A 144,179-nucleotide genomic window follows, 5' to 3' on the forward strand; every position below is an offset into this window, starting at 1 on the left:
CTACTTTATTTGACATTTATAAAAATTGTATGTTATTTAAAATTAAAATTAAATTTCTAATATCGGTGTTTTTAATTTATATAATTATGTCTGTTTGTAATATTACATGTTGATACTTTTTTTTTTTAATACCTTGTGTTACAACACATAGGAAACAAGTCATAAGTTTTATTAAAAAAAATTGTAATTTTACATTTAATGTAACACTTATTATACCAAATCAGAATTATTAATAACTCTCCTCCAGTATTTATTTGTTAGTATTTTTAATTAGAATGTAACTCAAATGTTTTACCAACTTTAATTGTGTACGACTTATACTATGCGCTTACTTATTATTTGTTTTTTACGGTTTATATTTTTGAACTTAGTTTTATTAAGTTAAACTGTCATTTTTTTATTTATTTGAAGTATCACATTCTTTTATGGAGCTTGTACACTGCCCGTGTAATTTTAAAAACAAGTCCACTCTAGCCTTTTCAATTATGGCTTTATGCAATTTTATTTTAATTAATTTAAGATTACTACATGTTATATTACACTAAAACTAACCTACAGTGGGTTTGAAATCGACAAACATAACAATAAATCATTAATATGAAAAAATGATGGCAAATGGACTCAATCTGATGTACCATTGTCAATGCAAAACGATCACATTGATGTCTAAGACAATGCGATTTAGATGGTCTATTAAAACACCACCAAAACAACCGGTACTAGGCTTATGCTGTTTTATTTATTTAAAGATTTCCTTTTTAAACAGTAATAAGAAAATTTGTTTCAGTTTTGTTCAGATAATGTCAATATGGGAATCACAGCAAAACGTTCTACGTGGCCAATGAACCCTGGCGTCGTACTTACAAGTAATTACTTCCGTAATAAGTATTAGATCTAAACAAGTCTATTCTGAAACCAATTGAAATTAAAGCTAAGTCGTGCATAAAATATCATTTAACTTATTTAGAGTTTCATAATTTAACTATTGTTATTAGTTACCCGTTAATTAAGCAAAACTTGATTTGTTACGTAAAGTGGTTTTAAATAGGTTTGTTTTATTACTTTTTTTTTTATAAAAAACTATATTTCTGATTTATCTTATCACTGAGTTAATAATAAAACAAATTTATTTTTATTATAATTACTGTTTAACATAATTTATTTGAAAATTACCTGTAAGTAAAAAAAATAGCTACGACCTAATTGTTCTCTTAATAGTTGTAGTGATAGTAGTAATAGCAGTAATAGTAGTGAACACACTAGGAAAATATGAACATGAGGTCACGTGCCAGTTTTAGGTAGGCGCGTTATAGGACCCATATTGAATGAATGCCAAATAATACCTAATTGTTGAACCCATTTACCAATGAGGTTTGTTAACCAGGTAGGTAGTACACGTAAGAACGCGAAACCCCTGTATAATCCTAATAAATACTTAATAATAATATAATCCTTGTTTTCCCCTCTGTTATAATCTACTTGAATGAAAAGAAACGGCAGTTCTTTTTAAATTCAAAAAAGTAAACCGAATTTTTATAATATGCTAAGCAATATCTGAACAGTTATTTTCAATTGGTCGTTTTATTTTACTATGATTAACTAGTATGGCGTAAGGCCTATTTTGTTAAAAAACTATGACCATGACAATGGAATCAAAGTTGTTAATATAATTGGCGGGGAGGAGGGGTATTTCTCCATCATTCCTCCCATGAGCATGATACCGATTAGTCAAGCTCAGATATTGATGACCGTAATTGTATTAAAAAAAAAAGGATTTTAAAATGACAAAATATACAATTATATAATACATAATATTAGTACGCGCCTTATCGGTTAAAAATGTTTGCCGCGTTTTCTAATAGCCGACTAATGGCTTAACTATTGAAAAAGGGTACCTATTTTACATTTAAATACAATTATTTTCGTGGTGTTTTCAAGTTTAACAGAACAATAAAGATTCCTTTAGAAATGCTGGACAATATTTTATTACCAGAAATTTCGTTTAATACTTTTTCTCATACTGTGCATAATTGTCTTTGCTACTATTTGCTACTAATCTGGAAATAATCATTGTAGGCAAATATATGCCAATATATAAGACGTTTGTCGATATGAAATCTAGCCTTTGTGAATCGAATTTATATCATATTGTATTTGAGTGTGAATCTGATTTCGCTGAAAAAATATGCAAAGTCATAATCGTCCGGGCTTTACTGATAAGTATTACAACAATCACATTAGCACGTTTACATTGGTACGATTAAAAACACAGGCGGGATAATAATTAATGACATAATCGGTGTACAGTTGGTCACCCTGGGCGACTGGACACCTGGTTGATAGGAGGACCGTGTGGCAGTTTTAAAATATTAAAATTTCTGCGGTAACTGGTACCTATTTACTATATGATTGTCGGTTCAGTCGGGTCGTGCACCTTGTAGACAACGGTCGTCGATTCAACGGAACGCCCCCCCCCCTGTCAACCCGTTTCAGCAGCCGGTGTACAGTGTCATAGTGTTATCGACATCGGTTTCCCGCCATAAACAGAGTGTAGCTGTTCGCGTTCGTCTTAATTACAAGTCGCCATCTAGCGGTGATTTCTTGGACTGTTAATCGTCGCCCAAACCGTATCAACGAGGACTACGACCCGCGGTTGTCAACAGCCTTATCACGTACACTGGCAAGCGCACCTGAACGATTCAACTCAAACCGGTAAGTTTCAATAAACCAATTTTCCGTTTTTTAAATCCATCTCGAACGTAGTCAGTGTACATTTGAACTACTATTCGAGTCGTTTGTCATATGCTTTCAATGACAGCACGACGCAGTGTATCGGTTGTATAGACATTTTGAGCCATGATAGACCTCTCAATAGATACTAGTAAGACGGACACCTCGTCGGATACAATACAACGTAATAGTATTATAATGGACACCTCACAAAGCGATAACAGGAAGAGAAAAAATACCGAACTTGGAAGCCACGACGAGCCGGCATTGAAAAAATTAAAAGACAACAGGAAATGGACTGGTAGTGGACTGAAGCTGTCATTCCATGGCAATATTTATCAACTAAAGATGTTAATGTTGTGTTTATGGCGCGCCATACAATGTCAATACACCAGTTTTCGTTTAGCGTCGGATTTATTAGAAGCTGAAAAATTCGACGATGTAGTTTTTCAATACCGAAAAAATGACGAGGAAAAATGGAAGTCTCGATTGCTGCAAGTTAAACATAAGGAAGGTAGTACTCCCGACGAAGAGTTGTCGAAAATCACAAAAACCGATTTAATATCAACAGACGATCATAACGACTTTAGCCTGCAAAAATACTTTCGTTCATATCTTAAAATTAAGCAACGGTCGAAAGAAAATTCGATTTATTCTATATTTTCAGACGAATGTGAGATTGAGGACATAATTGTTATTACTAATACTAGTTTTGAAAACGAACAATTTATAGTTAGTAACTTTAAACCAGACGAGGGAGCTATAGAGGTCGACGAACTACTCAAGGTGGACAGAATTAAACATAAAAAAACCGAAATTTTTAAATTACAAACAACAAGTACCGCAGTACTAATGAAGCAGTTGAAACACATATTTACCGTAACGTCAGATTTTTATAAATTGGTAGAAAAATTAGCTACATATATAATAGAAAATAAACCAATTGACAGAACAAGCGTCTTCAAGGAGTACGACTATCCATTAGTAAACGAGGTATTCTGCATGAAGCAAACGTCTAGTCGTGATAAAAAAAGCGAACATTATCAACTACATTTTAAAACTGAGTTTTTATATGGGACTGAACAATCCGAAGGAACCCTACAATTTAGAAAGGCTTTATTAAAAGAAATAGTGTTTAGAGAATCGTATAATAATAAGGAACTCAAATTCGCTGGAGCATCCCAAGACTTTGGAGTAAATGAATTACCGACCGGTGACAAATTAGAAAACTTGACAAAAAATCTTGCTAGTGTTATAAATGGAAATAAAGAAATTATAAATTATAAAGAAGTCGGAGATTTAGAAAATGATCACGTCGCTTTATTAATTAATCCAAAAACTAAAAAAATGTACACAACAATAAAGGATACAACGTTTTGGAGTACTTTGAAAAAACACACAGGAAGAACACTTAAACAGTTGAAAGATCATGAGTTTACTTTATCTTCGGATTTCGAAGAAAATACTTTACCAATAGATAACATAGAAAAATTAGAAATACTAGCGGAAGAGCTTGCCAGTGCTATTAATGAAAATACAGAACTTACAGTTTTTAAATTTCCAAATAATCACATTGCATTAGCGAAGGAAGTTATTGATAAAAACTTGAAATCATTTAAAAAGGGTTTTGTACAAGGAGAAGATAATAACAAACACATACCTCCTATATTTAAACTATTTCGGATAATTTTAATTGATAAAATTATAAGTGACAACGATATTAACCTTGAAAAATTAGATAAAATAAAAATTTACTTTACCAAAGGATTTGTAGATGAGTTCAAAACGAAAGTTGAAAGTGATTGTAATCCTAAAAATACTGAAATCCAAGAATTAACGAATCAATTATACAATTTAATGGTTAAGTATGAGGAGAAAAAAATTGTGTATATTAATGCGGGGGAAGAACTTAAGGCGTTTAAAAAGCATATTTCCAACGTTTCAAAAGATGTATTTATAAAAAAAAACAACAAAGTTCGTTTTAGCACAATATTTTTACTTTCAAATGATTTGCCAGAAATTGTAATCGAATTAAGAAATAATTTAAAAGAAAAATTACACGATAAATTTGAATTAATTTCTGAGTATGAATTTAAAATAGACACGAAGAACTTACAAATATTTGAGGAAGGAGCTCTTTCTAAAAAATTGCCCATTTTACATAATGATGAAGATGTGAGAAATTTTTTTGAAAAATTGAAATTTGTAGTAAACTATCCTAATAGAAAAAAAGTCGATGTTCTCTTAGAAGACGAAATAAAAGAGAAATTTCAAAAACTAGACGGTAAAGCCTTTAACTCCATGTATCAAAAGGATTTCCTTGATTGGATGGCAGACAGAATTGGAACATTTTATACTGTCGACAAGGCAAAACAACTTTTTAATTCAATAAAGGAAAACCTTTCATTTTGGGCTGTAGAAGGTATAAATAAGTCTTATTTTGCAGATGCAGATGGCATTTCCAAAAAGTACTATGTTGAGTTTGAGGAATATAACCAATTGGATCTTTTTTTAAATAATAATGAACAACAAATCTTAAATATTGTTTGTTACCCTTTGCCACTTGGTCGCATAAGGTTGGTACACACATTTCAGAAATTACAAAAACATAATTATTCAGGATTACATAAATATACCCGAGACGATGGTCATATATTTTTGTATTCGAAACAATTATTGGATGAGAAATATTTTTTGTCAGTTGTATTGAAAGGTTTCGGAGATCAGAAAAAGTTCAACTTGATGGTTATTGTTTGTAATACTGAAAAAGCAGATTCGTCATTGTGTAGAAAGTTGGCGGATACTATAAAGAAAAACGCTAGCAAAAAGATTATATTTCTTACTGAAAAAAACGATTATCCTTTAATTGACGAGTTGGCAGATAATGGACATAAATGCGAAAAAATACAAGGCCAAGCTTCTTTTAAAAATCTCACTGTAAGTTCAAAAAAAGAATTTTTAAGTAACTCGATAATTTTACAAGGGAAGAACATTTTACTAAATTGTTTAATAAATAAAGAAGATATAGTAGGAGAAGCCGAGTCCGTAATAGATTCGGACACGTTTGTTAAAATAATTAAAAACCAAGTAATTAGTATAGGTAAACGACCTGAACCAATAAGTGACTGGGACAAAGCATACTATGAATATAACGACAATATTTTAGTTAGTAATCTTGTATCTAATTTGTTTGTTGTTAATAACGAAGGAAACCACGAAATTGGTCAAATGCATACAGACAGAATCTTTTTAATAACGAGTACTAAGAAAATACAAACAATAAAAAACATATTATCGAAAGAAATTAAAAAATTACCTTCAACAGAAGAGACTGTAAACATTGATGATCTAGTAGGTGAAATAAATAATATCATAATAAATGATTCTATATTCAATGATATTGCAGCTGATAAACCAGTGAGAATTTTAAAAATAAAAGACACAAATATTGTTTTTGATTATTTTAAACAGCTGTGTCGTAACAATCCAAAGAAGATAGTTTATTGGATTAATTGGGATAATCAATTGACTTGGAAATATCTATACAATCCTAAGTTTTACTTTGATCGACGCTTTGTGTATGGAGATGAAAAAGTAATTAAAAATGATATAAAAAATTTGTTGACCAACGATTCTCTCGAAGAATATTTTATTTTTAATTTTCAACAAAAAAAAAATAATAAAAATAAACTAAGAGAAATACTCTGTGGACAAATGGACGACAAGGACGAATGGAGTAAGATAGAAGATAACATAAAAAAAGATAAAGTTATGCTATTGAATACCAAACGTAAGGCCAAAGAGACGTATAATAAGTTGAAAACTATATTAAAAAAGGATTGTAATACCGAGGAGAATAAAACTAACGTTTATTGTCTCGAAGTAAGGAAAACATCAAATCAGATTGTTCGTCACCAAGGTTTTGGCGATCGTTTGGATGATCGATATACAGATAGGGAGAAGAGCACTAAAGATTTGAAAGAGGCTGAGTTTTCAAAGAAATTAGAAAACAAAAAAACCATTATACTCATCGATGAACCAGGGATGGGCAAGTCAACTACCTTGTACAAGCTAGCCGATGAGAAACAAACTAAAAACTGGGTATTCCGCATAAACCTTAAAGATTGTCAAAATGCCATAAACAGATTGCATCCAAAATCCCTCCCCAATAAAGAAAAAACTGTCCAATTTCTATTGGACACGGGAAATTTTGACACAAATTTAGTACTAATAAAAAATCTATTACATTATCAATTATCATCGAGTAAAAAAATCGAGTGTCCCCTGTTACTGTTATTCGATGGGTTTGATGAAATTAAAAGTGACGGCAGGCAAGACCGAGACAAAGTACTCAAATTGCTAAAGTTTTTGAAGGGCAAAGCTACCGTGTTAATAACTTCACGAAATATTAAAATAACAAAAACCATGATAAGCGATTTCGATTTGATCGATACCAAATTTCAACAATTTGAAGAAGAAGAAATCAAGAAGATTTTTAGTTCTTTTTTGATGATGCATCTTAGCTTGTTTGCAAAAGAGAGCGTGTTAAACCGTCACTTTGGGGTGAGTTCGACATTTTTAGGAAATGTACTACAACATATCAATCAATTTCTTGATAACGAGAGAGACGAGAGAGATGGTTTTATCAGATCACCGTTACAACTGTATTCGTGCGCAGAGGTTCTTCAAAATAACATAGACAAATATATGGAAACTACTAGTTTTGAAAATGCAGAAAATTGTGATAAAATCGTCCAAGGTCTTGAAGCCATATCTCGAGATGTCGACCTATCGATCATACATAAGACAATTATTGATAAAAGTTACGATATATACTTTAAAGAAAAAACCGGAACTACAATTGACGTCGGCGAGTACACCAAAAAGATTTTTACAAAAGCGTTGTCCAAAAACAATTGGGTACTGGCGTTTGTGGAGTTGTTGACTGAAAATACATACAAACATTTCTTCCAAGAAAGTACTATAAAATATTATAGTGAAAATTTAGGAGAAACCAGTCGTATAGGATTGATAAAGTTAAATGACAATAACAAATTTGAGTTCATGCACAGAACGTATGCTCAATATTTCGTCGCCGAAGCGGTCCTGGGTAGATTTCAAAAATATTACAACAAAAACGAAGCTAGACCACATTTGGCAAAACTTTTGTTTCACGAGGACCACAAAGTCGTACGAAGATTTTTTGATAAACTGCGCAAACAAAACCCTATAAACGAATCGGATATAGAATCGTTAGAACGGTTTTATCGTAGGGAAGTCATGATCAGTAATTATGATAATATCGACGACAGTGTCGATGACGATGACATCGACCATAGTGTTGATAGTAGTACTACTGACAATAATGATGATGGTAACACTACCGACAACAGTAGTGATGAGGGTTCATACCTATAACCTTCCTAAATAATTAAGGTTCGAGGTAAGAACAGGTTCCAGAGTATTCGCACTTCATCCAGATACATCAATACACACGCATATGTCCTGCAATCTACTATCTTGAATGTCTTATCTCTAATCTATTATCATTAAACCACTATCTCTATTAATTCATCTCCATAGTCCTTAATAAGAGAGAGAGAGAATTATAACTTATGTTTAAAAATAAGACACGTGTCACAAAAGTGTTATATAATTGTTTTTTGTCTAAACTAAAATTTCCAAAAAACGTATGATTTAAAATGTTTAAAAAAAAATTGTGTAGAATTTTGATTTCATTAAATTATTGTTAATCAAAATTATCGGGTTCGGAATTATGGAGGTTAATAAGTATTAGAAAAATTATTTTGTAAATTATATATCGTTCCTATAGTATGCTCTTATATGGATAAGTTTTTAAAAAATTGTTAAAATTTGTTTTAAATGTAATCAACTTAGTCCATACCTATTTATTTGTTTATCTCTCTAATTTGGCTGTGTCCAAAAAATCGACTGTTTTTTTTATGTACTATGTATGGTAAAAATTTGTCTATTCCTATTTTTATCTAAGACTGACAATTATGTTACAAATTTATTACTTATCTAAATTGTTTACTATATTATAGAGGATTATAAAGGATAGCCTTTCCCTCCTTACACCACTCACATTTTTTGTCAACATTTTTATACCATTATCTATTATGTTGTTACTCATTTTTTATTTTTTTTTTTATACCTACGGTATTCACGTTAGAACTCTTATTTTATGTTAAACTGTCTTTTTATTTTATCAGAAGTATCAACGACAGTATTTTTGGTTTTATGTTTTAAATTAATTGTATTCCATACTTAGTGTAAAGTTTTGCTTAACTTATACACTGTACCTCTTGCAACTGTAAACTATGTAATTTTGATAATTCGTGCACCGGTGACAAGACCCTTTAAGTACAATTTGTGTCTCTCTCCAGTCTGTTCAGTATTTATAGTTTTATGCAATTTTATTGCTTGAATGGGAATAAAAAAGATGTTCATGGCATACCTGGCAAGAGGACTCAATCCGAATGATCATTGTCAATGCCAAACGGTCATCATTAAAGTCTTAAACTGATGAGATTAAGATGCTCTCGCAAAACAGTACCTGGTACTAGGTATGCCGTTTTATTAATTTATGAATATCTATATTTAATTAATAATGAGAAAATTTGTTTTAGTGTCAATCTAATGGAAATCAGATGCTGTCAATGGGAGTCACATTACAACTACTAAACAATTGGATTCTGAAACCAAGTCAAAGTGTACGCAAATTATCATTAATTAATACATAGTGTTCTGATAACGTTATTATAACTAAATGTGTTAAGCGAAACCTGATTTTTTCCCCAGTTTAAATAGATTTGTACGATTTATTGTTAATTTTTTTTATTTTTGTACAAACCTATACTCAAAAAACTTTCTGATTGATCCTATTGCCAATTCTGTTATAAAGAAATTATTTTTTTTTATCATTAGGTTTATGTATTGTATGTTTTTTATTTTTGTACAAACCTATACTCAAAAAACTTTCTGATTGATCCTATTGCCAATTGTGTTATAAAGAAATTATTTTTTTTTATCATTAGGTTTATGTATTGAGTTCTCTTGTTTAAAAATGCGAATAACTAAGGCATTAAATCATTTTAATAGTTTACAAATAATAATGTGAGTTTTTTATGTGATACATTTGATTTATATTTGTATTTTTGTATTTTAACAACAATCAAAATATTGACAATTAGGCATATTATTTTTTTAAATGTGAACTTAAATAAAAAAAACTTGTTACTCGCAGATTTATAATTATAATCTTTTTTTTTAAATTAACTAAAAATTATGGTACTATATATTATTTGAAGTTAAATTGTGTTATTAAAAAAAAATAAGGAAAATCAATTTTCTTATAATTTGTTTATTTACAATTGTTTAATAATGCGAATTGTTTACAACCTGGTTGGATTTATTATTTTATAATATTGTTAGACCTTTATTTCTTAAAAATGTTACGAGAAAGTTAAAAAAAAAATTACAAAATATTAAGCTGAAAATTAATGGTCATGAGCAAAATTTAGTAAACCCATATTGTATAATATGTTGCCTATATTTTGCCCCTTAAAATATGTAGGTAATCGTCAAAAAATCGGTTCTTAGCTGTTGGTAATGAAATTTATACATAAGGTGAATACTTTTTTAAGACATACTTAAAAAACTAAAATAACCTCACGTTCAATTGTTTACAAGAAGAAAAATTCAAAACTAATAACATTTCAAAACAAATAATATAAAATAGCTATTTGTTAGCCAATTTGACTGTTCTAAGTCTCGTTTTTTTTCTATTTTATTAAGGAAATTACGTTTTTAACATAATAAAAGCTATAACTGCGTACCGAGTTAACTTATAATTATAAAATACAAAATAGTCACTGGAACAGTTCAAACATATCTAACATGCATAACATATTTTGTAGTCAAATTTACAAACGACAATTTAAATACATCCAAATTTAAATTAAATTTTTTTTTTTAAATTTACATTTAGTTATATTACCACATAATATGTATATCAAATTATTAAACTTAATATAAATGACACATAAATCAATTAACTCTTTCATAAATAGGTGTTATAACTTCCTCTGACTAATGAAGGTCGACAGGCGAGCGGGCGCAGGTGGTCGCAACCCTTATCCCTCGCCCCTCCGACAACAGATACACACCGCACCCCCCCCTTTGGCGCCGCTCGGGTAAAAGTTCTAATCTGCTCTACGTCCAGTCGTGTCGCCGCCGTCGCCCCGTGCACACGTGTCGCCAGTGCGCGCCCCTCGCTGGGTTTTCCCCGTTTACTACCCTCGTGGTGGTCGTCGTCAGTGTGCACCGGCCGAGTGGCTTTCCAAAACGAGTACACTGTTATCAATTGTTACCGGTTGTCAAATCGTCTATTGACGGTCTAACGCGTTGAAGTTGTTTGTACCTTTGTCGCTTCCATAATATAATATAATATATCTACATTCGGTACCACCACGCTCGCCCCATCGAACGGTATACCTGCCCAGGTTAGGTTGGGTCGGGTCAGGTTAGGTCGTCCAAATAGAGCAGTCGGGTGAGTGAACAAGATATTTATATTATTATATTTTTTATTATAAGCACGTATAAGCGTTGAGGCTCCAAGCAAAAAGGTGACAAGTGAAAAAAATTCGAATTATTTGAAATTCGAGTACATGACTAATTGTGGCAGAACCATCGTTTTGTATCATAAAATCGTTTTTTATTTGCCTAAATTTGTTTCATTCAAAAAACTACATAATATCAAGTTAAGTAAAACACAGTTGTTGTGTTATGGCATATATAATTACATAAAAAAAAAACATTGCTATGAGATAACATTAATATTGTTATTACCTACCGCGTTTGGTCTAGATTAAATACATCTGATAAATTATTTGTTTTTTTTAAATTGATCATAAAATGTCAAAATACAAATATTGTGAACCTATTTTTAATAGTTTTATTTTAATGTTTGCAAACAACATAGTCTATTTTTTAACGACAAACCATATTGTCAACTAGTGTTGATGTAACAAATTTTGATTAGCATAAGTTATAGTAAAAAAATATATCTTGTTCAATCAATTTCCGCATGATTATTAAGTTTTTTAAAAGAAGGCCAAAAATTCTGCCTGTGGTAAAATTTTCAAAAATATAGTATACCTATCAGTTTAGGTATTGTCAAAAATATTGTCTCTCAACTCTCAGAACTCTACTTTATCATAGGCACAAGCATAAAAGAAACGTTAAATTAATATTACCGGTGAGCTTAACTATATCAATTATTGATTTTAAACCTAATTAATATATCATATATTATTTAACATCATTAAGTGGAAATCATAAAATCTGCTCAGTTTTAGCTTTTGTTTGAATCATACTGTTTTAGTTTAATCATTTCTAAGATGTGTCGTATACAATGTTATGTTAAAGTTAAAACAAAAAAACACATTGGCTTAAACGAGGTCATGTGTGGCATTTAAATATTTGATAACTAGGCGTCACAGCCGAGTTGTTTGTGATTTAGATTCAGAGAATTGCAAAGTTGTGGAATATTTATAACCCTAATGGAATAATGGAGGACTACTGTCAACTGTGTTTGCGTTCGACCTAATGGCTGAAGCTGTCACGGCATTTTGTGTTAATACAATTCTGCAATTGTATTAATGATGTACTATACCGAAACGCGCATTATCTTCATTCCTAGCAGGCTCTGGTCCGAGAAATTTTGACGAATAACGCTTGCTAGTCATTTCATGCAAATTTAATGGATATTGCCAAAGGCATCATCCATCATTTTTGTTTCATCTATCCTCTTCGAGATTGTATTCAAGTCGACACATAATGTAAATCACCATTTCAGAAATCACTGGACACGGATACAACGTCGGGTGTATTCACTATGAATTTTTAAAAATTAATTTGCCGTAAAAATAACAGATATTAAATGACAAGACAAGTATTTTATTTGGTAAGTTTAAAAATTCAAACACTGTTAGGTATGAAAACTTCAAAAAAAATTAGTCTAAAAGTACTTTTTAAATAGAGTTGCTATATTTCACAAAATGTTGCTTGAAATATATTCTGCAAGACATATTTTTTCTTTAACTCTTTATAAAATAATATGTTCTATTAATTTTTCACAGCATTAATTATGTTTTGAACCAAACAAGACACGACCGACTATAAAAACAAATAGTATTTCTTGATGTTATTATAATATTTTGTTTCCGGATCTAAAGTGTTTTTTATTTAGTCTTAAACCGCATATTCTACAGTCGTTATTTATTTATTTTCCTCTCCGGTACACGGTGGTTTACATTTTGGGTAATTCGCTTATAATGTCTGTTTACCTGTAGGCTAGAGCTCAGAAATGTTTTATTAAAATATATATATAGGTAACATTTTGTTTGAGTAAGTAAGTGCCTAGCCCATTTCCCTAAAAGCATTTTTTTTTCATAATATATTTATATATTTTTTTCAACATAGCCATTATAATTCTTTATAATGGGCTATGGGCCCGAAAAGGCATCATAAAACATTGTTCAATGTTTGTGTAGTGCTAATGATGATAATAATTTAATATTATAAAAATTGTACGTTTATCCATCGCCAAGCTGGTGTTACTACTTGTTGAATATTTAACGGTTATTTTGATATAATTAACGAAGAATAATAGTTATAAATAAACAAAAATTAAGGTAGTAAAACCGCAATAAAATAATTTTAATACATTTGCATTGAAAATACTGTCAAGTCGTACAACAGTTGTATTCTTTAAGTAATGATGATCTTAAACTTAATGTCTCTTTTTTTTGTATTGCAGAATTTTTTTAAATATATATTTTAAGCATCTGTAAACATTTATCATTCGTAAGATGAATTATTTTGAATACGGTTTAAACAAAACTCACATTTTAAACTATATATATATATATAAATGGCTAATAGTTCACTTAATGCGAACAAACTTTAGCTGCAGTTAATTTAAACAAACCCATAAACGGTTTTGTATGAGTTTGATGTAGTAGAATTATTTTTAATGGGCAAAAATAAATAGTATAACTATATTGTATTTTTTTTTTTTTTAAATACAAAACTATAACAAATAAATTGTACTTAATATGTTAAACTACACTTTCAGGACTATTATGGCGCATGCTATAAATGCCACATTATATGTGGCTGCATTACATTAAAATATTTTAACTCAGGATTTAAGACAAACACTCTAACGGCCCTCAGAGTTGTGGCGGCGTTTTTGTCAAAGGACTAAACTCTGCGTGAAAGTTTTCAAGTCTTATAAAGCATTAAATTATCTTAATGGAGATTTAAATTCCACCGCAGTGCGCACATAGATCATTCGTTTTGTAAATCACGAGCACAACCATCTCGTTGTACGCATTAATCAGCTAAGATAAAATAATATTTTTAAAAAAATTATTCAGTCGAGTTTTTCCTGTTTTACCCATCTGAACAATAGTTGACAAATATTTCATTATATTATTCACTAACTGTCAATTAATTCATACATACATTACTATATTACAATCATGGAAAGGGTTAACAATGACCATTTGATGTAATAACAGCTATTATTGTTATCTATTTTAATTCAATATAAGTAGACCTAGTCATTTTTTTTCTAGAATTAACTATTTACATAGAAACTTAAACGCCTTACTTGAAAATACTTCTAAGCTACTAAATCATTGCCATTTTTTTCATGTATGTATTCAATTGATATTCTTATGTATATTGTATATTAAATTATACGAGGAAAGAACGGTTATGCCAGTAGTGGTACAATAGTAGTTAAGTGAAGGAGCCAAGCTACTTTTATTTTATACCAGTTCTGTCCATTACATTTTACTTGAATTTATCTGTTATCCGAATTCCGGCAATGTGCTTGGGCATAAAAATTTAGAACTACAATAATTCCGGTTGAATTTGATTAAAAAAAGAACCCCAAATTGCATTTTTGCAGTGGTTTTACGAGGAACCAGCATAAGAAAAAGCATTAACATTTAGTCTTACTTGGGTATCTTCATTAATGTATGGCGATAACATTATCATAATGTAAAAATATAGCCGTTGGATGTTTTGTTGGAGATGTTTTCAACGTTGTCTCTAAATTATGTTCTAATTTATTAACGAGTTATGAGGAAGTAAAAAAAAAAAATCATCTTAAGGAAAACATTTGGTGAATTCTGTGGTTTATAGCCAAAAGCTGATAAGTGTAAAGGTAAATACATGTAAGACCTTTACACTTGTTTTGTCAAAATTTACCGTTAAAGTAGCTTTAATATCAAATGAGATATTCAAACAAGTATTATCCATTCCCCTCCAACATAGGTCTTTGGGTCGTTCGAAATTCTCCCTCGGTCGTGCAGTGTAAATCCGGGATAGATCATTTAGTTTTCAAGCCGTATCATTACAATTGCACCGGTGTTCGTTCGACCGAACCAATGCGTGCTTGGAAGTCCGTTCCGGGCCTGAAACTTCCTTTTGCTTCTCCTCGTTATATTTTATTTACTGTCAGCTAGTGCGATTTTCTCGCCGTTTTTTTGAAAATATATTATAAAAATCGCACAATGTCTCCGCTTCGCGGGAAAACGTTGAATCATTCATGTGTTTTCATATTTGTTAAAATTTAACCTCTCCTATCTCTTTTAATTTTCCTTCTTTTCTCTTCCACTTCCCTCTTTCCTCTATCTGGGATTTTCGTATCCAGTCACTAGGTCCCTCAAAGTCCACTGAAATTTTGGATTGATCCCCAGGCATAAAAAAATTCTTGATAGCAAATTTTGGCTACACGTTATGTTCGTTGTAATTCAAAGATATGTCACAACGGGCAGCCTAACCTAACCGGGTATGGCTAAACAAAAGAACTCTCTAATTGGCTACCCTTTGCGGATGGTGTCTCTGTCTCAAATAAAAATGTCTCTATCTCTCTCCTCATTTGGATTGGCACGATCAAGACCATACAAGCGCGATAAGGATCCTAGTTCAGGAAACCATTTCAGTTATCTATTCTCTGACGTTTCCCCACTAATGACGCATCTCCTGTCAGAAACGTTCTTGAAAGGGATGGTCAGGCAGGCATGTGAGGGGAGGTAATGGCTGATTTTTTTGATTTTTTACCTTTGTCACCGAAGGGTGTTAATTGCAAGCGGTCGACACGTTTTGTTGACCCGAAGACAACCTTAATGGACAATTATTTTCGAGACATGCCACGGTCAGAGCAACTCGGAATCCAATTTGTAATTCGCGCTTCAGACAGTGTACCGACTAACTGGAATGTAGCCTTGCAAGAGGACAACTTGTGTGTGTGCACAAACTCATTTGGCGTCGATTTATATCACTAGGGTTCGCACCCCACATACCGCATCTTCACCGGGCTGGCAAGTAAGGGAATTCCGATACGTCGAGAAAACCGTAGTTAGCGGTATAGCACAACGTTGGCATTACTCGAAAACGAATTACACCCGCACGGTCTTGGGTGTTATGTGCGAACACGAAAAGCCAGTTTTCCTAATGCGTTGCCCGGACGGTATAGCGTGGATAACCTAATGTTCTACCTGGAATAATAAATGTAATATCCATCGGTATTGTCTGCTATAACGTTACACCTCTTGCCTCTACAATAACCACACCTTACGAGGGTGTGTAAAACAATGATCTGCTAATGGCGTTGAAAACACCAGACATTTTTTTGAAAATGTTAAATAAAAATAAGATAAGACGAACGGAAAACGTAGGCCAAGGGAGGAACACCGAAGATGGCATATGAGACACGGTAGTGAGAGATAGAAGAAAAGTGGATGAGTCATTAGACACGAGGGTGGTAACTGACATTTGGGGTGACTATAGATATAGTTTCTAATTATGTACAGCTACTACGTTTACACTTCAATCTAGTTTCCAGACCTCAACGACCGACGTTATGATGTTTAAAATAATAAAGCACTTTTTGTTTTATGATGGAACGTTTATGATGGTTTTGAAAAATGTAGGCTATGAGTCGATAAAATTATCCCAAAAAGACATCAATAATAATTTTTTTTCTATTTTTCACAAAGTTATGGGTTGTCATAGTAGATGTTACACGACAAATGTGTCCATTTGCTGATGGTTTTTATCGAGTTCGGAAAGGGACAGATGGACTTGTTTTCACTTTTGACCCGTCCAAGTTTGAGCGAAAAAAAACGTTCTAGCTATCTGTAAGATGATTTCAGCGTTAGTTTTCAATGTAAAAGTTTCTATTGTAAAAACTTGGCTGTGCAACGCAAGAGTGTTAAACAATATCACGGAAATGTTTCGGCTAATTTGTGAAATTTCATGATTAGATGCAGATACATCTTGGGGTCTTAATGAAATAGTAAAATGGACCAAAGAAGAAGTGGGTATGTGATTATATAAATGTGTGTGTAGAATGAATTAATAAGTGGGGAAAGTTATAGAGTTTTCTGGAGAGAGAGAGAATTTAGATAGCTTAACACATTTGTATGATTCCAATCGTTTTAGACATGGTGTCGAAATAAAACAACATAACAAAATGATGCAGTTTAAAACGGATTTACAATCGATTCACAATGCGTATGTATATATATTTTAAACCGTTTTTTTTTTATGTCTTTTAAGTATACTTACCGAATACAGAGACGATGTTACTGCATGCCTTTTCTGCGCCTCACAGTCTTCCATACGGTTGCTTCTTTCCGGCTCGGTAGTTCCCTGGCAAATCCATTGGCCCGGGACGGATTAGGCAAATGCAATCTCACCCTCGCTAGTGCTTACTTGTGCTTACATGCATTCTTTCAGTATAATCGAACTATTATCCCATGCTATTGCAGGGATACTATTAGGGATGCTTGGTACACACTTTTCGGGCGATTTTCTTCGACTCCAGCGAGGGGTATGGACAGTTGCCGATTGCTGGGTCAGACGTAAGTCGAATTTCTCTGTCTCTGGTGTTACAACAATATGCGTGAGGTATTTGGGGTTTCGTCGACGACGTGAATATGTATATTGCACATACTGGCGAGACTGACGGGCGTGGGTACGATCAATCACCCTGCCAGCGTTGGAAATTAATTGCTAACCTTTATGTGGGCCACATATGCAAGTGTTGTGCACGAATACACACAGTAGCGATGAGAATTTTTCCACTGCGCCGTCGCCCACCTGCTACACGACGCTAAAACTTGCTTCCGACTTGGCACACAAACCCTGCCACGCTTTTATGCGTGTAACCGCGTGTACGTTTATACGCGGTTTGAGTCTTTCGGTTTAGCGCGCCTCTGACTGAGAACCGTCTGAGGTTATTGTATTATCATTATGTCTTAGGTGTATGATTATTACTTTACTTTACACCCACCGCGTTCCGGTTAATCCGATCCGACGCCACAGAGTTAACGCCGGAGTGCGCGGAAACGATTTCGCTTTTGGTTAGAGCACATTCCACGGTGTACTTCATTTGCATGTGGCTTATTGTGCACAGACGTTCAATTATTTTACCGGTACTTACATGTATTTCCGTACCCTTTGAAAACCGAGAGCTTTTGGTTATTTCACCGTTATCGCTTTTGCGTCATAATATGATCCGCGCTCTTTGTGATCAATTTCGGCAACGAGGCCTCGTGGCGTTAGGTTATGATTTTCTTTACAAAAGTCAACAAAAATATTATATCAATTTTGAAAAGGAAGGGATCAAGTTTTTTTTCCCCCTTTTGTTATTATTCAGTATTTTCGGTGTACGATTTGTGACCTATTAGTCTGGCAATACAATATTACGGAGGAATCAATAGTCATAATAATTGTGATCCAAATTATTTTAGATGTTAGCTAAGGTTAGTTATTGATCCGTAGCGTTTAGTGATGGTACGTTTGGTATACTTTAATTTTAATTTGCTTATAATGAATAACCGAACCTTTAGTGAATATAGTTTTCTTGTTTGACTTGTTTTTAGCTTGGTAAAATTTAAGAGAAACGATTCGATGCGAATCCCGTTTTGGTAATTTCTCACTTAGAATTTAGAGCTTAATTTTTTTTTTTTTACATAAGGAACATAATAATACTGTTTCAGTGATCACTTTGACCACATAAGTAAACTTCTCAAGACCGTAGCCGACTAGGAATGGTTGCTGTACAATGGCAATAGATAATATCTATCCACAGCTGTTGGTCAGACCACTTAGCTGAGTAGACTGTACATTTTTCAATTGGATTTTTGTTATTTCTTTACAGTCAAACGGTATTGAATGGATATTATGTTTTTGTAATTTGTGACCAACCATTTTATTATTTAACCGTGAGTGCTGGCACTAACAGTGCTTATAGCTAGTACGTAAATACTAGGTTTTAATTCTTTGATTAACGACAATTCTCTAATTTCGAGTTGGATAGTAAAACGCAACCTTTGTTTTATCTTTTTTTTTTGTGACAAAACGCAAATGACTTAAGTTTCCAAATTGAACAATTTTTGGTTTCTCTTAATTTTATTCGAATACAATATTCCGAAACGTTTTTTATATCGTCTCGTGTTATTAAAAAAAAAAAAAATTAATAAATATAAAAAAATATATAACCTATTTGACAGATCAGTATTAATAAAAATTCAATATCCCCAAGGGAAACATCATTAAGCCCACGGGCGAAGCAAAATATTTTTAATAAAACCACCGAAGGGTGCTTAACACGTTACAAAGTATAGTGCCTATTCTTATGGAAATATATTATACTTTTTTAGTTTCTTTGTGTTCACGTCCGACGTTTGGTTATTATAATGTAAAATACAAAATGAACGGTTACCGTTAAAGGTATTATTGTTGTGGATCTATTTGAAACTGGCGGATGATTAAAAAAAAATAATTATATTTTAATACTCAATAAACTCCTCTCACGTGTAAACATTATCTCTTATACATTTCCAGCCCAACCTGACATTCGTTTATAATCTGTGCTCCGAAATATAATGTTTTCTTACTAAAAAAATTATTAGAAGAAAAATATCTCATTACATTTTCAAAACTACAAAATCTGGTTATTAAAATGTAAGTCTTATTTTTTTTAAACAACAAGCTGTTTTTTTTTTAATAACAATAATTAGTAGCATAACTAAATATGCGGAATACAATTTTACACTTACAAATTTTTAGTTATTTCTTTTAAAGGAGTTAAGCCTTAAAACAAAAAGTGGGATAAGAACTGATTATAACCTAACCTAACCTTACCTGATGTGCACAATTTTCATACACAGTCGGTTTAGAAAGTTTAGTCTACCTACTCTAAGTTTTAAATTAGTATTCTATACCTTTTTTTTCTACAATCCTTCACAACAGCAATAATGTACAATATTTTTTTCTTTGGCTTTTTTTCTTTACATTTCTTTTCCAGCTGTGTCTTTATATAGGCAAGGTAACCTTTTTTTTTTTTTTTGTAAAGGCTAACCGGATCTATCTGCCTTTGAAATATCATATCAAATTATTTTATGATCATTTTTTGCTTATATGAAAATTATTTATTTATTTTTTACTAAGGCAGTATTTAGGCAAAAAGTGGTTTTTATCAATTTCGACCATGTCAATTTATTTTCAGGATAATTTGCATTTTTTTTCTATTTTGTAATAATATTCTAAGAATTATATTATACACCTTTGTGAAAATCTAACGACGGCAAATCAATGGAAACGTCATGGTTGTTTCCAACCTCAATGGTTTTTTTTTTTGTAAGTAGCATATTCTATAATAAAATATAATAATACCACGTTGTTGCCATAACGAACCCGGGATAATATAACGAGTACATCCGGTAAAAAAGCAGACTACTGGAAATCATAGCAACAGACATAGTCATCTAATATCGAATGACATAGTTGAATTATTCATAAAGTAAACCGTAAAGTCGTACCTGTTCTTTGTTTATAAGTTTACAAACCAGCTAAATCAAAACCACGCTGTACTGGAAATAATATTACTATAATTAAAAATATATGCACTGACAAACGGGTACGATAAAAAAATTAACATCTCCGAGAGCTGTGGCTTTTTGTCGGTTCGGGTCAAAAACTTTTTTTTACATATATAAATCATACATGCTTTTATTCGGATGGAATTGAAAAAGTTTCAAAATCGGTCAGGAGCAGAAGAAATCCTCTCTGCTTCAATCAAATATATATATATATATATATTTTTTTATCGCCGTTTTCATCAAACAACCGACCGTTATTTTACCGAAGAAAAAAACTTTCCAAAAAAAAAAACTATAGTAGTCCCCGATACGGTTCTCAAAAATGTTTTTTTGTTTTGCACATTGGAAATTACCTCATTGTACTTGCTACTGCCGTGGCTTGCTTACAGATGTATTCAAATTTCCCAAACAAGTACCGGCACTTTATTTTGCTTTCCAAAAGGCTTTTAGCCGCCGTCGACTGAATTTATTAACGAAAATAACCGAATTAACACCTCACTTCGGTAATCATATAAATTAAATCCGAATTCCACAATCGAACCGTGTGTCCGGATTTGATAACACTTTGTGGTCTTACAGTATATTTTAGTTGACTGACAAGTTGAAAAAAAATACCCAGAGTAAGGGGTGGATCTAGGAATGATAAAAAAAGGACGGGGAATAGAAAAAAAGCAATTCAAACACATATAAAACGATAGAGTTGAAGTGTGCATAGTGAAATATTCTAATATATTATCATATTATAAAAAAAAAATACACTTTCGATGCTTACAATTTAAGTACATAAGGTAGGGACATCCCGAGAGGATTATACAAGGGGAGTGCCATGTATCCACCCCCGCCCAGAGTGCTTACACTATACCATATGTGGATGATATAATATAGAATACAACCGAGAAGATAAAATTTGAATATTTAAAATCATAAATCTTCTTAATTGCAATCAACTATGCAGGGATATACTGTTCAAACACACGGTCGTCTCGAGTCGTGGCAATGTTATATTAACGTTATTTTATAAACTATATATTATGTATACACTATTCATTAATACACATATACATATTTACCTACCTTGAAATATACAATAATAGTGCAAATGTTAAAGTGTGTTTGTCCAACACACGAGGAAAGCACAACATTGTGTTCAACGACCACGTTGTTCATATTGGAGCTAATCCGGAATCTATGCAAACAAGGTGAGCTCGAGTCATTACCGTTGGGGTTTTAAGTCTAATTAAACGGCTTAATCGAAGTAGGGATAAGTCAAAACACAATGACTAAAATGTCTCTCAAAAAAAAAGAAACGTTTTTCAGCCGAGTCTGCAACCACGAAGGAGCATTTTCATGTATCTAAGGTGGCTAGTTAACACATACAAAGTTTCTGGCTAATATTTTAGTGTTTTCATAATATCTGGCCTAAAACAATTCATAGAAATATGACCTCTTAAATTATTGAACTTATTTTTCAGTTCTAGTTTGGAAGTTATGAGTACAACATATATTGCCCCCAACCCCATTCCCATACCCAACCCCATCCCTCATCTCTAATCTCCTATCTCTTACCTCTATCTCTAGTCTATACAGCCGGTTTCACCAACACTTGTTAAGAACTTAACTTGTTGTTAATGATATTTAACAATTAGTTAGTGAAAAATGGATTTCATCGAGATTTGTTAGCCTTAACACATTGTTAAAAAGATCGTTAAATTAATCACTCAAAATCGGCTTGTTAAAAAGTTAATCGGCATGTTAAAATGTATTGTAGTACTTATATATAATATTTATATTATTATAGTTCAGAAATTGTTTTATAATTTTTGTCGATTGAATAAATTAGTAATATATAATAATGAATTACACGTTTGATGAGGAACTTATTTATTATTATTATTGAGTATTTAGAAAACAATAGAAAAAACAACTTCGAGAACTCTTTATTAGGTAAGTAAAAGTTATTTTATGTAGGTAAATTAGGTAAAAAGGAATGGTATAGACTTATATTATAAGTTCAAATATCATAATTTATTGTATTTTGTAATTTAGATAATATTATTATGTCTTGTCTGTTCTGAGTATAACAATGGAAATAATTCTTATCACTACTTACTTTTTTTTTAGGCTTTCAAAATAGAAAAAAATATTTTAATGACCATTAAACGATGTGCTAAAAAATTATACATAAATTATTTATATAAACCGCGCAACATTAAAAGAAAGTAAAATTGAATGCCAAATAACAACAAACTGACAAATCGAAAAATACAATCACTTATCAGCTATCACATATTTTAATAACCAATGAGAACGTTGCAATCGAGGTAACCGCTTTGGTAACCCAACTAACGTTTTGTTAACTTAACAAATATAATTTAACAATAATAATGTTATGGTGAAACTCATTTTATTTAACCAGTTGTTAAATTTAAATTAAATGTTACCTAACATTGTGTTAGTAGTTTGTTTAACAATAGTTGGAGAAACCGGCTGGTTATCTCATATTTCCTATCTCTAATCTCTCATCAGATAACAGCGTGACGCTTTTCTGGTTATGTGCCAGAGCAAAGACATGAAAATCTGATTGGCCAAGTGACCGTGTCTTGTCAATCTATTAGGCTTAACTCCATCTGGACTTTAGGTATGTGGGGGGGGGGTGGTTGGCGGGCGGTCAAGCGAAATTACTACCCCTAATCTCTCATCTGCAATAACAACGCTATGGCGTGGCGTCTATTAGTCGTTCGCGGTCCTGCTATTGTAATACTTATATTATCGCGGTACACTGCAGAGGGCCGGACGGGGGGTGGACGGTCGCCAGATATTATGCTCGGGGATGCATGAAAACAACATGTATAAATAATTGCGTGATGTACACACAGACACACACACACGGTGCTCGAGCGAGGGCAATTCGACTGGAAGAAAAAAATGAAAAAAAAAGTCAGAACCGTAAATCATTACAGAGCCGGGAAAAAGTAGCGGATAGGAGGGGCAGGGGAGGCAGGGGAGGGGGTGCCCAAATGAGACGTAACTTTTGCAAAATAAACGGCAAGACGCGCTCGCCGGAGAGTGCGAAGACGGGTGACGGAGATAGGGTGGAGAAAAAGTTTTCCACCCTCTCTATCCACGCGCGCCCCTCCGTTCTTTTAATCTGCTTATTAGAGCCATTCATACACACACACACACAGCGCGCACAATAGCAAACTATATAATAATAATAACAACAATACGAGAGCTCGTTGGAGTTTGTACAAAAAGCCAAAGGAATTCCACACCGAAAATATTACACTGTGCTGTATGCTCGCACGCCGTGACAGAAATTGTGTCGCACCCTTTAGGATGATAAAATATTGTAACGCCTGTCACTAATAATACCGTCGCTCGAGATGCAAAACAAAATCAGAAGTTGGTCACACTGTTTTATTTCTATTCGCGCGGCAAATCCATTGGTATCGATAGATAACGCTATAACTGATAACGTTGTTATCGTACCTTCAAAATGACAAAAGCCTTTGTTAAAAATATTACCAAAAAACTAAGTCGAATCAATAAAGTTAATTTTTAACCAAAAACATAGTTGGCACGACTAATACAAGGGTCGAATAAAATTCTTTGGTAACTAACACAATCCTAGATTCGAACAAAAAATCGTGGGAATATAAATATAAAACTAATAATATCAATAAAAAATACAGTTAAAACATTTTTGTCACAATATATTTTTTAAACACATCAAACCGAGAATTTGTCGCACCCTTTAGGATGATAAAATATTATAACGCCTGTTACTAATAATACCGTCGCTCGAGATGCAAAACAAAATCAGAAGTTGGTCACACTGTTTTATCCCTATTCGCGCGGCAAATCCATTGGTATCAATAGATAACACTATAACTGATAACGGTGTTATCATTTTATAGAATGGTACTTGAAAATAATCTTTTTCTCTCCTATAAAGTTGAGACAAATAAGATGGTGGTGGTTTGCATATCCTAACCGACGGTATTGCACGACAATACTGCTATTTGGTCACGTGCCGGTTAAATCAATTTGGATTCGGTTTCGACGGAACTAATTACCATAGTTGACCTATTCAAATTTTGGCAAACTATTTAGGTTAGGTACACAAAGAGCGAAATGGTGTACAAAATCACTTGAACGCAAAATCACTTTCCAACATAAACAGATTGACAGAAGGGCAATATAAATATCAAATGTTGCCAAAGAATGTACACTGGAGTTTTTGTAATATTAAAAACAGCTGAATTTATTAGTATTTTTATGAAAAAAATGTACAATATGTATGTGTGTATTTATATAAATGATAATACACCTACCTACGTTTATATTTTATCAATTAAAGCTAGATGTATTTAATAAAAAATTATATAAATTTAAAAAAACGCTATACTACCTACATTATGTAGGTATGTATGCTGTTGGAAAAAATTAACAGTGAATTATTTCAACTAAAAAATAGTTTGAAACGATTAACATTATTTTTTAGCAGTCGACAGGCGTTTTACACAAAACAGTTAAATTATTTGCAGAATACAAATATTTTTTTTTATTAAAAAAGTACTAATCCAATACTTGACATAGTATTAACAATAATAACTGAAGCTCGGGCTGACAAAATTTAATGAATAACCTGAAATGTAAATATAATATAAATTAAATTCGATAAAGCTGAAAATATCAATATATTTTTTAACTGCAATTAACCGTTTACGATTAAAATTGAATTTTGCGTAATACACATTTTGTTGAGTATTTAGAAGGAACATTTCAAATTTGATTGACATTCGAGTTCAATATTATTATATTATTATTATAATTATTATGTTGCATCCCTGTCGGTGGATGCGTCTGCAGTTGGCAGCTTTGACGGCCCAAGAGATCAGATAATAATATTAAAACCATTTTTTTTATACCGTTTGTACGGTGTATTACCTACAGAGTGTTTATCAATGGAATTTTTTTATTGCAAAAACTAATAATTTTGAAATACATTTGTATGTATCATCAGTTTTTGAAAATCTGAGCCCAGCTACAGTTTCAGATATAATATACTCTATACAATTCTGATGTCAAATTTTCTTGTACGACGTTATTGACAAATTATAATTATCATGTTAACGATGTCAATCTTTTAGTAGTGAATTTAATTTATTTAAATTGGGAAATAATAATAAAATGGGATAAACACATCATATTTTAAGGGACTAAAAAGGGTTAATCAACTCTAATAATTAAACTATTATTATCTGTTGAAAAGATAGAACTCCACTAAGATCTACTAAGATAGATTTCTATGCAGCATTTCTTTAAAAAAAAAACCAATTATTAGTCAGTGGTTTTTTATCAATGTTTTTATTTTATATTGCGTCGAATTTTGTGCAATTACCATTCACATTTAGTTGCAACGTTATATCTGAAATAAATAGCGCATTAACTTTAAGTGGGATTTTGTAATGCACCTGGAACGATACGCAGCAATAACAATACATTTCCATAACAATTTAAAAGCACATTTAGTAGATAAAGGAAAATAAATATATTTTATTACATTTTGTTTGAATGTGTGTACAGTTGTGTGCATTGGTATACGGTTTATTATTTTAAAAGATTTCTAATAAATCTTCAAAGTTCTACAATAACCTACATTAAGCTCAACATTACTCGACCATCATGAATATGAACTAAACATGATGACTGACTTACTATGACCCAGTAGATTTCTCTTAGAATTCTATTAATTATTCATTTTGTAGTTTTTGTCAGCTAAAGTAACAAAAAATTGATCAATAACTTTCGTCATTGAAAATTTCCTCTTGTCATTAACTTTGACCTAACTCAGTCGAGTGTTTTTGGATATGGCTAATTGAAACCTACCTATGTTTTTTTACCAAATATTTACCCACTGGGATTTTTTTGGTTTGGGTGCATCACTCACTATGTGTTTGGTGCAAACATTAGTGCCCTGTACTTAGCTGCAGTTTGTCACGGAAATAACACTATTAATACATTTAATTAAGTATTATCTAATTATGAGTTATATGCTTAGTTTTTTGTACCATATATTAGTTCTGATTATCGTTATTTTATTTTATAGGCACAATTTCCAAAATTTGGGAGCCGAAAAATCCACTGAAGGTAAGTCACATTTGGTGTATTTATAAAATTATAAATGTTGGTTTTGAAAAATATTTTTCCCAGGGGTTTTATGAGCTTGTAAGCCGGGCAGTGGCAAAATAAAAAATTTAATCTCACTTGGTTTTCTGTATGTAGTCACGTACACATGCTCAAAAAAAAAAAACACAGGCGTGGATTTAATTTATTATTATGTAATATTTTTCAAAAAAGCATCGTCCGTCATGTTGGTGTAACATTGTTGTTCCAAACAACATAATTTTTATTCTCTCTTCCGCCTTGTTTTTTATTTTTTTTTATAAACCTTTATCAAGCTGAGGAGGGTTCAGACGAGAAATCCTGAGGAAATAAATATCCATATGTTAGAGGTGCCTTATTTATCTGTCCGTCGGCTTAACCCTATCCGGTAGTACAAGTGGATGAAATCCTCTGCAAACGAATACAGATATTGCGCAAAGCGATAGAAAAAGTCAAATAAATCGTTCAAAGGCGGTCAACGACAAAAGATAATGCAAACGTTTAGCTAAAAAACTCAAAATCAGTTTCATCGATTAAACGGGCAATTACCTTAAATCGTATAAAAAATAAGACACAAAAAAAAAATCTGATTTGTCTACATAATTAATGAAATTAAAAACACAAGTTCCCGTTTGAATAAACAAAGCTCATAATTCTTTTACGTATAAGGCGTGGAGATGGAAATGTTCAAAGTATTGAAAAATATAGTAAAACATGTACCTATACATCTATCTTACATCAGATGGGTGACCCTGTGTTATGACCGGAAGTAAATTATTCTGTACCTTTTATAGGCCTAGTATGTTTATTGGCTTTTTCTGTAAAAATCAGATTTAAACATTCGTTTGGACAAACTAAATTAACATTATTGTATTTGTTTTTTTTAACATTAATAAAACATTTTCTTTAATCCAAAGTTTGTAAGCTTCCATTTTCATAAATATTCTTAGACAACGTTGGACAATTTTAAGGGGAAAAAATATTATTATTATAATAATTATTGAGCAAAACGTTTTCTTCGTTGGTAAAGTCTTAAGGTGGGAAAATTCTGGACGAAATATAAATTAAACATTGCGATTATCGGAATGCGCGGCAAACCGATTGTCTTGTTTTCTCCGAGAAAGCTACCCTGGTGTATAGTATAGGGGTGAGGGGTGGTTAAAAATGCGTTATACGACCAGTGGGTACCGGTCATAAAACACAATAAACGACAGCCAGGCCTAAGCCAGGGTCTGCTGCAGCCCGGAAAGCCCGGGGAGAAAAGTCCGGCTAAAAGGGGGAAAAAAATCATTTAATAGATTCCTCGCCTCGCATGGCACAGCGCTGGTTCTCACCTGTCGTGTAATTGAAACCGTTGATTTATATTTACACATAAGTCTGGCTGGGATATATCTCGGCCGGTGAGATCGCTTGCTAGCAAAAGGCATTGACCGCATTGGGAGAGATAAAATAGCCAAAGGAAACCCAAAGGAAGTGTACACTGGAAATCTTATATGATATCTCTTTTAGAAATGCCATTTTAATACATTAATACACGAACAAAATTATGATTACTATTTCAATTTACCGAGTGGTGCACCATATCTACCTTGTGTATTGTGGTTGTTTGATGAAAAACAAAATGTATCTATCTACAAAGAAGAGTAGAAGGAATTCTTAAAGTATAGATGTATTTTTTTTTTTCAAGTCTGATTTAACTGTGAAACGAAAACCCGTGAATAATGTATGTTAATTGTAAACAACCGGGCCAAAAGTTCAAATGACGTCACACCATACATTTGCTAAACAGTAGATATTCATCTGAATCCAACTTTGTAGAGCTTAAACTTTATCACGGTCATATTTTCTTGAGGAGAAATTCTAAATTGTTTTCCACAAAACCTTTTAGTCTTATATTTCGAGTACCACGATTAGTTTAACTGTGTTTTTTTTTTATTGTAAATAGATTGTGGAAAAAATATGACTAAAAATAAGCCTACTCTACTAAAACGCGTTTATCCACTATTTGTTTCAACAATGTTTTCCCTTTAACCCCCACCCCCTCTCCGCTCGACAGTAATTTGTGTATAGGCATTTGTTATGAAAATTAACATATATAATATTGTAATTTTCAAATAGGTTTTTTATATTTACAATTTGTCCAAACACAACATTTTGCAACAACAGAATAACACAATTACCTGTAAAATAGAAAATATAAACAAAGACAACGTTATGGAAAATATCGAACAAGTGGTTCGTGATGTGTGATAGGGGTTTTTTTTTTTTGTTGTTCTTAAACAGATCAATAAACGAAAAGTGGTTAAAAAACGTATAATCACCGTCGATTGTGTTTTGTAAGACACGGACGATTTTTTTGTTTAAAAATTTAATATTGTTACCCGTATTTAGGTATAGACAGCCTCGACGGCAGCGTTGGGTCTTAAGCCGGCCACGACGATGATGATTATGATGATGATCCATAGAAACAGGGAAAAATATGAGTGCACTTAATAACGCTTTTATGCGGTCGGTTGGTAAAAAACAACATTTTTTTCTTTGTAAAAAAAAAATAGGTCAAAAAATATAACACAATAATTATCGAGAGGATAAAAATGTAAAAATCGGCCGACGCCGTGTATAATGTATCATTTTTGCCTTGACAGCCTAAGCGTCTGAAATTGTGTCGGATAATTTATTGTGCTAGTATATGTGAAAGATTATATATATATATATATATATATGTTTTATCCCGTTAAATGGCGCCATTATCATCGTCCGGGAGACGGGAATTTAACGATTTCGCGATATGATCTAGTCTGAACAGCCCATAGGACACGATAAAAATACCACTACAGAATATTATCCCTAATAAGACGTCATTGAAAAAAAAAACTAGGTACGCGCTAAACAAGTTCAATAATATTATTATTGTCACGGATTGAAAACAATAGCAGCCGGTTTCACTCTTTAGCCAGTGGAAATTGGGTTTCATCGAGATTTGCAAGGCATTAACACATTGTTAAAACGATTGTTAAATTAATCACCCGAAATCGGCTCGTTAAAAAGTTAATCGGCATGTTAAAATGTCAGTTTCATTAAATATGTATCTGTCATCTACTTTGAGTTATTCTCTATTGTTATCATCTATATCACTACATTTTAAAATAGACATTTGTCCGTGAAAAATAACAATCTATTTATGTAAAAATAAAATGTTTGTATGTTTGTCTGTCGGTTATGCATTAATACACCATTCATCCGATCGCCACAAGACATTCAGGAAGTTGTTGAGTACACTCCGGCAAAGATAACTGACATTGTACTTTTCGAAAATTCCAACCCTAAGGATGGGGCCGTGGTTGCCATGGTTACAAACAAAATATTTTAAATAAATAAATACGTGTTAGTAATATACAATGATGTGTTTAAATAAGATAAAATCAACAAATTACAAATAACCTTCGGTCATTCGGTCGGACGAGTGAAGCCATCAGAGTGCCTACGTTGCGCGGTACAGAACCGAAGGAGAATTTTTTTTTTTGCATTTTTTTACTTTGGTTTTTTTCATTTTTTTCGAGACTTCTAAACGGCTACTTGTCCTGCAAATATTTCACATATGAAACCAGACTTTTACACGGTACTGTGGCGGTTTTATACAGTAACCTGAGTGGTAATTTTTAGTTTCTTAGTTATTTTTGAGACTTCTTAACGGGTACAATACAATTTAACGTCACAAAGCCAATAAATAACCATAACATACACAGCCGGTTTCACCAACATTTGTTAAGAATTTAAATTATTGTTAGTTATATATAACAACTAGTTAGTGAAAATTGGGTTTCATCGAGATTGGTTAGGCTTAACTCATTGTTAAAACGATTGTTAAATTAATCACCCGAAATCGGCTTGTTAAAATGTACTGTAGTACTTATATATAATATTTATATTATTATAATTCAGAAATTGTTTTATAATTTTTGTTGACTGAGTATACTAGTAATGTATAATAATGAATTACACATTTGATGAGGAACTTCTTTCTATTGAGTATTTAGAAAACAACAGAGAAGACATCTTCGATAACCCTTTATTAGGTAAGCATAAGTTTTTTTATGCAGGTAGATTAGGTAAAAAAGAATGGAACAGACTTGCATTATAGGTTCAAATATCATAATTTATTGTATTTTCTAATTTAGATAATATTATTATGTCTTGCCTGTCCTGAGTATAACAATGGAAATAATTCTTATCACTACCTAGGTACATTTTTTTAGGCCTTCGAAATAGAAAAAATGATTTTAATGACCTTGATGACAAACTATTTTTAGAAAAGTATAGACTATCTAAAAAATGTGTTAAAAAAATGATATATAAAGTATAAGCCGAAACGTTAAAAGAAAGTAAAACAAAATGCCAAATAATAACAAATTGACTAACTAAATAATACAATCACTTATCAGTTATCACACACTTAATAACCAATGAGAACGTTGGAATCGAGGTAACCGCTTTGGTAACCCAACTAATGTTTTGTTATCTTAACAAATAGAATTTAACAATAATAATGTCATGGTGAAACTTATTTCATTTAACCAGATGTTAAATTTAAATGAATTGTTAACTAACATTGTGTTAAGAGTGTATTTAATAATAGTTGGTGAAACCGGCTGTAGGTTTTTAAAATAACCATTAGTGATTGGTTTATAACATAAACTGATAAGAACTACTGATAACAAGATGTAGTTTATTACCGTTAAGTTTGATGGTGACAACTGCACATTGCAGATACTTGATAAAAATGTGTTGGACCACACTGTAGAACACAGAAGATTAAATGTAAAAAGTAATATAATATGAAACTTTGAGAATAGATAAAGAATGGATTTAAGACGCTACAACCCTATTTGTTAAAAGGATTTGAAAGCGGACGGTTCGTAAGGAGTTTTATAAGAGCGGTATTTAAGAAAAATGGGTTTTTAATAAATAATCTACCATGGCAATTTATTTACACATTAATTTGGCATAAGCTTTAAAGTATTATTTTGAGCTTGTGTGATCACTGACAACGTTGCTTTGGTTGGGTTAGTTAAAATTCGAAGCAATTATTATTGTCTTATTGGGTGACAGTTATCGAACTGTTTAGATCCGAAGTTAATCATTTATAGTTGCAATTCAAAGACCGATTGTTAATTTTTAAACTAATAAATTAGTTAGATAGAACCAAGCCACGGACCAAAGAGATCTCAGGAGTCTACCAGGCTGGGTTCAGACAGATCCTTTTTGAACTACCCAGCTGTCCAAATCCCTTTTCTGCCCTGGCCTATTACTATGTGAATGTGCGGGGATCAAACGGGTTTTGTCGCTTTCATGAATAAAGCATCGAGGTGTGTTGTGGTGCGCCGTTTCCAGTGAAATCCCACAGTGTACAGGTATTGTGTGTTGTGTACACTTACGATATTATATAATATGGCAGATTTTATTATAGGCTATTAGGATATTATAGGCCAGGTCGATCCTGGCCGGCTTGTAATGGCGTCACGCTCGTTCACGGTGGCTGCGTGATCCGCAAACTCAACTCGTTTCAGGTGGTCTCCCACAATATAATGTTGGTGTCGTTTACAGCACTTAATGCCGAAAACCAAGACAAATAGACTACCGTAAACTTTAATAACTTTATTAAGTGTTATGACCTGTTCAAAAATTAAAAAATTTGTAGAAACACATCTTTTTCAAGCAAAAACAAAAATGATCAGACCTTTCTCTGCAAGAAAAACGGTTTCAATACGTTTCAACAATGTCGATCCGACCACAGATCGAATTTCGGTTATTGTTCACCGTATTAATAATAATTGTTGTTGGTTGCGTTGGAATGGCGAAATTCTATACCTTTATGAAAAATTGAAAAGAAAAAGGAAAAAAAGAGGCATTTCCCTTGTTCTTTACTGAGTGTCAAACTTTCTTTTCACAGGGCGGCGGCGGAGAGAGGGTAGAGTGTTCTTCGATGATAGACATTGTATATAAAGCGAGGGGAAAATCTTATTGTACGTCATCGCATCGGCCGGTCGACAAAAAAAAAAAGAAGCTAAAAATCTATAATAATAACGGTATACTAAAGATAGAAAAGCAAAGAGAACTTTCCATCAGCAGTGTAAAGGAATTCTATACAAAAAATATAACATTACATTGTATACAGGGTGTTTCAGCATGAAAGGTAAGTAATAGGTGATTGGTCATCTGGGGGACCCCCAAATAAGCCCCCCGTTTTCTTTTTTTCGATAAGTAAAAAATTGAAGATTTCGACAGTTAAGTAAAAAAATATTGGCTTAAAAAAAAAATGATTCCCTGTTATTCAGTGCAAAAAGCTCACCTTAAAAGAGGGGTCACATCATTTTCAGTCCCTTTCGGCCCTAACTCAAAAATTATAACAGAAAAATTATTAGATACCAGAAAAAAATGATAACTGATAAAAGATAAATGCTAAGACGTAATTGATAAGAGATAAAAGAAAAGAGATAATTGGTAAGAGATAAATTATGAGAGATAGGTGCTAAATGATAAGAGATTAGAGGTAAATAATTAGAAACAAGAGATAAGAAATAAATTATAAGATATTAGTGATAAGAGATAAATGATTAGAGACTAGAGTAGAAATAAATGATAAGATAAGTGATAAGAGAAGAGTTAGGGGCTGAAAAAGACTGAAAATGATGTGACTCCTCTTTTAAGGTTAGCTTTTTGCACTTAATAACATGGAATAATTTTTTTGTTTTTGATGTCATTTTTTTTATACTTAACTGTCGAAATCTTCAATTTTTGACTAATCGAAAAAATGAAAACGGGGGGCTTATTTGGGGGTCCCCTAGATGTCCAATCACCTATTACTTACCTTTAATGCTGGAACACCCTGTATAACACGTTATAACCAACTAAGTATTAAGGTCAATTAATATATATATATATATATATATACATACTAATATAATCAGTTACTTGTTTTGCAACTAAAACATTGAAATCATTAAAATTCAACTCTTGTTTTTGAGTCGCTTGCATTTTTCGCCAATCTAAATTATTGTATTTACACATTGTACAACAAAGTGGCGTTATTTTCATAATTTTTTTTTTATTTTGCTGATAACGCCCAAGTAGACGAAGGAAATGATTTATTTCGAATTTACTCTTTCAACCGTCAATAATGTACAATTCGTATTCGATAAATAAGCTGATCAAAGAAACCCCATCGGCGGAACGCCTTCACATAATAATATAATAAATCACTGACAAAAGGACAACCATATTTTGTGAAATCAATAAAAAATTATGGCAAATAGAAGCCAAACAAACCAAATAGGATTAGAGAGTTTTATTCATTAAATTCGCATTTAATTACATATTATCGGTTGCTAAAAAAAATGGAAAAATACTGCATTGATATATCGGAATTTTTGTAGTACAGAAACACTTCAAAGGCTATCATAGGTTTAAGCGCAAAAAAAAAGGTGGAAGGGGGTGTATGAAAAAGGGTCAGGAAGTATGTTTTACTTGACGTTTTCAAATAAATTAACTTCGTTCTATATATATATATATATATATATTACCGTGCACGTCAAATACAGAGCACATGTGATGTGGTGTTTGAACTTTGGGTAGGTATTCTACAGAAACTGACAGGAGTGTCGGGGGTTTCAGGGGGGGGGGGGTGAGAGGGTGAGTTTGAAAAACGTCTGCGATATTTACCTTTTTGGACCGAAGAAAAAAAAAAAACCCAAATTCATCTCGAGTGCCCGTTAAGTATTGATAAATGATTTTGGCGACCGATTAATCTGATCTACTCGCGCACAATCGTCATGGGAATCACCCCATTTAGCCAGCGCCTTTGTTCCCCTCGCTTATCCTCCCCTTCCTCAACCCCCCGGGTCCACTGCACACCCCCTCCAATTTAAATCCCAGTCCATTGTGTAATATGCGTGTCTGTGCATATTGTAGTTAAAATAATGTCGTTGTTTTATTTTATTTTTTTGTTAATAAAAAACGACAAAAAATTAACGTAGGCGAAAGTAGCCGTTGTTATTATTATTTTGTATACATTGCCAAGATCCCGAAGTTCTTAAAACACTCTTCGCCCTCGAAAATGATGATTTTATTAGAAAATTCCACGCAAAAACCCTCGAAATCCATCGAAAACTTTGTTAATATAATATACTATGAACGTTCAGTGTGAGTTACACATTTTCTACAATGGCGGTTTCAATGTTAAAACCTTAAATATCGCACAAAGAAATTGGGTAGTAGATATAATATCATCTCAAGTCAAACAATACAAATTTAAGTAAAAAGGTCAGACACGTTGTTCGTTATAAATGGAATGACCCACGTGTATGCACTTATAGTGTATGGCTATAATGTAATACTGCTTTTATTCACACTTTTTATCAGATCAGAGTATATTTGTATGTGTTGGAATGGCAAAGTAGGTGCTGACTTGAATTCTCTGCAGCGAACAGCTTTAAGTATAAAAAAAACATCAAAAACATTTGGTTTTACTAAAATTAGACTACTAATCGGGGTTATGGCCGCCCATCGAAGCGTTGCAGTTTATGACATATTTTCATTTCACTCTGAACTGAACTGAGCAAAACCAATATAATTTTGACAGATAATTAAATACCTATTTATGTGTAATTGCCTTCAGTAGTAGGGTAAAGAGGCCACACCTTATACTTTGGATTGATGAAATTAGATTTTGTGACATGGCGTGTGCACGTGAAACAATTACCATACTTTCCTCCCCCTTTGGCTCTTCTCGTGTCACCCCGAACAAGTTTATTCAACGTTCAGTCGAACCCAAATTGTTCCAAGTGGATTACTCGTGATTGAGAAAATGTGAAAATGTCTGAATAAAAACGGTTTTTTTTTTTATGTACTCTTTTTACACGCCAGCTGAATATTAAATATAAAAACATATATTTTTTTTAAAAAAGTCAAACTCTGCGTATTTCCTCGAAAACGTTCAACCGACCGTTTTTTTTTTTTAACAGATGTGTATTTATTCGAGTAAAATTATTAGTTATAATAATTTATATTATTCGATTTTCCAATCGAATATCTATATTATGCAAATCGTTGTTTAACGAACAGTGTGTACGCTGAGTCGTCTGCATTTATTTCCACCTTCAATGTAAATAGGAGAGGGATATTGATTTTACAACGTTGTATCCAAACTTGTGCAGGACATTTTTTAAATACAGTACGACCGATACACAACGTTACAATGAAGAGCCAAGAAAATATAGCAACCCTTTCTCCTGGAAGGGGCAGAGTCTATTCTTTGTTTGGTTTATTTTAACAACGGTTTTTGGGGTAAAGGGTTAAAATTTAGACTGTAGAAAAAATATGCCCTTTACACAATTTATTAAAAAAAGAAACCTTTTTCAGCCGAGTCTGCAATCACGAAAGAGCATTTTCATGTCTCGTTGAAGTACCGAAATACCTATTAGTAGTGGTGGAATTATAGACAATGAATTAGTATATTGACAAGCAGTAACAAGCTAGTATCTAAGGTGGCTAGTAAACATATCAAGTTTCTGGCTGATATTTTAGTGTTTTCATAACATGTGGCCTGAAACAATTCATAGAGAATTTGGCCCTTTAAACTATTTTGAATTGATTATGTAGTTCTAGTTTGATCGTTGTAAATACAACACAAAATTTAAAAAAATAACAGCGTAAAGCTTTTTTGGTAACACTTTTTTCGGTTATGTGCCAGAGCTAATTCCAACCCCCAACCCCATATCTCTTATCTCTTATCAGATACGCTTTTGTAACTAACACTTTTTTCCCACCCACAACCCTATTCCCACCCTACCCCCAACCTCATATCTCTTATCTTTATTCTCTTATCTCTTATCACTAATATCTAATCTTTTATCTCACAGTTATATATATAATAAACTAGATTGCTGACTAGCGATAAGAATTGAAGCCGACGGTCCGCCATTCCGGTGGGATTTATGTGTGTTATCAATGCATATAATATATATCTGTACATATTATTATATCAATATTACATATATATGTGATTGTCATAAATATTATATATTATTCTCGCGTGATAAGGTTCTAATTCCCACCAAGATGGCGGAAAGTGGCTGCTTTAATCTTCTCTATTGGCGGCATGTACAGTTAGCAATCTAGTTTATTATATATATCTATGTTTATCTCTAATCTCTTATCTCTTATCAGTTACGCTTTTGTAACAAACAAATTGTTCGGTTATGTGCCAGAACTAAGACATGAAAATGTCAAAATCTGGAGTCAAAGGTTTTTGTTAAGGATAACAGCTCACAAAGACTAGAGACAATAGATTAGAGGTAAAAATTGAGATAACAGTTTTTGAAAGATCTGTATTAAGAAAACAGAGACGGTTTTTTTCCCTCTAAAAATTGTTTTTTCTAAATCTCTGTCAAGGATGCTGTGATAGTGTGATGAAAAATAATTTAACTACCACCGAAAAACAGTCCTCGTTATGTGTGTATTCACAAGTAACTATATACACTATATGGTTGTAGGTGTGAATTAAAAATGCACATACGTTATGGCTAAAACGGTTTTCGCTAAACCTCACACATAAGCCTCGATATATTATAAACTTTGTCCAATACCTTTTCTGTTCGATGGCGCAGAAACGCCAGGACGGATGTGCTGAGTAATAAATTCAGGTGGCCCAAGACGGCTATTATATAGCCACATAAATCTTACTGCAATGATCTCGGTCTGAAAAATAATAGCCCGTTTTAGTATAAGTCCGTTTTGTCCATTTCATTTCTAATCGGTAACTACCTATTATTCACTATAATGTATATTATATGTTCTATTTTTCAAAACCCAAAGCACCTTTGTTCACAGGACAGTTTAAGTGAAAAGCTAGAAGGTTTGTAGTAAGGAAAAAAAATTATTTTTTAAACTTTAGCCAAGCAAACAACAATTGGGGTATGTTCAAAAATAAAATAAATAAATGTATATTTTCTTTAAACCTTCATCGGGGTTTCATACATAATATTGACCTTTGTCGATGCGTAGCAACTATTGCTTGAGAGCGGTGGTTAGGTTAGATTAAGTTTTTGAATATAATGTTTGTACAAACAGAGTTGGGCTTAACTCGTTCTAAAAATTATATTACCAGAAAACGAGAATAGATCTGAATAAAGCCGTAGATAATAATATAGAAAATAATAGGATAAAAATTGAAACAATATTTGACTAAGTTTGTGAAAATGTAAAAAACATTTTTTAATCAAATTTGTTTGTTTTTTTTCCCAGCAGTTGTATCGATAAATTATGTTTACAGTCAAAAAAAATATTTAACCACTTCTAAAAATTGCAGTTTTTTTTTTTGCTTTGCTTATAACTCAAACCAAATAATTGTATATGACGTGTAACGTTATTATTTTATATTTGTAATTGACTTTGTGCTTACACGAGGGTTTCGTTGAAACTTTTTCAATTATCGTCATGCGTTTTGTACAAACATAAAACGCAAACTTAACTACGAATAAACGTTACAGTTCAAACAATTAAATTAATTACAAAAAAAAAAAAATTGCCTGCAAACAACGTTTCGCTACGTTTAACGTTTGAAATATGACCGCGTTTTGGTAAGGTGCAATTATTATATATTATTGTTTACAACTGATTAATAAATGCCACCCACAAGAGAGTGTCAACAACAGAACTTTCCACAAAAATTTGCAAGCCCTTTTTTCATGATTAAATGGACCGCAATCTTTATAGACTTGCTATGAAAGTCTTAGCAAATTACACTTAACCTGTATGTAAGTGACAATCATGTTGTTATGTACATGATCCACAGCTAATAATATTAATCTAATTAAAAACTATGCTTGTCTTGGGTTTTTTTTGGGTTACCAAAAACCAATGGTTGTTTAATAGATTGAAAGGAGAAAATCAAAAGGGTATCAATAACACAAATAACCTATTATTACTGGATAATCAATATAAAATTATTTTGCTGACGGTACAAAACACGAGCATTGACCCAACTGTTAATAATACCAATATATAAATTTATTATTAAACTGCTAATTAACATCTAATAGTAAAGTACATAGTACATAGTACATAGTATACTATAGTAAAGGCCATACAAAGCCTAATAAGTGTTATTCTGTAAAACCAAAGTACAACTGTGTTTTAAAAAAATTCTTACAAAGTAAAATATTGTAATAACTACTTTTAAATGTTGTAATATTCTCAAAGTTCTTATTGTTTTCTTATATGACACTTTTATTTTTTTTTAAAGCATGTTAATATAATATTGTGCATGATATTAAATAAAAATGTTACGTTTCATACACAGAACAAGTGTTTTTTTTTTTAAATAGATAAAAACTTTTGGGTTTTAAAAGTTTTGATTAGAACAAAGGCCCAATTTTACAACTTTTAAAGAAATTCATTTGGCTAAAATAAAATTAAAAATAAATATTTTATAAATTAAATTAACCCGTTAAATGGTAATAAATTAGGAAAAAATATTTTTTTGTGACTCCTGAAAAAACCCAAAATTTTAAATGGGGCCCTTAATCCAGTAAGCGTCTCAATTCACTAATTAAAGTTATTTAATTGCAAAAATGTACTGTTATTAAATAGTAGTAAACAACTAATAAATGCCACGTTTAAACAAGAGCAGCAGCAATAGTATGTCACTTGTTTAAATTGTTTACTGGATGAACGTTAGGTTTTAGCGAAGAAAGTGCCTTTAAAAAAAAAAAAAAAAATCTTACAGATTTTGCACATTGTAAGTATGTATAATATGTAAAACTGACCTAACCGTTTAGCTGTCCTAAAACGAATCGTTGGGAGGCAAAAAGTACATAATTTTAACGACTACCAGGCGATGGATGCAATGGAATGGATTCAAATTTATTCAGAACGACACTTGCCATTAAAAATTGTAGTTATTTTTGACGTGACTACCGAAAGCTTGAAGAATGCAATAATAAATTGAAAATCAATTTTATCGTGTTCCGGATGTACTGGCGTGAAAACACACAAAGTGTACACGGGAATGCATGTCGGTTCGATCCGAAGACACGGTTGTGTGTATTTTCATTGTTGGCTGCCGGTCTTGTGTTTACCCGTGATTCGTTAAAATCGGTCTGTGTGCTTTTCTCCGAACAACCCTTACACACACCACGTAGACATTGTGCATACAGGGCGATCCGTTTACCGCAAGACACTCGATATCTATTGGAATAATTGAAATTTCTTATCCGAGTACAGTACAGCAGCTCCTGCCCATAATAATATGGTCGTTTGCCAGTAAAGTCACTGTAGCGTTCTTGCCCCCCCCTCCCTTTTTCTTCCCAAATCCTGATTCGTACTCAGTTGAATTGATTTGATAAATCGCAAACAATTTAGATCGTTTATTTTTTATACCTTGTTTGAAGAAAAAAAAAACAATAAATCACATCACTTTTTTGACGGATTACCAAATTTAATTTAATACACAAAATTGAGTAGATAACAACACGTCAGTTAGAAATGTGTATAATTAATAACAAAAAACTAAAATATTGTTTTTTTTTTTTTGTTTATGTTATTTTACACTGTTATAAAAATTATCAAATATTATTTTTAACTTTTTCAGTCAACATTTTCAGCAAATAATTTTTAGTTTAAAAAGTTATTAAAACATACCTATCCAGTACCACTATACAATATTTAACGGTACAAGTTTTAACAGTTGGTCGGTCGCTAGAGTTTAGTTAATATTTTTTAACATGGGTAATATGTGTTATTCGGCTGGACACAACTTACAAGAAATTTCATGTCACCATTTTCGCGCGTAATACTTTCACTTTGAGATAAGAGATAAGTGATAACAGATATGATACGATAAATAAAGATAAGAGATAACGTATCAATGATTCAATGTTTTTCAGATAGCAATTAGGTTTTGTTTTCAATGTAACAAATAAACTAATTTAAAAACAAAAAAGGTTAAAAAAAATCATTGATGTATACACATAATTTATTAGTTTAATTGTTATAATACAATATATTGCTATGCTATCTCTTCGGTTTATATTGTTGTATAATTTATGCGCAATGTACAGTGTACTTATTGCACGCTCGCGGGTGTTCAGTTATCACATAAAAAAAGAAGAAAAAAATATACAATAATAAAATTATAACATACAACGCCAAAATGTCCCCAAAAAGAAAAACTACAAAGCTGTGATTATTTCTGCAGAAAATAGTATCGTCTTGAACGTTGAACGGATCACTCTGTATATATACTATATACTTTAAGGTGGACTTGTGCTGTTGTATAAAACGTTTTGATTTCGTTGCACCCTCGTTTTGTCTTTTTACTCTTGTTGGCAGTTCAACTCGTTCGAAAAGGGCAGGCGTAAGCGTTTTTTTTTTTGTAAAAATTGGACCGGTAAAATGGAAATAAAACAGGAAAGAAAGTAGGGGGAAAACCCCGCAGTTACGAGGGTCCTGTTTGGGAAGTTAAAGTATACCTACACAAGTTTCCTTCGTGAATTCACAGTGCATAATAATAATAATGATGATGAACGCCAACTTCTTCGAGGAGTCAAACGGGAATTGAAAAAAAAACACTATTAGGTGATTTTTTTTTTCTTTCACCAAAACAATCTTAACACTTCTTTGCCGAAATACAATTTTAGCTTCTTGCCACCGATGGCAAAAGTGCTCGGTTTGAATTAAAGCGTTTTTTTGTTTTGCACAATAGCTGTCTGTCATTTTTCAACATGCCTCAAAACATCATCTAGACCGTCTTAATAATATCTCATCTTCCATGTTTTTTTTTCCAGCCACCGTTCTCGGTTTGTTGCAGCTCAACAATTTATTTTTTGTTCTGTGTTTATTTTGATTACTTCCAAATTGGCCTAACCAGTTATTGTGAGATGATGGCCTTAACAAAAATACCTTGGTTAGTATACTGACTACAGCACACTTGGGTTTCTTGAGCTGTATTCGATATGTGATAGCAAAACTTGTACAATTGAATATCAACTTGGAGACAAACTAACGTGGAAACTTTACTAAAGACCACTTAGATAAATTATAATATAAAATATTAGTCGACGGTTTTGTAGTGCCACAATTGGCGAACTTCCAGGTGACACATTTTTAATCCAACCATGCTATTCGCAATTTAAAAAAAATTTGAGTTGATCGGTTTGGCATCTGAGCGCTTCATATAATCTAGAGTAATGTAAGGCATTAAAAAAAAAATCTTCCTCTTTTATGAATCATGACACCCACCTAACCCACCCTACACACCCATTAAAAGGTATCACTTTCCTTATCTTTTATTATAATTCAACAATGGAACAGATTTTGATTTTTCTGATAAGCGTCATGCAAATTATTTTTGAACTATTAATTAATGAAATTGACTACTCTTATCTATTAAGCCTTATCAACTTTTATAATCTAGTCCTAGTAGTAGTCTAATAAAATATATATTTTATAATCTTGTTTTTAAGTTTATTCAATATGTATCTGTTATCTACTTTAAGTTATTCTCTATTGTTGTCAGCTATATCACTATATTTTAAAATGGACATTTTAAATACAGTAACCTGTGTGGTAACCGTATAGATACATACAATACCCGGTAACTGGTAAGACTCGTTCAGTTTCGCGCCAAAATCTACATTGCCGGCGTCACGCATAGGCAATTTGGCTACTCGAGTGTATATCGTATTAAATGCGACATGATATTACAATTTTTTTTAATTCTTGGTTGGCTTTATCAGCAAATCTTTTTCAATAGTCTGACAGGAAACATCCACTCAACATGACACCCTTCTGTCTTCATCGTCCTGATTGGTTTCAGCCGAAGGATATTGTGGAACTTTTAACAGTAAATGTACAATTCAGTACAAAACTGAACGACCTAATGATGTTGAAATATTTTATAAGTCTATACTCGGCAATATGTATTTATAAAAATATAATAATTAGTTTAAATAACACAAAATCTACTAATTGTAAATGACCTTCGGTCAAACTGATTAACTCTATAAAATGAAATTTCTCAGGACAAGCAGTCAAAGTTATTTGAAACAATGTATGTAAGTACAATTGCCAACGTACTTAGCGCATTCAAGTGGTGAAACTACTCAACTATGGAGTTATTTATCTTGGCCACTGAAAATTATACACTTTTTTAATCCAACCATGCTGTTATTCGCAATGCGAAAAAAATTGGAGTTAATCGGGTTGGCATTTGAGCGCCTCATATAATCTGGAGTAACGTAAGGCATTAAAAAAAAAAAAATTGACGACTCTTATCTATTAAGCCTAATCAAGTTGTATAATCCAGTTCTAGTGGTAGTCTAATAAAATATATATTTAATAATCTTGTTTCTAAGTTTATTCAATATGTATCTGTTATCTACTTTAAGCTGTTATTCTCTACTGTTATCAGCTATATCACTATATTTTAAAATGTGCATATGGGTCACCCTGTATAAAAAATCGTTCTATAACCGTTTGCACGCGCTTTGTGGAGGACAAAAAGGACCCGGTGCTGCATAACATCTGTACGATTCGTATAGTATTTATAATAATACATTGACGGTGGTGTATACTATGTCACTAGACCGTTTGGGCCGTATAGTTTGCTCATCCGTCCGTTAAATTCCCGCAGGCTGTCTTTGGCTCGTCCTGCGAACGTTTCCAAATGTACCGAAAGAGAGCATTCCGGAAATTACACCATTTCCCGTCTATACATACAATATAATACACAAGCGCGGGGTCTTACCTGCTCCGGGACAGTTTCGGATATTAACTTGCCCGACAATGAGTGACTACTCGTGTCTTCCAATGTCTGACAATTCCCAAACGTTGTCGGGGATTTTCTCTGAACTGCCAAAAAGAAAGTTTCGCCGGACCTACAAGTATATTAAATAGTACTGTTGTACTTTGTTCTGGAGAAATCTTCAGACGTGCCCTCGCCGTCTCGAACGAAAGGTAACATATCCAAACACGGTATCACACACACACACTTGTCTTGTGAAACAATTCGATAAGTTTAGCGCTGTAACAAAAAACAAATGAGTGTCTTAAAATGAGAGTCTAGTTGTGTAAAAAATAAGCGTATTATATCATATATATTGGTGTGTTCTTTTTTTTCCAATTTTTCTATCCTTTGGAATAAAAATAATAATTAATATTCTGTAAACAGGATGTGTTGCCAACTTAATATTATTTTTTTAGTTGTCAGACAATACTTGAATACTTCCACTGATGACAAAAATTCTTTACAAAATCGCAGTTGATGAAAATATTAACAATGTATCTTTTATGTTTCAGAAAATCAACAATATCGACGACAATTGTATGTAAGTAAAGCACAATATTATACTTAAAGCAGTGTACCGTTTTAATATTAATTTGGCAAAGTAAAAAATAACCGATACTGTAACGTGTGTGTGTGTGTGTCTCCGGGGCCTAAGCTATAATATTCCATTTGTACACTTAGCGGTTTTTCTAGTAAACACATTTATCAACCGAGATAACACATCCCTTGCTTTCAATATAATCTTTTTCATGCCAATGGGGTAAAGTTTCCCTTCTTGGCAACCACTGCGGACATAAAAAAAAAAAATTATCCCAGTAAATACAACACATTCCTGCGCTGTAATAATATGGTCGTTTATACTATAAGAACATTTGGCATGGATTTGTACTGCCAGTGAACTCTTTACAGCTTTCTTCCCCTCTTTTTTCCTCAAATCCTAACGCAATTTGTACACATAATGAATTGAAATCACAACAATTGAAGTGGTTTATTTTTTATATCTTATACGTGGAAAAAAAAACAATAAGAATAATAAACTAAGGTCTTACCAAATTAAATTGAATAGCGTTTTGAAATTTGACTGTGAGCACAAACCGATTCGAGTAAGTACATGTTTAACGGTTGGAAACCATTAGTTGTTGTGGTTAACTGCCGCCAAGTACGAAATTACATAACAAGAAAAAATATATCTTTTAAAAGATGTAGTTTCAACTGTAAACACACTCATTGCCGTTACCGCGAAATGTCTAAGTTAGTTGTAGTTAAGTCTTGAGGTGTAATCGATGAAGACTTTTTTTGTTGAAGAACAAACGTCGTCGAGTGAAGTATAGTTTTTTTTTTCTGTTGTTTTTGGTAACCCGTGAAATGAGTTTAGAGGGTGGAAAAAAAAAAATAATAGCACCAAAGAAAACGTCAATTTTTTTTTCATTGTCTATGAAAAGATCTTCCGGCAAAAAGTGTAACGCAGTAAAGTAATGTTGTTTGGCAAACAATCAGCAAAAGCGCTTTTCTCGACCGCATTGTCTTATCCATTTTCTTTTGTTGGATTTCCATCATAATATTTTATTTGACTTTTTCCATTAGGTTTCATCAGCTATTGCACGCAAACACAATGCTTCAAGTTTTATTCACTCAAATTCATATTGTAACATAACCGCGCAAATATCAGATTAAATCTGAAAATCATTAAAAATGCTTATTTAAATGTCTTAATTGAGGGCACGTTGAAAATGCAGGGATTTGTTAATTAAAAATAAGTAAACAAAAACTTAAACGGAAAAAGTTTTTGCACAGAAAAAAAGTATTCTCGGAGATAATTTAATCATTTCTTTTAATCGAAGAAGTGAAATTAAATTTATTTAAAGTATTGCTCACGGTTGACTACTGTAAGTGCAAAAATAAAAACAATTACTAGTGCAAAAAGCAAATGTCGAAATTTGTAATTAGTTATTTTAATTGACAATGAAAATTATGCCTCTTATTATTTTTTTGTTTTTCTGCACAAATTTCATAATAAGACTTCTGCAAATTAATTATTGTTTTTTAAAAAGTCATCAAAAAAACTATAGCTGCGGTTCAGGAAATTACTTGGGAAATTACTTGGTAGATATAATACAAAATTTTTAAGCAAGTGTGAGCAGACTATAGCAATAGTGGAACTGTTTTCCATTACCGGTTGAACGGTTTATAAGTGAATCAATGTGCCTTCAGCCACAATTATCAATTTTTATTAGACATTTTCCAGACATGTTCCTTTTCGTGTTGGCCATAAATATTATTGGCTGTGTTCAATGTACCACCTTTGATAATTGGATTTACCACTCGGTCCCTGTTGTATGTATTTGTCTACCTGATGTTTGTTGCTAAAATATGTGTTTTTAAATGTAAACTGAAGTTGGGATAATATAATAATTATTAGAATCCATCGAGCTCAATGGCCGTTTGCAAAAGAGCTTCTCATCGAAGCTGAAATATTATTTGTATCCGTTTGAGACGTTCATTTGTCGAGATCTAGATGTTAGCATTTAATTTCCAAGACAAAATATAACTTTATTGTTTCGGTTGGCGTCGACGGACCATTAAGTATATTATTAAAGAGCTTGGCGTTTTATATTCCATGTAAATATATTCATAGCTGTAGATGGCCAACGCCTATTTGATAGTCGTTCTGTCATTACAACCGTGTATACTATTGTAGTTTATTACACGTCTTGTGCTCTGTGTAAAAGTAGTGCCACAAATGGATATACACCACTGATGTATGCATAATAGTATTTACAATAGTTTAGAAATTATTAGATAAGCAAAATGCATAATTTATGATTATGCGTTCAGCTATAATGCCATTAAAAAACAAAAAAAATTGTACTATTATAATATACATTTTATTACTAGTGACATTGTATATTAGTATGTTATAGTTCCACTCTAGATGTATCTTCGGTCTAATTATAGAATATTCCATACAAATATGGAATTAGTTTTGATTTTAAAAAAAAAAAACGACAATATTATGTACATTTTTTGGTTGTTTTTCATCGATTTTGAATATTAACGAGTGGGCTTTTTAAATTGTTGGCCCAATTAATTAATCTTTCAGATAAAGTATTGTTAATGTTGTACCGACTGATATCAAGAAGCAATCATCTGTGCATCAGTTCAGAAGGGACATCGTGGGTCCAGAGATACAAAGAAATAAAGTAAAAACAAATTATTCTAAATATATTACCTTCTCAGCTCTGCACCACAGCTAAAACCATTAAAATGCTAATAAAATTTAAAAAGTACAAAAGTTAAGAGCATCCACACAGATACATCAATACATCACTTTGGTTTTAAATCATAAATAATGTAATTGTTTTTCAAAAAGATCAATTTTTCTTTTTAATTTTCCTCAACTCTGTGTACTTTTTATTAAAGTTTAAAATTTACTATAGGAGGGAGTGTGGAATTTAATATTATTTTTATATGCGCTCACTACTCTACTAAACTTTAACAACAAAGTACTATTAACTAGCCGGGTAAGTACTTTAAGTAATATAACTATTAAGTATTTATCCAAAACTGACATTTCTGTGTAGACTAAATGTTAAATATATTAACTAACCGAAGGCTTGCTGATGATTTTCCGGATGAACGTCCAGAGATAAATGCCAGTTATATGTGGATCTTTCCGGGACAAAGTAAATCATCGGACAAGCGCTAATTTTTAAGGTGAAAAAGTAAAAGTTCACCGAAACTACTTAATTAGAGGATTGGAAGTAATTAATTTAAAGCAGCCGCCATTCTACGTGACGGTTTTTCATAAACATTCTCAGCAGATGGTGGAAACACTGTGAGCGGTAACTTTGTTTTAATTACCCAAGCCTGTAGCTAATGCGGTAGGTAGTTATTATTTTTTACATCCCAAATGAATGTTGTCAAAATAACTGTTAAGTCTTAGCAGCTTTTTGGGACATAATGCGGTTACTAAGTACACTATCACCGCAGATGTAGATAATAAAACGTATAATGATATTTTTTGTTTATAATGGTATTCAAAAATACATATTTTATGGTCATTAACTTATAAAATATACTCCCTTGCTTGACCTATCAACTGTATACTTCCCTAACCTTCTCATCAATTGTTATTTGCACATTCTTCAGCTCTGATTACATAATATTTTGTGCAAATAAACCACAAAACTAACCTGTTTCTAAGCAGTCCGATGTGGTCAAGAAACAATTAGGGTTTTAAGAACATATTTGAAGACATTTTCCTTTTTGAAATAATTATGATAATTACGCCATCACCTCTTGCAATACTCATAGCATTTCAAAATATTAGTTATTCTGCTCGAAATAATTTCCTAACGGTCAACTGGCAACGTCTTAACAATCAATACGAATTTCTACATTATTATAATGACGAGCGCCAATGGTTTTCATAGAATTTAATAATTACAAAACCAATCCGACGTTTCTTACAGCTTGTATCGATTGTAAAAATATTTGGCAAATACTGAGCCATAATATAAAATACATGTTTTCGATAAAAGGAAAATATCCAATCGTTTTGATTGATATGAATTCCGTCTAAGTCGTAGTGGCAATCCGTTGGGTTGGAATATTATCATCGACCATCTTGGCTTGGCTTTATTATATTTATTCTGCACGGTTTACTTTAATAATGAAAACCGAAATGGAGTATTGTTATTGTTTGAACTAAATCCTCAGAATATTGTTATGGCCACCGACATTAGAGATGCCTGTTTATGTCGTTCACTGGCATTAGAAGTACGTGTACAGACAAGTTAACGATTTAGGGCTTAATTATTCGACAGACAGACTTGATTTATTTCCACATGTACATATCGTTGTGAAATATTAAACAAAATTGTATTCGGCGCAAAAATCACATTATTTTTTCAAAATCTTATTCGGTTTATCCGACGAATTGGAGCGCAAAAAGTTTCTATACGTCCAGTACCGGCTTTCTAGAAATACAATTAAATATAATAAAGAAAATAAAACTGAGACGACGCAAACTTGGGGTAAGCTTGAAGATGAAAAGAGTATGCTACCGTTTGTGTACACTGCAGTGCAAACCGTACACACACATTTGGAACACACCGGATATTCTATCCATAATTTATTCCTGTATGCCTAAACTCAAAGCGTTTCAATCGCACCATGAATAATGTATATTTCAAATTAAATTTATTGACGATGAAGTGGTATTTTCGCATTTGTGCGTTTATAATAATACAATTGTAGTGCGATAAAAATCAATGCGAAACGTTCTGTCCGGGTTTTACACAATTATTACATTACCCATACGGTTTGGTCCGCCCAAAGGGTTCGAAATCCATGTGAATAACTAATTTTTGGGTTTTCAGAAGACTTCTGGTCGGCCAGCCACCTGAAATATATATATTTGAAAACTTGATATCAAAAAGCGCCGCACAGGAATCTTAGAATTATTACATGTGTGTTTTTTATTCAAAGCAAAAATAACATATTATCTAACAAGAAGAACTGATCAGGAAATTCTATAAGGAATCACTTTATACTATTTTTACACTGGTGAAAAAAAAGAATAATCATAGAAAGTAAATAAAAATGATACAGGTTTATAATATCAAAAAATAAATATATATATATAAGGTACCTGTGCCTTAGTATACAAAAGGCCAATTTCACTTTTTGTAACTTTCCTCAAGTGTCGTTTAAAGTTTTTACTCTACCAAAAGACTGTCTGTTAATAAACTTTTTCAATTTCTGTCCCCCGAGTGTCTTTTTTTTTGCAATATGCAACATGCACATTATTTAAATTTCCACGTTTAATGGTCTAACTTATTTTCTAGTCAAAATTTAACATGGCCCCATTTCTCTTGAAACGATTGTAATTTCGGAGACACTTTAGTTTATGACGTTATTTTACATTATATACCTAATATATATTTTTTTCTTTCCTAAAGCCTTATAATATATTGCTAGACATTTATTCTGATCTATAATCGGTTTTGGATGATTATTTTTAAAGTTACTTAAGTGTTAAGAATTTAGGACGAGAGGTGAAGTGCGATTGATACAAATATATATATATATATATATATATATTAATAAAAATATATATCCACACTAACTACAAGAATTTTAAGAAGTTTAATCACAATAAAACAATTGTTAATTGTTATTCACATTGTTCGAATAATATCTGTGTATTGTATTTTATATTATATTTTTACATACATGTATGTACAATAATAATCTTACTATCAAAAATTGTGTTTATATTTTTGGACTGTTAATTTAAGTGATATAAATTGTAACTCTCTACCACCGACACGAGCAACGCTTAAAGGTTGTAGATTCATATTTATTGTAATATTTGTTCTTCAAATTGCATAAAATCTAAAAAAAAATTTACTACAACTATAAAAAGCCAATTAAGTGTGTACACAATCGTTTGTTACAACATTTTGTAGACCTCTGCTCTAAATACTAATAAAGAGGTACCTGAAACTAAATATATTTTATAATAAAACAGTATAAGATTACTGCGATTATTTGAATCCGACAAAAAACGAGCGTCTTGTCCTTCTAACGGGTCACCCTGTACAGGTTTTATGGATTTTTTTCTCGCGGTCGACTCGTACATATTTGACTTAAACTATACACAAGCTTAAGCGTGTATATATGTACAGTCACAATGGTTATGGTATATGCGTGTACGTAGTTGTCTCGGTGTAATTGGTAATGTATGGGACACTGCCGTTAGATAGGGGCGGTGAAGAGGTCCTATAATTGCGCAGAAGGCAAACGACTTCCTACAAAACAGTAGTGTGTATACATATACAGTTTCTGTGTAAGTTCTCGAGGGGTTAAACTTCATTCGGGATCTTTTTGTAAGGGACGCTGAATGGAGCCGTGTATATATATATATATATACTGTCCCTGTTTATATATATGTATATATAGGTAGTGTATAGTCGTTTTTTCCCGCTTTTCCCGGTACGGTGGTTTTCCCGGTACTATCCGAGTGAAGGGGTGAGTTTTTCCACGTGCTCACTTGAGGTTTCCCACCCTCGTCCTCTGGTGTGTTGCCAACGTTTTTGGGGAAACCGAAAAAAAAAAAAAGAAAACATCCCTCGTTAAAACAATAGTGAATAATTATATTTGTAAAATTAATTCCACACCAGCGTTCCAGATAGCTTTGTGCATAAATACTATTATTTATTATTTGTTATTCGTTCGCATTGGTCTGGTCCGTTGATTAAAACCCACAGGAAAAAAATAAGTTTTTGTCCAGCACAACAAGCATTAGAAATAATTCCTTCGGACGGTTTAAGATTTCATCTACATACATCATAACGTTATATTACTAATTGATATTGAAACGGTATTAACATTGCACACATTTTATTAGTAGGCCTAGAACATTAATTTTTTTATATTACTATTGCGTTCCCGTGGAATTTCTTATCATAAAAACTTTAATTAAAAAAAAAAAAAAACACAATCAAAAATGTCATTATATAATATATTAAAGTATATTATACTTTGATAAAGTCGTATAAATGAAAAATAAAACAATTATTTTGTCAACTTTGAAAAAAAAAATGATTTAATAAATTCAATGTAGATCTCTGTCAAAAAGCAGAGACTGATTTCTTAAAAATATTACCTATTTTTATTGGATATCGACCGAAAGATGGATTTTTAATAGAAACAATTTATCATTATAAAATGTTGTTTTGTTAACAAACAATTTGTAATACTTATACTATATACATATTATGTTTTATATAACAACAACAATACTTTGTTAAAAAAAAAACCGTTTACAAACAGCTGTTGTTAAACTATAATCTATGCCAAAATAACTGTTTTTACATTTACACGGTTTGCTTAGAACCATGTTTGGACGAACCTTTGACATGACCTTTGATGTTTGCTCGTGCCCAGCAACAAAACAATATGATAATAAATTAAAAAGTTCCATCAAACAATTTTATGCCGCCAATATTTCAGTGTTTTGCCAAGGACATTCCGGGAATTTGCAATTATTTTATCTGGAACACTTGGCTGATTTAACTGGTCTTAATAGTTATTATAATATTATTCAGTTCATTGTGGATATTCCACGAATTCAGAATTGAACCTTTTCAGCTTCGCATCGATGCTTAAGTACTCACAGAAATGATTCAGTTTTTTTTTTATTATTAATTTTAAAGTTACCATTGCAATCTGCAGTATATTATAATTAGTAGCAAATCGCTAAAAACATAATCTCACAGCTAATTGGCCGATTCGATTAATACTAATGAAAAAAAGCAATCATCATTGACTTTGGAATGTAATAACTTGGAAATTTAATAAGAGTAATGGCTTTTTTTTTTTTGTTATGTTGTTTGTTTATAAAGTTAAAAAAATGTCTTATAAATAGAATGATGGGCACTCACACTAAGATATCTTTGAAACATTTGCTCCCAGAGTCTTCCCACGCGGTTCGTTATAAATAGAATAATACATAATTGAAAAGAGAAAAAAATTGTAGTGCGAACAATTCAAATTTTTTTTCAAATTTTTTATTGTAATATGTTATGTGTTTATTTTTCTCGGCGTGGGTACGCTTAAAACACAGTTAAGCACGCCTTGGGTAGTCGCGTTTTTTTGGAATTTTTTTTTTCGGTTTTATCAAACTCATTTAAAATTTTGGAACACGTTTTTTTTTTTTTACAGTTCTACACACCCCAATTGGGTTGGATTATTTGTATTCGAACAAGCACAACGGGTTATTGCCATCCCCATATAAACTTTCCAAAATCGCTGCCCTCGGGCTATTATACCCCCTACCTGTGTATTATAATAATAATATGTAGTACAACAACAACAATAATAATAATAATATCTCTGTGGGGAACGATTGGCCCACCAACGATTCGCCAAATTACAATAATAATCCTATATTATATAAAACCCAAAGCCGTTTTACCGATTAAAACAAAGCCACACGAGTCAACATAAAAATCGCACACCTCTCCTCTTACACGTGTATAATAATATAATATATACATATATATGTGAGCTGGCATCGAGGAAACGTTGATAGTATTCAAAAAGATATTAATACTCTGATAAAAAATTTAATTTAAATTTAATCGACACTTTTAATTGGATAAATTCCGTTAAAACTACTATATAGCCATATTTTCAGTTATAAAGCTGTAATATTTTGGAAGAGAAATTGTTTTTTTTTTTTTATCAAAAATTAGTAGTAAATATAAAATTGAATGTGCAACGTACATTTTTTAGCTGAAATATTTCCAATAAAGTCAATTGAAAAAAAAACATACATTTTTAAGCAATTTTCAACCGATATTTCTTTTTTATAAAACTATAAATTACCTTTTAGCCGTATTATGTATTTTTTGGCGTTCTTGGCCTAACTTGACTTGTTCACGTCAAATCAACAATACACATTAAAATACCGTTGACGTTGTTTTATTAGACACACACTTTAGTTGTTAATAACTTTTCAAAACAATTTCATATGAATGGATAGTAAATTTTCCTATAATGAGATAGTGTACAAGACTAGATAGTCAATTGACACCTTCTCGCTAATTGTTTTTTATACTTTCACTTTGTGTACCTAAATAGGACTTTGCATTAGGCATATTATCTTTTCCACTTTGAAACTTTGGTGGAAAAAAACAATTAGGTAGAGTTGTAGGTCTAGAAAAAAAACCCATTAAAAACTGACAATAATAATATTAAAAAAAATACTTTTGGTACTATTGGTACTGTAACACTGAAAAATAACATAAATAAAAATGTTTTTAAAGAAAATACCTATAAAATTTAAACTATTTTCCAAGATAACTGGTGTCTTAAATCTCCCTTTCAGACACAACGCCTACCAATGACCAGCAGTTTGACTGATATCTTTTCTGATTAAAATACCAATGCTATTTGCCCAATATCCATTTTAATTTGTTTATTTTATTCTGTTTAAATAATAAAATATAAAAAGGAAGTCGAGTATAATAATATATAATCATAAATTTATTAAAAAAATCTAGATAATTAATACTTAATTTAACATTTTTTTTTTTCAATTTTATAACTCACATAATTTATAATTTGGTTATAAATTGTTTATTCTATTTGTTAACTTTAAGACATTCACTCATTGAGCTTACCTCGTTAGTTATGATCAAGAAAAAAATTATTGGTTTTTATGTAAAAAATAACAAATGGCAATGGTTTGTAGACATAATAATAATTGTAAAAATGTAAATCACTCGATAAAATGTTTTATTTTTTAATTTAACGAATATTATAATTTTATATTCGATTGATACAAATATAATGTTTATCTAATAGAAACTATATATATATCCGGATGTGAAAGTAGGAGAATGCATCACCCTGTATTATGGCTCGTTACCAAATATTTTAAGTGGATTGCTCAGAAAAGTTGGCCGACACTATGGGGACGGATTGAAATTGCATAATAAAAAAATAATAAAAAACGTTAATATTATAGTCTCTGTACACACATCAGAAAAAAGTGTATCGATTGTATGGTGATAATAGTAATATGAACCGCTATATCAAATTATATCAACACCAGTCAAAACACATTGTTTTTGTGGGAAACGTCGTGCGGGTCCAGTGGCGCAATCGGTTAGCGCACGGTACTTATAAGACAGTAGTCGTGAGCAATGCCGGGGTTGTGAGTTCGAGCCTCACCTGGACCATGAGAACTTTTTGCAAAATTTTCCATAAAGTTTTCAACCTTTTTCCGTTGATTATTTTCACTTTTCGCCGGCCCCTATACAGAATAGTCCACAAGGCAGCTTGTAGAACTTGTCACGTTCCATTGACTATGTGTTGAAAACAAAACAATCGACTTTTTTACATTTTTTCACACTTTTAACGACGAAATCACAAGCGACCGGTTAGAACACAGAAACTAAACCGCAAATGGAAATTTTTTTTTATTATCAAATATTATCTAAACGAAAAATTACAAAACTTGGTGGACAGAGTTTAAAAAAAAAGTAAATTTTAACAACCAAATATTATAATTAAGCTGAAATCAAAACTCACAAGATCCGATAATCACATTTTTCAGGAAACGCAAAAAATAATTGAATTTAAAATCTTTTATCACGTTACCAATAAACTTTTAATGATATAAAAATTCTATAACGCAGTTTTACCAACACATTTTCCTAAGTATGGACCGCGTGATTTTCGATTACATAACCTACTCGTATAGTAAGACACTAGTTTTCTCTGAAAATAATTACAATTTTGTTGGGTTTATTTTTTGTGAGACATTATAGCTGTTAATGTTGTTTTATAATATAAGAAAATATTCAAATTTTTAACTTATTTTTTTTTTGGTCAATTCCAAATTATCAAAAGGAAATTGAATAATTAAGTAGTTTTTCTCTAATTTTTTCAAATAACTTATACAGTATGCGTTTTTATCTTAGAAAAAATAACAAAATACGAAGACCGTAAATTTGTATTTATTTTGAAATCCATTTTCAAATAAAATGCAGTACTCATATTAAGTACAATTTTTAGACATGTGTCTGATTGAAAATATTTCCTGAAACGTTATTAAACAGTCAAACTTATAACCTTACCGTTAAGGTGATATTTTGGAACTTTTTACACTATCAACGGCGAATCACAAGCGACCGGTTAGAATACAGAAAATTAACCGCAAATCAGAATTGTTTTTTATTTGCCAAATTACAAAAAAACTTGGTAGACAAAATTTTAAAAAAGGTAAATTTTGACAACCAAATATTATTATATAACTGTTATCACACGATAACTATGAACTTCTAACTTTCCAAGGATATAATATATATTTACTTGTTCTGGTATGTTTTGAAATAAACTGATAACAGTTTCACAAAGTTCTGTAACGCAGTGTTGCCAACATATTTTTTTTTTCTTCAAATTACGGATCATACTAAAGATGTTATAACACTTTTTTTTAATGCGATGAAAGAACATTTCTCCGTTTTTGACGTTTTGTAATAAATAATAACATTTAAATCTTTTATTTATTAGAGCATGAAAAAGATATAATGAAATTAACGCAAAGAATACTCAACGTTAAAAAAAACAAAAAATACACACTCAACTTTATGCTTGACAGTAAATATTAATCGCGTGGGTAATTTTTAATTTAATCCTAAAATTATTTTGTATACTTATCAAGACATAATTATTGAGAATATACTTAATTGGTAGTCAATTTGCTCATCATACAGTCATAGCTTTCGTTAATAATGATTTTAAAAAAATAGGTGAAAGCATTTACTTGTAAAAACCATAACAAAATTAATTATCACAACAACTCATTGATATTCTTAATTTATAAAATAAGTAACGTGAAGTATGGAAATACCATAATAGACTTGAATTTAAATTCTCAACTAAAAACATATTATATCCGCTTTTGGTAAAGTCCCGCCAAATAACATCGTTTGAACTTTTTTAATATTTTTTTAAAAATTTTTTACACAACACAATACGATTGTAAAACTTTGTGATAAAAAAATAATTGAAAAATACAACGAATGAGTGACATCAACTTATGACATTTTACTCAAATTTCAGTGCAAAAACAATATTTATAGCAGTAAAAAAAAAAATTAGCAAAAATTCGGATAATCGATGATAAAAAATTACTTGTTTCCGGTGCCGTTTGAAAGCATTTCAATCTCAGCTGATGACAAATTTTAATTTCTTATTTAAAGAAAATAAATAATATATATGTACACATTAATTACTACTACAACAATATTAATATCACATATTCGTTTAAATAACTCATTACACTGTATGAAAATTGAATAAGAGCTATACTATTATAACTTTGAATTCATTGTATAAAAAAAAAATACATGCGTCCTACTTGTACTTTAGAGTTTTACCTATATGCATTACCACTCGTTTAAAATAAGGTTACTTATCATGGTAATAAATTATGCAAGTATAAATCTGAAAAAAATACAGATTATATTAATGTGATGACTGTACAATATTATTATTATTATTTTTACTTAATTACAGTATCGATACACTCACATTAATGCACTATATGTACTACAACGGATAAGCCAGAATTAATAAATAATACCTATGATAATGTGATAAATCAATGGTTTTATTTGTGTTTTATTTTTTTTAATAGTAATAAAAATTGATCATGTTTTTCAGACACTCTCGGTGTATAATATGTCAATTGAACCTACTTCGTGTAAGTCATAAATAAAGTTCTTAGGACCTGACAAAGTGCGTAGGCAACGGGATTTAATAAATAAATTAGAACTCATCCTCTACATCAAAGTGAAACTTACTTACCATACATTTCTTCAGCTGGAATCAAAAGAATATATTAACGAAATCGTTTTTTTTTCCTTTTCAAAGTATACTTACTATAGATATTTCTAGTGGTCGAAATTTGGCAACACTGTCGGACCTGCGCTTTTTCTTTAATTATTTGGAGAAAACCTAAAAAAATATCTCTACATTTTTTTTTTTTTTTATAGTTGAACACATTTAATTATAAATATTTCTACAGCGGCAACTTTGGTTCTTTGCCTGGGGAGCCAATATTTTTAGGTCTATACAACCATACTTAAACTATAATAAAAGTAGTCAGCAACACCTTCATGGCTTTGTAGTACGGTTGTTAGATTGTGACAACGGATTGTTCGTACAGTTAGTACATGAGAGCAAATACAAACACACACACACATAATATAGTGCTGCACCTGTACGGTACCTACCTAAACGACCTGTGTAATTAGTACCTATTCTTAATGGGGGGGGGGGGACAACACCAGGTGTTATTTGCATTATTTACACATTTTTTTAAAAAAAGTCAAAACCTATTGTTTTTGTGGGAAATGTCGTGCCGGTCCAGTGGCGCAATCGGTTAGCGCACGGTACTTATAAGACAGTAGTCGTGAGCAATGCCGGGGTTGTGAGTTCGAGCCTCACCTGGACCATGAGAACTTTTTGCAAAATTTTCCATAAAGTTTTCAACCTTTTTCCGTTGATTATTTTCACTTTTCGCCGGCCCCTTTACAGAATAGTCCACAAGGCAGCTTGTAGAACTTGTCACGTTCCATTGACTATGTGTTGAAAAGCAAAACAATCGACTTTTTTACATTGTTTGACACTTTTAACGACGAAATCACAAGCGTTAGAACACAGAAACTAAACCGCAAATGGAAATTGTTTTTATTTATCAAATATTATCTAAACGTAAAATTACAAAACTCGGTGGACAGAGTTTAAAAAAAAAGTAAATTTTGCCAACCAAATATTATAATTAGGCTGAAATCAAAACTCACATGATCCGAAAATCACATTATTCAGGAAACTCAAGAAATAATTAGTTTCAAAACTGTTATCACGTTACCAATAAACTTTTAATGATATGTAAATTCTATAACGCAGTGTTGCCAACACATTTTCTTAAGTATGGACCGTGTGGGTTTCGACTACATAACCTACTCGTATCGTAAGACACTAGTTTTCTCTGAAAATAATTACAATTTTGTTGGGTTTATTTTTTGTGAGACATTATAGCTGTGAATGTTGTTTTATAATAAAAGAAAATATTCAATTTTTTAACTTTTTTTCTGGTAAATTCCAAAATATCCGAAGCAAATTGAATAATTAAATAGTTTTTTCTAATAACTTATACAGTATGCGATTTTATCTTGCAAAAAAAAAAACAAAATATGAAGACCATGTAATTGTATTTATGTTGAAATCCATTTTTAAATAAAATGCAATAAAGTACAATTTTTAAACTTGTATCTGATTGAAAATATTTCCTGAATTGTTATTAAAGAGTCAAAACTTATGAGAAACTGTATGCAATTGGAGAACTGCAAACGATAAGAATTTATCGAATTTTATTAATTTTCTCAAATAAGTATTGTTTTTGAACCACTTTTTCAAACTATATTTTTTTTAGATATTTGTTTGTTTAATACCTAATGTATTTCAAGACTTAAAAAAATATTTTAAATTTGGAACCTATAAAGTTCATTTTGTGAATTTATATTTTAGTAATTCCCACCTCTACCAGTGCATAAACTACATTGTATTATCATGGTAGAGCCAACAAAAAGTATCAATATTTTATTTATGAATTTTCACTGACCGTTAAGGTGGTTTTTGGAACTTGACGGATTGTTCTGTTTAAAACTGATTGGCAAAACATTATTTTTGAACTCAAGTATTGATTGTATAAATTATAATTTATTTGTTTTTTGCTTAACTATTAATCGTACAAATAAATTGTGCCGACGTTTAAACGCTAATCGTACCCACCCCGATACTATTGCTATTCAATTTTAAACACATTTTTGTATTTTTTTTTTTTTTACAGGCGGTGGTTTGACCAGCGATGTGCCGCAGCAAGTGGATCATCACATTTTGTCGGTCAGTGTATCATCGACCCTTTGTGGTTTAGCATCGATAATAAACAGCAATCGTTTTAAAAGTATAACTAGAGGCCCGTACAATACAATCGACGGTGTCCAAGATGAAAAGGATGACACGAGTGTTTGCTGTACTCTTGCTATCTTGCTGTCACTTGGTGCTGGTCAATTTACAACAGCTGTCGTGGACGCCCATTTATGTCGGATCCAATAGTGAGTACAGTAGAATTTTTTTGCAAATTTATTAGCCAATATACAACCTGAGAAAAACAAAAGCTATAATACCCTCCCCCCCCCCCCCAAAGACGGTTTAAAACAAATCCAAGTCCTATCAACAGCATATTGTGTTGTATACACTATTTTGTGTTGAAGGACTGCTTAGACCGATTAGAACTGGACTAGAACTTTGTAGACTTTGTGTGTGTGTGTTTGATGAAAACCAAATGAAAAGAGAGTGATATACATATAAATATTGAGTTTTCCGTAATGTATTTTTGTATTATGACTGATGTCTTCAATAGACCCATCATTATCTCTACTGGAAACCGATAAACAAACGCAGATAGGACTTGTTTTGTCACTCGAACCGGTTTGGCTCAAACAAACAATGGTAGCAATACGGGTTAAGAAATTATCGAAACGGTTTCTACTTTTAAAAATTCAACATATAAAAACGTCACAGCATAAATATGATTTGTCCGGGCAGGAAATAATAATATAATATAATCAAATTATTTTTTCATCTCTTCCTCTTGGCAAAAATAAAACAAGTTATTGCCCACTCGAAGGAACCGAATAAATGGATTCCAGACGATAATAATTAGGAAATTATATATTATTTGCATTCGACAGAAGGTTTGCCTCAATATATATATATATATATATATATATATGAATAATAATGGGAGGGTGAGAGCAGAACCGCACACTAACGGCGCACCGGAAATTTCAATTGAACGTTATTTTGTTATTTTTTTTTTCTTATTTATTTACCCTCGATAAATCTCTATTAAACCGGAAGAGTTTGACATTTTTTGTCTTGCGGTTTTTACTGTCCTAGCTAAAGTTTTATTGCCAATAGGACAAACGCCAGCCAAGAACTTAAAATGCCAAAGTTATTCTCCTCCGCAAAATAAATGGTGAAAGGTATGCCACGAATTTTGATCATATTATTTTTTTTCCATATTAACATAGAAATTAATAGTAGTTAGTAACTATTGTACGTATACGACTTGGAAGTTGATGAACTAATATTATACCTTTAAAAAATGACTTAGGAATGAATATAATTTGACCTAGAAGTGTTCTAGATATTTTAAGCGAATAAGACTTCTTTCTTGGCGGAATTGTTATCACTGATAAAACACCATCATTTTAAATTGATTGATATAATATGAGAATGATTTACTATTAGGAATTGTAAGCAGAAGTTTGAAATTCACATTTTACACTTTACTAAATAAGATGTGCAATTTGTGAAACTAAAAATGGAATAAAAAAAACAATTTTAAATTCTACAGTCAAACTTTTTTTTAAATAATAAAGAAACCTCGACAAAAGATAAAACACCAAAAACATGATTTTAATATTAAAAGTACATTGATTTTGAAAAACATACCACTTGATATATTTTGATATTTAAACACAAAATTGTAATTTTTGTTGATGTATAATTTTTTTTTTTTTTTTATGTATACAGGGTGATCAATTGTTTTCTAGAAAATATCATAAACTTTTAAATTGACCGTTCAAAATGTCGAGTGAGTTTTTTTCATGCATTTAGGCTTCGGTTCGGGGTGAGATTACACGTTACTCAAGCGGTATGGCCATAAATAATTGGGCATTTTCTATTTGATTTGATTTGATTTTTTTCCCCCCAGCTAACCGATGATATAGAATAATGTTTTATTATCGAAGACCGTACAAATTGCTGATGTAGGCAGGAAACTTGCAAGGGCAGCCCTCGTGACAGCCGGATCTAAAATTCGGTGACAGGTTGAGTGCATTAACTTGTACCCGGTGGCCGGTAGTGACTTCCTACGGAATCATTTCCCCTTTTTTTTTTTTTTTTAATTTTACCTCTCTGGACTGCTCCTTCTCCTCTTTCCACGCGCAAGTGCACAATTATATTATTACTATACCTACCTACACTATAACAGCTACACCGAACCCTGATTCCCGTTCATGCCCACCGAAAACGCCAAATAGCAGGTAAGCACGGATGTATAAGTATACGTCATGCTATCCTGTACACAAAGAGAACCTCTTTAAATCTGGTTGGAAAAATTAAATTAAACGGACGGTGGCCATTGCACAAAGCGTAGGTGGTGGTATAATGTGCTACCGATAATAATTAATTAAACGCGAACGTTCCATTAAAAAAAAAAAAAAAAAACCGGACGTCCGCCGCCGTTACACATACAGTTAAAGGATTATTTTTAATCAAATTAAATAATTTGTGCGAAAATCGTTGAGGGCTCGGTCGATTTTTTTTTTTTTTTTTTTAGATACCCATCGAGTAATGATAATTGTATAGAAATTATAATTAAAAAAAAATACCCTTTGAAACGCTCTGTTTTTTTTTTTTGGTAGGTGGGCGCACTTTTGTTTAACACAACCGTCGAACCGTTTGATTTATTGTCGTTGGACTGTTTGAATTTTGAATTTCAATACTTTTGGAAATTCAGCATAAAAAAATTTCCACGTGCTAAAAACAAATATATATATAATATATATATTTCGATTAATCGCTTCTGTCCGAAAGCGGGTTTGATATATATTTTTAATGATTGATATGCAAAAAAAAAAAAAATACTGATAAAATGTTCCAAAGATTATTGAAAAAACAATAATCGTAACAAAATGATATACAGGGTGATCGATTTAACGACAGACAAACGTTTTCTTGAAAATGACTTGAGCTGTTGATGCTTTCGAGCCGGATAACTGCTGAAACTCAATTATTTAAAAATAATTTACTACCTTTTGGAATACTAACAATATTGCTTACCCAAATATTGTTGACTGGCCGATTATCAGTTTTACAAAGTACCTAATTATTGTCCATCGCAATATATACACGTAGTTAGTTAGATGTGTCGCATTTTCTGTCATTTTCAACGAAAACGTTGGAAAAATCATTAAGTATTGCTTAATCATTGAGTAATTATTTTATTCAAAATGAATATATTTTTAGGATACCTGTTGATTTTAATTTGAATAATGTGCACAGTTTTACATTTTTATTTTGGTGTTTTTTCTTGGTTTTTTAACGGGAATGGGTAAAATTTTTAAAACGTTCACTCGATGTAGTACCTTTCAGGTAGGATTTTTGAACCGTAGACTCGCAGACTTTCTAACTGCATTGGTCGGTAGACAAACGATGACTAGCCTGGATATTCCCTCGGGAACTGCTACATCGGTTTAATGAGGGTTCAAGAGACACTGGGCAAAGTTCCAACAAGGGATAAAATATTGGAAATTACCACTCCACGGCCGTCGACATTAGCCGGATTACGACTTAACGGGTCCTAATGGGTATATAATCTATATATACATATATATTTATAGGTAAATGGACATGTTATATTCTATAATGGACGAGTACAATATAATATTTTTGGTGTATATATTTTATTCAACGATACATCCTGTATTTATATGGATATGTAATTTTAGTAATTTTTTTCTTTTAAATAATTGAATTTAAAAAAAATGTCCCATCGTGGTATTAGGTAGGTGCTAACAATTATTATCACTTAGCAGTTAGCTATTAACAAAAAGGCAAAACTAAACAATATTGACTTTTCACGTCGACATTTCGCATTAGCCATTTGTTTGTTAACAATGTTTTTTTTTAGGATTTAAAAACAGTAGTTTTTGTATAGTTTTTTTTTGTAAATGTTGATATTTGGAATAAACGCGGTAAAAAAAAGGAATTACTCAGTTCATTTATCGAATTGAATCAAGTTTAAATTAGTTTTAAAAAAACGTAACTTTGTTCCACTTTATACCCACGTGCAGATTTCAACAAAATTGGGCAATTTTTTTGGTCAATATTTATTCGTTTTTTTTTGTCTTAACACAGACTAAACCATAGTACCTTATAGGCAAAGTTGTGTCTAGTCTGATTGAAATAATAATCCAAATTTTATATATTTTCTATTTGTCACTAACGTTTTGCCGTTTATTTGTCATTATAATATATTTGTAGGTAGAATAAAAATCCAGCAGAAGTTTTCTCTAACCGTAAAAGATACCTATCGGATAATATATTGAACAAAATATGTCTTCTTCTTTGCACCCCTCCGAGTTAACCGTAAAAAGGTAAACGGTCGATAAATAAATCCGTTAGAGGAATCAGAGGTCTCAATTGTTCAAAGGGTAAAATAATACACTTGATATAGAGAACTTGGATCAAGATGCTGTGATCAAAAAACAATACACCTCTACAAGAGTTTTATTATTATCCTTTGCTTGCACTGCAAATGTGTCAATAACTTTGTTTGTGTTGATTAAATTTGTCATGTCTTTTTCTATATGTAGTATTAGCAAATCTGCAAGTCTGTCCTGTCTCGTTGAAACCCAAAGCCAAACATTTATTCTTCTCAAAGCAGAAAACGAACGTTTACAAGTTACATAATAAATGCTTGAAAAACCTTATGTTTTTTTTTGTATTAAACATTTTTATAAGCAGATGTGTTAATACATAAACAGGACACCCTCTAAGCTTCCCCTCCTTAATTGCACCTATGTTTATATCTAATAATTAATACAATATATGATATCTACCTACACATTAACTATGATATTAATTATTCTTATTATCTATCATGTTATGTAAACTGAAATCTTCAATAATAAATAGTCATATTCGACCGTCGAGCTAACATTTTACCTCCTATTAATTGTTATGCAGTAATAATTAGGTATAGCCGTATAGGTACATACAAATTAGGGTAATTTTTAATATAATTTAAAATTACCTATACTTTTTTTTATAAAAAAAAAATATTAGTAGGAATTAAAATAAAAAAAAATTAATATAGATTACCAACATCTGAACGAGTCGACTTATCAATTTGGATAACATTGTAAAGAGTCATGCTTAAGTAAGAACGTATACTTTCAGCTTCACAAGAATCCGGTATGGTCTAGTGGCTAGGATACCTGGCTCTCACCCAGGAGGCTCGGGTTCGATTCCCGGTACCGGAATAACTTTTTTGCTTTTTTTTTTACATTTGTTATACTTTAACCTCTTCATGCATGTAGGTATCATATGATACCATAACATAATACACGTATTGATAAACTACATAATATGTTTTTTTGGTCCGTAATTGCATAAAAGTATCACTTGTGTACATTTGATAAGAATCATATCACTTTAATTGTTACTAGGTTTATATATAAGAAATAAAACAAATCCAAATGTGATAAACTCCGATAGTGATAAAGTACACATTTTACCGGTGGAACTAATGATTTTTCATTATTATACATTAAAATTACAATTTAGAAAAATTATGTACAACACATAATATGTTATAGGGAATTGTTTTTTATTAAGTTTTGTTTTAGTATATAATTATGAATAATTTACAAGATGAAGAAATTGAATGTTTCTTGGATTTTGATATACCCTCCTGCTCAGAAGTTAGTTTTTGTGATAGTGATGACAATGACAGCGATATTGATGTTGAAAATGAAAAAAACAAAAATAGTTATGACCAATTTAGTATCGAAAAATTGAATCTAGCTTATCATGACATTAGTGACTTTTTAGGCAATATAAATGATGATATAAGGTTTGTGAATGATGATAGTATAAGTGATGGTGTTGATGGTATTATTATAGCTGTTGATAAACAAAATAATTGCAATATATCTGACATTGAAACGATAGCAAAACAACCTGTAGTAACTAAGTCATTAGGTCCATCTACATCAGCAGGACCATCTGGGCTTAAGGAGTTTCAAACAATATGTTAATACCTCTGTTATTAATAATATATTTTATTATTAATTATTTAAATTTAAAATACAATTTTCTTGTAGACTGTATAAAACGCGAGTAGCATGTTTATTATTTATTTTATAACTGTGTTCATAATATGAACATTCTTAATGTTTTTATGTGAAATAGAAGTATCATTTGATGCCGGGGGTTGTTACCCTCGGTAACAAAGTAAGGGTTGACCGTGGAATTTTGTTATTATTTTTTTCAGTCTTTTCAGCCGAATATCCGTATAAATTAATTTTTTCTTTTAAATTTAAAAATTCTGTGCATGAAGAGGTTAAATATCGTCCTGCTCGCGTTTTCGCGTGTTGAAACAATTTTTTTCATGTTTTTTTTTTTTGTACAATAATTATACTCATAAATTATAATGTACGGTAGAGCCCGTGCAAGAACTTCTCAATAATAACAAGTACATATACAGTTATACACGGTTTATTTAACACATTTTTACATTGGTATTTGTAGTAATAGTTTTACATTTTTATAAGCTGTACGTTGAATAAATAAAAAACACAATGTTAACGAAATTCTTGTGGCCGTTTTTTTTTCTTCAAATATGTCATCGTTGAAACGTCCGCCGCCGTGGCTTCGTACGGTGGGGCGGCGGATTTCCACGAGTCTGCCGCACAGAGGTCCGGCTGAACGAGCGGTGGCACTGGGTCGGGTTGACTGCGAGGTCATCGGTGACGTCTGGCAGCATACGCCCGCAACTCCGGGAACTTCCGCCGCGGCGTCCGCCGAAACCACACGGCCGTACGGCTGAAAAAAAAATCGTTTATCATCAGTTACGCACTATTGTCGAGACCATTGATAACCAGTTTTTTCTCATCAGCCACGCGGACGACGTTTGGTTCCAGCGTGACGGCGCCGCGATCGCCGGATGCCCCCGAAGTCGACACGACCCAAGCCATAGCTCGAGCTCAGCCGGATCCGTGCGGGGGCAGAGTCGTTGAAAATCCACCTGTCGCACCTGTGTGCCACCGTGCGAAGCCGCGGCCGACGTTTCAACCGTGTCATATTTCATAAGCGACCGGCCTTTCAAACAGATCAAGAATTTCGTTAAAATCGTGCGCAAACATATTAATACTATGGATAACTTAAAGGTTGACATCCAACGACGCCCAAAAGCAGTGTGCTCGTCCGAGTGCGAGCAACCGAGTGCGAACAACCGGTTGTCAATTGCTGCTTGGTTCATGATTACATAACTGAACGCTCACTGAAATCATCAAGGGGTAGTAGTTAGATTAATAGCGAGGCGTGTGTTATAGTCCCTAAAAAAAAAAAAAAAAAACTGCTATTATTTGTATTTTCACTTACCGCCCTTATTGGCCATCTGCACGTTCCTAGGGCGGCGGCGGGGGGGACCATTTTCGAGCTGGTACAATGCCTTTTGGGTGCAGTTTAAGCGTTGGGTTTTTTTCCTTAATTTGTACTTCAAATCGTTTAGCTCGTCTGTCTTTATCTCCATCTCGCCAAAGTGTGCCGATTCTTGTTTTTTCATTTCTTTCTGCAGTACTTGATATTTGTTTACTATGTCGTTGTACTTTGACTCAAGATTCTCTTTTTCTTCCTGCAGCTTTTCCAGTTTGTTTAATATTTCGTCGTAGTTGGATTGTAGCTTTTCATTTGCTCCCTGCAGCTTTTGCCATATCGATTCTAACATTTGTTTTTCTCCCTGCAGCTTTTGAAATATCGATTCTAGCAATTCTTTTTCGCCCCGCAGCTTTTGAATTTGGTTTAGTATGTCTGCGTTATTTGATTCTAGCTTATCGTTTTCTCCCTGCAGCTTTTGACACATCGATTCTAGCTTTTCTTTTTCCGCTTGTAGCTTTTGACACATCGATTCTAGCTTTTCTTTTTCCGCCAGTAGCATTTGAATTTGGTTTACTACGTCGTCATAACTTGATTCTAGATTTTCTTTTTTTTCCTGCAGGTTTTGACGTATCGATTCGAGCTTTTCGTTTTCATGCTGCAGCATTCGCATTTTGTTAACTATGTCATTGTAACTTGACTGTAGCTTATCTTTTTCTTCATGCAGCTTTCTCATTGCGTCATTGCTGTTTGAAAGCACTCGCGCCCATTCGTTGTTTAAGTTGTCGATTTCTCTTGCGTGCTCACGACGCAATCTCTCATACTCCGCGGCGTACTTTGCGGCGCATTTCCTCTGTTTATAGTTATAATTATTATTATTATTTAAGGAAGCACCGAGGCATTAGGGTAGGTTTACTGGACTGTCGATACTTACATTGTAATAGAGAAAACCAGCGCCGGTCACGACGCCGCCCGCTATTGCCGCCGCAATGTATTCATACATCCTTTAAAGACTTCGGTGAACTTGGAATGACTCGGAATGACTTGGAACGACTTGGAATGACTTGGAATGACTTGGAATGACTTGGAATGACTCGTAACAACAAAAAAATATGTTTCGCGTTGCGTGTCTGTTCGACGTCTGGTGAAACATTGGTTGTTTACTCGAGGTCGCTAACGAGTAATGTTAATACTGAAATCGGCCAGCACAAAAGCCTAATAACTAAAAGCCTAACAACAGCTGTTATTACCTACACGGGTGTATAATTGCTGTCGACCGAGTAACTAGTGCTGAACCGATGGATTTACGATTGGAAAAATAGACACATACCGTAGACACAAGCTGTAGCACGTATTATAGCGAACCCTTCGACTAGCATATAAATGCATTTGTCGTCCCCCGAGATCTCTCCTTTGTCCGTGGCTCGACACCGTCGAGTGGGGCCGGTAAGACAACATTTTGTAGGCAACATTAAGCAACGCCGGGCCGAGGCCCCGAGACCGGCGGAAGACGCGAAACTAGCAGGGCACGTCGTGGTTAAGCGCAGTACGTTTAGTGGCAAATCGCGGCGCTAACAACCGCTGTTTCTTCGCGCGCCTGGCATCGTCGGACAGACCGTGATCTCGTGGATCTAACGAGGGATCGAGCGGCCTTCGATGCGCCCTAGCGGCTGAGAAATCCGGGAAAACCCCCGTTTTCATTTGAAAATTACTAATTTTCAGGATTTGTTATTTTGCATAGCAACGGCCGGGTAAGTTTTTTGGTTTTGCCGGGTTTTCGGTCAAGGAGTGGATTTTTATGCCATTTCGACGTCGGCGACCTGTCTGAATCGCGCCAGAACCTATATGCAAAGGGTTGGTGACCCAAAGACAAAGGGTAATGGCGAAAAATCGCGTTTACATATGGGGTACAATCGACCATCGCCGTACACGTTTTCTCAAAAAAAAAAAAAAAAAAAACCCTATCACCACCAAGTCTTACAACACAAAACCGCCGTGGTCTTTGCCCTTAAGCACTTGACGTTTTTTTGGATTTTGAGCGACGATAGGTACGTGTTTTTTGTGACGTTTTTTGTTAAGGGCAAAGTCGTTTCGACGGCCAACTCATTTTTTTTTTTTTTTGACATCACCGAGAAACGCTGTCACGTCGTGTCACGCTTTATATAATAGTACACAGTGCTTTGGTGTCGTTAAACGCCGTTTTACCGGTACGGGGTGCCGGTCGACGGGGAGTTTTTTTTGTTTTGTCGAGCTCACGAGTACTTAAAACCTATGTCCATATCTGTTATCTTTGCCGGCGTATTAGGCTGATCGGATCACTGTAGTTATTCTTCTAGAGAGAAAGAAAAAATTGTGTAATATAAATCCGCTGACGATAATAGATTTTTTTTTGTGTCTAGAAGCCGATAGGTCAAGTTAAATTGATTTTTTTTTCGAGGCTTCAAATGTTTCTAACCGTTGAAATATGAAATTTGAAAAATACAAAATAAGTAGTTTTACCTGACTCGATTCGAACCCGAAACCTCTTGATTATTAGCTCAAGGTGTTAACCGTTACGCCACTAAGACATATTCACATTGATGGGTAATTGTTTGGGTATTTAACGTGGAACCGTTTAACTTCACCCAAAAAACGTTGACATAAAAAAATAAAAATAAAAATATTGAGGTCATTAATCGAGAGGAGTTTGCATACTTACACACGGACAGAAGAAATATATATATATATATATATATATACTTAATGACGTCAGCACTGTGAACGACCCCCTGCCATAAGACATGTCCATGTCAAAAAAAAAAACTCCATTGACATTAAAAAAAAAAAATGCAGTCAGAACGATTGAACGTGGTTATTAATAAAACGAACCCCGATCAGAGGGTGGACAAGTAATATAACAAAAATAATTTGACAAAATTGAACTTTTTCTTATTTATTTTCAAGTAAATGCATAAATGTCGCGTGTACGCCGTCTTTAGGTCAGAGAATTCGGCCAAACTATAATATTATGAGATAGGACAAACTAACAAAATATAATATATTTAAAACACTGACAAGATAAGAGTGCACTCTATATTCGAGAGATTAAACAAACAATATAATGTATTCCGACTGCACGACTCGGTCATGATCTGCCCTTATCTATCTTTTGTAGACCTTTATTTTATGGTCTCGGCCCATTCCGGTTTAATATTTTCCGGATCGTTTCCTTTTTTTACGATGCTATCAATATCCCTGTTTATCCCTCCTTCCCACTCTCTCTCTCTCCAGCTCATTTGCTTCCACGTACAAAATGACAATATTTTAGGTATAATATTTTTAAAAAAAACTGAATTGAAAAATGCCACGTTATAATGTGTTGGAATGCGGTATTGTCCAGTATTGATTCGTTGTCTAATTTGCTTTGGTCGTCCATACCAAACGATACCTATTCAAATAGATATATGAATTATGACTATATAATATGAAAACATTTTCGAATATTGATTTAGCAGGCGCGCCGTCGACCCTAATTACTGTTGTAAACAATTCCTACCCCGTGTTGCCCGACAAATCCCATTAGAGAACCCCAAAAGGATTTATTATCCGGTACACGGCTGGATGTAGACAATTTAGCTGCATTTACTATTCCGAACACGACTCGAATAAACAGGATTTTTGTCTTTGGAAAGAGGCAAATTTGGATTATTATTACAGATATCGCATTTCATACGGTGCCCACTCGAGTGCCCGTTAAAAAGTCTCAAAAAAAAATTAACAAAAAAATTTAAAAAATGCAAAAAAAATTTTCCTTCGGCTCTTCTGATCTACAGTCATTCGTTCTTGAATCTTCGCGATTTCACACTCGTCCGACCGAGTGACCGAAGGTTATTTCAAATTTGTTGATTTTATGCTATTTAAACACATAATTGTATTTTTAAAATAATACATATTGACCGAGTATAGGCTAATAAAAAATTTCAAAATCTTTGGGTCGTTCAGTTTTGTACTGAATGTACTTTTACTGTTAAAAATTGCTTAATTTTCGCTCAATGCGGTGTCACATTTAGTTATAACTTTCATTATAATACAGAAAAGCAACTCCGATAAATGTATAAACAAATAAAAACATAGAAAACACCGAGCTTTGTGACGTTCACCTATTGTACCCGTTAAGAAGTCTCAAAAATAATTAAGAAAATGCAAAAAAAAAATGCAAAAAAAAAAAAGGGTTTTCTTCGGTTCTGAACCACAACTATTCGCTACGAAGGCTTTCGTCACGTCCCACTCGTCCGGCCGAGTGACCGAAGGTTATTTAAAATTTGTTGATTTTATGTTATTTAACCAAGTATTGTATATTACTAATATATATATATATATATATATATATATATATATATATATATATATATATATATATATATATTGACGAGTATAGACTAATCAAAAATTTCAAAATCATTAGGTCATTCAGTTTTGTACTTCTGAATGTACTTTAAATGTTGAACTAAAATTGCACAATATTTTTCGGCTGAAACCAATCGTGACGAGCATGATAAAAGGGTGCCATGTGGAGTGGAAGTTTTCTGTCAAACCTTCATAGTTTTTGTCTTTCACTTCGATGATACTATTGAAAACGAATAGCCAACAAAGAATTTAAAAAAATTGTATTATTATGTCGCATTTAATACGGTATACACTTGAGTAGCCGAATTGCCTATGCGAGGCGCCGGCAATGCAAGATGGTATTTTTGAATAAATTCTGTATGATAGATTTTGGCGCGAAATCGAATTAGTCATACCGGTTACCAGGTATTATATGTATCTTTACGATTACCACTCTGGTTACTGTATAAAACTCAGATAAACTAGATCGCTAACTAGTGATAAGAATGGATGTCGGCGTCCGCCATTTTTGTGTGATTTATGTGTATAATATAATATGTGGATATATTATAAATCTGTCATTCTGTGTTAACAACTTGACTTATAATTGTTATAAACAGTGATAACAGTTATGGCATGTGATAAGGTTCTAATTCCCACAAAGATGGCGGAAAATATTAACTCCAATTATCTAAATTGGCGGCATTTACACTTAGCGATCTAGTTTATTATATATATTTATAACTGTGTTGATAAGAGACAGAAAAACATAGCTGATCATAAGACATATTGACGGTCGACAATGTCTTTGCTCCAAGGGAAAAATTGAATATGTTCCTATTGCATAATGCATTTTTTGGAGACAAATTTTTTTTTCCGTTATTCAATAATTTACATTTTAGAATGTAGAAAATTCCTCGCTAATCTGACTGATACTCGATTTGTGACATTAATTATTTACACATTATACTCTTTCCAGTAACGGTCGTAAATGCCTAGCTATTGATATCCTAATGTAAAACCTCAATCTCCCTCAGTTGGTTTAGTTTAATGGAAAATTGAGTTCTCTGTGGTAGAGCTAAATTTACCGTTAAGAAATTAGGTATTTTAAAAATAATTTATATTTCCAAAATTAGTTTAATAACCCTAATTTAATCTAACTACTCGATTTAATGATACGATCAAGTCTTGATCGATTCGTATGATTCATTCGTTGATAGCTTTTGTTACTGTCTGTATGGTAAAACTGAATTAAATGTCTTATCTATGAAAATTACCCTATTTTGGGCCAATGTGGGAAAACGAGAAAGGGTAGTTTAGTGAACAGACGGCGGTACGGTTTATTACATTATACACAATGTCTTTCCTCTCAAAGGGAAAGATTGAACATGTTCCTATTGCATAATGCATCTTTTGGAGATTTTAATCTAATCAAGCAAAATCCATGCTTGATACATTATGCATTTAGAACTACACTCCCAAAAAATGAAAATTTTGAAATTATCCCCTTTTGAAAAGACCTATTATAAAATGCTCAAATTTTTACAGTATCCTAGGCTTATTTCAAAAGCTCATCTTAAGAGGAAACAGAGATATGTGGGTTAGAAAAACTGGTCGAATATCCGTTGTATACGCCTATCAAATAATTTAATATTACATTAGATATTTTGCGCCCATCTCTGACCAAAGACGACTAGCTTTACAGCTAAGGGTTCTTTTCCTAAACATTATAATGACTTTGGAAATACTTTTCTCATAGTGACTATGATCTTTTAAGAACGGATACAGGTGGACAACTGGGCGCATTGCGGAATAAAATCTCCTCTTTACAAGTCGGTTTACACAGAATGCATGCAATACCATAATAATTAATAGTATCTGCAACCGACCGTGCTCTGCCATCCGTAAAATTACCAAAGCGTCTTGGCATTGTCGGTTTCTTACATTTGTATATATATATATGTACATTCGTTTGTATACTCTCAATCAAGATGGTAGTGTTGCATTTTAATAAACCTGCATTGCGTTTTTATTTGGCCAGATTCCTGTTTGTGGTAATGCATTGTATAGCACGAACGAAAACAATTATTGTTCTGTAAATATATAATTTCTATCTATAAGTAATCTATCTAAACACAGTTTTCTGATTCCAAAAACACGGCTTACTTGAGGTGGGTTTTAGAATAAAAATTCCAATTATAAATGTTGTAGGTGGGAATTTTTTCCATATTTTGTTGGAAACCGATTTTCCATAGTTGGTTTTGGATGAGGCACAAATAAAGGGCATATTTTTTTATTTATTCAAACGTATATATCTTAAAATTAAAATCTAATCCCAACAAAGCATATAGCTGTTAAAGTTCTCATCGTCCAAACAATTTATAATTTATATAAATTCATACCATGAACTTCATACCGTATACTTATGACATATACATATATATATATATATATATTTATTTATTTATCTACCCTCGTGTGTTTACTCAAAGTTTAACAAAAGCTTCTCGACTGGCTGTTTCCATTTCGTTCGAGTCCTTTTATTTAAACTTATATCATAATATATAGCGACCGCGAGAGAGTGTACCGACCTAATGTACATATAGTTTGTAGGTAAATATTCGCACAGCTTGTTGATGTGTTTTCGAAACGGGGAAAATGTTTTGGATGAAGTATTATCATTAAAGTTTAGCCCAGTGGCGGCCGACTACAGTACTATATAGGTATTTTGTTTTATTTACAGACAAACTGTGCTGGTGTATAAGTGGAAAAAAAACTCCTCTTGTCCAATTAGAAATACTCATGAACCATATATTGTGTTTCGTGGCGCCCAACCGTTCCTAATTCTAGCTAAACATTTATTCGGAAAACACAAAGCCATAATAAGAGATAAGAATGTTTGATAACAGATGAAGAGCCACAAGATGTAAAGTAAAAATCGACCACGCAGCCCCCACAGAGAAAGTTGTAAGTGTACTATAAAAAATGTAAAAAAAAAAAAATGCCAAAAAGTGCCTTTAATAACTTTTATTTTTGATTAAACTTTCGCCATAATTCGGATCCACAATTTCTTATAAAGAGTTATTATAAAATAAACATAAACAAGTTGGAACACTTGTAAGGGCTTCAAAATTAAGTTATGTGTAATATAATTTCCCTTAACGGCTTTTCGTTAACGTTTTTTCATGTTAAAGTAGTTTTTATAATTTTTTTTTTGTTTTAATGTAAATATTTCAGCTAAATTATAAAATTTATTGATCAGACTATATTGTTCTCTGCGTCAGACATTTTTTAACGGTTCGTCATTTTCGCCTAGTTGGCATTACTTTTTTTAAATTTTTTTTCTGACAACTTTTAGAGCCCCGTCGAAGAGTTGTAAAAGCTTTAACAAGCAAACCAGAGCTACTACTATTTTTAATTGATTAAATTAACCGATGGGCGAGCGGTGTTTAATCTTTATGCTAATTAACTTCGATAATCTTAAAAACGTAAAACTCATTAATGGAGAGTATTTTATTAACTTAATTGTGTAATTAATTATATTCAGTTTGCTAAACAAACAAAATTGTCCTCGTTATTGAAGATGCGAATTAAAATATTTTAGCTCGGTTCAAATATAATATTTATGTCATAAACAAAAGTAGTTTTTACAGTATGAAACATAACCTTAGTAAAAATTTCGCATGTACGTTTTAAACAATAAGGTTAGAAATGTTTTCCCTTTTTTTTTACTTGTCTTATCAAGATTTAACTGCCATTTTTCAGTTGTTGTTTCCTTTAAGAGTTATGTTTAAAAAAATATATATTTGTTTAAGAACTTTATATATATACAAATCAAAAGTTATCTTACCAAGATAATATGAAAACCTAAGCTCTTTCCAACATAATGCTGTCTCTCTCTCTCTATCAGAAAGTTACAGCATGACTTTTAGTTGGGAATTTAATTCAATGGACTTCCGGGCAACTAGCGGTAAATTTAAGTGCAATTTGAAAAGACTCAATTGCTATCCTCTCAAAAGTTTGTTTCAGGTAGATGCATTCAATTTCTTGACTAAGAAATCTACATTAAATATTTTGTTCTTTTTCGTTTTAGTATACAATATGATAAATGTTCAATATTATATAACAAATAAAGAAAAAATAGTATTTAGTGGATTTGGTTAGGAATTATCATTGTTTTGTTATAATTTGCATAATCAAAAAATTACAACTGTAAATAAAAAACCATAACTATTGAGAAAACATTAGAAAAACATTTCCTCTAAAACAAAAATCCTCTAAAACGTCGATAAAAAAAATTAATTACTTTTTAACAAAAGTGGAAGTGTTTTTTTTTAAACAAATAGTTAACAAAATATCTTTAATTAGCCTGAAGAATGTGAGTGTCATTTCCTGACCCGAACTTGATCTCAACCAGAGTTGGACATTATTCGTGTAAAATGTTTATTTTAATAAGTTAGCCAACGAGAGCTTAATATTATTTATTAATTAATAAAGGCTATAAAAAAAAAAAGAGTTTAATATTTAAGAGGAAAATGTACATTTGATTCGTTCTAAATTCATCAACTCTGAATAATTATACCAATTTTTTTGTCAGTTTAGTATTTCCTTAGTTCGTTAAACAATAACTGTTCTTAAATAATTATAATATTAAATAAAAAAATAAAAATCGAGATGGGTAAAAACGGTTATTGAAATAATTATTACTATTGCATTATTATTGGCGGCTAATTAAACAACATTATTCTAATGTAAAACTGAATAATTATTTAAAACAAACAATTTTGTGTATATATGAACGAATAGTTTTCATAACAATATAGTCAGTACAATTTTTTGTATTCTAACAAAATTTGCTCAACTCGGCCTGGAAAGTAATTAAGTGATATTTTTGGGGGGTTTTTACTTTTAACAGAGTTGTACGAGTTTCAAACGACATAATATAATATTATTATTAATACTTTTGTCGATGTCGAAATATTACAGTGGAAAACTTTTGGAAATAAATATCTGAGCAAAAGTAATTTTGAACTCGCAGACCAGCCTTTGGCCCCGTCGCAGTCTTGTGTTTCGACACTTGCAAGATTTGAGCTTTTCAATTCAACCGAACTTAATACCGCTTGTGTTTTCCACACAGTTTATAACAACTAATAACGAACTCTGCGCCTGTTATGAGGTCGGATGTATAAAATATTGTATATTTCCAATTTGGAGTGGTTCAACATTTTTTACAATAATTCCTGCGCTGGCTTTTGTTTTTTTTTTGTTGAAAATTATACATATATTTTTGCCCCCCCCCCCGCCCACTAGGAGTCAAACAGCCTGCAAGTGCTACGCACATGTTACTATAATTGTAAGGGTGTATTTATTTTGAAGGGTGCAAAAGGTATGAAAAACCTATTGGTCGCGTGCAACAATGCAATAACGAGCACAACTATTATTGTAATTGTATGTGTCATAAATTACACTATGAGTCAAACGATTGAATCGCCCGATGAGTCATCGTTTGGGTTTGTTGATGTTTATAAAAATACACAGTGAGAATCCATGAATGTGAGTGGACAACATTAACTCTTATTGGTATTTATTGATGGATAGTCCTCTATATAAGTATTGTAAAAAAAGCTTATAATTTTTGAACCTGTCATTGTAATTATGCCGGCAAAAAGTCTTGAGCGTTTTAAATGGGAGAAAGAAAAATATGTCTTATGGATTGAACATGTGTAACTTTTTATAGGTTTAACACAATCGATTATTATTTTATTTATGTAGTTTGCTAGCGTTATGTCGACCAGTAAAACGTTCAGCAAATTATTCTCAATTTAAAAAGGTAATTTAATGTTAGAGCTCTCGGCTTTGAAAAAATCACTAATAAAGACAAATATTTAGTCGTCTTATGATGTTGCAAAATAACTGAACAAAAGTGCAATTGTTTTCAAGAAAAAACGAGCGTCTTATGCGTGTCTAATGAATCATCCGGTGCGATCCAAAAAACGCGCGCTTTAGTTCTATCAGTAAATTAACTTTTTTTTTGTTATTCGTCTTGAATAATTTCAAGATAAAAGGTTTACTTGAAATATAAGGCACGCGTTATATAATAGAAAACTTTAAGCTTTTCCGTTTTTCATTAGTTAATGTGTAATGATTTACCCGGCCAGTGTTGGTTTTTACATATATAGTCCCCCTACAGGGGATAGCGTTTATTTAGAACACAAGGCGAGGCGTTCACAGCAGCAGTACACGACAAGGCGGTCGTTCCTTTGCCATTGTGCGCCGTCCCCCTTCCATCTTATTTATTTTTATCTTGCAATTCTTCTCCATTTAACTCGAACAAACGATAACGCGCTGGTCGTACACAAAACTAGAATCAAAATACTAACGCATTGCCGTCCCTCCCCTTTCCCCCTGGAGTGGAGGGGAGAAGACTTATTCAAAACCATCGAATTGTTCACTAACGTTTCTGGATTCTCCTCGCATAGTATAACATGACGAAAGCTTCGCCGGCACCGTTAAAGTTGTTCACTCTGATCTTTAGATCAAAGGCAAGTCGCTTGCCCTATCACCGGTACATCACGTCTTTAGAATATACTCAAAATCTAGCTGTATTCCATAAAGACACAATGCGGTGAAATGGAAATTAGTTTATCGCAAATCGATATGAAACGGCGAACCGCCAAGAAGACTGTTGAAATCATAAATTTGTATTTAAGTTCCTACCTATGTTAATTAAATATTATACTTTAAATATACTTTGCGACCTCCGAAATTCGGTCCAACTTACGCCGCTGTACGTTATAGTTATTTATTGGCTTTGTGGCGTTAAACTATTGTACCCGTTTAGAAGTCTCGAAAAAAATGAAAAAAAAAAATGTAAAAAAATGCAAAAAAAAAAAATTCTCCTTCGGTTCTGTACCGCGCAACTTAGGCACTCTGATGGCTTCACTCGCCCGACCGAATGACCGAAGGTTATTTGAAATGTGTTGATTTTATGTTATTTAAACACATCATTGTATATTACTAATACGTATTTATTCATTTAAAATATTTTGTTTGTAACCATAGTAACCACGGCCATCCTTAGGGTCGGAATTTCCGAAAAGTACTAGGTCAGTTATCTTACCAAAGTTTCATGGCGGTCGGATGAATGGTGTACTAATGCATAAAAGACAGACAAACGTTCATTTATATATTTATATAGATAGATTATCATATATTTAATGATAATCTATCTATCAGGTTATATAGCTGATAACAATAGAGAATAACTTAAAGTAAATAACAGATACATATTTAATAAACTTAGGAACTACCACTAGAACTAGGTCATATAACTTGATTATGCTTAATAGATAAGAGTCGACAATTTCATTATTTAATAGTTCAAAGAGAGTTTGCACGACGCTTATCAGAAAAATCAAAATCTGTTCGATCGTTTAATTACAATAAGAGATAAGGAAAGTGTTGATACTTTTTTATGAGCGTGTAGGGTGGGTTAGGTGGGTTTCATGATTCATAAAAGAGGAAGATTTTTTTTTTAAATGCCTTACGTTACTCCAGATTTTATGAGGCGCTCAAATGCCAACCCAATTAACTCCAATTTTGTAATAAATTGCGAATAATAGCATGGTTGGATTAAAAAAGTGTATGATTTTCAGTGGTCAATATAAATAACTCATTTTATGGAGTTAATCAGTTTGGCTTCTGAGCGCCTTATATTTAAAGTTACATATTTGAAAACAGTTCTAACGAAAATTGATAATAACTTACAAAATTATATTATTAAAGCATTTAAAAATAAGTGTGGACTGATGTTTTAATGAATAATTATCGCGCACCGAATTACAATTGAAACTGGGACAGATGAAAAGAGGAGAGGAATTAAAACTTTTTCTTAGTAAAAAAAAACATTTAATGACAATGACACTAGGGGAAAAAAAATAAACGTTGGCGCTGAAAATCATCTTTCATGTCATCTACATTGTATAAAAAAGCAATTAAAAGTTGTTTCAATAAATAATTTTCATTAAAGCACAAAGCATCTCCGGAGAGCTTAGAGAAAGTACATCTGTGGTTATATTTATTTTCTGCTTAGCTTAATTTGTTGTACAACTTCGATCCTTCCTATTAGCTATCATTTTCCACCCATAAACAAAACATTAGCCTCATTAAATATTATCAATTTGTATTGTGCTATTAAACAATAAGGACAATTCTGAATATATTGTTTGAAAACTATTTCACAACAAAAAAAATTGTATATTATATAGATTATGGTATAAAGAGTGAGTAATTGAAGTTAAGCCCATTTGATTTGGTGGCCATAGCAACTGGCAAGGCTTATCTTGTCAAATGTTACACATCAAAAGAATAATGGAATCTATATTTGTGTACCAACGGCCGGTGCAACTATTACGGAAGTCGAAAAGAATAAACAAGTAATGGGTTTACTGTATTGGATTGATACAAAGTAGAAAAATCGACTAACGTCGTGAACCACTGAGTTGAATAGGTTTTATGGATTTAATAAAAAGCAATTTATCGTTTGCTAATGTAAATAGCGATGGACGAAAACGAAAGAAAATAAGATAAAGAATTATAAAGGCGGATTTCAATGATGAGGTGCTCTTATTTTTCAAACGATCAGATTAGACAATTTTAACGATAAACGGATTCATCAAACACTGATAATTACACAATGAATGTGTACTAATCATTTATCTTAAATTAATTAAATTTTTTAACGGAACCATAACTGGATAAATACAAAAACACAATAGCATTTAAGAAAAACTCCACCCTTCAATAAATGTACAGTAAATTTTATGAATGATCCCCATTCATACATCACTTAAAACCCACTTTTTATACTCGAGTAATATATTTAAAAAAAAACTGTAAGCAGTTACCTAATTGAAACATAAGCGATTGACGGCCGACGCTGGTAGCTAGTAGGGGCTTAACATGCCTATACCTAGGTATGAAAATCAAAATAAAATTGCTAACACATTGTACCGACTAATTAATATTCCAAGTGTAACATCGAATATCGTGCTTTCATATTTTACATGCAAACAGTTATTTAAACACCTACGTGGATCGTTCAATATGGTGCTTATTTATGCTAAGCCAATGCAAATTGTTTATTTAAGAACCAGCCAACAATAATAACAACAATGAATACTATATTCGTGATAGCACTGCGATCGTTTAAAGATATGTTTGATACAGTATATCAGTTTGATAAAATAATTACACAGCTCAGATAATATTGTAATTTATTATACAAACACAATGCGCCCATGTGTATTATCTGTACCCGTGTCTATATATAATATATAGACACCCGCATCACAATACAATTATAAAATGTACAATAAATGCTGCCCGTTATTGCAAATTATTATACAATACCATTACCCTTTATGTTATGTATATTCACATTGATAACCGGTACAGTTATCTTCAGACGCCATTCACATGGTAGCCACCGGTTGTTTACGTTTTTCACGCGTTGAAATTGTGTATTAATTAAATAGTGTACAACTATTGTAATCTTTATATAAAGTTGCACATTGTGCATTTTTTTGTATTACATTTGTCATGTAATAAAACATCCAAACAGAACAGAAACCTAAATATTATACACTTGGTTTGATGAGGCTACACGAGCCCCGAATAATAATTATTACTTCAATGACTGTTTAAATATTTAAGTACAATCAACATACAGATAAACTAATTTAGATTTCGCATTCGATTTTGTTTTAATGGCATATAGCTAGATTTTAATACACCTAATATATAATATGTGATGTACCGAATAAAGGGCATACGAATTGCCTTTGATCTAAAGATTCACGCTTCGATAAACAGAATTGGAGTATCGTTTCTATCGTTTGGTACAATGAAATTATAGTCTTGAGAAGTTATTATAGAACGCTATTTTTTGAGACTTCTCAACGGCTACTCGTCCTGCAAATGTTTCTCATTTGAAACCAGACTTCTACACGGTACTGTAGCGGTTTTATACAGCACCCAGAGTGGTAACCGTATAGGTACATAATTTAATACCCGGTAACCGGTAAGACTCGTTCAGTTTCGCGCCAAAATCTACCGTATGGAATTTAATAAAAAAATACCATCTCGAATTGCCGGCGTTTTGCATAATATCTTATCACTGGTTAGCGATATAGTTTAATTGTTATCAATAATTTCTTATCAGTTATTTAGGAAATTATCAAAATCCTGCTCACTATTCCATCCATAACCTAACCTAACGGCATTACTATAAGTTCTATAGATAAAAATATAAAACCAACAGAAGTTATTATGTAATTATAATAATATCGGAACGACTTCCGCCACCGGAAAATATTATTATAATGTGAAAAAAAATGAAACGTACAAACCCCACAGCTGTTAAAGATATGTTCAGTAGACATAGACGGTTTTCTGGTCTCGAAGAAATGGACGTTGAGAATTGATAAATATAATACAACGTAAAAAGAAACTTTTTTTTCCCTCGTCCGGCGGCGGTATTATACTTGAACGCGGAAGCACTAGGAAAAATAAAAATAGAATATTGCTATTGAAAAGCGTGTATACACACTGTGAGCGAGTAAAGTTTACACGACTTGAGTTCCAGTGGGGCAGGGGTGAAGGGGGAGAGTTAATAATATTGTTTTGGCCGGAAAGTTTTTTTTATCAAATTTTATTTTTACCGCTGTCGAAGGTTATATTTTTTGCGACCAACGGAAAACAATATCGTATACACATAATATTTTATTTACAAGTAATAACGAGACGTCGTTGAATAACTCGTTTACTGTATAGGAAATAAATACACTGCAATAAAATATAATAATAATTGCAGTATGCTATTTGAACAAAGACAAAACATATATATATATATATCGAGCCAAAATACTTACAATAGAGACGCGGCTGTTTGTATAAGTTCAAATAAAGCGACACTAAATGGGTCACGTCTTATAGGCAGCTGGGAAATTTTCACTTATGATAGAAATAATATTCCTTGAAAACATCCCAAGCCGCCGCAGAACCAAAAGGGTACAATCGGTGACAATCGGTTTTATGCATATTTTTCTGGAAAAAATATAATTATTTTTGTTGCGCTTTTTACTATAATTAAATAAGGCGGTAGTTATTTTAATGGAATATTTCGGTTGAGCGTTCTGGGTAGTTTTTAACCAAAAATCTACCAACCCAGCAGACACATTAGTGGTGCACACAGCAGGGGATGAAAATACTAAGTTCACACTGACCTTTTTACCCGAAAACACTGAATATTCACATCCGAGCTGTATACGTGACCGCTGGTATGGCGAAACACTGTGCCATCATATATTATATACACACTTGACATATTATTATTATTATGGTAACGTTATGTATGAATGGATTTCGTACCTGCTACTACGACTTAGGCCCAGCGTTTGTGGGCGACAGCGGTTGATAGAATATTCGAAAAACGTTTTGTCGCCCTAATACCGTGTGTGTGTGTGCACGTCTCACGTCCGGTTTATTATTTTTGCATTTATGCTGATGACTAGTTTATGAATAATTTTAAAACGCATTAGATCCGAAAACAGTAGACGTTTTTAAAAAAGATGAAAGGTGTATATTATACTTAATATCTCTAAAAATCGTGGAGGCCGTTTTTTCACTTATCAATCAGTTTAATGTGACATGTGATAACGAGCGATAACCACACACATACCACAGTGGTAACTGTAATGGTAACCCGGTTATCAGTATGTCGTGCACCGTCGATTTTGCGCCAAATGCAATCGTTTGAAATATATTGTTCAGTTTATCGATTTTTGTAAAGTAAATTAAAGTCAACTGGAAAAACAATTTTCGTAGATAATAGCTGTGTATTTTATTTACAATAAGTATTTTTTTTTATCTGACTCGATTTAAATTAAATACTGAAAAATAGAAGAATAATACTTGAAAAACGTTTGCTTGTTCCTTTTCATAATGTCGTCTATTTAATTTTTTCTTTCTTTTTATTAATAAAAACCAAGGGAAAACGAATTGCAATATTACGGCTGGTAAAATTAAGAAAACCTTTTTACTACCGGGAAAACAAAAAAATAACAAATAAAAACGACTAACGCAATTTAACGTTCGGTATTTTTTTTTTAACTTTATCGTTATTAATGTTGTTTTTCCATCACAATTTTTGCATTTGTGCAAAAATAAAAAAAATAGGAATTAATTATTATCTTGTTTGTTTATTATTATTATTATTTCCTGAGGACTTTTTGCGCGACTAAAAATTATCAAATCCAAATCATGTTATAAATATATAACCTTGAGTATAATAGTCAATAAAGTGTAATTGTCTCATTAGCTTAATTCGTTTCTTCTAATCTCTCAACGTTATAAATTTAGTTGTTTTTTATGTAAATATTTAATTTCCTTACACAACAACCATAAACTTTATAACTGTAAATCTGGTAAATATTTTTTATTAATTACTTCGGTTTTATTCATAACTGTTATGCTGATAAACTCTTTTAACAAAATTATAGTCGTACACAAACATTTTAGCAACAACAACGGTTTTAACATCTCACCTCCATAAACACAACAAACCGTAATAAATATTCCTTAATTATTATAAAATAATATTATTTTATCATCTTGTGTACCTCCAGTGTGTAAAATGCAAAAGGCTAGAAATATAAATAATACACTGCTTGTCATTGAAAATATCCAAATTTTACCACAATATTTACAATTGCCTAAACCTTTAAACTATTTTCATACATTTATTACCTTCGATGCGAAGCTTAGGAGGTATTAACCAAAATCATCTCACATCTGATATCTCTGAACAGCATTGTTTTTTTTCAGAGTACCATTTAGATAGCTTAGCTATAATGTAAATGTATTCCAGTTGTTTGCTATTATTTATTAATTCATAACAACTAGAAAAAAGAAAATGTCCAACAATAATGTCAGTGAGTTAAAAAACAACTTGTGTAAAAAAAAAAATAGTTAAAAATTAAAACTGTCTGAAGATCACTGGTTTTTTTTCTCGGCCTTTTGTGTTTAAGCCTAATGTCATAATGTTAATGTTGGTTTTTATTTTCAACTCAAGCATTTGTACTGAAGTTTCTATTGTTGGTTTTAGAATGAAAAAGGGCAATTAATATTTTGCTTGTTCGTCTTTTTTTTTCTGGACCTTAAAAACCTTTTGTACGATTAAGTATTAAAACCAGACTACTGACAGATATTGTTCTTGTAATATTTTCATATTAATTTAAAAAATGACTTGGTTTTTTTTTTAGTTGAAATTTGTAACGCAGCAGTTTATCTTATTCTTGTAGTGGCAAAACTGAAAAAAAAAATACATAAAACAGGTATAAAAATGTACAAAAAAAAAATTGTTTTATAACCGACACGTGTATAAGATTAAAGCTATATATATATATATATATATATATTTATTTTTCAATGGAAATTCAAATATTTTAATGGCACTAGATATATATAACTTGACTTATAAAACGACAGTAACTTTTATTTATAAAAATATTCAACTCTGTACTTAAAGACACCGAAAATGGTTACTAAAAAGTTTTTTTATTTTTGCCATTTCGTGGTAAAAATTATACTACATTTAACATTATATTATAAATTATACTTAACGAATCCCTCGGGTCTTTTTCAATTAGATGTTTATTGTCAAACTCCATTATGATCGCAATAAGAGCTTTTAGTAAGCTTCCTTTTGAGATAATATTTTTCTTTTATCTATTTGCATAACAATTTTATAACAATAGAATAATAAGCACATGAATTAATTTTCTAATAATATTAACACTCAGTTTTTTACTGGAATATTAAAAAAATTGATTGTACCATTTGACAGAGCGGAACATTTTGTTCAAATCGATAATATTTTTTTAGGATTAGAATAAGTGTTTGTATTTACATTTTGTTTTGGTTTTTGTCTGAACTCTACCAATTTTACCAAATCATTATTTGTTTAAGTATAAAGAGTGCCACAAAAAGTCCAAAGAAGGTAAATCTACAATCATACCAACTTAGAATTGATTATAGGTGTTAAAATTGATATGTTTTTATTCTAAAGGTCCTAAACTCCCAAAATCTGATATGTTTGATTTATTTATAACAATAATGTAGTAAACTAGTAGTTTTCCCTGACATGATTAACGGGGGATACGGAATTCTTATCAACAATGATCTCTTATCAATAATCTCTTATCAGTTATCCAGAGATTGAACAGTGTAAAAACATAATATTCATTATCCATTGTTTTTTTCGATATCCACGATTGACCTAATAAGACCTTCGTCTCTGCGTAGTTGTATATCATATATTAAGGTCAGAAAAATAGTTTAAAACAATGACGCAGCGTTAGTAACGTTTGATGACGTCATTGATAAACAACAGCCATGTTGTTTTATTTGCTGGATAACTGATAATATATTTCTGATAAGAGAATCAGCTGTTGTTTACCTATTGTTTATGATGCAACGGGAAAGATTTGGAAATTGTTTTTCCAAAGAAAATCCTTTTTGTCGTCTTATCGCTTGGAGTATCGTCTCGTGTGCCCGTCCAAAGACGTTGAACTTGGATTTACGACTTTGGCTAGCCGTAAAAAAGGTGTAAGACGGCAACGTATTATATTGCCAAGTATTACCGGCAAACTTATTAGCGCCTCCGTGCCACTTTTTATTGTCATTGTAAAACCGGCGATGGCCAAAGTTCGGGTGTGTGATGTTGGGTTTTCCCGGTTAACGGTCTAAGCGGATAATAAAAAACGAGAATTTAATATTTTCAGGCGATACTGTTGTTATGGACAATGTTGTTGTATGGAGGAGCAAAGGTTTTACACTGTACAACAATGCACACATACTAAATAACATTACATTATATACATACGTGGTCAGATCGGTTTTTCGACCTTTTCATACCTATCCGAATTTATTGCACTTGTGAGGGTGTATTCCTATATATATATATAATAAAATAAGGGATTTCGTCGACAGTGTTACTACCAGCCCCTTTGACGTCATCGCCGACATCCGTTTTCTTAAATCCGCGTGCCGCCATTTCCACCTAGGCTTCTATACCTAGGTACATATACTTTTAAGTTTAATATCGGATTGCCCTGCGCACATATGCCACCCCGTCGAGCCGATTACGACCCCTTTGGGAATTCGTTATTGAGTCGTAAATCAAAAAAACATATTTTCTTTTACTATACTATAATATGGTGTAACAAAAACCACCGCCGCCACCGTTTCGAGGAATAATAATAACATAATGTTTTTGTATAATAACAGGCGAGGGAAAAACGGCTTAAAGGCACCGATAAATATAAATTTCGCTAAGAACGCCGTTTTTGCCGTTTCTCGGTAGTTTTTAGCAACAGTTTTATGTGTAATTCATTTGGCACGCCTTGCTTGGAGATTAGATAATTGGAAGTGGCAAAAAAACCCACTCGAAGATGTCCGAAATTTGCCTACAAAGCCTACAAATCTGCATTGAAATGCCCAACAAATAATTTTTAACCAGAAGAAGTTGAGCGTTGGGTGGCTCAACGACGTTTCAGGTGCAAATCTAGTTTTGAATGAATTAAAATTTCATTAACTTTATGCTTTGAAATTAAAAAAACCCACGGCTTAAAACGGAAGCCGTGGGTTCCATTTTAAAACGAGAGTAATTCCTACAGTCTTGTGACTAATCCGACATCAATGTGCTTGCTTTAAATTCACAATCAAAACATTTTCAATTAAAAGTACATTCGGTGGTTTTGAGAGTTTAACCATAACAGAGTAAAAGGGGGGTGGAACGATTTCTGATCGGTATTTTGATAGCAGCATCGTATAAACGATTCCACGATTTGTCGTTGTAGTTGACAACGATCACAATATAGAAATCTGTGCGGGGGGAAAAACGGTAGTAAAAGCGAAATTAAACTCCGCCAAAGGGTAGTTCGCATATTTTCCCTTTGCTATTAGCATACTTCCCCTATATGCTGTCAACCCAACGAATTGTCAAAACGGCAAGACGCAGACCAGACAGTTAAAGCGGGCATGAACGACAATGTTCAGTGGGATTATGTACGCAGTAGAGTTCTCTACAATAGCTATCTAATCCAAACGAGGTCAAAATGGCATATTATGTAATACAATAAACCGAATACAGACCCTGTAGTTTTCTAACATGTAATATTTTTACCACGGGAGTAAAAGAAAAATCCGCGTCACGCAAAATCTTAAAAAAAAAAAAAACCCTACCAGACAACAGATGTGATAACAGCTGATAAGGTTGATAAGAATAAATTAGCTGATAACAGATATGATAAGCGAGTGTTAAGAGTCCTGAAAAGATACACGGCCGGTTTGCATAATTTATTTTGTGTTTTGTAATTTAGATAATATTATTATGACTTGCCTGTCTGGAGTATAGTAACAATGGAAATAATTGAATAACTGAGTTTTATTGTCAGAAATAATTTAAAAAAAAAATACAAATACATATTTATCTGTAATCCGTTTCAACGCTAAAACAATTGTGCATTTAATTTTAGCTTTAACGTCTATCGCAGATCCGTTGTGGATCTAGTCGATCCGCAGCATTTCATCCGGAACGAATCTATGTAATAACCTAACCGATTAGAGATTTAAAAGCAAAAGCTATTCATCACTTAGTCGAATAGTGTATGTGTGTACACAACAAAACGGTCAGGCACACACTTTTGACGTTGACATATGACTTGACAATGTAACATCAGATCGTGTAACACTTACCTCGAACCAAAGTGTAGTTAAATATCATAGCCGTGTACAGTTATGCGCCAAGGACAATATAGGCTTATTTTTGTAACAAATGCTTTTACCAAACGTCTTGGAATGACAATTTCATTAAAAAAAAACCAAATTGTATGTATCCTTTTGACACGGGTAAATCCTTTTGCAATAACGAGAAGAGAGCAATAGGCCCCACGAGTGATGTAATTTATACACTAAAGAACTTGGTTTAGTAGTAGCAGTATAGAGTGCTATACCTGTATAATGGGTCTTATGATGGTGAGTTAATTATTATAACGGACAACCCGTTAACGGAATCGACAAAGGAAACATCCGTTTGTTGTTGGCAGTACACATTTGTTTAAGACCAGCTTCTGAATTCAAATTAAAACAAAATCCATTCTATTCTCTTCGGAGAAACATTAAAAATATCGTACTCGTGCCACGCGCAAGTTAATCGTTTGATGAACTCACAAAAAAATAAAGAAAATGCTTTTTTTTAGTAAATTTCAAAGAAACGCATTAATTTTTTCTAAAAAAAGCAAACGCCTTTAATCAGTGTTTATATAATTAATTTATCTCTGCAAAAACTTTCCTGAAAGTTCCATTGCCAAAAGAAACTGTTAAATCAATACCTCTTTCCTTTGCATTCAGAACCAAACAAATTACTTGAAACATTATACATAATGTGCAGAGACGACCGGTGGAAATGTTAAGTCTGAACTTAAGTCGTTTAATTTTAACGAACTACACGCAAATGATTTAGATTTCTCAGTAATAAAAAAAAAAAAATGAAAGCAGAAGCCAACAGAAGTAATAATTAAACTCGCCGGTTTAAGTGTTTAGCGCTAATGAAATCTTCGGCTTAGGCTTGCTTTTTTTTTTGCTGTACTTTTTTACCAGACGGTCGTTTTACGTGGAGCTTTTTATTCGACGAGAAAGGATTAAACACGGTCAATCTAGACTTTAATAAAAAATTAAAAAAAGGTACCTTCATTGGCAGTGAATGAACAACATTTATTTAACATTATTAGCGACAGGATTTCATATGATTTCAGCTGGCTAATTCGGATTACAGGTGGAAAATATAAAAAAAAAAAATCAAACGCTATAGTGGCAGTTTTTTGTTCAAAGTATTTCAACACATAAGTATTATATTTATTAATTAATTATTAAGTAAACGGAAGCAATTGGAAGCAACTACAAAGGAGAGGGCATAGTTTTCCCTAAAAAAAGAAAATTCCTTTTATATGTTTTCACTTGTCATCTAACAGTGTGGAAATCCGAACATCTTGAAAAATGTAGTGTATCATTTTTGTGCGGCTCGACTTAAATGACATTTATAAAAATCAACTTTAATAATTAACCATTCTGCGAAAAAGTACAAAAGAAACGCAAAAAATCATTTTTTCGCATTATATTAAGTTTTAGTAGTTTTTTTTTTAAATTAAAACAAAACGAAGAACATTTTGTATGTATAATATTTAAAGTTTAATTTAACAAAATTAAAAATCTTTATTTTTTTCTGTACTTTTTATATAAAAAGTTAGTTATACATTTTACTTAAAACATTTAAAGTTATGACATAATTGAACGAACGGTAGAAGGATGTATTGTCTTGGTATTTTAATCTACACGTCAATTTCTGTACAAAATGTGCTTACAAAAACAAGTTTCCATAATTTGAAAATCATGATTTCACGTGACTGGCGTACCGTAGACCTGTGTACCGTGTCTATGAGTTCAACCTAGCCAATTGAAAAATGTTCTAAATTTTATTATGGCACGCGCTCGATTTTTGGGTTTCTTTTTGACACAGACAATGCAATTTTTCTGTTTCAGATCAAGTGGACTTGTGGACACAAGGGTCGCATGGCTGTCAATGCAATCACGAGCCGGCCAGGCAGGACTGTGCTTGTTGTGTACCACAAGGCGGATGTCAATGCGGAGCTTTAGCGCCGAACCGATGTGCGCAATGCGGCCTGGAACAACACTGCACTAACAGTATGTATACACACTAACAGTATAGATTATTGTTTACCGTTATTATACACAGGCATGGTCCGTCCAAAATATACTACCCGTAAAAATATACGAGATGACGGCATAAGAGCAGTTAGTTTATTAAGTACTGTGTATTAGGGTGTACAAAAAAAAAATGTTTTTTGTTTTTTTTTTTTGTTCTTCTCTTGACATAATGTTCCTTGGGGTAAAATAATATTTCCCTATTTTTTTTTCAGATTTTTAAAATTATTTTTAGAGGTTGCGAGCATCAGTTTTCCAAAAAAAAATTTTTTTTTAATTTTTTAATTTTTTTAAGGTATAAATATAAGTTTTAAACAAATGTTGCTCGTATACAAAATCATCATTAGAAAAAGAGGAATAAGCCAATTTTTTTTTTTACAAAAAAAACTACTATTCAACTAATTTAGGCCTTAGAATGTAAAATTTGCGAAAACATTGATATATATATATATATATACCCTTAATAGTACCCTAAAATATTATTTTTAGGGGTATAAAATATTATTCACTTGTTCCTCATTTAGTTGCAAAGAATTCCGATATACTTACATAACACATTATTCTAACAATAGATCAGAAAAAAAAATTAATTAAAAAAAAAACAAGTTTTGAATACTGTTACTTAAAAATTTTTTTTTTTTTTTTAGTTCATAGTTTTTACAAGTAATTAACAAAAAACAATATTATTTTATAAAATAAATTAATAATCTTTATATAGAAATACATTAATTGTACATACAAAACATAACACATTATTCTAACAATAGATCAGAAAAATATGATTTAAAAAAAATAAGATTTCATAATACACTATTTTGGCATTATAATTGCACAGCGGTCAGCTTATATATATAAATATATAAATGAAAATATCGAATATGGACTTAAAACAAACGCCAATGTCGTTTGGAAATAATAAAAAAAAACTGGTCGATAGATTTAACTAGAAACTAACCCCATTTTCGAACGGTCTTTTGTAGTGTGTAAATTGAATACCAAAAAAACACTTGTAATGTGTTTGAAAAAAATAATTATACAAGCGATTTCCGAAATAGCGAATAAACATTCAGGGGATTTGTTTAGGGAGGGCGTGGGGGTCGTTTTGGAATTAATATTCAATATAACAATTTGTAAAACAAACACAACTACACTTATGACTGTGCCGGGGAGAAATACTGCATACAATAATATTATCTGGGGGTGTAGCAATGTGTAATAATAATTTATATGGTATTTTCCTTTTTTTATAGTACCTACAGATAATCTCTAATATTATTTTTATTTCCATAGCATATAATTACAATATACATTTCTGTAACGTGCATAATTAAAATCATTTTTCATAGAAACATATTATATTATGTTATTAACGTTAGTGCTTACAGATAAATCCGGTTTACTTTGTCAACAACACTTGACTGATGTCAAAGCTATAACGACTATGTTTGTGAACCGAGTTGGGTATTATATTATATAATAGTTTTTGATCTAGAAAAGGTGATAAAGAAACATTCAAAGTGCTGACACTTTTCAAACAGAAATTTTATTTTATTTATGGTAAAACATAGTTAAAGAGTAATAATATAGTAATATATTTGTGTTATTTTGTACCTTATTCCTAAATATGTTTTTGAGTCCTGAAACAACACTGCAACACTGAAAACTTGAAAATATTGACCATAGGCTAAATTGTTTTTATTTCAGTGGATTTATTATTCGTTATATTTTATTTATTATTTTTTACATCAATAACGCGTCAAATTATCTCAGATAGAGAAACTAAAAGGTATTGTTTTATTTTGAACACAATATATGCCCGGTCGCACTGAACTTGTCGTTTTCTATTGGTGGTTTATTTAAACTTTAACCTTTGTTAAATTAGCATGTGTTAAATTTACGAGTGTTGCTCAAACGTTGTTCTATGTTATTCCGGTTATTACCAGTATACCGGTTATCGAATATATTATGGTAACAGCAGTAGGTGTTAAATTTATCATCATACATGATCTAATCAATGGCAAACTGATAACGCACGTTTCCGTTATCACCACTTTAACCGCTTTAAAGATTGGCACGGCTAGTTATTTTTTTTGTAATCGTCTCTCGAGTTGTAAGAAAAACTGGCGCTAGAATTAATGTAATGTTTGTTGTTGTTGGTTTTTTTTTAAATTCAAATTAGGTAGCGTTTTACCAGTTGTTTAAAATACCTAGTTGATATCCGTTCACTTTGTAATCGCGCGGTGTGCGGCCGGTAAGTTTGGAAACGTTTCAGAGTGGCTGCGACTTGAAATCTAATCCCGTCGACCGGCCCCGCGTACAAAGGCCGCCCTTTGCTTACATTACTTACTTTGTTCGCCGTGCGAGACGTGCAATTGTTATTGTCGTCGGTAAAGGCCGCAGAAAGTACTCGACAGAAGAAACGTTCACTCCCTCTCCGTCCACGATTTCATCACCGGTTCGCCACCTCTAATGCACCGTTGCTCCTCGCAGCTTCAAGTGCTCAAGTGGTTCGGTCGAGTGGTCGGATACACGAAATAATAGTGTAAATATAATATATATATATATATATACACACATATACAGCCTTCGTGCTCTGGGTGTCTCTGTGTCATTATGGTATACAATACTGGCCGTGGGTCCAAAAGGGTTTTGCACAATATTCAGCACGGTACACTGTGCTTAGCGCAATGCCCGATTCGGTCCGGGAAGTGAGCTTGCCCCCCCAAAAAGCAGTTTGTAATATTATGTAAACAACAGCAATAATAGTTATATTGATTGCTACGGCGGCGTTTGATGGGAACGAGACTCCTCGAATTCCCAGTACTCCAATAATCCCCGTAATTGCCATGGGAACGCATAGTTAATTACCGTTTGGACAACGCAATCCTCTATTAAATATCAACAGGCCAAGGCGAACGGCCGTGTTGGAAACCTGTGAGAAATCTCGCGCCGTTATGTTTTCTAGGCCTAGCGGTTTTAGTAGATCAGATGAAGAAACTATATGTAAACAAAAACATTATACTTACCGACTTAAAAAATGAGTCTTAGGAAAAAAATTATATGTGCATGTAAAACGGATTGTTAGGTGCTTTAAAGCGATATAAAATAAGGTATAACCGTGTAATGTGATGTGCATGGCTAGATTGATTTTATCTATGGATTTTTTTTCGATCATTAAAAACCTTAAAAATTATAAAAAATGAAAATCTTGTACGTTTAATATGAATTACCTTACAAGGTAACAAAAAAAAAATTGTGATAAATCAATCGAATAATAGTTTCAGTAAATTTGTGATAACGGAAGGTTACTTTACAATGTAATATTTGATAATATTTTTTTGACTAATTTTTATTTCCTTGTCATTATTTCAAACAAATTAGAAAGTTTTTTAATACTTAAACGTTAATTAACAAATTTATACGTTAGTTCAATAATTTATTTTTTTATACAATTTAGATGACATGAAAGATGATTTTCAGCGCCAGCTTTTATGGTGTCATTGTCATTAAATGTTTTTTTTTAATGAAAAAAGTTTTAATTCCTCTTTCGACTTGTCCCAGTTTTAATTGAAATTCAGTGGGCGATAATTATTTATTAAAACATTAATCCACACTTATTTTAAAATGCTTCAGATAATATTATAAAATTAAAAACCTATTTTACAAATAACTCGTATAAATTTTACAAATGTTCGAGAATAGATAAATTTAAATATACATAAGATAAGAAACGTACCAATTACATGGTTACTAGAGGTTACCGCACGATCTTATACAGTAACCAGAGTGGTAACCATGTTGGTACATATATTACCCGGTAACTGGTAAGACTTGTTCGATTTCGCGCCAAAATCTACAGTATGGAATTTATTCAAAAATATAAAAAAATGTATTCAAAAATTCTCGCATTGTCGGCGTCATACAAGTGTATACAGTATTAAATGCGACACAATAATACAATTTTTTTCATTTCTTTGTTGGCTGTATCATGGGTATCATTGAGTTAAAATTAAAAAACTAGTTTTAAATTATATTCTTTATTATACAACGTAAAATAATCCATCTATTTGTGTTCGCTCTTATTTGAAAATTAGCAAAAAAAGTACTCACAAACGACAATTTTTTGTAAAAATTTTCCTTTTCTGGCAGCAATTTTGACAGGTATGTGTTTTTGGGTATGGCGTTCGTGTTCGAAGACTTCAAGCTATAAAACCGTCAAAACTTTAGTTCAAACTAAAGAATAGGAAAAAATAATTATGATAAATCAATCGAATAATAGTTTCAGAAAATTTGTGATAATGGACAAACAATATTTCTACCTTACTTTTTACGACAACCCGATAAAATAATTGGGGAAATATTGGAGAACTAAGGAATAAACCCTTAAAACAAGGAATAGGAAAAAAGTTATGCGTTGATTTGTACACAAGTGTCGAAATCCTATGTTAAATCCCGTTTAAACTTTAACCCTTGTAGGGCACTGTTTAAAATTTAAATGTTTCAAATTTTTATTTTTTTGGATTTTATTTTGATTGTATTTAGAATCTTTTTAGAGGGCTTCGAGGTTAAAATTCGAAAATCGACTTTTTAAGGACCACCGTAATATATATTTTATAATCTAGCCTCTAAGTTTATTAAACATGTATCCGTTATCTACTTTAAGTTATTCTCTATCGTTATCTATATCACTATATTTTAAAATGAACATTTGTCGGTGAAAAATGATGATCTATGTATATATGTATAAAAATTAATGTTTGTATGTTTGTCTGTCCTTTATGCATTAGTACACCGTTCATCCGATCGCCATGAAACTTTGGGAAGTTTGGCCGTGGTTACCATGGTTATAAACAATCTATTTTAAATAAATAAATACGTGTTAGTAATGTACAATAATGTGTTTAAATAACATAAATCAACACAATTCAAATAACCTTCGGTCATTCGGTCGGACGAGTGAAGCCATCAGAGTGCCTAAGTTGCGCGGTACAGAACCGAGGGAGAATTTTTTTTTTTGCATTTTTTTACTTTTATTTTTTCATTTTTTTCGAGACTTCTTAACAAACTTGAAAGTCTTATAATACTTAAACGTTAATTAACAAATTTATAATTTATTTCAACTGACAATAATTATTTACTGAACAACTTTCATTTCATTTTTTAAACAATTTAGATGACATGAAAAACGATTTTCAGCGCCAGCGTTTATTTTAACTAAAAAATATTTTAATTCCTCTTTCGACTTGTCTTAGATTTTAATTGCAACTCCGTGTGCTTAAATTATTTATTAAAACTTCAGTCCACACTTTCTTCACACAAATGCTTTAATAATATAATTTTGTAAACTATCAATTTTCGTTAGAACAGTTTTTAATTATGTAACTTTAAGTGTAATCTGGAGTAATATAAAATATTTAAAAAAAAATCCTCCTCTTTCAAAGGGAACACATGAATCAAAAACCTAACCTAACCCACCTTACTCACTCTTTAAGAGGTATCTCTTTCCTTATCTCTTATCACGCTTCCTTATCTCTTATTGTAGGTCAACAACGAGAAAGATTTTGATTTTTCTGATAATTTTCATGCAAATTTTGAACCAGCCATAAAACATAATATTCACCCTTATAGACCCTTTGTATATTGTGTAATTTTATCCCTGAATGAATCCTGATTTTATCTATGTACAAATCCCGACTACCAAGGAGTTTTTATTACCATTTAGGTACTTCAATCCAATTTCAGGAGAGCAGGGTTTTGCAATTAAAATCGTATAGGGTTGAAGATAAATTAATTTATGTTCTCTTTCGATAGAAAGTAACTAGAGTTGTTTTTTCCGTCTGTTTACATATGATAAATTGAATTACTCGTATTACCACAGCGCAGCTGCGGTTGTTGGGTAAACATTGAATTCCGCCCAGTGTAAACCCGCCTTGTTGTTAACAGCGGTGCAAAAATTATCCCGTAGACGGTTTTTGTTGTCATTCATTACGGATTTAGTTGACCGAGGCACCGAACAGTGTAATTTGATGCTAGAAATAAAGTCGGTGGTATCGAATTGCCGTCAAAATCATTAGTAGTACCTACCTTGAAGACGTTTCTATTTTGTTTCAATTTCTTTGATTGTAGCATGCATATGTGCATAACTTTGATAATCATTGTTTTATTTTTAAACAAGAAATGTTTTTGGTGTAAACAAATTAAAAATAGTATCCCATCACGTTGGGAAATTTCATTTCAAGAAAATGAAAAAAGAAATCGACTGATAACAGACACGACAAAGTTAATAATGAAAATTGATAATGATTGATTAGCTGATAACAACGGTGAAAGTCAGACGATAAGATATGGTTTATCGATAAGGGACTGCGCGCTTCGAAGGTGTTGGCTAACTCAGTGCCAAACAAAGAAAACGAATTGGGCTCTGGTTACAAACTGCTAGGCTTGAACAAAAAAAAAATCTCACAACAATGTAAAAATATAATATCTTCTCAGCTCCACACCGCAGCTATAAGATTTTTTGGACTTGGGCATATTTTTTCAATACACTCACTAATAAAATATGTCGTTTGTTTGTCTTTTTCAGTGTGTAACATCACGATAAAAGCGGATCTGCTATTGGCCCGCTCGAATTCTACTTTCGGTCAAATTAAATCTCCCGCCCTTTCGGGCCCGGCGTCATGTTGGTACACACTGGACCCCGGATACAACAGACGCGTGGAATTACAAGTCTACAGATTAGTCAACACCGGGCATTTCAACGGATCCAGGTAAAATTATAATCTAGAGTTTAATATTTTACATTAATAACCCGTCCAGTTTAACTTGAGCACTAGTCATCGTTAAGTTTTTTAAATTTTCTGGGGTTAGTAGAACTGTCTGCACGGAAGTGTTGCCAACCTTTTTTTTTTTAATTTAAGTAATCTAAAAATATGAGCACAAACACTTTAACGATCACATATGTATATAATAAACTAGATTGCTAAGTGTACAACACGCCGCCAATAGAAATATTTGAAGTTACCATTTCTCGCCACCATTGTGGCGATTAGAACCTTATCACACGTGTATAACTGTTATCACTGTTTATAACAATTACAAGTTATGTTGATAGAACAGAATCACAGATATATATATTATTTTTTACACACATAAATCCCACAAAAAAAACCAACGTCGACTTCAATTCTTATCAATAGTTCTTCAATCTAGTTTATTACATATACATTTCTGTGATAACGATAGAAACACTTGAACATCCAATACTGTGTTTCTGAACCATTGTCACGTGTGACGCCAGAGCGGACTCGAGACGGACTCCACGGGTTATACCGTTTAATATTTTTCATCGAAGTTCCAAGGCGCAGTTTATTATCTTTCTGGGAGTTATGAACAATATGATTCCGAGAAAAATTGCGTTTGAATTCTATACTAACGGCGTGGGGTACCTTTTGTGTAAGCCATAAAAAGTACGCAGGTACTTGGAATTTCGATTTATAACTTACCGAGTACGTATCTCAATGTTTCTAGTATGGAATAAAAATTCAAAAAAAAAAAAAAAATGATAATTTGTTTAAGAGATAAGTATTTCTTCTTACGAGCAAACGAACCGGTGTAATAATCTATGCGAGTCTTGCACATATTTCACACTTGAACACAACACTGAAGTGGTTAAGTACTAACTTAAAATAGTATTTGATATAAGCCATTATTATTGTTATTATAAAATAACAAATGTTCGAGAATGAATAAATCGAAATAAACATATATAAAACAAATGGTTTTGGTGCAGAGTCGCCTGCCGCACGTGCCGATTACAGGGTTACCAGTGGTTACCGCGCGAACTTTTACAGTAACCAGAGTGGTAACCGTGTTGGTACATATAATACCCGGTAACTGGTAAGACTCGTTCGATTTCACGCCAAAATCCACCGTATTGATTACCATCCCGTATTGCCGGCGCATCGCATAGGCAATTCGGCTACTCAAGTGTATACCGTATTAAATGCGACATAATAATAGATTTTTTTTTATATAATTCTGTTGGCTGTATCATGGTATAAGCCAAACATTTTCAATAGTATCTTCGAAATGAAAGACAGAAACTATGAACACGTTTGACAGGAAACTTCCACTCAACATGACACCTTCTCTCTTTCTCGTCACGATTGGTTTCAGCAGTACAATATTGTGCCTAATAAGTATATTTGGTATAAACACTGAACGACCTTATGGTTTTGAGATTTTTTATCAGTCAATACTCGTCAATATGTATTTATTAAAATACAATAATGTGTGTAAATAACATAAAATCAACACGTTTCAAATAACCTTCGGTCATTCGGTCGGACGAGTGAAGCCATCAGAGTGCCTAAGTTGCGCGGTACAGAACCGAGGGAGAATTTTTTTTTTTTGCATTTTTTTACTTTTATTTTTTCAATTTTTTCGAGACTTCTTAACGGGTTATAATAGTTTGGTGTGAAAAAGCCAATAAATAACTATAAAATAATAGTCTTAATTGTGTTTGAGACTTCTTAACGGGTACAATAGTTTAACGTCACAAAGCCAATAAATAACTATAACATACAGCGGCCTAAGTTGGGCCGCATTTTGAGGGTTGCAAAAGTATATTTACAGTATAATGTTTAATTAACCTAGGTAGGTACATAAATACGAATTTAAAAGTATATGAGATTAATCTAAATAAAAAAATGTAAATCAAGAAAATTACCCCTCTGCATTTGATGATTTAAATTTATTTAAATATTTTCCATAGCTTTAATGTTAACTTATTCAACATGTTAGTCCAATAGTCTTACTATTTTCGAGGTAATTGAACGATTTTTTTTTCACTTTTTATTAATTACAATTGTTTTTTGAAACGTTTTAACGGATATGAGGGTTTTTACAGGCCTTCAAGGGTATACCGTATTAAGTGCAATATAATAACATAATTTATTTGATTCTTTGCCGGCTGTATCTTGGTATCAGCAAACAATTTTCAATAGTATTTTCGAATTAAATCCAGAAACTATATTAGGTTCTTATGACCACAATTATTAGTCAACTAAATTGCAGTTCTACTAAATACTTACACTTATTTACATTTAATTAATAACGATATGTGTATACATACAGTACTTGTTAAATTTTACAGGTTTTAGCTGGAATTATAAAGTCATATTAGTACATTTTTATTTTTTTAATACTAAAACACAATGGACCAAATGTCTGAGGGGAACTGTTTTTAAAGTATAACTTTTGGTAATTTCGTCGGTCGAATGACTGACTGCAGTGAAATTAGCTGTAGATCAATAGCCGAAGGAGAAAATTGTATTCAATTTGTTTTTTTAAATTAACTGTTATTTTTTTCTGGGACTTTTTAACGGTTGCGAGTTTGACAAAACCAAGAAACTCTCGCTGTATTCATTATGATGTCGACAGACTTGTCACGGTTCATCGCATCTCCTATTAGTTGGCGGTAAATTAATTTCGATTTTGTTGCATTGTGTCTTCTTGGAATACAGATACGAACGTGTGATTTTAATTTAATGTAATATGTGATGTACCGAATAAAAGGGATTACCACATGCCTTTGATCTAAAGTTTCACGCTTCGATAAAAGGAGCTGCAAGAGGTTTGTCTTGTTTCTCGTCAAGATTAGTTTCAGCCGAAGAATATTGTGCAATTTTTAACAGTAAATGTACATTCAGTATAAAGCTGAACGACCTAATGCTAATTTTTAGGTTTCTTATTAGTCTATACTCGTCAATGTGTATTTATTAGAGTACAATTATGTGTTTAAATGACATAAAATCAACAAATTTCAAATAACCCTCGGTCATTCGGTCGGACGAGTGAAGCCATTAGTGCCTAAGTTGCGCGGTACAGAACTGAGGGAGAATTTTTTTTTTTGCATTTTTTTACTTTTTAATTTTTTTCGAGACTTCTAAACGGTTTATAATAGTTTGGTGTGAAAAAGCCAATAAATAACTATAACGTACAGCGGCCTAAGTTGGACCAAATTTTGGGGGTTGCAAAGTACATTTAAATTATAATATTTAATTTACCTAGGTAGGTACATAAATACAAATTTGTGATTTCAACAGACTTGTTACGGTTCGCCGTTTCATATAGATTTGCGATAAACTAATTTCGATTTCGCTGCATTTTGTTTTAATGAAATATGGTTAGATTTCAATATACCTAATATACAAGATGTGATGTACCCAACATAGGGCATACGACTTGCCTTTGATCTAAAGATTCATGCTTCGATAAACGGAATTGAAGTCTCGTTTCTATCGTTCGGTACATAGTCTGGAGAAATTATTTTAAAACGCTACTATTCTTTTTGAATGATGAAAGCTTTTGAACTAGTTTCAACCCAAATGCCTTTTTTTTTTTTGCATACTTCAAGGCGATCATAGAAGGAAGTTGTGAACTAGACGTTACTTATCTTGACAAAATCATCATAATCGGTTAATTAAGATATTTGGTAAAAAAAAAAATAGATTTTATCGTTTATCTAATAATAGTAGCAAACTCATTTTCAAAGGTGTATTTAAAAAATGTCCTCATCTTCAAAGAGAAACATATAAATATGCTTTATGACACTCGTTTACTACTAATCTTATTTACTGAACATTTGGTGCTGAATAGTGAATATATTCCAAAAACACCCGGTTATATAATAAGAGATAAGGAGTGGTGATAAAAGATGAAGATAAGTGAAAAGAAGGCACATCTGGAACATTTTCAACTAATCCCCAAAATAATCTGTTATAAAATCTGTTCCATTGGCCATTGTTGACCTATAAAATGACCTTATAATATGACTTATACATGTGAGATTTTTTTCCTATTCAGCTTGACGTCGAAGTCAAAGTAATTTAGTTCTTCGACACCGCGGCTTTTTCGCTTTTTGATTTTGCCGGAAGCCGAATACATTTCAGATGTATATATAATAAAAGCCTTTGTTTGTAATGGTATCTCGAGGAAACTTAATTATTGTCGTCCGCGTTTTCTTAATTATTTATTTCTCTCCAGTCGAGCTGATTTGCTTATCCAAACACAAAGAGCGCGACAACAACAGTAAAAGCAGCACCAGATAAAGTAGAAAGGCGGGCGGTGAGTGTATAACTTTCGGACTATGAATTATTTATCAATGATAAATGCGAACGCCGACACGGACGAGAGAGGTGAGAAAATTGTTTCGACTTAGAATGAGATATATAGCAAACACTGTGGGGAAAAAAAAGATGAAAAAAAAGGTCTCTCGCGAATATAAGATCTTTGCAATTGCGTTGGCGATAAAACACAACGTTATTTATACAAATATATAAGACGTGAAAAAATTATGAAAAAAAATATAAACGCATCTGTAAATCAACCCGTTCTACCGTTTCCAAACTATTTGTTATTTATATTAATGTAAACGTGTGAAAAACGAATTAATGTTTTCAATTATTATTGTCGTTGTTGCACTCTTAAGTCGATACTTTGGGTTTGTCTCGATTTAGTGGCTGTTATTATAATAGCCAACAAGTATATATACTCTCCAAAAATGTGAAATCATTTTAAGAAACCGTCCAGAAATACACTATTGACGGAAACCCAATGAAATATCTTCAATTATTCTTTAAGGACTAAATGGTTATTTTGTTATCTACATCAATTCAAATAAGCGCGTTTAGCAATATTATACATCAGTTAGAACGCTTATGGTACAAATTAAAATTAAAACGAGGTTTGAAACAATGAACGGTTTTCGAAAAGTTATATTTCAAAAGTTATTTAATAATTTTTATATAAAATACCAAATCTCCAATAGTTATAAGTCATTATAAAAGTTTAGTAATAAAAACTTCCAAATCATAGCTTCTGTTTTGACACAAAAACTTATAAATATATATATATATATATATATATATATATATGAGAAGTTTAGTGCAAAAATGTTTTTACTCGATGCTGGTATCGATTAACTTATGAATCAATTACAAATTATAATGTCTGCAAACTATCTCAAACCGAAACTTCCATCATATATTGAGAGCATAATACAGATATATATTATAATCATAGACGGTTTAAGAAAAAGTTGATTTTAAGAATAATCAACCGGTTTCGCCAACATTTGTTATGAATTTTACTTATTGTTAATTATATTTAACAACTAATTAGTGAAAATTGGGTTTCATCGAGATTTGTTAGCCTAAACACATTGTTAAGACAATTTTTAAGCTAATCACCCGAAATCGGCTTGTTAAAATGTACTGTAGTACTTATATATAATATTTATATTATTGGAGTTCAGACATTTTTTTATAATTTTTGTTGACTGAGTATACTAGTAATATATTAAAATAAAAAATTACACATTTAATGAGGAACTCCTTTTCATTGAGTATTTAGAGAAAAATAGAAAATACTACTTCGATAACCGTTTATTAGGTAAGCAGAAGTTATTTTATGTAGGTAGATTAGGCAAAACGGAATGGCACAGACTTGCATTATAGGTTTGAATATCATAATTTACTGTATTTTGTAATTAAGATAATATTAGTATGTCTTGCCTGTCCTGTGTATAATGAAGGAAATAATTTTTATCACTACCTACCTTTTTTAGGCCTTCAAAATAGAATAAATTATTTTAATAATCTTGATGACAAACTATGTTTAGAAAGGTATAGACTATCTAAAAAATGTGTTAAAAAAATGATTTATAAAGTATAAACCGAAACGTTAAAAGAAAGTAAAACAAAATGCCAAATAATAACAAACTGACAAATTAAATAATACAATCACTTATCAGTTATCACATATCTTGATAACCAATGAGAACGTTGGAATCGAGGTAACCGCTTTGGTAACCCAACTAACGTTTTGTTAACTTAACAAATAGAATTTAACAATAATAATGTCGTGGTGAAAGTGATTTCATTTAACCAGATGTTAAATTTAAATGAATTATTAACTAACATTGTGTTAAGAGTGTGTTTAACAATAGTTGGTGAAGCCGGCTGAGTTAGTTTTATTAAATTAATTGTTATTGTTAAATGTTATTTGAATTGATTTCACATTATTCGTTTTTTTTTTACATGACAGTTTTTGTCAATGATACCTTTTGGAGTGCACGGGGCTGATAAGATGCACGACATTGTACATTGTACCTATACAATGTATAGGAGGCGTTTACAGCGATAGGATGGTTTGCAAACTATTTTTTTTTATATAAAAAATTAAAGATACTTATATTTTGTGGTTGTCCCCTGTCGTTGAAGCGAGAGAGCTCGTGTTCAAGGGGTAAAACGATCATCTGACAGTTAGGTAAGTGAAAATTCCATTAAACTGTCAATACGGTCTGCGTCGATGTCTACCATGATAACGTTAGTTTTTAGTATGAACTTGGCGGTTGGAATTATTATAAAGTGACAACAACCAAAAGGATACAAGTGATTTGTAAAAAAATAAAATATATATATATTTATTGGAAAGCAAAATGAAAAACTGTATCTTGTATATGGTTGTGGTTCTTTCAGTGTCTCCTTAAAAATTCAAAAAACTAGTATAACTTAGAAAAAAAAGTACACTTTATTGACAAATATTCTTTATAAATATCATAAATTTGTACAAATATAATTTTACTGGGAAACCTAACAGCTACGCGTTATACTTATCAGACTAAATTGAACAAATCAGATATAAATTCACAGACAATGCTTTGAAAGTAAACACAAGAGTCCAACATATTAGGTTCTCAAATAAAATTAAAAAAATGAATTGTGACTTACACAACCTACTTTCCCACAATGTCCAACCCAATAAAAACATTAGTATTATACATAAATAATTATAACTACCTAAGTAAACCAAATGAAAAGCTTTTATATATTTTGAGTATATAAACCCAATTTAAAACAAAATATCTAAAAATACAATATTTAAAGATAATTCGACTGAAGCTAAACTGAACTTATGCCAATACTTATACATTGCTTGTTACATTATTGTGTTCTATTTACTTGTTTTCTTACAAATGGTTTTGCTATTTATATTTTTAATTAATTAATTTTGTATTTCTATGTTGATAAGAAATAAATGTTGATGATTATATACGAATATTAGTTGTACATTTATTATATAAAAATACTAAAAATAAATAACAGTGTCTACCTTTTTACTTTTTTATCTGGATTTCAGAAGCTCCACCCGTTGTGTGTCCAGAATCTTATAAACAACACTTGCTCGACTTAATAGACTTTTCTCACCTTTGTCTACTTGTTTTCAGTTGCGTTTCCGGCTATCTGGAGCTTATGGACTCCTTCGGACAAGGCACCGGTCCGCGGATATGTGGCCAAAACGAGCGGTTGACACCTCCTGTGGTCATGTTTGCTGACCGCGAATCGGCCCTGCTGAACTTTAGGTAAGAATTACACATTTTTAGAGAGAAAAAAACCAGTAAAATGAGGCAAGAAAACCTGACACATTTTCAGAAAATTATTCGCTATAAACAATTGATCCAATTTTACTTCCACAATCTCTTACATTGTGTGTTCGGTTTGAACGCTGCTCTAAGCGAAAAGGGTGAATACCACCACCTAAGCACAGTCCATTAGTTGATAGGTCGATGGTTCAAATGATCATCCCCCGTTGCCAGACAATGCACGGAAGCACCTTCGTCCGTAATTCTGAAATCTCTCCCTTTTCCTGCCACCAACACTATGAGTCATAAGTTTTCTCAAAATCGTTTATGCCCCGTCTCCTCGCTTTTGTCAGTACTACCAACCGTGTATTGTGAATGTACATTATGGCCAAGACAAACTTTAGCACGTTTTATTTGTATTGTTGTTGAATCGATATAAACATCCGGAAACATTCTAGCAAATCATATCCTTTAAACGGATATGTTTCAACTGTCCGACTGACTGTAATATATATTCAATAAAAGTGGGGGGAAAAAAACTCTGCAGGTTCGATTGTAAATGAGATATTTTTTTGGATGTTCGAGGGTGAAATATTCGGTTGAATGGCCTTTCGTCGGTTTGCTCCATCGGCTATGTGTGTTCATAAAGGCGAAAAAATAAATGATGCCCAAGGCGCATTAGCTAACGGAACGCAAAAAGTAAACAGAGATGAACTTATACATACTCGGTACTCGTCAAGTACTATCTTTGATCTCTGCTTGAAAGTATTTGATTTTATAATATTGCCGGCGGTATTTCTAGATTGATTTGTTTCCGTTGAACGGTTAAGTGGATAAAAATTAAATAAATGGAATGACAGGTCGAGATGATAAGGAAAATTCGAAAATTCCTAGATAAGAACTGATAGGAAATTATTGATAAGAAAATCAGCTGACGGTTGAGATAAGCGATGAAGGATTAAAATTAATATTTTTCTTTTTTTATGAACTTCACGTCGCATTAAAGTAACACTGTCTTAGATAAGAGCTGTAGAGTTACTTAAATTCGAGCTCTCTCGAGTGTCGTTTGCGGGGAAAATAGAATTAGCTCTTGGAAATGTCGATTATTCAGAAAAATTACAACTTAACCTAACCAAAAGTGTCTGCATAATGTAATTCCGGAAAGCGTTTGCTTAATGAGAGAGATGAGTTCGTTTCAATGCTCTTTAAAACGGTAGGATAAGAGGCACGGCCCGAAACAATGGTCTTGCACTAAATCATCCTCTTAATTAACTAAATCCCCGGGCCTCTGATGATTATATTTTCATAAGAATAAAAAGCGTTTACCTCGGTGTACAAGATTAACGTTTAGCGCGTTACACAATTGAATGGAAAATATTTAATTAAATGACATTTTTCGATTAAAATAACGTCGTTGTTTATCATAAAAAAAAATAATAATAATAATAATTTAAACCGAGTTACTTGTTGTGTGAAAATATACTGAAAACGTTTCTGGATTAGCAGAAACGTGATAAATGATATAGAGCAGGTTTAAAGCCACTAAAAATAATAGACTTATGTTTCAAGTATTCTTAACGAAAATTGGTAGAATGAATATGGTCTAAAATTGGTCTAAAATTTCATTTTAGACCTGAACCACGAACGACATTTCTGTTATTTATTATAGTTAAATTGATTACTATTAAATAATTGTACTGCACATTAAGAAAAAATGTTCTAAAATATACTTCCATTAGACGTTGGTATTCTAATTCTTTTGACGAATTCAGAAATAGTTTTTTATACACTTAAAGAAGTTTTAAAATTCTGATTTTTGTTTTGTACGTTTTTTACAACCTTGGAGGTGATTTAACGTAAAAGGTGTGCTTAAAGGGAATTTTAAGACCAGCGAAAAATATTCAAAAATCTAGATGTAGTTGGAATTAGTTCCAAATAAAAAAAAAATCTAAGTTTTGTTGTAACTATGCTGTCCCTTGCTTTTGTTTAAAAATATATAAATAATGCTATGAAATTAATTTTAATAATTTTCAACAGCTTTGTACGTGATAAGTGCATTTTTGGTTTCAAACAAATTCTAATTGAACTGTTTGATTATAAACAACATTTGAACTATTTAACAATTGGAAAATACTCTTTATTTATTTTTATAAGAAAATAAAATTTTGATATACTCGATTCTTCTCTCTTGAAAATTATTCGTCCTAACGTAGGCACAATATTTTTACGCCTAATAAACAACAGCTCTGATGTGGAATTTTTATTTAATTCAGTTGGCAACACTGTTGACAATTTCGCAGGAAATCGATTGGCGGCATCTAATTTACGATAAGGTCAATAGATAACGCGCTAATCGAATTTACAACGTGATAATAATGTTGCAATATTTAATTGAAACGACGTTGATATTGTTTAATTAATCCATCCATGATGTGTGGTCTAAATAACCGTTAAGCTAAATTATCAGGGCGATTGGGGAAATAATAATAACGACAAGAATTCGTTCGTATATTTCCTATTATTGTAAATAAATTACTTATTATTTCCTTATCGTCAATACGGATTCCCATTGAGGAAATCTGTACAAATTCGGTTCCAACTCGATACATAGGTACATATATGGTGTGTGTGTATAAATATTGATCCTCGGACGGCACAAGACCGACATTAGGAAAACAGAGAGTCATATTCGGGTCAGATTTTCTTGGGCTGATGTGGACTTTTGCGGTGGTCGATTTCCGTTGCTGGTGCCGAGCCAAAGCAACGATCGGCCCGGCAGACAGACAGACAGACGCCGACATTAATTTTCTATATACCACACGAGCACCCCCCCCCCCCCCTCGATTTGCCCTTTTCCCGTTTCCTATTTCCTCATCCGCCGGGGTTATTATCAAAAAACTCTCAAAACCCGTAGACCGGAAACGATTTATCGAATGGTCTGTGCACACACACACACACACACACACACACGTCTCCTGACCGTCGTTTCCCAATGCCTTATTCGCTGGTTTTAAACGGTTGTCCATTTATAAGAAAACGCGGCACACATCGCTTTAAGGTTTTGCTAACATAAATATATCTAAAGGTATATATTTTGTACGAGCCCGTCGAACGAACAAAGCATCCGTGCGATTTGACTGCGATAGAAAATATAGAGCTGATGTGAATAGAAGGGTTCAAACCAGTGTGGTCTAAACCAAAAACAGTATTTATTTGTTTTCTTTAATAAAAAACAAAGTTTGACTAGAGATTTTTGAAAAAACCGTATAAATAAATATTATATAGGCACATTTTAGATCTATTTTCAGACCTAAATCCCTAAAACTTTGCTGGGAAAGTGAAATCAAGAAAAAATGTCTATCCGTTCTAGGCGATATTGGAGGCGCTCAGATGCCAAACCCATTAACTCCATAATAGTTATTTGAAACAATGTATGTAAGTACAATTGCCAATGTACTTAGCGCACTCTAGTTGTGAATAATTCAACTATGCAGTTATTTATCTTGGCCACTGAAAATTATGCACACTCTTTTAATCCAACCATGCTATTATTTGCAATTTCAAAAAAATTGGAGTTAATCGGTTTGGCATCTGGGGCCTCATTTGTTTGGTTTGACAATTTTTAGCGGTAATACTGTATGTTTAAAGATTATTCCCTGGAAATTAGGAAATAATTCTATTATTTAAAAAATGTAGACGTTTCCTGGGTGTTTTAACGATTTTGAAGTGGCAGAGGTGAATTTTTTAAATGTCGGCCCAATAAAGTGTCTTACAGGTGCGATTTCTGACATGTGGAATTGCCACACGAAGAAATCGGTTCAGTGGCGCTTAGAACATGTCGTGGGTACAGCCAAACTTATACTTACAATAATTCGTGGTTTACAGGATCGACGAAACTACATCCAGATCACAGTTTTTGGCGTATTTCAGTTTTACAACGTTGACGGACAACCATGGTTTGGCGTTCAGACCGAAGGGAGGCAGAAGAATAGAGCACACCGGTGAGAATTCATGAAACACTAGTTAGTTATGATAACGATTATATGTCTTAGTTACAATATTGCGATGTTCATTGTAAAAGTGAACTATCTCCATGACTGTAGATTGTTTTTGTGATTTTCCAACGGGTAGAATGATTTTTTGGCGTTACAAAGCCAACAAATAACTATAACATAATAGTTGTATTGTTCATGATGTATGAGAATTATCACGGTTTACTGTTTGTATTATTAGGAGACCACTGAGTTTTGTAAAATACATACATATGCGACATTCGACATTTTTTTTCACTTTTTTTTAATTAGTTTGAAGAGAATGTTTATTGGGTTCTACAAGAGTTCGACGTTGCAAACCCGAAAAAATTGTAACCTACCTGTAGGCTGTGTACGCATTATGATGTAAAAGACTTCAGATCACGGTTTACTATTTATTATTTGGAGATCGCTAAGTTCTGCTATTTACCTACACGCATACGACATTAATTAATACCTGTTTGAGAGATAAGTATTTCTTCTTACAACCAAAAAAACCGGTGTAAAAACATATATAAGTCTTGCAAATATTTCACACTTTAACACAGACTGTTACTAACTTAAAATAGTAATTGATATAAATCATTATTATTATAAAATTACAAATGTTCAAGAAAAGATAAATTGAAGTATACATACACGAAACGAACGGTTTTGGTGCAGAATCACCTGCCGCATGCACCGCTTACAGGGTTACCAGAGGTTACCGCGCGAACTTACACAGTAACCATGGTGGTAACCATGTTACATATAATAAGTAGATATGCATTAGTTATAATATACAATAATGTGTTTAAATAACATAAAATCAACACATTACAAATAACCTTCGGTCATTCGGTCGGACGAGTGAAGCCATCAGAGTGCCTAAGTTGCGCGGTACAGAACCGAGGGAGAATTTTTTTTTTTTTGCATTTTTTTACTTATATATTTTTTTTTTTTCGAGACTTCTAAACGGGTTATAATAATTTGGTGTGAAAAAGCCAATAAATAACTATAATATAATAGTCTTAATCATGTTTGAGACTTCTTAACGGGTACAATAGTTTAACGCCACAAAGCCAATAAATAACTATGACATACAGTGACGTAAGTTGGACTGAATTTTGGGGGTTGCAAAGTATATTTAAAGTATAATATTTAATTAACCTAGGTAGGTACATAAATACAAATTTATGATTTTAACAGACTTGTTACGGTTCGCCGTTTCATATAGATTTGCGATAAACTAATTTCGATTTCACTGCATTTTGTTTTAATGGAATATAGCTAGATTTCCATATACCTAATATATAAAATGTGATGTACCGAATAAAGGGCACACGACTTGTCTTTGATCTAAATATTCTCGCTTCGATAAAGAGAATTGGAGTCTCGTTTCTATCGTTTGGTACAATGAAATTATTGTCTGGAGAAGTTATTGTAGAACGCTTTTTTTGAGACTTCTTAACGGATATGATGGTTTTTACGGGCATTCAAGGGTATACCGAATTAAGTGTAATATAATAACATAATTTATTTGATTTTTTGTTGGCTGTATCATGGTATCAGCAAACACTTTTCAATAGTATTTTCGAATTAAACACAAAAACTATATTAGGTTCTTATGACCACAATTAGTCAACTAAATTACAGTTCTACTAAATATTTACAATTATTTACAAATAAATAATAATGATATGTATATACAAACAGTACTTGTTAAATTATACAGGTTTTAGTTGGATTTATAAAGTTATATTAGTACATTTTTATTTTTTTAATACTAAAACACAATGGACCAATTGTCTGAGGGGAACTGTTTTTAAAGTATAACTTTTGGTCATTCCGTCGGGCGAATAACTGACTACAGCGAAATTAGCTGTAGATCAATAGCCGAAGGAGAAAATTGTATTAAATTTGTTTTTTTAAATTAATTTTTATTTTTTTCTGTGACTTTTTAACGGTCGCGAGTTTGACAAAACCAAGAAACCCTCGCTGTATTCATTATGATGCCGACAGACTTGTCACGGTTCATCGCATCTCCTATTAGTTGGCGGTAAATTAATTTCGACTTTGTTGCATTGTGTCTTCTTGGAATACAGCTACGAACGTGCGATTTTAATGTAATATAATATGTGATGTCTCGAATAAAAGGGAATACCACTTGCCTTTGATCTAAAATTTCACGCTTCGATAAACGGAGCTGCAAGACGTTAGTCGATTCGTTTCAGCAGAAGAATATTGTGCAATTTTTAGCAGTAAAAGTACATTCAATACAAACACTGAGCGACCTAATGATTTTGCGATTTTTTATTAGTCCATACTCGTCAATATGTATTTATTAAAATACAATTATGTGTATAAAATCAACAAATTTTAAATAACCTTCGGTCACACGGTCGGGCGAGTGTGTGACTCGAAAAACGTCGTCTGGAGCATAGTTTTGGTTCGGAAGAGCCAAAGGAGAATTTTTTTTGCATTTTTTTATTTTTATTTTCTTAATTTTTCCGAAACTTCTAAACGGGCACTCGTGTGGATACCGTATTAAATGCGATACCTTTGATAATAATCCATATTTTTGTTTTATTCATTGATAGCTTGCGATTGGCTGTATCAAGATTTCTCGTGCAAAAAAGACTCGTGCGTGCTTGCCAGTCCGGGATTCCCAGGAATTTATGGTTCGAACATCTACTGCAAGTATCATATTACAACCAGTTCGGTTCACACTAAGGTGCGATTGCAATTTCTAGCACTGTCTATGCCGCTCAAGTGAGTACATCCATACTTTATAATATTTACATTCTTCTCGGGTATTATACCTACTTAAACAGGTACATAGGTTTGTGTACTGGCCTAAAGTGTATAAATGTAAATTTCTATAAGAAATTTATCTCGGTGCGACCTACATTAATTTAAACAATATTGAATTAGGATTATGTCACCACTGTTTTATAGTAAAAACATTATTTTGTCTTAATGTGATAACAGTTAACCAAAATTTAAACATAACTGCAGAGTAGAAGCTTCTTATTTTTGTTTTACAATTTAAGTGCCAGCAAAAAGGAATGGAACACACCGGTCTTCTTAGAGAAGAAAACGGGAAATTATTTTTTCCCGGCGGCTAATTAAACCTGACACTTTCTGGAAACCTTAGAAGGCTACTTAGGGAACGGACATTTTATTTTCTCGGCCCGAACACCAAAGTAGGTTGGATGTATATATTAAATGATGGACCTCAACTGAAATCCCAGGAAGGAAACGTGACGTGAATAGTAATAGCGATAATAACAATAATAATACAAACTGGACGGGAAATCGTCTCGTATGGTATTCAACCCGACTGGCAATCTCTGTGGTCGTTTATCATTTGCAAAAAAAAAAACCACCAAAAATATGTGTACAACTATTAAACGTTTTGATGGACAAGAATGGACATTCTGAAATGGCGAATTTATAGTTTTACAAGTCCAACCGATTAATATTTTTACAACAAATCGAATGTTTCAAACAAGAGAGACAATTGCACTTATTTAATTTCATTTGAATTGACGACGACTACTGGATTTTTAACCAAACACCCTTTTAAGAAAAAAAAAACTTTCGTATATAAACTATGGATAAATTTTGGCACTCGAAGATTTCCCGGCTTCGATGGGGGTTTTTCCGGTTCGACGGACACAGGGCGAGTGCAATCAATTGTTAAGTAAATGGGAAATGATCGACTTGCCTTATTTATATTATAATAAATGGAGGAGTGCCATCGATCCGACATAATATAGTCGAAGGGTTCCACTGGGAAACGGTTCTTCAAAAGTGGGGTCGACCGTGCTCTACCACAAGACGAGGATCAGGATGAGAGAAAACCATTCCACGAACGACTTCATTTCATATACTTATTCCTATGCGGCGAGTCGAGTAAAATTTATTTCTCATTGATGTTTACAAAAAAAAAAAAAAATAGCATTTTTATCGATGGAAACGTTGGCTTAGCAATGAAAACGAGACCAGCGATGCCAAAATTCTATAAACCTATTAAGAAACCTAGCACAAATAGGACACCAGAATTGTGTGGAGGACCAAGAATGTCCAATGTCCTTCCACGGATGGATATTTTTTTAGTTGTGTTTATTGTAATCTCCTAATAGCGCTGTACAGTAAAGAAAATCAAAATCAAAACCGTTACTACGTGGTTTCCCAAGGGCGCGTTACTCGAGAAACCGGAAATGGCGGAAGCGAGAAATTAACGATCCGTGCAAAAGAGTTTCTCGTTCCGGAACCGTGCGCGGAAAACGGTGGCGGAACCAAAAACGCACCAGAAATATTACACAAACCTCTGCACTGCAATAACAAGTATGATATTATGTGCACAGTTATCTTCCATCAGACGATTTTTTTTTTTGCCAGGAAGATTTAACGGTCGTAAATCATAAAAACGTTGAATATTATATTGAATTTTCGCCAGCTAGATGTATAATAAAATGTTGACTGTGGGAAAACCCGTGTCGTTAGGATGATATGTCGTCACGTGAAGTAGAATAAGTGAATATACAGCAACATTCTGAGTGTAGCAAAAAAAATGTGTCTTCGTGTAGTGATTGATATGACAGAAATCGCCCTGACAATTTTGAAGATCTGAGTCACAGACCGCACATGTACACTGTTTAAAATATGACCCATTATTGGTTTCAAGGCACTACTTTTTAGAGCTTTCTCTTCAGACCATTCATCGATGTCTTTGGTTCTACACCTATTTATATTACACAATTCTGTTTCATAGACTATTGTATACTTACCGCCTAGGTTTTATTAATTATTGCATACTTCTTTTAGATAATTTTAAAACCAATTTTTGTATAAATAAAATTCTAAAATTTAAGAATTTTTTTGATTATTTCAACAAACAATGGAAAATTGAATTAGCTAAACATTTACAATTGTTTTAAACTAAAAATCTTTATTATTCTTTAATATATATATATATATATATATATATATAAATGTTTTGAGCCGAAGTTGTAAAATTAAATGAATAAACAAACTTAACTCGAATCTTTTTGAGTGCCGTAAGGCGTTAATTTAATTCAAGAAATGGCAAAGAATGGCTTAACAAAACTTAACGAAAATTACAAAGTGTTAGATTATAATATTGAAATACAATTTCGACGAAACGACTAACAAAGTCCTAACTTAAGGTAGAAGTAAGTTTTTATTTCAGCCGGTTATCCAACTGATAAGTACAAAAAGATAATAGTAAACGTAATTGAATTCTAACGTCAATTCCATTATTTTGTACAAGAAAAGTAAATAAATAATCAGTCCAACAGATTGCAAAGTTTGTGACAACTCCAGTTTACATAATAGGAAAAAAATCTTTTCAATGATGACTTGAGTTATTTGTTGACAATGCTGCATAGTTAAAAAATAAGAAAATAAACTATTGAAGCGTTTTGTTGATAATGTGATTGTGTTTTGTACCGTTGTGATGTTAGACGATTTAATTAATTTTCATCAGGCCTTCTATATAGGTCTAACATATTATTATAAGCCATTATTTATGACTTTTAATTTCCTGCTTCTTCCTACAGGCTATTCTATCCGATATTCATAAATTCAGATTTAGTTTGAACTCATCCTATTGATACTGTAAACATAGTTAAATATTTTAATGGGCCTCTGCAACTATAACTTTAACCATACCCTGAAAAACATTTACTGACAATTTTTAAATTTTACCGTGAATTTTATAATACTCTTGTCTGCCTCAATAATTGTGACCGGTATCCACTGTGTAAAGATCCCGAGTAAATAGCAATATTGACCGGGTAGACCCGGACGTTGACGAATAAAAAACCCACAGACAGCTCATACACATCCTTCCTGTAAGGCTATACGTCATGCCGTCCGGTTATTTATACGGTATTGCGGTTGCCCTGTGCCACTTGTTGTAAGCCCGTCGTGTGCTGTGTATTGCAATATTGTGTGACGTCCCTGACTGAAAAGCTTTTATCCGGATGACAGGCCATTACCCAGCACCTGTCCCTAACCTTTTTTCCAAACGGGATTTGATCGTATTCTGATTTTTTTTTTTTTTCTGTCTGATGGTATTAGGTTTTTAAGTAATTTTTTTTTTTTTTTTTAATCGTTCGTTTCCAGTAATTGCGGTACTCATTACATAAACGTTTATCAGGGACCTTCTTCGAACAGCCCCCTGGTGACCACGATTTGCGACAAGAGCAAAAAAGAGTACACTTTTCCGGGTCCCAACGTTCTGTTGGAGTTTAGGTAATGCAAAATATACAACTGACCGATCTCGTTTGTCATTCACCGTGACATGTATACCTAATATGTTTTTTCCCGTTTTCTCTGCAGGGCCGGAGCCGCCATTCCGCCTTACGATTACACCGGTTTCGTGTCCACCATAGACTTCATCGATGACGTCATGGCGAAACCGCCCACCAGCACTGTGCCAGCACCAGCAGTCGTGCCGTCTTCGCCCTCGGTATCCACGCCAAGTAAGACGTTTTTGGTTTGCTCGTCAAAGAAAGTACCCACCTTAAATCGTAGAAAAAACAATAAATATCATGGACAAAACAAATAACCGTTTACAACAGTCACTAGTCTCCTACTAGTGGACATATTGAGTTCAGTGTATTTAATACACACACTCACACACCCTGTACAATGCCGGGAATAATAAAAAAAAAATGCTACTTGTTAATTCGGCGACGTTTGTTTCTCAGGAGACTCCAAGTACGACGAACCGTGTCGAGTGACGATTAAATCGACCGACACGAAATCCGGGCATTTTGATTTGAGGGGAAATCAAAATTGGAAAACAAACTGCACCATTCGGTTTGTGGGGAAAACGCCGGAAATTGTGCAGTTATCTTTGTTCAACTATGTGTTGAAGTGAGTATCCCCGTCTTCACAACGTTTTTTTTTTTCTTATAATTATTATTATTATTATAATATTAATATATTGTTTGACTTCAGAAATCCGTCGTGTCAGTCGTTCATCGAGGTCTACGACGGTCCGGACGTGAAAACTAAATACAGGACAAAAAAGCTGTGCGGTCCCATTGAGAAGCATGCCAGAGACACGGACGGCAGGTGAAAAGAAAAAATTATCGCCATCTTTATCTCTTACTCAGTTTGCGAATAGGTTTATAATCGGAGAGGAAAGGGTGCTTGAGCACAATTAAGTCCACAATTCACATTAAATTTATTATTAGTATGAACGATAAGGAGGCAGATTGGCTAAGACCCTGGACTATAATACTATAGTCTGTAGCTAAAACGTTGTAGATCTACAGTAGGAAACATTATGATTTATTAAGATTATGATCAACTGAAAACGTATTCACGGCAAAAGGTAAATGTCTGATCTCCAAGCAGCAATATTTGGATCGTGAACATGTCTGATCAGCTGATTATCTCTCGATATTTATTTGCTATCAACTGATTCTCTTAACAATCAATTCATCAATCAGTTATCCGGGGATTATCGATTCCCCTTATCGCCTTGACGACTCCATCTCCTTCAAATTCCTCCAATAAGCCAACTACATTATGATGTACCCTCTGTCAAATATTAATAAAGGTTGTTTTTAACAGGTTTCGGCAGAGACAGATGTTTGTTTCGACCGAATCGGAAATGACGCTGTTCGTCCGACGGTCGACGGCAGCAACGCAAAACGAAGAAGCCGAATTTCTGGACGGAGCCTACAACTTCTTTAACGGTTCGCAGTAAAAATTGAACAATAATAAACTCTTTTACCTATTTTAGCGTGGAACATGCTTTAGCCTTGGCCCTCCAGCTCGAAAACGACACAAAATAGCGTCACGAAAGTGGCGCGATCTAGCGGTTGTTTTTGTATAAATATATATATAAGTGGCGCGATCTAGCGGTTGCTTTTTTGTATAATATATTCGTACAAAATATGTCCTGGCCAATTAATGATATGGAAATATAAAAGACGAGCACAATTAAAAATGAATGGTAAAATTTATCCAAAATCACCGATTGGGGCCAAATATTAAAAAACAAGAGCCGGCAGACTTAAAAGAATGTTCCATGTTTAATGATTTTGCTTTGAGTAGACTGTAGCTATTTTGTCCCCCCCACTATTCCATCAATTCTCGTTTTAGAATTGGAAAAGGGTACACTGCAACCAGAAACTCTCTGCGATGTAAACTATTACGGACTGAGCAGCTCTTCCAGAGGGAAATTAAAGCAACCCGGCACCGAACAAACGTTTTGGAACGTCGAAGGGCAAATGAGGTGCTCTCAAAATCTTTTCCCGGCCGCCAACCAAAGCGTCAGCGTCAAAGTAAACGTTATTATAGCACATTTCCGGAGATTATACATTTTTAAATACTGTGTTTTTTTTTACATCCAGATAATATCGTTGAACAAATTGTCGTCGGACCTGTGTTACACCGAATGCGGAGACGGCGGTTGTCGCTGTGTAAAAAATTCAACGTCGGTCGTCGACCAGCTTTTTGTCATGTCCACCAAAGGCGACATTCTATCTTGTATTTGCGGAGATTTTCAGGTACCTACACACAACTCGACTGTACTATTTTCACACAAAAAATAATACTAAAAGTGCTACATAAACTCTGTGCTATACTCGGAAAAAAGTATAGTGGCATGTCAAAACGTGCTGAAAATTCCACAAAACTTATTAAATCGATTTTTTTTTTGTCAATCTAGAGAAAAAGTAAAAACTGATTTATTCATAAGGGTTTTTTTTCATCTTTGTCTGTGTCTGCTGTTGTAGGCCGAATGGTTACCGGTGACCGTCAAGTCGTGGTCGCCCATCAACTTGGTGTATTCCATATCCAAGTACAGCTGGTCGAGCAAAGGCTTCGAGTACACGGCCGAGTACACGTACAAAGACGACACCGTGTGCGGTTATCGGGTGATAAACCAACACACTGGGATCCTCGAGTCTCCCATGATAATCCGGGAGAGTCCGCTTAACTTTTACTACCATCAGGATTGCACGTGGCTCTTGGATTCCAACGTGGAACGCCACTTGACCATAGAAATTGGCAGCTCGCAAAGTCGTAAGTAAAACAAGTCTGTTGCATATTATTCTCTTCGTACACCACCGTCGACCTTGTTAGGTTTAAACGATTTTCCATTGGCCAAACCGTAAACAGCTGCCGAATTATAATGTATTATCCTTATCTCGTCCCAACGCATTTCATTTTCATTTTGTCACTTCTATAACGTCTCTGCTCTGTTGCACAATTTAACTAGAAAACTTTTACATGATTTTTCTACAAGCTCGACGATATTCCTCTTATATCTCTTCTGGAACAAGTCTAAATACATAAATACTTAATAGGCGAAACATTTTTAAAATTCACCGTACCTATCACTCTCAGACTCCATTGTACTGGCGTTTTGTTATAATACCTATTACTATGTGTATTATGGATTTATATATATATATATTTTTTTAATTGCAACTGTGTACATTGTAGGGCCATGCTCGGCTTGGAATATAAGCGTTCACGAATATTCGGAAAAGGCCGACGATCGAGCCGGTCCGGAATTGTACACGTTCTGCTCAAGAGAAAAGAATTTAACCAACACACTTCCGTGGCAAATGAATATCGTTGTCATTAAGTATGTATTTGCCAAACATAATGTTATTATTAACGAGATCGGGTTTTTATTTGTACTTTTTCCGAGTGCAGTAAGACCAATTTAAATGTCTAGTATTATGATAAGAATTCGGTGTGGGTCTAATTTGTATTTTTGTCTCGAAAAATTCGGAAAATCTTTAACACTAATATTAATCTTGATAAACTTAATATTTTAATCTTATCTCTACCGTTGTCTTAGTTTAATCTTGATATTAAACATATTATTTAATCTTGGCGGGCTACTTACATCGAAACAGATACAGCTCGTATGGACTTTTGGAATTGACGTTTCCAACTTGTCATGTCAAGTTTTGATAAGAGACAGCCGATAAGGTACTAGTGATAAGAGACTATCGCTTATCTGTTATAGTTGATCTCTTATCAGCAGATATTATTAGCCGTCTTTTATCAATGATCTCTTATCAGTGTAACTGTTGTCGTGTAATTTTTCGGCTGATTTCTTTCAGATTAAGAGCAATGACTCAAACGCCACCTCAGTATTACATTAAATGGAGATCGGAAATCGACCGTGTCAGACTGTCGGGATCTACAGCTCACACGAGAGCGGCCAGCGGTTCGACAAAACCAACCAATAGTTTCTTTGTTATCATATTTTTCGCGTTAATCTTTACTTTTTATGTAAACCAATCGAAAAACAGCTAAACACACATTGTAAGGTGGACAATTAAATTTCAAACCCTACAAAAGTAATAATTTGTTGACAAGTTATAATATGGATTATTAATTAATTCGTTGATGTGCTCTGCTATGCTGTAGGAGTTAATTATTTGTTTATAATCTATTCCAAGGCGTAACGTTTATTTTATATTGTGTGAAATAAGGCGTCACAGTAGACATGCTTAAGACAGAGGAGTCCTCCATTAAAAAAAATCTATGTTGAATGTTAAAAATATAATTTCATTTAAAAACATGTGTTAGGTATGTGAACAGGAAATAAATTAGTCCTCGGTATTAGTTAATATTTAAGTATGAAATGGACAATGCCAACACATTTTACTGTGACGTTCAAATGACCGGATAGTATTTAAAGTTATAAAATTAGATTAGGTAATGATAGCATAAATATATAAAATGTATAAATAATTTAGTGATTTATAGACTATAATGATATTTTTTTTTATTATTACAAACGAGCCCTCTCGATAATTCTCCTTTACAAAATCCGTCCAGGGAAAAATATTTAAATTTTTTTAATTTTAAATCTGATTATTCTCAATAACCGCGTTGTGCGTTTTATGTTCGTAGCTATTAAGCAAACATGCATTTAAAAGTCCATTTTGTTTTTAATTGAAACTGTAAGTCATCTCGTCAATCTTGTCTATGTTTTAAATAATGTACTCCTTTAACAGCTGTAAAAGGAGATACGATTTTTATCTTACCGTTAGCATTGATATTGTTATGTTTTTGAGCTAAATGTTAATACACTGGTAAATAATGTATAAATATATAGATGTTTTTTAATTGAGTCCACTGGAGAAAATTACCCCAAAACCTTTATTAGTGTTACATATTTAAAATGCAGTTTTTGTAAAAGAATGTATAAAATATTGCACAAGTGGATTTTTATTTTTTATTATATATTGCCCGAGTTGATGAACAAAATATAATTAATAGATATAATTAGTCAATGGTCTTCTATGAAAACCATATTATTATGTGAGTTAAAATAATGTAATTCCCGCCATATTAAAAAGTCATCTTAAGTATGTAAGTTTAAAAATTGTACAATCAATAAGTATTTATTTTGTTAAGTCCTAACATAAAATGTTAAATGGTTTATATTGTTTACAAAACGATTTAATTTAATAACTGTTCGTAGTACTTATCATAATATACACAATTAATAAGTGTTAATACCATTATAGTGTTAATAATGTAATGGAAAAACTAACTAGTTTCGTTCACACGTTTGTAAAAAAAAAAATATTGTTAATTATTATTTAGCGGTGTTTTGGCTGATTTGTTATAAAGAAATAAAATATACTTACTGTGAAAATAAATTACTTCCTCGACCTAAATTACAGTCGTGTTAAATATGTTTATCGAATCAAAATAATTATAATTAGACTTTTTTTTTTTTATAATAAAACGTTTAAAAGATATTATGTTCAAGTTCGGAAGTTCCTAACAAATTCGGAAGTAATTCAACTGTTTGCTGGAAATTATGTATTTTTTTTTTTATATTTTAAACACAACAAAATACAGACAGGTATTACAACGGTCAACGTAACATTGATTATTGTTAATTTGCAATTTTTCAATGTGTGTATCGCGTTACAGTAACATAAGTATGTGTCTTATATGTGATTGAAAATCTAACACTTGTTCTTAAATGGGGTTTTATACGACTGAATTGTTTCTATGCCTACGATAAATATTACAAAGTGTACGGACATCAATTTGTTTGTCATATCCACGTGGCTAAGGTTAACTATAGGGCACTATTTGTAATGAGGTGTGTAAAAATTGGGATGTTTTGTAAAAAAAAAAAAATACAAGATTATGATATAATTTATAAGTAATGGTATTTGTTAATATGACTCGAGACTAAAGGTTGTATAATGATGTTAGTATGTGCTTAAAATTAATCGTTAGTTTGTATAACGTGTATAATATATATATTTAATTAATATTTAAAGTTAAATAATTTTTTTGTTTTCATCTCAGAAGTGTGTTTTTTTCGATGTGCGGATCTTTTGGCCTTACTTTTAATTCTCCTGTTTTTTTTTTTTTATTATGTTTCTTTTTATAATAAAATACCTGGTACAGATGTGTGACATGGCAACATTGACGGTGATGGGGTTGATGAAGGTGATATATTTCAACAGTTTAAACACAACATTGACAAACGACGAATTAGAATACATGTATAACGTCTAGTGGACTTTTCTCTAGTATATAGTCATTTATGTATTTTAAAACTGGAATTATTAGAAAATTATTTTCAGCACACACCATCACGTTTGTCTGGCTTTTCCACAGTATTCACGCGTTTGTGTTTTTTTCGGATCTGAATTTATCAGAGAACTATTTTAAATGTACTCGCAATTTGACTTTACCAGTTAAACAGTTAAAAACATGATATAATCGTTTTAGATGTATACCGTCTGTCAAATAAGCAACGAACATCGCCAACTTTTTTTAAAACCATTTTCTTTAATTCGATTTTGTATAGGCTCTTTAGTGCTTGGGTTTTGTAAGAAGATCTAGTACAATCTATACTATCAAGTATTGATTATATGTTATTATAGGCTATGGCCGTTTGACTTATGTCTACATAAATGTTAAGACTTTACCCAAACACATTGCCTACACATACTTACCAAAATAATGTAGTAGTTATTTCATTTTTGTTTATTGGTTTATATATATATATATATGTATATATGTATTTATAATAGTGTAGGCTGTGTTTGTTAAAGTAACCGACTACAACAAATAACTCCCAACACGTTTTAGTGTTTGATTCGGTTGAATAACAATATACAAGTACGGTTACGCGCAGAACGTTTTGTGTGGTTAAACATTGTGTTTTATTGAAATGAATTTCTTATCGGCAATCGGTTTGTTGATTTTCCAAATTGTATGTGTAAATGCAACGGCTACTTCATTTGATCAAAAACAACAATTAGCTGACACACTCGACCGTCTTCTTAAATTTCCAGGATGGATGGACATTAACGTTAGAGCTAAATATCAGAATGCAGTTAATGAAATCAAATCGTTTACCGGAAAAGATTTGTACACATCTGATTTGGATCTAAACGAAGAATACGACATAAACTTGGAAAACCGCATTGTCCATGTCAAAAACGTGGACGCGAAATATGACATGATCGTACATTTGTTAGGGTGTGTGTATACAAAGGCGATGTTAACATTTTTAAAATTATTAAACTTGGTTATATCAAAATGCAGAAAGGCAAAAAAAAATGTTAGGTATAGTACAAGTAGAAAGCTAAAAAGAAGATGTGCAAAACGTGATTTGCATTTAACAAATGAAGAACTTGCAAATGTTATTAAGTGTTCGGTTGACTATATACAATTCAAGACAGTGTTCGACAATGCGATGGAACAGTTGGAAATCCATAATTTAATGTTAGATTTTATGTCCTCAGCGTTGCGCCATTTAATAGGATTGGCTCCATTGGAAAAAATGCTAAATGAATTAGTGCAAGGTTTGAAGAGTATTAGAATGCATATAGATGAAATAAAAAATATGGACACATATATCAATTTCGTGGTACCGCATGATAACACGACGTGTCCAGACGACGAAATTTATAAAAAAAAACTGAAAATATTGTCTCAAACAGTGTCTAGATCAATTAGTATGATTAATAAAAAACCTTTGGTTAAATTCAACATTAATCATTGTATTTCGACCGACAACGAACAATTGTTTCGGAAACATGGAAGTGATTTTATACTTACAGAAATGAAAAAGCTTGAAAATGAAGTGTTTACAAGTTTCTATACATATCTGGGTTTCGAGTTCGACTTCATTAACAAAACTACTATTTTAGCTCCAGATAATATTCAAAATGACGTTGACAATAATAATGCATGATTCAGATTCGGTGAAGTTACTTTTCCATAATACTTGTTTGTTATGTATCTAAAATGTAATATAAATTGATATTAATTTAATCAAAAACGTCGAATTCTGTTTTATTTTATTTTATTTCAAATGTATGACAACGCTAAGCTAAGTTCAAGTTGGAGCTAGAGCTGGAGTTGGAGTTGAAGTTGGACAAAGGGAGATGCGGATGGGGATGGGCTTGAGGTCAACATTTTCATGTGTGATATCTACTCGTGTAAGGATATATCAGAAATAACACTTGGAATGTAACTATGGTAACCGCAGTCTTTGAGGTGATGAAAAACGAGTAACACTCTATTCAACGATTAGACAACATTTATTTTACAACGTTATTTACAGAAGTATATTGTATTCATTTACAATCTGATAAACTATGTCAAAAAACATAAAAATTACAAATGTACCTCACAAAAAAAATATATAATATACAATACAATTTTAGAACAATTGCACATCGTCCGCAATCTAAGATTGTTTAGCGCTCTTTTTTTAAAGGCTTACTGATTTACTGAACAAAGAATTGTGGGATGTAATGTTGCGTTAAAATAGGTATAGTCTTCTAAAAAGGCTTAAGTATACGTACATGACATTTGTACGGCTTTTATCCAGTATTCGTGCGTTTGTGTTTTTTGAGCCTAACACACCGTATTTGTATAGGTTACCTCAGTAAGCAAATACAATTTTGCTTTACCAGTTTAGTAAATTTCAAACTTGAAATAGTTGTTTTAGGTATACACCTACAGTCAAATAATCAACGAATATCGCCAACTTTTTTTAGAAAAAATTTCTTTAATTCGATTTTGTATGGGAAGTTTTGTACTTGGGTATTGAAAGTAGATCTAGTACAGTGTGTAAAATCAAGTATTGCTTTTATGCTACAGGGTATGGCCGTTAAACTTAAGTTTACATAAATATTAATATTTTACCCAAACACATTACCTACACATGCCTACCAAAATAATGTAGTGGTTATTTCATTTTTAGTGGCGTGTACTGTGTTTATTACAGCACTTGACTACGACAAATATCTTCCAAAGCGTTTTAGTGTTTGACGTCAGGGCAGATGTTTATTTTTCGTGTGTTATAGTTTCGTTTGGATAACAATATACAAGTACGGTTACGCGCAGAACGTTTTGTTTTGGTTAAACATAGTGCTTTGTTGAAATGTATCGCTTATCGGCAATCGGTTTATTGATTTTCCAAATTGTATGTGTAAATGCAACGGCTATTTCGTCTGATCAAAAACAACAATTAGCTGACACACTCGACCGTCTTCTTAAATTTCCGGGATGGATGGACATTAACGTTAGAGCTAAATATCAGAATGCAGCTAATGAAATCAAATCGTTTACCGGAAAAGATTTGTACGCATTGGATTTGGATCTAAACGAAGAATACGACATAAACTTGGAAAACCGCATTGTCCATGTCAAAAACGTGGACGCGAAATATGACATGATCGTGCATTTGTTAGGGTGTGTGTATACAAAGGCGATGTTAACATTTTTAAAATTATTAAACTTGGTTATATCAAAATGCAGAAATGCAAAAAAAAATTTTAGGGATAAATCATGTAAAAGACTAAAAAGAAGGTGTGCAAAACGTGATTTGCATTTAACAAACGAAGAACTTGCAAATGTTGTTAAGTGTTCGGTTGACTGTATACATTTCAAGACAGTGTTCGACAATGCGATGAAACAGTTGGAAATCCATAATTTAATGTTAGATTTTATGTCTACAGCGTTGCGCCATTTAATAGGATTGGCTCCATTGGAAAAAATGCAAAATGAATTAGTGCAAGGTTTGAAGGGTATTAGAATGCATATAGATGAAATAAAAAATATGGAGACATACATCAATTTCGTGATACCGCATGATAACGCGACGTGTCCAGACGACGAAAAGTATAAAAAAAAATTGAAAATATTGTCCCAAACAGTGTCCAGATCAATTGATATTAATAAAAAAAAATCTTTGGTTAAATTCAACATTAATCATTGTATTCTGACAGACAGCAAACAATTGTTTCGGAAACATGGAAGTGATTGTATACTTACAGAAATGAAAAAGCTTGAAAATGAAGTGTTTACAAGTTTCTATACATATCTAGGTTTCGAGTTCGACTTCATTAACAAAACTACTATCTTAGCTCCAGATAATATTCAAAATGACGTTGACAATAATAATGCATGATTCAGATTCGGTGAAGTTACTAATACTTGTTCATTGTGTATCTAAAATGTAATATAAATTTATACTCATTTATTTAAAAACGTTGAATTCTATTTAATAAAATATTAAATTTATCACTTATGAATGCTAAACAACGCTTAAGCGTATAATTACTATACACAAGTGTATCTGTTGATTCGTTGATAAAAAAAATATATTATTAAGTATTCTCTTAAAGCAAAACTAAAATGGCCCTTGTTTTTAGAAAGGTAAAGGCAATTTTTCGCACATTCTTATTATTTATTTGTTTATTATTATTATTATTATTGTTTACGGGCTGGGCCCTTTATATATACATGCATATTAGTGCATCAGTAAAGTAAACATTAAACAACAATTCAACAGCAACTTGTTTGGGTTCCCAAACAACACAACCATAATCCAGTATCGGACGCAAGAGAGCGCAAAATAACACTTTAACAGACATACTTAGCCTAAAGTCTTTTGCCAACCTCATAACAAAACCAAGTGTTTTAAATGCCTTACAGCGCACATATTCAACATGTGGTCTAGGGTCAAGGTTATAGCTAAACGTTAAGCCAAGATCCATAACATAATCGGATTCCCGTGTAATTTCGTTTGTACCAAGCCTATATAAAAAAAAAAAACAACCGGAGATAGGATCCTAGAAAATGTAAATTCCTTACACTTTGAAAGATAAATCCAAAGGAGACAAATGACCTCCTTGTGGGATCCCAGATGAAGCCAGAAATAGTTTGGACATAATGCCAAACACCTTAACCCACTGATATCTGTCTTTAAGATATCACCTAAACCAGGACAGCAGAGGCTCGCCAATTCCAGATTCTCTAAGACCAAGAATGAGAACTTCATGATTCACTGAATCGAAAGCTTTGTTTAAAGTCGGTATATATTACATCGACTTGGCACCGACACTGAAATGAATCGAAAATTTAATTACAAAACGGTAGATAAAACGACCGGGGCGAAAGCCGTGTTATTCTTCCATAAGGATACCAATTTATGGATGGTTGGATAGCATTAAGTGTACAAGAGACTCGAGTGTTTTTGATAAATATATATTACTTTCGGTATATTTTCACAAGAACGTTTACTGTTAACAAATTTCCAAAAATCGAACGGATTGTCTTTAAGCGATTTTTCAGCACGTTCAATTTAAATCACGGTGGCATTTCCTTAATAGAAAATTCCTTATAATCTAAACTACTATTTATTTATAGTTCAAACTATAGTGAACAACTCTATATTAACAGATACAACGATGAAGATTCGGTATTTTTTTATTTATTTATTTAAGAGTTGAACACCCGCAAGGGGTAACAGTACAGTAAACACTTAACTAACACTTAAGATTATACAACAAAATATATAAATCACGTATACATAATATGAGTGTTACAAAAATATAACACCGAAGATAGTAGTTACCAAAAAAAAACATTACCAACAAACGGTATTTATGTTTGTGTACTATATGAATTATTATAATTTTTATTAAAGAACGTCATATAACCTCAAACAAAAAAATGCTCTGGTTTTGTGATTACACCATAAACAACATTAATTTAACGCCTACCATTTATAACCATTATTTTTAACCTAACCTAACCTAACCCTACGCTGAATGTAGGTAGTCTTAAGTTGGTTTATCGTGGATAAATTATTACATTAGGTAAAGTGTGAGAAATTATGGTTCAATATTTTTTTTTTAGGTTTCTTGGAACAAACCTAAAATGGGGATTAATAAAATTCCCCAAAATGCGTTTAAAAAAAATGTTGCTATATGGTCTTACCGACGTCTTAAGTGGGTGCTGTTTGTTATTTATTTAATACTTTTATACTTATTAAGGAATCATCTACATAGGTTTTTTTTTTTTATATTAAACGATTATAGTGTCTATCGGAGAAACTTCTGGTCTGTTTTTTGTATGTTCAGTGTTAAGTTTTTTAGAAATAATCTACTTTTTAACACTACGATTATAATGTATTGTTTTATCAAAGAAAAATTAGTTTAAATAGCGTGGCTTACATACAAATAGTATATTACCAATAGGATCAAATATTGCACATAATTATTTATTAGTATTATTGAATTTGTGTGATTATAATATCTTTGGGGGCTCAATGCATATTTTTCTCAACCGTTATAAGTGTTCAGTTTTTAAAGTTGTAATTGTTTGATGCTTTAAAAAATATTAAATGTTACATTTCAATAATACCTAGATACTAAAACAATGTTGTACAAGGTGTGAATATAATATCAGATGTTTTATTAGATTTTTACGTTTTTAAATTTATTATAATATTATAAATTAAATTTAAAATGTCAACAATCACAATACATCCACAATGACACCGGCGCCGAATATATACATCGATTTGGATTAAACTTGAATTCAAACATTTCCACACTCATCGCCAAAATACAGAACGTGCAAAGCATTTCAAGCTTGCAGAAAAAACCAAAGAAAAATGCCTGAGGCCATACCCATTATTTTCGGACCAAGACTCCACTGTTTCTTATGTAACTACAGTCCATATAATTGTATTACTTATTTTTTATATGTCACCAAATTAATCATTGTAATCTACACCTTGTTTACACCAAAATGTACTCATCATGCTTCTAAGAACAATTATGTGTTAAAACAATTATACTTTCCATTTACTCGATTTACCTATTTCTCGAATTTTGCATGTTTGCGGAACTAGATGCTGTTTTTGCAACGATGTGTTTCTATTTTTTTTATTTTCTCACGTCCATGATACCTTTTAAACCGCTGGATCGATTTCTAGCATTGGTCTTATATAATATGCATAACAACATAATATAATAATTTGTGTTTTGTTTATTGAATTGAATGACATTGTCTAATAAAGTACTACACGGTGTATTATTTTAATTATTATAATTATTTCGTTGAATATTATTATGTTGAACAATAAAACTAACCTATGACAATATCGTTAATTATTTTTTTAAATACATTTGAATTGTTTTAAATATATATTTTATGCATTCATCTTGTCGCAGCACCTTATTGGTAGCTGCATCAAAAGCTATCTGAAGAGGGATCCTAAAATAAGTATAAGCATTTTCTAAAGTTCTCGAAATCCAATTTCCATACATCACCTAAAAACCACCAATATAACATAAATAAAATAAAACAAAAAGATACTACAAAAAAAATGTTTGGGTTTTCTACAGTATAGCGAAATTAGCGAATTAAAAAAGTATTTGGACAAATATTATAATAAATTATGTACATATGTACAATTTTTTGTTGTCAATAACTTGTGGTAGGCAGTGTTTAATAACGTAATGTGAATTTCAGTTTTGTTGAATTGGTTGTTGGAAATATTAAGTTACATTTTAAATAAGTTTAATTATATGTATATATACAGGGTGATCCAACTAACGTAAGACACTCATTTTCCCTGAAAATATAAATATTTTGAAAACAATTTTTTTCCTAAACTCTTAGGTACATATTTTAATACATTTTTTTAATATTTTAAAACATTTTATCGCGAATCCTTATAAGCCAAAAAAGGGGATTTTTGGTTTTTTTAAATGGCAACATATGTTTTTAATTACATAAACTTGTAGACAAAAAATTTAAAAATGTGTTAGCGTTAAATTTTTTTATTTTTATTAAATTGTTCATTAGTTATGACTTTGTTAAGATACTACATTTCCTCTTAATAATAATCATATTTCTTCGGTTTGTCCAAAACCGGAAGCACATCAAATTCATATTTATGTTCGCATTGTCCAATTGGCGATAACATTCTAACAACTAGGAATTCACTATAAAAGATTTTGAAATAGACAAAGTTTCTTATCTACAGATCACATAGATAATAGGTTATTTATTATATCTGATTATGGTACAGAGTACGGTAACATGTCAAATTATTTGTACGCAATGTAATAAAACTACTCGTCTTTGTAGTAACGATTGAAAATATTAAGAAATACAGTCAAAAAATCAAATCTTTATAAAGTCATAACAAATGAACAAACAAATGAAAATTCAAAACTCAAACGCTAACATAATTTTTAATTTTTTGTCTACAAACTTATGTAACTAAAAACATATGTTGCCATTAAAAAAAAAAACAAAAATCCCCCATTTTGGCTTATAAGGATTGGTGATAAAAATTTTCAAAATATTGAAAAATGTAGTAAAAAATGTACCTAAATGTTTAGGAAAAAAATTGTTTTCAAAATATTTATATTTTCAGAGAAAATGAGTGTCTTACGTTAGTTGGATCACCCTGTATACATATTATATATATAAATGTACAGGGTGATCTAACTAACGTAAGACACGGGTTTTCTCTGAAAAAATGAATAGAATGAGAATATTTTTTTCCTCTAAATTTTTAGGTAAACGTTTTACTAAATTGTTCGATATTTTGATCATTTTTATCATCAATTCCTTATAAGCCAAAAAGGGGGATTTTTTTTAAACGGTACCATATGTATTTAATTACATACATTTGTAGACAATAAATTAGAAAAAATGTTAGCATTTGAATTTTGAATTTTCATTAATTTGTTATGGCTTTAAAAAGATTTGATTTTTTGACAGTATTTCTTAGTATTTTTGATCGTTACTACAAAGACGAGTAGTTTTATTTAATATCATAAAAATAATTTGACGTGTTACCGTACTCTATATCATAAACAGATATAATATAACCTGTAATCTAAGTAATCCGTAGATAAGAAGCGTTTGTCTATCATTATTTCAAAATCTTGTATTGTAAATTCCCAGTTATTACAATGTTATCGCCAAATGGACAATGCGAACATAAATATGAATTTTATGTGCTACTGGTCTTCAAAACCGAAGAAATATGATAACTATTTAGAGGAAATGTTGTATCTTTACAAAGTCATAGCTAATGAACAGATAAATGAAAATAACAACTTTAAACGCTAACATATATTTAAATTTTTTGTAAGGTAAAAAAAAAAATTTCAAAATTTTCATATTTTCAGAGAAAATGAGTGTCCTACGTTAGTTGGATCAGCCTGTATATGATTTAACAATTATAAAATATAGTTAAAAATTATATTTACCCTTTAAATCTCCAAGGGCATAAACTTGTCTGAATGATTCTGTTTTATACCATTCTTCATATGTTTTATCATAGTGTTTCTTTATATTAGCCAATGTAATGTACTGATTATTGTCAGTTCTTATGTCGTTCCATAAATTCTTAATTATCTAACATTGGTAAAACAAGTAATACATTAAATGATTATATAAATTATCATATTTTTTTTAAAAACCTAAAGGATAAGCTTTTTTACTTATTAATATATATATTTAATAGATTTGCTTATAAATAGTAAATACATATTATACAAACATCTTCAATGGAAACACGATAAGTATACCCGTCTTTTGAATTTTTCACATCTATATACCCGTCTTTGTCTAAAGAATATATAAAGCCAATGAAGTCTAATTTCCATACATCACCTAAAAATCACCAATATAACATAAAGAAATTATAACCAAAAAATTACTTCAATAAAAATCTTTGGGTTTTTGACGGCACAGCCAAAACAGCAAATTAAAATGTTTTTGAAAAAATAATATAATAATTTATGTACATATTATAATATTTTGTTGTCGATAACTTGAGTGTTTGAACAACGTAATGTGAAGTTCAGATTTGTTGAAATGATTGTTGGAAATATTAAGTTACTTTTTAAATAAGTTTAATTGTATATATATATGTACATACATAATAAAATATTATAAAATATAGTTAAAAATCACATTTACCCTTTCCGAGGGCCAAAACTTGTTTAAATGATTCTGTTTTATACCATTCTTCATATATTTTATCACCATAGTGTTTCTTAAATTCAGCCAATGTAATGTACTGGTTATCAAGAGATCTCATTTCGTTCCATTTATTCTTCATTTGCTAACATTGGTAAAACAAAGTAATATATTAAAAGATTATATATATTATCACATTTTTTTAAAAAACTTAAAGGACAGGCTTTTTTTTTTACTTATAAATATATACTTAATAGATTTACTTATAAATAAATATACAAACTATTAAAAAAACTCTAATTTTAATACTTATCAGAGACATATAATAATCGTTATTTAAAAAATTATGAAAAGGTTAAATGAGACTAACAAGGATTTGATATTTGTAATATATCTTAGGGAAAATTATATTTTAATTTTTTTATCTAAATAATTTGGTAGATAATTTTTATAATTTTTTAATATAAAAATATAGGTGCAACAATTATACGCCCTCCTATAAATAGATGACAGTATTATGTAGTTGTTAAAAAAAAAAGAATCTACGTAAGTATTACCATTTATAGATTTTTCTAAGTATTTTGACTAGTAAATAATAATTAAAAGTTTGAAAAAAATGTAGAAATATTTCCGTTTTAGTGACATTTAAAATATGAAAAACAACAAGGAGGTTGGTGCAACGAGGAATATTTTGTAAGTACTTCCTTAAAATTTCATTATCGATTAGTCAAAAGTTTTAACTTTAACACACCCTACTTTTGTATGTACATTTTTTTAAAAATTTTTGACAAAGTAGTTAGTAACCTTTAAAGTATAAATATACAAAGAGGTTTAACAATAGTGGAATACCATACATGTTAAACGTTTAGTTTACTGTAGGCAATGTAAAACAAATTATTTATAAAATATTTATGAGTAAATGTTGGAAAAAACAAAAATTACCTCAAATGTGTAAGAGTTAACTGTTGGAGTATAAAATATTGTACACAAAAAAATTAAATATTTTATATTCATAATTACAATTTTTCGCTTTCAATAAGGCTATCAACTTTATCTGAAATCTACTACACAATGATTCTTATGCTCAATTATAGGCAGTTTTATAACAAAAAGTTTTAAATCAAAACATGTTTTTACTGAATTTATATATGGAAAAGAAATTCACACTACAGTTCACTGCGTAAACAAAAAAATGTTACCGAAGAGTGGACTACTTGCTTAACATGGCACGACTGTGTTATTGATTCAATAGGAAACTTTTTGAACAACAATTTTCTATACGTTTCTTCGGGGATATTTTTTAGTGTTACAATGTTTGAATTGCAATCCATCCGAAAAGCCTAAATGAATACATGCGGAAACTTTGAAATCAGTTGACAACTTCTACGCTTTTACTTATGTAAACATTAGAAAAAAAACCACAAAATGTAAAAAAACTTGATTTTTTCATATTTAGCCAAAGTCTCTTTCTACAAGTTTAAACACAAGCAATATTTTTTTTAAACGCCCTGTTGTTTTTGTAGCGGATACGTCCAGCAAAACATCACAATTTAATGAAATCTTATTTATTATATTCTGACAAAAACACTATTCCTAATATACCTAAATTTGATTTATTGCAGATATCAAAACGACATGATTGGGAAAGCATTTCTTTTATGATGCGCTGTTTTTCTTTTGCATGTTTACCGTTGAGCCAAAACGGTTACGACTCAAAACTATTGACTTGTTCTTTTTTTTAAATTGCAACTAGGTGTTGTTTACGATACAAAATCCATAACTTATCCCATAAATAATTTTCAATACATTTAGCTACCGTTGCATTCAGTATTGTATTATATTTTATAAGAATACATATAGCCGTGGTTGTAATAATATGAAAAAGATACATACACACGAGACTGTATGTTGTCTAATATGCCTGATTGTGTAGTAATAACTTGTCTATCTAAATTTATTTGGACGTTAAAAGTATACTTCAAGTAAATTTAATAAGATAATCTACTTCTGTACTGAGTTGACGTTTAAATCTCCACTGATTAACCAAGGCAGAATGTGATAGTTATTTTTCAAAATACCTGACGACTCTTCTGTGTATAGCAGAAGTGGAGGAAAAATATTACTGATTGTATATGTTGGTTTGGGGAAATGTACACCACAAGCATGTGTATTGTTTGACCATTTAGTATAGTTTACACATACTGATAGGCCTTATGGCACTCTTCATATTCCTATTGTTGTTCCGCGTGTGTGTTAGGCATAGCTTAAAATGTTACAACCATGTTTGTCATGTTAACATGAAAGAAAAGATTGAAAAAAAACAGAAAAGTTTTTAGATTAAATAGTTTTGAACTCTGGTCAATGTGCATCTTATAGTATTGCGTTACGCCCTTGACCATGCTTTTAATTTACAATTGTATTACTCAAGTACAATACATCAATTATAATTAACAAAAACAATTTGTATTGACATTTTTATGTCTTAGTTCTGGCACACTAACTGAAAAAAGCGTTACATAAAAAGCGTTACGCTGTTGTCTGATAAGAGATTAGTGATAAGATATATGTTGTATTCACAACGATCAAATTATATATGAAAAATAAATTCAATGTAATCTAATAGGTCATATTTCCTATGAATTGTTTTAGACCAGATATTAGCCCAAAACTTGATATGTTTACTAGTTACCTTAGATACTAGCTTGTTAATATACTATAGTATGAAATATATTTCATTAACTATAATTCCACCACTACTCTAAATTTATTCGGTAATAATATTATTAAATAAAACCACTTTACACTTAACCCTTGTCGCGTTAGGTGATGACAATATTACGAAATTGTATTGAAATCGATTTTAGCCCGTCTTATGACAAATACAGAAGTACCGCCAAAATTGGTTCAGCGTATTTTTCTAGTATATTTTACATTGTCATTTCTTCACAAGCTGTCACAAATAAATCACATCTGTCACATGCATATCTGTGTTGTTTCAATCAAGGTAATAGACAGATTTTAAATTGCGGATACTAGCCTAGTTATCAAAAAGTTGTCGCGTATGGTGAGGCATTGTCCGATGTGGTCACTTAACATACTCCCCTAGCACTATTGGACATATACATCCGAAATGTTTACTTCCGTTTACCGGTCAAATTCACCTCCGTCAGTCCTACTTCCGTTACCTACTTCCGGCATTTGCACAAATTTACTCCTACGCAAAATATCTATTGCACCGTGCGTTAAGATGTTTACATATCAAAAATACAATGACATTACGATATGCCGTCCGATCGATGGAGGCTTTTAGTAATAAATCGGTTTGTGAACAATAAACGTACACAATATTTTTCTGTTTGTCTAAAAAACGTATTAAGTTAAGCTTAAAAATATGTTTTGTTATCGTTTTCACAACATACGTGCAACTAATTTTTCTACTATTCACTACACCTATTGATTTCTAAGAGGCCTCTGTACCTATGAAAAAATGGGTCACGTTCAATTTTTGTCATTGTAAGTCGCACAAATCGTGTGCACATTATTTTTTTCTACGTGTTTACTACACCTTTAGATTTCTATGAGGCCTCCGTACCTAAGAGAAGTTGTGTATACATAAATCATAATTCTTCTGATACAAACGGAGGGTTTTTCTTAATTAAAAAATTAAAGGGTTATCTACAGTATTTCGAGAAAATCATTAATGTTATATGCCCATTCTATACATATCTGTTGCCTAATTTTCAAACAATAAACCCTACCATTTTGCTTGAAAATGTGAAATAAGGAAAAAAATATTGTAAAACGCATTCCTTTTTGATGTTTAGATAAGAAAGATAAATCTAACTCTAGCGATCAGGCTTTTACATGTATTTTGTTCAGTTGTCAACATAAAAATTTTAAGATTGCCCGTGATTGGGTGATTGAGATTCATTTTGACGGGAATTTTTTTCCACGGCTCCGCCAAACCCTTTAACGAGATCCACAAGTTTGGAAGATTAAGGTACTAATTGTAATCATTTATTATTTTAGGTTGTAATAGATTGATGATTTAAATTTAAATAAAAACTTATGCATAGCTTTAATGTTAACTTATCCAATATGTTAATCCTATAGTTTAACTACTTTTGAGGTACTTGAACGACAACGGGCATAGACAGAATTCGTATGTGAGTTTAATACCAAACTTTGAGGCCGGTTGTTTTTGTTTTTTTTTTTTATTTCTCAACTGCAGCGACGACAACGACGAATGATACGTTGCTTGGTTTCTATAAACAAAATTGGTTTTAATATTGAAAAAGTTACAAAAGTAATTTACTCAATTACAGGACTTCGATTTTAAAATTGCACTTTAATTTTAAGGTATATACGTTTGAATAAAAACAAAATATGCCCTTTCTTTATGTCATCTCCAAACCAACTATCAAAAATTGGTTTACAACTAAACTTAGAAAAAGTTCTCACCAACAACTTTTATGATAAGGTTGATGCTGCGATAGTCCATAAAATAAATTAACTGCCTAAAAGTAATTCTTATTACCAATCTAATAATTACATACATTACACTTTAAGCTTTAAATTAAAATATTGCAAATAACTATCTATACCTAATTCCTTAATAAATGGGGGTATTCCAATAACTACAACTATTTTGTATTGTTTTAACAAAGAAAAATTAGTTTAAATAGCGTGGCTTACATACAAATAGTATATTACCGATAGGATCAAACATTGCACATTATAATTTATTAGTATTATTGAATTTAAGTAATTATAATACCTATGGTAGCTCAGAGCTTATTTTCATCAACGGTTATAAGTGTTTAGTTTTTACAGTTGTAATTGTTTGATGCTTTAAATAATATAAAAGTTACTTTTCAATAACAATTATACTTAGATACTTAAACAATATTGTATAAGGTGTGAATATAATATTAGAGGTTTTTTTTTTTTATTTTTACGTTTTTAAATGAATTATAATATTATAAATTAAATTTAAAACACTCAATTGGAAACGGACACGATTTTTGAAATAACCCGAGTAAATTAAATGGATAAAATATATCAAAACATGCGTGAATATTATTCATTACACCAGATACGGCGTAATTACACAATATCTATTTGTCGGTTGTATTGATTTGAAAACCGTCTGACTATCTAGACAGGGAAAATTAATAACAACAATAATATACACGCAATGTCCTTCGTTATAAATCATGATAATAATAAAATATGTCGCAGTATAAAAAATACAATGAAACTGATACAAATCTTTCTGGTAATTTTTTAAATAATAATTTAATAGTTTCAAGTGAAAATTACCAACAATGTCTATTTAAATGCAAATTTGCTTCCTACATTACATAATAACGTAGCCAAAGGACTCAAATGTTTTTACAGAATTTAAATTGGACCATTCTATGTAGTCAAACGTTTGTCTGGCTTTTTGGTCTAAAATAAACTAAAATGGCTTTTAGTCGTAGAAAAAATTGTTTCATTAAAAAAATAATACCTCGAAGATCATACAAGTTAACCGGTAAATTAATTGACATGGTCGACGTTTGTTAAAATCTTTTTTTTTCATAAATATTTCCCTAAAATAAGACTGCGTGCAATCGGTCCCCTTAATGAAAAGTCTCACCGATGGCTTTGGAAATCCTACAAGCAGATCTAACGAGTCTCGTAACTGCGATTAACAAAATTATATGTATGCTCAGTCCAACCAAGTTTCTCAAGATTTGCCTAAAAAGGTTAGGTTATGTCAACAATTACAATACATCCACAATGACACCGGCGCCAAATATATACATCGGTTTGGATTCAACTTAAATTCAAAAATTTCCACTCACCGCCAAATTACAGAAGGTGCAAAGCATTTCAAACTTGCCGAAAAAACCAAAACAAGTGCCTGAGGCCATACCTCCCACAAGGCACATTATTATCGGACCAAGACTCCACTGTTTCTTATGTAACTACAGTCCATATCATTTTATAACTTATTTTTTATATGTCACCAAATTAATCATTGTAATCTACACCTTGTTTACACCAAAATGTACTCATCATGCTTCTAAGAACAATTATGTGTTGAAATAATTATACTTTTTATTTACTCGATTTCCCTATTTTTCGAATTTTGCATGTTTTCGGAACTAGGTGCTGTTTTTGCAACGATGTGTTTCTATTTTTTTTATTTTTTCACTTCCATGATACCTTTTAAACCGCTGGAACGATTTCTATATTAGCATTGGTCTTATATAATATAAATAACAACATAATATATAATTTTGTATTTTGTTTATTGAATTGAATGACAATGTCAAATGAAGTACTACACGGTGTATTATTTTAATTATAATTATTTCGTTGAATATTATTATGTTGGACAATAAAACTAATCTATGACAATATCGTACATTTTTTTTTTTAAATACATTTGAATTGTTTTAAATTTATTTTTTGCATTCATCTTGTTGTAACACCTTATTGGTGGCTGCATCAAAAGAAGGATCCTAAAATAAGTATACGAATTTTTTAAATTTATCGAAATTCAATTTCCATTCACCACCTGAAAATCACCAATACAACATAAATAAAATAAAACAAAAAAATGTTTGGGTTTTTTACAGCATATCGAAATCAGCGAATTAAAAAGTATTTGGACAAATAATATAATAATTTATGTTCATATTATAATATTTTGTTGCCAATAACTTGAGGTGGGCAGTGTTTCAATAACGTAATGTAAAATTCAGTTTTGTCAATTGGTTCTTGGTAATATAAATTTACTTTTTAAATAAGTTTAATTATATTATATTATGTTTTCTCTGAAATTATGAATAGTTTGAGAATTCTTTTTTCCTAAGATTTTAGGTACACGTTTTACTAAACTATTCGATTTTTTGAAAATTTTTATCCACATTCCTTATAAGCCAAAAAGGGGGATTTTTTTTTTTAAATGGTAACATATGTTTTCAATCACATACATTTGAAGACAACAAATTTAATATAACCTGTAAACTAAGTAATCCGTAGATAAGAACTGTTTGTCTATCATTATTTCAAAATCTTGTATTGTAAATTCCCAGTTGTTAGAACGTTATCGCCATTTGGGCAACGCCAACATCAATATGAATTTTATGTGCTACTGGTTATTTTAAAATGGTTTAAAAAAAAAAATTCAAAATATTCATTTTTTCAGAGAAAATGAGTGTCTTACGTTAGTTGTTTCAGCCTGTATATGATTTAATTATTATAAAATATAGTTAAAAATCACATTTACCACTGGAATCTCCAAGATTCAAAACTTCCATGAATGATTCTTTTTTATACCATTCTTCATATGTTTTATCACCATAGTGTTTTTTTAAATCAGCCAATGTAATGTACTGATTATCGTGAGTTCTTATTTTGTCCCATAATACCGCAATTTTCTAACATTGGTAAAAAAAAATAATACATTAAAAGATCATATAAATTTTAATGTTTTATTTAAAACTTAAAGGATAGGGTTTTTTTTTATTTATAATTACATCTTTATTAGATTTCCTTATAAATACATATTATACAAACATCTTTAATGGTAACAAGAGAAGTATTCTTGTCTCCTGAAATTTCCATATTACCATATAACCAGTTTATAAACCAGCCTTTCTCTAAAGAATATATAAAGCCTTCGAAGTTTAACTTCCATACACCATCTAAAAATTACCAATATAACATAAATACATTATAACAAAAAAATACTACAATAAAAATCTTTGGGTTTTTTACAGCATTGCCAAAACAGCAAATTAAAATGTTTTTGAACAAATAATATAATAATTTATGTACATATTATAATAGTTTGTTGTCAACAACTTGAGTGTTTGAATTACATAATGTGAAACTCAGTTTTGTTGAAATGGTTGTTGGAAATACTAAGTTAGTTTTTAAATATATTTATATATATATATATATATATATAAATGTACAGGGTGATCCAACTAACGTAAGACACGGTTTTTCTATGAAAATATGAATAGTTTGATAATTTTTTTTTTCCTAAATTTTTAGGTATACGTTTTACTAAATTGTTCGGTATTTTGAAAATTTTTATCACCAATCCTTATAAGCCAAAAAGGGGGATTTTTGTTTTTTTTTAAATAGTTACATATGTTTTTAATTACATACATTTGTAGACAGTACATTTAAAAATATGTTAGCGTTAGAATTTTCAATTTTCAATAATTTGTTATGACTTTATAAAGATTTAGTTTTTTGACTGAATTTCTTAATATTTTCGATCGCTACTACAAAGACGAGTAGTTTTATTAAATAGCAAAAAAATAATTTGACGAGTTACCGTACTCTGTATCATAAACAGATGTAATATAACCTGTAATCTAAGTAATTCGTAGATAAGAACCGTTTTTCTATCATTATTTCAAAATCTTGCATTGCTAATTCCCAGTTGTTAGAATGTTATCGCCAATTGGACAATGCGAACATAAATATGAATTTTATCTGCTACCGGTTTTGGAAAATCAAAGAAATATGATAACTATTTAGAGGAAATGTAGTATCTTTACAGAGTCATAGCTAATGAACAGATAAATGAAAATAACAAATTCAAACGCTAACATATATTTAAATTTTTTGTAAGGTGAAAAAAGAAATTTCAAAATATTCATATTTACAGAGAAAATAAGTGTCCTACGTTAGTTGGATCAGCCTGTATATGATTTAACCATTATAAAATTACATTTACCCTTTGAATCTCCGAGGGCAAAAACTTGTCTGAATGATTCTGTTTTATACCATGCTTCATATGTTTTAGCACCATAGTGTTTCTTCAAATCAGCCAATGTAATGTACTCATTAACGGGAGTTCTTATGTCGTTCCACAAATCCATTAGTTCCTACAATTGTTAAAAAAAAAAATAATACATTAAAAGATTATTTATATTATTACTTTTTTTAAAAAAACCTAAAGGATAAGCTTTTTTTTTTACCTTTAAATATATACCTAATAGATTTGCTTATAAATACATATACAAATAACTCTAATGGTAACACTTATATCAGAGACAAATAAAATCATTATTTAAAAAATAATGAAAATTTTTTTTGAGACTAACAAGTCCCACGCGTACGGTTCGACTCCTTTTTGTGGCTGTGATTGTTGCCGCCCGAGCATGCGTTGACGTACCTAAGTCTAAGCTTGGTTTTTCATTATCTTGTTGATCAAATCTTATTGCTTATGTTTGTATAATTATATGCGATTGTATGTGATTTTATCCGAGAGGACTAATACAGTTGAGTATAGGCATAATGGAATCAAAGCAACGAGGGGACAGAGGGGTCAGAGGTCTACAGGAATTATTATAAATAAAAGTGATAAAATTGAATAAAACCACTTTCAAATTAACGCTTTGATGCTTTTTTGTGAATACAACACCTCATATTAAAACTTTCTAATTTTGCTGGTTTATACTGTGCTTGGTTTGGACTGTACTGGCTTAAAGGATAGGCTTTATTTTTTACTTATCAATATATACTTATTAGATTTGCTTATAAATACATATTATACAAACATCTTTAACGGTAACAAGAGGAGTATTCGTGTCTCCTGAAATTTCCATATTTATAAACCAGTCTTTGTCTAAAGAATATATAAAGCATTCGAAGTCTAATTTCCATACACCACCTGAAAATCACCAATATAACATAAATAAAATAAAACAAAAAAATACTACAAAAAAAATATTTGGGTTTTTTACAGCATAGCGAAATCGGCGAATTTAAAAGTATTTGGACAAAAAATATACTAATTTATGTTCATATTATAATATTTTGTTGTCAATAACTTGAGTGTTTGAATAACGTAATGTGAAATTAAGTTTTGTTGAATTGGTTGTTGGAAATATTAGGTTACTTTATAAATAAGTTTAATTATATATATATGTATAAATGTACATGTTTTTCTCTGAAAATATGAATAGTTTGAGAATTTTTTTTCTCTAAATTTTTAGGTAAACGTTTTACTAAAAGGTATTCGATATTTTGAAAATTTTTATCACCAATCCATAAAAGCCAAAAAGAGGGATTTTTGTTTTTTAAATGGTAACATATGTTTTTAATTACATATATTTGTAGACAACAAATGAAAAAGTATGTTAGCATTTGAGTTTACATTAATTTGTTCATTTGTTATGACTTTATAAAGATTTTTTGACAGTATTTCTTAATATTTTCGATCGTTACTACAAAGACGAGGAGTTTTATTAAATAATATAAAAATAATTTGACGTGTTACCGTACTCTATATCATAAACAGATATAATATAACCTGTAATCTAAGTAATCCGTAGATAAGAACCGATTGTCTATCATTATTTCAAAGTCTTGTATTGTAAATTCCCAGTTGCTAGAATGTTATCACCAATTGGACAACGCCAACATATATATGAATTTTATGTGCTACCGGTTTTGCAAAACCGAAGAAATATGACAACTATTTAGAGGAAATGTAGTATTTTTACAAAGTCATAGCTAATGATCAGATAAATGAAAATAACAAAATAAAACGCTAACATATATTTAAATTTTTTGTAAGGTAAAAAAAAAATTTCAAAATGTTCATATTTTCAGAGTAAATGAGTGCCATACGTTAGTTGGATGAGCCTCTATATGATTAAACTGTTATAAAATATAGTTAAAAATCACATTTACCCTTTCCGAGGTTCAAAACTTGTTTGAATGATTCTGTGTTATACCATTCTTCATATGTTTTATCACCATAATATTTCTTCAAATCAGCCAATGTAATGTACTGATTATTGGTAGTTCTTATTTTGTCCCATAAATTCTCCATTTGCTAAAATTGGTAAAAAAAAGTAATACATTAGAAGATTATATATATTATCATAATTTTAAAAAAAAATTAAAGGATAAGCTTTTTTTTTTACTTATTTATATATACTTAATAGATTTGCTTAAAAATACATGTACAAACAACTCTAACTGGTAACACTTATATCAGAGACATATAAAATCATTATTTAAAAAATTAGGAAAATGTTTTATGAGACTAACAAGGATTTGATGTTTGTAATAATATATCTTACGAAAAATTATATTTAAAATTTTTTATCAAAATAATTTGGTTGATAATTATTGTAATTTTTTATAATATAATATTTATGTATGTAAATTTTGGAAAAAACTATAATTACCTCAGGTGTGTAACCAGAGTTAACTGCTGGAGTATAAAATATTATACACAAGAAAATAAAATATTTTATACTCATCATTACTATTTTTTCGCTTTCAATAAGGCTGCCAACTTTATCTGAAATCTACTACACAATGATTCTTATGCTCAATAATAGGCAGTTTTATAGCAAAAAGTCTTAGATCAAAACATGTTTTTACTGAATTTATATATGGCAATGAAATTCACACTACAGTTCACTGCGCGACACACAAAAATATTCTACCGATAGTGGACTATTTGCTTTACATGGCACGACTGTGTTATTGATTCAATAGGAAACTTTTAGAACAACAATTTTCTATACGTTTCTTCGGGGATATTTTTTAGTGTTACAATGTTTGAATTGCAATCCATCAGAAAAACTGAATGAATATATGCAGAAACTTTGAAATCAGTTGACAACTACTACTTTTTATTTATGTAAACATAAATAAGCACAAAGTAAAAAAAACTTGATTTTTTCATATTTTGCCAAAGTCTCTTTCTGCAAGTTTAAACACAAGCAATATTTTTTTTAAACGCCCTGTTGTTTTTGTAGCGGATACGTCCAGCAAAACATTACAATTTAATAAAACATTATTTATTGTATTCTGACAAAAACACTATTCCTAATATACCTATATTTTGATTTAGTTCAGATATCAAAACGACATGATTGGGAAAAAAAAATTTAGAACACGACGTGTACTGAGTTTGCTTGAAAACCATAGGCAACTTGTTTGCTTCTTTATTTTTTCGTCGTGTCCCTTGCTCATATAACACTTCTGTATAAATATTAAGTATTTTTTACCTATACTATGACTTGTTATTCTGGCCGTTTTTGTCGCTGCAGAGTAAATAGCAGTACTGTATTTTGTATCAATCTAACGTTAAGCATTTCTTTTACGATGCTCTGTTTTACTAATGCATGTTTACCGTCGAGCCAAAACCGTAATGGCTCGTAATACTATTGACTTGTTCTTTTTTTAATAATTGCGACTAGGAGTTGTTTACGATACAAAAGCCATAACTTATCCCTTAAAAAAATTTTCAAAACATTTAGCTACCGTAGGTTTTGTATTGTATTTTATAAGAATACAGATAGCCGTGGTTGTAATAATATGAAAAATATTATATGGTTTTTTATTTCTATTTAAATAAAAATCTTCTTCATACATTACATAGTAACGTAGCCAAAGGACTCAAATCTCTTTACAGAATTAAAATTAGACGATTCTATGTATTCGAAATTTTGTCTGGCTTTTTAGTCTAAAATAAAATAAAACGGCTTTTATTCGTAGGAAAAATTGTTTAAATTGAAAAAATAATACCTCGAAGCTCATACAAGTTAACCGGTAAATTAATCGACATGGTCGACGTTTATTAAAATCTTTTTTTGACATTTTCATGTCTTAGCTCTGGCACATAACCCTGGCACATAACCGAAAAAAGCGTTGCCACACGGAGATGGGGTTGAGGTTCTCTAAAATTTCTCTAAAAAAAGACTGCGTGCAATCGGTCCCTTTAATGAAAAGTCTCACCGATGGCTTTGGAAATCCTACAAGCAGATCTAACGAGTCTCGTAACTTCGACTAACAAAATTATATGTATGCTCAGTCCAAACAAATTTCTCAAGATTTGCCTAAAAAGGTTAGGTTATGTCAACAATCACAATACATCCACAATGACACCGGCACCAAGTATATACTTCGGTTTAGATTCAACTTAAATTCAAACATTTCCACACTCACCGCCAACATACAGGAAGGTGCAAAGCATTTCAAGCTAGCCGAAAATACTAAAAACAAGCGCCTGAAGGCATGCCTCCCGCAAGGCCCATTATTATCGGGCCAAGACTCCACTATATCTTATGTAACTACAGTCCATATCATTTTATGACTTATTTTTTATATGTCACCAAATTAATCATTGTAATCTACACCTTGTGTACACCATACATAATGCACTCATCATGCTTCCAAGAACAATTATGTGTTGAAACAATTATACTTTTTATTTACTCGATTTCCCGATTTCTCGAATTTTGCATGTTTGCGGAACTAGATGCTTTTTTTGCAACGATGTTTTTCTATTTTTTTTATTTTTTCACGTCCATGATACCTTTTAAATCGCTGGAACGATTTCTATACTAGCATAGGTCTTATATAATATAAATAACAACATAATATATAATTTTGTATTTTGTTTATTGAATTGAATGACAATGTCTAATGAAGTACTACACGGTGTATTATTATAATGATAATTATTTCGTTGAATATTATTATGTTGAACAATAAAACTAATCTATGACAATATCGTTAATTTTGTTTTTAATACATTTTCATTGTTTTAAATATATTTATTGCGTACATCTTGTTATAGCGTCTTTTTGATGGCTGCATCAAAAGCTAGCTATCAGAAGAGGGATCCAAAAATAAAT

The 144,179-nt window shown here is 31.7% G+C and overlaps 2 protein-coding genes and 3 non-coding genes across 6 annotated transcripts; all 5 read left to right on the forward strand.

Moving 5' to 3' along the window:
- The first annotated feature begins 1,745 nt into the window (after nucleotides 1–1,745).
- LOC126842596 (uncharacterized) lies at nucleotides 1,746–8,562 on the forward strand. Its single transcript, XM_050579640.1, has 2 exons — nucleotides 1,746–2,712; nucleotides 2,876–8,562. The coding sequence occupies exon 2, from the start codon at nucleotides 2,929–2,931 to the stop codon at nucleotides 8,146–8,148; it is 5,220 nt and encodes a 1,739-aa protein (XP_050435597.1). The 5' UTR covers nucleotides 1,746–2,712; nucleotides 2,876–2,928; the 3' UTR covers nucleotides 8,149–8,562.
- An 18,269-nt stretch (nucleotides 8,563–26,831) lies between these two features.
- On the forward strand, nucleotides 26,832–119,617 carry LOC126842547 (uncharacterized). Of its 2 annotated transcripts, none has more exons than XM_050579559.1 (18): nucleotides 26,832–26,873; nucleotides 44,244–44,272; nucleotides 59,168–59,432; nucleotides 89,575–89,736; nucleotides 96,341–96,524; nucleotides 104,048–104,182; nucleotides 108,068–108,183; nucleotides 110,793–110,964; nucleotides 114,349–114,477; nucleotides 114,565–114,707; nucleotides 114,936–115,104; nucleotides 115,189–115,305; nucleotides 115,810–115,934; nucleotides 116,344–116,525; nucleotides 116,595–116,750; nucleotides 116,979–117,267; nucleotides 117,691–117,835; nucleotides 118,323–119,617. In XM_050579559.1, the coding sequence occupies exons 3-18, from the start codon at nucleotides 59,324–59,326 to the stop codon at nucleotides 118,516–118,518; spliced, it is 2,529 nt and encodes an 842-aa protein (XP_050435516.1). In that variant the 5' UTR covers nucleotides 26,832–26,873; nucleotides 44,244–44,272; nucleotides 59,168–59,323; the 3' UTR covers nucleotides 118,519–119,617. The 2 variants fall into 2 exon arrangements, with proteins under 2 accessions (XP_050435516.1, XP_050435517.1); XM_050579560.1 differs by having other exon boundaries at nucleotides 44,244–44,268.
- Nucleotides 54,394–54,485, forward strand: Trnai-uau (transfer RNA isoleucine (anticodon UAU)). The gene is given in 2 exon segments: nucleotides 54,394–54,431; nucleotides 54,450–54,485. It is a non-coding gene; the product is annotated as a tRNA-Ile (tRNA).
- Trnai-uau (transfer RNA isoleucine (anticodon UAU)) lies at nucleotides 57,679–57,770 on the forward strand. Its single transcript is given in 2 exon segments — nucleotides 57,679–57,716; nucleotides 57,735–57,770. It is a non-coding gene; the product is annotated as a tRNA-Ile (tRNA).
- On the forward strand, nucleotides 64,362–64,433 carry Trnae-cuc (transfer RNA glutamic acid (anticodon CUC)). Its single transcript has one exon. It is a non-coding gene; the product is annotated as a tRNA-Glu (tRNA).
- Nucleotides 119,618–144,179: the final 24,562 nt, after the last annotated feature.

This window comes from Adelges cooleyi, unplaced genomic scaffold, assembly GCF_023614345.1.
Source record: "Adelges cooleyi isolate 19-005CV unplaced genomic scaffold, UGA_ACOO_1.1 ACOO_flye_CR_arks_rails_tigmint_CR_PRNA_55, whole genome shotgun sequence".
Lineage (NCBI taxonomy): Eukaryota > Metazoa > Arthropoda > Insecta > Hemiptera > Adelgidae > Adelges > Adelges cooleyi.

Bases quoted from the DNA above. Each gene is read 5' to 3' on its own strand.
- LOC126842596 (XM_050579640.1), top strand. From the start codon at position 2,929: ATGGACACCTCACAAAGCGATAACAGGAAGAGAAAAAATACCGAACTT.
- LOC126842547 (XM_050579559.1), top strand. From the start codon at position 59,324: ATGAAAAGGATGACACGAGTGTTTGCTGTACTCTTGCTATCTTGCTGT. The intron at 108,184-110,792 runs GTGAGAATTCAT...ATTCATTGATAG, and splicing joins CAGAAGAATAGAGCACACCG to CTTGCGATTGGCTGTATCAA. The intron at 115,935-116,343 runs GTTCGCAGTAAA...TTCTCGTTTTAG, and splicing joins AGCCTACAACTTCTTTAACG to AATTGGAAAAGGGTACACTG.